Source organism: Felis catus, chromosome C1, assembly GCF_018350175.1.
Source record: "Felis catus isolate Fca126 chromosome C1, F.catus_Fca126_mat1.0, whole genome shotgun sequence".
Classification (NCBI taxonomy): domain Eukaryota; kingdom Metazoa; phylum Chordata; class Mammalia; order Carnivora; family Felidae; genus Felis; species Felis catus.
Genome location: NC_058375.1, coordinates 8,570,266 through 8,679,766, shown reverse-complemented (window position 1 = coordinate 8,679,766; position 109,501 = coordinate 8,570,266). Strand labels below are relative to the sequence as shown.

The 109,501-nt window shown below is 53.3% G+C and overlaps 5 protein-coding genes, 1 long non-coding RNA gene, 1 other non-coding gene and 1 pseudogene across 26 annotated transcripts; 4 read left to right on the top strand and 4 right to left on the bottom strand.

Annotated features, from left to right (window-relative positions):
- Nucleotides 1-10,334: 10,334 nt before the first annotated feature.
- LOC123379427 lies at nucleotides 10,335-14,917 on the top strand (annotated as a pseudogene).
- Nucleotides 14,918-21,844: 6,927 nt separating this feature from the next.
- Nucleotides 21,845-23,321, top strand: NPPB (natriuretic peptide B). The gene is given in 3 exon segments (NM_001009244.1): nucleotides 21,845-22,059; nucleotides 22,296-22,551; nucleotides 23,127-23,321. Coding segments are annotated over 3 exon segments (399 nt in total). The 5' UTR covers nucleotides 21,845-21,933; the 3' UTR covers nucleotides 23,144-23,321.
- A 6,926-nt stretch (nucleotides 23,322-30,247) lies between these two features.
- Nucleotides 30,248-31,706, top strand: NPPA (natriuretic peptide A). Its single transcript, XM_003989498.4, has 3 exons — nucleotides 30,248-30,460; nucleotides 30,562-30,888; nucleotides 31,397-31,706. The coding sequence occupies exons 1-3, from the start codon at nucleotides 30,338-30,340 to the stop codon at nucleotides 31,406-31,408; spliced, it is 462 nt and encodes a 153-aa protein (XP_003989547.1). The 5' UTR covers nucleotides 30,248-30,337; the 3' UTR covers nucleotides 31,409-31,706.
- Nucleotides 31,707-34,496: 2,790 nt separating this feature from the next.
- CLCN6 (chloride voltage-gated channel 6) lies at nucleotides 34,497-67,083 on the bottom strand. Its single transcript, XM_003989496.5, is given in 24 exon segments — nucleotides 34,497-37,447; nucleotides 40,250-40,375; nucleotides 40,518-40,625; nucleotides 42,242-42,398; nucleotides 42,549-42,703; nucleotides 43,576-43,762; nucleotides 44,915-45,021; nucleotides 45,136-45,295; nucleotides 45,393-45,546; nucleotides 45,834-45,960; nucleotides 48,621-48,747; nucleotides 49,274-49,440; nucleotides 49,748-49,861; nucleotides 50,447-50,505; nucleotides 50,508-50,578; nucleotides 51,399-51,457; nucleotides 52,853-52,920; nucleotides 53,690-53,816; nucleotides 54,392-54,498; nucleotides 57,086-57,152; nucleotides 59,432-59,497; nucleotides 59,853-59,918; nucleotides 65,954-66,013; nucleotides 66,798-67,083. Coding segments are annotated over 24 exon segments (2,607 nt in total). The 5' UTR covers nucleotides 66,885-67,083; the 3' UTR covers nucleotides 34,497-37,366.
- Nucleotides 67,084-67,145: 62 nt separating this feature from the next.
- Nucleotides 67,146-81,055, top strand: MTHFR (methylenetetrahydrofolate reductase). Of its 10 annotated transcripts, none has more exons than XM_006934283.5 (12): nucleotides 67,146-67,276; nucleotides 69,792-70,037; nucleotides 71,199-71,437; nucleotides 72,272-72,382; nucleotides 75,346-75,539; nucleotides 76,250-76,500; nucleotides 76,781-76,915; nucleotides 77,127-77,307; nucleotides 77,558-77,740; nucleotides 78,578-78,679; nucleotides 79,580-79,699; nucleotides 79,998-81,055. In XM_006934283.5, the coding sequence occupies exons 2-12, from the start codon at nucleotides 69,805-69,807 to the stop codon at nucleotides 80,211-80,213; spliced, it is 1,965 nt and encodes a 654-aa protein (XP_006934345.2). In that variant the 5' UTR covers nucleotides 67,146-67,276; nucleotides 69,792-69,804; the 3' UTR covers nucleotides 80,214-81,055. The 10 variants fall into 10 exon arrangements, with proteins under 10 accessions (XP_006934345.2, XP_006934347.2, XP_006934348.2 ...); XM_006934285.4 differs by having other exon boundaries at nucleotides 67,151-67,276; nucleotides 69,795-70,037; XM_006934286.5 differs by lacking the exon at nucleotides 67,146-67,276 and adding an exon at nucleotides 67,355-67,764.
- On the bottom strand, nucleotides 68,115-69,209 carry LOC102901408. The gene is made up of 2 exons (XR_006583917.1): nucleotides 69,074-69,209; nucleotides 68,115-68,339 (listed from the first exon to the last, which is right to left on the bottom strand). It is a non-coding gene; the product is annotated as an uncharacterized LOC102901408 (long non-coding RNA).
- A 378-nt stretch (nucleotides 81,056-81,433) lies between the features above and the next one.
- CC1H1orf167 (chromosome C1 C1orf167 homolog) lies at nucleotides 81,434-106,281 on the bottom strand. Of its 11 annotated transcripts, none has more exons than XM_045035101.1 (22): nucleotides 106,056-106,279; nucleotides 105,004-105,059; nucleotides 104,389-104,570; nucleotides 102,467-102,629; nucleotides 100,288-101,537; nucleotides 100,047-100,090; nucleotides 99,682-99,871; nucleotides 98,907-99,043; nucleotides 97,283-97,377; nucleotides 96,667-96,853; nucleotides 93,584-93,759; nucleotides 92,853-93,021; nucleotides 91,057-91,243; nucleotides 90,799-90,953; nucleotides 89,864-90,072; nucleotides 88,602-88,746; nucleotides 86,980-87,201; nucleotides 86,018-86,276; nucleotides 83,047-83,408; nucleotides 82,715-82,850; nucleotides 82,324-82,434; nucleotides 81,434-81,754 (listed from the first exon to the last, which is right to left on the bottom strand). In XM_045035101.1, exons 4-22 carry the CDS (start codon nucleotides 102,546-102,548, stop codon nucleotides 81,542-81,544), a joined length of 4,329 nt encoding a protein of 1,442 aa, XP_044891036.1. In that variant the 5' UTR covers nucleotides 102,549-102,629; nucleotides 104,389-104,570; nucleotides 105,004-105,059; nucleotides 106,056-106,279; the 3' UTR covers nucleotides 81,434-81,541. The 11 variants fall into 11 exon arrangements, with proteins under 11 accessions (XP_044891036.1, XP_044891035.1, XP_044891038.1 ...); XM_045035100.1 differs by having other exon boundaries at nucleotides 104,493-104,570; XM_045035103.1 differs by lacking the exon at nucleotides 104,389-104,570.
- TRNAK-CUU lies at nucleotides 85,451-85,523 on the bottom strand. Its single transcript has one exon. It is a non-coding gene; the product is annotated as a tRNA-Lys (tRNA).
- Nucleotides 106,282-109,501: the final 3,220 nt, after the last annotated feature.

Sequence of the window (109,501 nt, the reverse complement as noted above, 5' to 3'; positions counted from 1 at the left end):
GGAAAATGACATACGTGTCCCCAAAGTCTAGCACACTGGGTTTCCCTAGGAGTCCCTCAGATTTGAGGACCGATGAGGTGAGTCCAGCCTAAGGTGTCTCCTACCCCCAGGCCCGCTTAGAAGTCACGGAGAGCACTCAGGAAAGATGTGTTCGATTGTCCAACTGTATCCAACTCAACTTTGGTTCGGGCTTTTTCACAACTCCTTCTAAGACCTGGTTGTCTAGGGAGTCCTGTTTTTTTTTTTTTTTTTTTTCATTTTTAAAAAATATTTATTTACTTTTGAGACAGACAGAGTACAAGTCGGGGAGGGGCAGAGAGAGAGGGAGACACAGAATCTGAAGCAGGCTCCCGGCTCTGAGCCGTCAGCACAGACAGGGCCCGACAAGGGGTGCGAACTCACGGACCGTGAGAACACGATCTGAGTCCAAGTTGGGCGCTCAACCGACTGAGCCACCCAGGCCCCCCTGGGGAGTCCTGGTTCTTAACACCACCTCATTTCATGCTCAAAAGCTACCTGGTTTGGGGCGCCTGGGTGGCTCAGTCGGTTAAGTGGCCGACTTCGGCTCAGGTCATGATCTCGAGGTCTGTGAGTTCAAGCCCCGCGTCGGGCTCTGTGCTGACCGCTCAGAGCCTAGAGCCTGTTTCAGATTCTGTGTCTCCCTCTCTCTCCGACCCTCCCCCGTTCATGCTTTGTCTCTCTCTGTCTCAAAAATAAACGTTAAAAAAATTTTAAAAAAATAAAAAAAATTAAAAAAAGAAAGCCACCTGGTTTGGGCTTTGTGGCATGATTATGCCATGAGGTCGATACATTAGGTCTATATGTTCGTATAGAATGGTCTTTAAGATCATGTAATTCAGTAACCGAATTGCTGAATAGTTTAAGCAACAAAGCGGAAAATGCAAAGGACTGGATGTCCATGCATGTGCCCGTGTGGGGCTGAGCGATCCATGCAAGGGGCTGTGAGAAATGGATCAGCGCGCATCCGGGATCGGAGTAGAGCTGAGGGGTGGGGATCCAGACGGGACTCTTTCCAAAGCCCGATTTCCTTTTCGTTACTGGGGACATGTGTTACTTTTGCCCGAAAAATAAAAGTAAAGTGGTGCCTGCGTGGGTCAGCCAGTTAAACATCCTATTCTTGGTTTAGGCTCAGGTCATGATCTCGCAGTTTCTGGGTTTGAGCCCCGTGTTGAGCCCCGGGATTCTCTTTCTCTCCCTCTCTCTGCCCCTCCTGTGCACTCTCTCATTGTCAAAATAAATAAACTTTATAGAAAAATAAAAAGAAAGAAAATTAAAGAAAACAAAAGGTCGATCATCTACCACCGTCCTCCCCCTAGGCTGGACTCCCAGTTTTCTCTTACACGACTTGGGTTTTTTCCTTTGTTATTTTTTTATCATTTATTTCTGGGCTTTGGCAGGAAAATTCGGGAGATCTGGCCTTTGTCATTCATCACGTAACAAAGCAAAATACAACAACGAAAAGATGTGTTGGTCTTTCCCTCCTTCTCGACGACGAATGCGTCGAGGGCAGGGGCATTTTTGGGGTCCCCCTTTGTGCCACAAAGTGTCAGGCTTCTGGTCAGTGTTGCTGGACGTTTGCTGCGTCCTGCGGGTGGAGGGACACCCAGCCTGTCTCTCAGAAGCAACAGGTCCAGGGGGATCTCTTGGTGGCACCAGTCCTTGGTCTTCCTTCCACCTCTTCTGAGAGGTTTCTCCACCAGACACGTCCATCCTGTCACGGATTCTGGTGGCTTCGTGGCAGCTGTCTCAGGCCCAGCTAGCAATGCCTGCCGGGCACCACGTGGGGGGCGTAGCGCTATCCTGCGTGGGGCAAAGCCATCCCGTGGGACAGCAGCTCAGGCTCTGTCACTAAGGATTCCCGGGAATGTGACGGAGACGCAGACAGTGCCTCGTGCTCCGCATGTGACCACCCACGTGACTCCCGCAGGAGCCGGGTGAGGGCCCCACAGCCCTCTCCTGACTCCCCAGTGTCTTCTGAGTGTCCCCCCGCCCCCTTAGGGGGGACCTGGAGCAGAGATTTAACAAGGAGAGCCAGTCGCGGGTAGCCACTCCCCTCCGTCCTCCTGGGACAGTAGGACAAAGCCACCATCATAGTGATAATCAGAGTCACAACAATAGCTCATTATGGGGGGAGTACAATGTGCAGAGAATGACGCTGGGCTGATTCCTACAGGCATCGTCTCACTTAGCCTCCGTGAAAACCCCATGAGGTGGGCACTATTGCTATACCCATTTTATGGATTGGGAAAGCTGAGGCTGACGGGTCTGGAGTGATGTGCCTAAGATCACACAGAGCTGGTGGGCTTTAGAACTGGGATTTCGACCCACGCCTGTCATTCAGACCTCTAGAGCCCGGGGTTCTTCTCCTAATTACTCATCTCCTAGTCCTTACTGCCTGGGTGGCCCAAATGAATTATTATGGAAAAAAAATTCCAGCACACCTTGGGATGGTGCTCACACTGATTTATTATTATTATTATTATTATTATTATTATTATTTAGCAGTATTATTTTAGGTGTTATGAGCAGCAACCAAATGAAGCTTCTGGAAGCAGAAACTTTACTTAGGGGACCTGCTAAATGCTAGGGTATCTGCCCAAGTTACCCCTGTTCAGAGGGACACCAGTTACATTGGATTTTAGGACCCACCCTACTGATCTCACTTAAACCTGATCATCTCTCAAAGACCCTATCTCCAAATAAGGAAATTCTGAGGGACTAGGGTTTGGTACTCCAACGTGACCATGACGGTGACCTTGGGTAAGTTAGTTAATGACTCAGCGGGGGACACCCGGGTGGCTCCGTCGGTTATGCCTCTGACTTCAGCTCAGGTCATGATCTCACAGTTTGTGAGTTCGAACCCTGAGTTGGGCGCTGTGCTGACAGCTCGGAGCCTGGAGCCCGCTTCGGATTCTGCGTCTCCCTCTGTCTGCTCCTCCCCTACTTGCGCTTGGTCTATCTCTCAAAAGTAAATAAATGTTTAACAAATTTGTGTGTTTTTTTTTTTTCAACGTTTACTTATTTTTGGGACAGAGTGAGACAGAGCATGAACGGGGGAGGGGCAGAGAGAGAGGGAGACACAGAATCGGAAACAGGCTCCGAGCCATCAGCCCAGAGCCTGACGCAGGGCTCGAACTCACGGACCGCGAGATCGTGACCTGGCTGAAGTCGGACGCTTAACCGACTGCGCCACCCAGGCGCCCCCCAAATTCTTCATTTTTAAAAAAATGTCTATTTATATTTGAAGGAGAGACAGAGTGTGAGTGGGGGAGGAGCAAAGAGAGAGGGAGACACAGAATCTGAAGCAGGCTTCAGGCTCTGAGCTGTCAGCACAGAGCCCGACGCGGGGCTCGAACTCACGAACGAAGAGCTCGTGACCTGAACCGAAGTCGGACGCTCGACCGACCGAGCCACTCACGTGCCCTTCAGCTGTTATTTTCTACGGCGTTCCTAGGATGAACTTGGCCAAGAGACCGTGGGGTCAGGAAGGACCTCGGGGAGACGCTGGCCTTTCCGGGGGCATTTGATGCCTGAAGGCAGGACCCTGCCCTGGCTCTGGCCCATGCCCGGGCTTCCAGACAGTTGCTGGACTTGACTTCTGCATCTCTGGGTGAGGGATTTGAAAGCCCCACTTCCAGGCTTACTTCTCTGTTGTCCAGCCAGGGTTTCTCGATCTCGGCACCGTTGACATTTTGTCAACAAAATGTTGGGCTGATCGTTCTTTGTTGTGGGGGCTGTCTTGTGCACTGTGGGATGCTTAGCAGTTTCTCTGGCCTCTATCCATAGATGTGGGGAGCACCCCCCTCCCTTGTTATGACAACAGTGATGTCTTGGGCGTTCCAAATGTCTTCCAGGGGTCAAGGCCCTGCTGGCTTAGCTGGCTGCCTTAGGAAAGGCCCCAATGCTGCTGCATTTGGAATCCCGAGCCTACCTCTCTCTAACCACCGCCCCCCCTGCCCCCCAAACCAAGGAAGGTTCTGGAAATAGTGGGTTGGCCTGCACTTGGGGCAGAGAATCTCTGGCACCGTGGACCCACTCCATATCCTGAATGAACTATTCTTCCCGATCCTGCTACACAAGCCTGGTTCTCGGGGGTCACCTCAAGGTGACTGTGGCCCGGCCTAGGCACGGTGGCCGGGGCTTGGCTGTAAACAGGCAGCAGGAAGCCCAGAGCAGGGGTGGGCCCAGGGAGGCTGGGCCAGGAGCAGGTGTGGACAAGCCCGCTGACAGGCCCACCTTATCAGGCGTAGAGGCCCGGGCTCCAGACGAGCAGGTCGCGGGGCTTTATCAAGCTGTTAGAGTGACAGAGTTGCAGCAATCCTGCGGGCCAAGGGTGCTGACAGCCAGGGGCTGGTGGGGCACAGCTTGGGCTCCGGGCCTCTGGCCTCCGGTTCCCAGCACAGGGCGGAGGCGCGCTTTGCAGGGACATTTGCAAGAATGGCGGTGAGAAGAGAGACAGAGATGAATCTTGCTTCCCCCCTCCCCGCACCCTCCCACTGATTTAAGCAGGTGTTTGCAGTTTCAAAGCTGATGCCTGCTGGCTGCGAGTTATTTTATTGCATTATATTTTGCTAGATTTTTATCGATTAAAAAAAGTTTTTTTTTAATGTTTGTTTATTGCTGAGAGAGAGGGAGCAGGAGGGGCCAGGGCAGGGGTGGTGGTGGTGGGGAGACGGAGGATACGAAGCAGACCTTGCACTGACAGCACACAGCCCGATGGGGGGCTCAAACTCAACTAATGGGGAGATCATGACCTGAGCCGAGGTCCAAAGCCCGACCCACTGAGCCACCCAGGTGCCCCTACAAGTTATTTTAAAAGGACTGGGGTGGGGCGCCTGGGTGGTGCTGTCGGTTAAGCGTCCGACTTCAGCCAGGTCACGATCTCGCGGTCCAGGAGTTCGAGCCCCGCGTCGGGCTCTGGGCTGATGGCTCAGAGCCTGGAGCCTGTTTCGGATTCTGTGTCTCCCTCTCTCTCTGCCCCTCCCCCGCTCATGCTCTGTCTCTCTCTGTCTCAAAAATAAATAAGTGTTAAAAAAAAAAATTAAAAAAAAAAAAAAAGACTGGGGTGTTGGAGCACCTGTGTGGCTCAGTCAGTTAAGTGTCCCACTCTTGGTTTAGGCTCAGGTCATGATCTCACAGTTTGTGAGATTGAGCCCTGTGTCGGGCTCTGTGCTGACAGTGTGGAGCCTGCTTGGGATTCTCTCTCCCTCTCTCTCTGCCCCACCCCCACTCCTGCTCTCTCTCTCTTTCAAAATAAATACATAAGTAAACTGAAAAAAATAAAAGGGGTGGGGGTGCCGGGATGCACTGGCAGGGAAAGGAGGAGGGGAGCAGGAGAAGGGGGAAAGGGCAGGGAGCCGCATCAGGACCAGAATCCCGGCTCCTTCCCACTTCCGCTGCCCCTGCCGCTGTCCTCCCTGCCTTCACTCTCACTGTCCGGAAGCTACAGGAACCAAGAACCGTGCTGGCTCAGAACGACGCAACGCTCATGGTTCTGGAGGCCAGAAGTCCAAAATCTGTATCACCGGCTTAAAGTCAAGGTGTGGGAGGGTCACACTCCCTCGGGAGGCCCTGGGGACAGTCCATTCCCTACATCTTCCAGCTCCTGGTGGCTGCTGTCCCTTGGCTCATGGTGCATCGCTCTGGCCCCTGCCTGGGAGGTCACGTGGCCTTCTTCCATTCCGCCCGGGCCAAGTCCCCCTCTGCCTCCCTCTTACAAGAGCACCTGTGACTGCGTTTTGGGCCCACTTGGATGATCCAAGCTAATCTCCCTACCTCAACACCCTTAATTTAGTCACATCTGGAAAGTCCTTTGGTGGCCAGGTAGGGTGACACTCACAGGTTGCAGGGATTAGGCTGTGGCCATCTTTTGGAGGCCTTTAATTAACCTTTCTCGCCCTTGCTCCTCCAGCCTGCTGGCTTTCTGCTGTTCCTCAAGCACAGCACCCCTTCCCTCCTCAAGGCCTGGCCTCTTTTCCTGCTGCCTGGATCACTCTTCCCTGGAATCTTGGCTTCTTCTCATTCTTCGGGTCTTGGCTCCAATGTCACCTCCGTGGAGAGAACTTTCTTAGTCGGCCCCTGTGCCTGGCACACAGTAGGTGCTCAACGCAAAGATGTTGAATAGAAGCGATGGAGAGAAACCCCGTTCTGAGCACCTGAGTCCTGAAGGGGAAACCTGTCTTCCGGAGCCTCGGAACATTCCCTGAGCCTTCCCCAGAGGCCCCTGGGGACTGAGTGGTGGGGGCAGCGGACACTGTTGGCACAATTTACCCACCAGGGGCGTTGAGCAAGGCACCTGGCCCTTCTGCACCCCAGCATAATAAAAATACGAGTGAGCATTTATGGAGTGCTGCTCGGCCCCCGGCTCTGCTCATTTCGTCCTCACTGTAAATGACATGATGACTACCTTCAGCGTGTAGAACCGCTCATGACCCCCACTATGTGCTCAGTGAACATTAGCTTGTCTCCCAGGGCCCCTTAGAGGGCTCCCGGTGTATGTGCGAGCGCAGGGAAGAAGAAAGGAAGGAAGGAAAGAAAAGAAGGAAGGAAGGGAAGGAGGGAAGGGAAGGAGGGAGGGAGGGAGGAAAGGAGGAGAAAGGAAGGAAGGGAGGAAGGGAAGGAGGAAGGGAGGAAGGGATGGAGGGAGGGAAGGAGGGAGGAAGGGAAGAAGCTGATCCCGTAACTTGGAACGATGGCTTTACCTCTCTGGGCCTCTGATTCTCTTTCTATTTAAATTGAGGGGCTGGAAATGGGTGATTTGAGAACTCTCCATTCATTCATTTGTTTATTTTTGAGGCAAGAGCAGCTGAGCTGTCCTGGTGGCATGGGCTCCGTTCTCGGGGCACAAGTGGGCACCTCTGTGCAGCTGGGACCTGAGGCGACGAGGCGGCCGTGTGGTTCTAGAAGGAAAGACTCGTCTATGGCCCTCGCCTTGGAGTTGGAAAGAGCAGAACAGACTGGTGGGTCCCCAAGAGCAGGAGTCATCTGTCAGTGACCATGAATGCTAAATGACCTTTAGCAGGTTTGGAGTTCTGGCCGAGAGCTGCTTGGCATCATGCAACCAAAACGATCCTCTTGAGACGACCACGGTGGTTGCTGAAGAACAGAGAAGCTGTCGGTCGGCTTTATCCCTAAGTGTCCCCACCTGGGGACATTCTTGTCACTTTCCTCCCTCATCAGCGTTTCCTCTCAGGGGGCAAGTGCCTGACAGCCCCCCGACCCCCCGCAACAGAGCAGTGGAGGGGGGCAGGACTTCCTGTCCTGTTCACAGGTTGTGCCCCTGGAAGGATCCACACTTCCGTGGGGAGCTGTCTCTCTGGCCTCCAGTTCGGGTGTGGGCAGTGGGAGGTGAGCACATCAGCCTCCCAGGAATCACTTTGTATGTGGAGGGGGGGGAATCTCTGGGTGTTGGGGTCACACAATTAGAGCGAGATGGATAAAAGCTGAACCTCGGTTGTGTCACTTTGCTGTGGGTCGAGACCAAATGACTTAGCAGGTTCAGGTCTCCTGCTCTGTGAGGAAGGGAGTCCTATATTCTTTGGTGCCTGTTTGGCCCCAGTGTCAAGGCAGCGTCACATAGAGTAGACACTCAGTAAACAGTTGCCGAAGGGATGAATTATTTCCTTAATTTCCTCATCTATAGAACAGAGATGATAATATCTACCTGTATTATAGTGTTACCTGTATTAGTTAGCTGTTGCTGTGTAACAAAGTAGCCCAAACTTAATGACTTAAGAAAATAGGGGGCACCTGGGTGGCCCAGTCAGTTAAGCATCCAACTCTTGATTGTGGCTCAGGTCATGATCTCATGGTTTGTGAGCTAGAGCCCTGTGTCGGGCTCTGTGCTGACAGCTAGGAGCCTGCTTGGGATTCTCTGTCCCTCTCTGTCTGCCCCTTCCTTGCTCATGTGCATGGGCACTCTCTCTCTCTGTCTTTCAAAATAAATGAATAAACATTAAAAAAAAAAAAGAAAAAAGAGGGGGCACCTGGGTGGTTCAGTCAGTTGAGTGTCTGACTTCAGCTCTGGTCATGATCTCATGGTTCATGAGTTCAAGCCCTGTGTCGGGCTTGCTCCTGTCAGCACGGAGACCACTTTGGATCTCCTGTCCCCCCCCCACCCACTCCTTCCCACAGAGCCCGATGTGGGGCTCGAACACATGAACTGTGAGATCATGACCTGAGCCGAAGTCAGATGCTTAACCGACTGAGCCACCTGGGTGCCCCTACATATATTATTTCATTTAATCTTTCAATCACCCCCTGAGGTAGGTGCTGCTAATATAGACAGGCAAAGGGAGGCTAAAGTGGTTTGCCCAAGATATACAGTTAGCACTTGGTTATCAATCGCTGTGTAGTAAATCACCCCAGAATTCAATGGCTTAAAATGACAGCACCCATTTTATTCTGTCTTAGGGTTTCTGTGGGCCGAGAGTTTGGGAAGGGCTTGTGTGGTTTCTGACTCAGGGTCTTGGATGCTACCGCAGACAGGCAGTGGCTGGAGCTGGGGCAGGTGGGGCTGGCCTGGCGTTTCTCTCTCTTCGTGGGGCTTCAGGGCTTCTCCAGGTGGGCTGGTCTGGGCTTCCTCATGGCATGGAGGCCTCAAGACAGTGGGACTCCTCACATGCTGACTCTGGCCTCCAGCACAAGTGATCTGCTGAGCAAAGCAAAAGCTGCTTCACTTTCCAAGACTTAGCCTGAGAGGTCGGTGTGACTTCTGCCATAACCATGAGCCTGCCCAGGTTCCAGAGGAGGGAACGTGGTGGACCCTCTTTCGGAGGGAAGGAGAGTTACAGATCCCGTTGTAGGAAGAGCATGTCCCGTGGGAGATCTTGTGGCCGTCTGTCACAGAGGGAAGAGTCGGGACTAAACTCCAAATCCTAGGCAGGCTGACTCCCGGAACCCAGACCCTACCTTGTCCTAGCAAAGCCTAAGCCCCCCAGAGGCCTACGGCATAAACCTAAGGACCCAGGAGCCCAGGCCAAAGACGCTTTTTAAATCCAAGATGCTTGTGTTCCTTCTTGTGGTGGCCACAGCACAGCACCACAAACTGGATGGCTTCAAGCCACAGAAATTTATTCTCTCCCAGTTCTGGAAGCTGGAAGTCTGAGATGAAGGTGTCGGCAAGGCTGTGCTGCCTCTGAAGGCTCTAGGGGTGGATCTCTCCTTGCCTCTTCCAGCTTCTGGTGGTTGTTGGAAATCCTTGGCTTGTAGACACTTGGCTCCTAACTCCTAACTCTGCCTCTGTTTTTAACACTGCTCCCTCCCTCCCTCCCTGTCTGTCTGGATCTGTGTCTCTTCTCTTCTTATAAGGAGACCAGTCATACTGGATTTAGGACCCACCCTATTCCAGTATGATCTCGTCTTAACTGACGACAACTGCAAGGATCCTATTTCCAAATAAAGTCACGTTCTGAGGTTCTGGGAGAACATGAATTTTAAGGGACACAGTTCAACCCAGCACAATGACCCCTGTCTGATCTTCCTATCACCCCCGACCTACTTTCCCAGCCCCTCACATCATTCCCTTTTAAATGAGGGAACATGGCTCTGACCACGGGGACAGGTCCCCAAACATGTCCCGGAGGATGCAGCTAGCTTCGGAGGGCCTGGAACTCTGAGGCGCCTGGGGACTGCCCCCTTCTCTGGGGAGTAGTGTTGAGGGAGAAGAGCCAACCAGAAGGCCTTGGGTGCCCTGTTCTGGCAGTGGGAGTGTCACAGAGCTCTTTGCCCCGCACGTGGCCCTGCTCCCGTGTGACCCTCCCCAGGCACAGAGTGTTCTCTCCTCAAATAGCTCTCATGTGGAAGTTCCGGGACGGCCATTCATGATCTTGGCCTCACGTGTGCCCCCCCCACCCCCACCCCACTCCAAGCCATTCATGAATGTGACCCTCCGGGCTTGGCCGGCTCCCTCTTCCTCTCCTGTGGCCGTTTCTGTTTTCCACTCCTTCCCTCCCTCCCTGCCCTTCTCCATTTCCAGAGCCTGCAGGATCTAACCCACGATGTGCTTGTTCTTCAGAGTGACCCCCCCCACCCCAGAGTTAGAGGCTGCTGCTGTGTTCACATCATCCTGGAAGTGAGCAACATCTGCTTGGAGATGTGCCCCGCGCAGCCCTTCCCAGGGACTGCCGTGTGAACGGCGCCCCCTGTAGGTGTGCGCGCAGCAGTAGGGAGCCATTCTCTCCCCGCGTGTAAGGTCTCCTCTTTCGCAGACACCCCCACCACTCTCACGAGGGTCCCTGACTCCGCTCTCTTGGCCCTTGTGACAAAGATTGTCAGCTGCTACGGTCCTGTTGGGGGGCCAGCCCCTCATCAGCATGGAGAGTCCTGAAAATGCTCGTGCCTTCAATTCGGTAACTCTTTCTTGGGCACGTAGCCTAGTAAAATAAAGAAGTGGTTCTCAACCAGGTGGGATTTTGCTCCCCCAGAGGACATTTGGTAATGTCTGGACACACCTTTGGCCTTCATTATTTGCGTGAGAGGGACACCACTGGCGTGTGGTGAGTGGACACCGTGGATGCTGCTAAGGATCCTACGGTACACAGAACAGCCCCCGCCCCCCCGCCCCTGACCCCAACCAGGAAGGATCTGGCCCCAAATGTCTACATGTTGGAGGATGAGGAACCCACACCCAAAAGGACAAAGGGCCTACATATGTAAAGATTTTTATAGCGGCATCATTTAAACTAACGAGAAAGAAGTCTAGGCACTACCTATCAAATTAGAAAATAATGACATTACGAATACAAAATTCAGTGGATTATAAAACGACCATTTAAAAGGGTAAGTATGAGGGCGCCTGGGTGGCTCAGTCGGTTAAGCATCCAACTTCGGCTCAGGTCGTGATCTCGCGGTCCGTGAGTTCGAGCCCCGCGTCGGGCTCTGTGCTGACAGCTCGGAGCCTGTGGCCTGCTTCAGATTCTGTGTTTCCCTCTCTCTGACCCTCCCCGGTTCATGCTCTGTCTCTGTGTCAAAAATAAATAAACATTGAAAAAAAATGTAAAAGAATAAATATGACAGCTCTTTAGCTATATTGAGAACTATATGAAAACTTATGTATAGGAATGTTATAGATAATGGTAGGTACAAATGCCTCAAATGATCGAGCCGAGTTACTGGGTGGCCCGTCCATTCCGCTCCTAGGTATATACACAAGAGAGGTGAAAAAGTACGGCCTCACGAAAACTTGTGCGTGAATGTTCACGGTGGTATGGCCGACGATAGCCTAACAGCGGAAGTAACCGCAAAGGCGGAAGAATGGAGAAGCACAACGTGAGACGTCCACACAATGGAATATTGTTTGGCCATAGGGAGGAGCGAAGTTCTCATACAGGCTGCAGCATAGATGAGCCTTGAAAACATTACGCCGTGTGAAAAAAGCCAGACACAAGAGGTTACACAGTTATGATCTCAATTTATATGAAAAATCCAGAGTAGGTAAGTCTATGGAGACAGGAAGATTAGTGGTTGCCTGGGGCTGGCGTCAGGGGGGAGGGGATAATGGCTGAAGGGCATGGAGGTGTTTTTTTTCTGAGGTGACGAAAATACTCTAAAATTGCCTATGATGACTGCATCTATCTGCGAGTATACTAGAAGCTATTGAATTACGCGCTTTCTTTTTTTTAAATATTTATTTTTGAGAGAGAGAGAGAGAGAGATAGCACGAGCGGGGAAGAAGAGAGAGAGGGAGAGACAGAATCCGAAGCAGGCTCCAGGCTCTGAGCTGGCAGCACGGAGCCGGACGCGGGGCTCGAACCCACGATCTGCGAGATCATGACCCGAGCATAAAACAAGAGTCTGATGCTTAACTTACTGAACCACCAGGGTGCCCCACAAACAGACATATTTGCGTATCTTTGGGTTAACACATGTCTAAGGAGGCCTCTTCCATGTGTCCAGACCTGTGCCAGCCATTCCAGATACAAAATGGGTAAGTCTGACCCGTGCCCTATGCAGCTCCCACCCCGGCAGGGAAAACAGACAGCCGCTGAATAATTACACTATAGTATCAGGAGCCTGTCAATGGAGGTCCGCACCAGATGCTCTGGGAGGCACAGGGAAAGGAGGAAATACAACTTCTAGCGTCTTCTGGGACAGTCATTCATGATCTGGGTCTCGGGCGAACACTCTGCTCCAAGCCATTCGTGAGGGGGACGGTAGGGGGAGGGTATGGTTGGCGGGATCAAAGCCAGCATCCCAGCATCATAGAAAACATGATGCCAAGCCGAGCAGAGCTTTCCAGATGGAGGAAGCAGCCACAGTGTGAAGGGCCTAGGGTCTCAAGGACTGCCGGTCCGTCGGTTCAGGGCGTGTAGGTATAAAGACTGTGTCCAGAGGAGAAGTGGAAAGTGAGTTGGGGCACACCATGAGGGACTCGGGAGGCAGGCCAGGGCGTTAGGTGAGCAGAGAACGTGGGACAGTAAGACCGACATTTGGCGGTGGGGTTGGGGGGTTGCGTTACGGAGAATGGCGGTCTCCCGAAAGATCTGTCCACGTCCTGACCCCTGAGAATGTAAACTTGCTCTGAAAGAGGGCCTCTGGAGATGCAATGAAATTAAAGATCTTGAGATGAAGTCATCCCAGATACGAGGTGGGCCCGATGTCCAAAGACAGGTTATCCTTATAAAAGAAAGAGTGGGGCACCTGCGTGTCTCAGTCGGTTAAGGGTCCGACTCTTGATTTTGGCTCAGGTCACGATCTCATGGTTTGTGAGTTCGAGCCCTGTGTCAGGCTCTATGCTGAAAGCACAGGGCCTGCTTGGGATTCTTTGTCTCTCTGCCTCTCTCTGTCTCAAAAATAAATGCACAGGAATGCCTGGGTGGCTCAGTCGGTGAGCTGTCTGCCTTTGACTCAGGTCATGATCCCACGGTTCTTGAGTTTGAGCCCTGCATGGGGCTCTCTGCTGTCAGTGCAGAGCTCGCTTTGGATCCTCTGTCCCCCTGACCCCCACCCCGCTCTCTGTCCTTGCCCTGCTCGTACTGTCTCTCCTTCTCTCTCAAAAACAAAAATAAGCAAATAAATAAAAACTTAAAAAATAAAAAAAAAACATTTGGAAAAAGAGAGAGGGTTTGAGACACAGACAGACACAGAGGGGACAAGGTGACGCGAAGACAGAGGCAGAGATACATTTATAAGCGAAAGAGCACCTGGAGCTGGAAGCATCCTGGGAGGATCCTCCTCTAGAACCTTCTGAGGGAGCGTTGATTCTGGACTTCCCGCCTCCAGAACGCTGAGAAAATTCCTGATGTTTTAAGCTGGTTAGTTTGTGGTGATTTTTAAAAAGTGTTTATTTTTGAGGGGGGTGAGGGGCAGGAGAGAGGGAGAGACAGAGAATCGCAAGCAGCTGTCAGCACGGAGCCCACTGTGGGGCTCAAACTCATGAACCACAGGATCATGACCTGAGCCAAAGTCAGATGCTCAACCGACTGAGCCAGCCAGACTCCCCTGGGTGGTAACTTGTAATGGCATCTCTGGGAACGTGAGGGCGGCACTTTCCTTCCTATCGCCTTACGGGGGTGTCCTTGAGGCTGGAGACTTCCCGGGGAAGCCTTGCTGCTGAGCCTACTGCTAAGGGCTGGTCGGAGACCAGGAACCACACCAGTTATTTTAACAGAGAGAATTTAATGTATAAACTTGTTAACGAGGCGCGGAGAATCTGAAAAGGCAAACAGAGAACGCTAGGTATCAGAGAGGGGGGAAGCTTCTAGAAGGAGATACTCACCCCCTTGCCCCGCTAGGGTAACGCAGGGGGCCCGTAGGAATGCTTCAAACTTAGCAGCTTGGAGGAGGAGCCCCAGGGTCCCAGCCTGATGAGGAGAAGCAGAAAAGGAGGTGTTTGGGGTCAGCTCCCCGGAACAGGCAGGGCCACACTTAGAGTGAGGCAGAGCACGTCCTCTCTGACCTGAAACCCTCCGACGGCCCCCATCTCACTCGAGCTAAGGTTAGCCAAGGTCTTAACCAGAAGGCTGTGCACTGTGGAAACATCACTACCTCTCTGAGCCCATTTCTTTCTCCTCCTCCTCCTCCTCCTCCTCCTCCTTCTAAAGTCTATCCATGTATTTTGAGAGAGAACACACAAGTGGGGGAAGGGCACAGAGAGAGGGAGAGAGAGGGAATCCCAAGCAGGCTCCACCCTGTCAGCGCAGAGCCTGACGTGGGTCTCAGTCTCGTGACTGTGAGATCATGACCTGAACCGAAATCAAGAGTCAGATGCTTAACTGACTGAGCCCCCCAGGCGCCCTGTCTCTGAGCCCATTTCTTATCACTCCCTCCACTCCCCGTGCTGGCCTGTTAGCCGTTCTCCGACGTGCCGGATTCACTGTAGGGCCTCTGCACTGGCTGTTCCTTTGTCCGGCCCATGCTTGTTCGAGACTGTCAACACTTCTGCTGTGGTTGTGGCCATCCAGGCCGTGCTGTCCCTGTAGATCTTTGGCTGCACCACTGGTAGTGTCCTGGGCTCTGGAGATGGGGTCACCCACACTGCACACCTGCCCAGGCCACCCTGCGTCCGGACCTGGCTGCCCAAGACATGATGAATTACCTCATGAGCGTCCTCTTGGAGCATGGCTACAGCTTTAGCACAGTGGCCGAGTGGGAAATCATGTATGGCGTCACAGAGATGATGTGCTATGTCACCTTGGACTTGGAGCGGGAGCTGGCCAGCAGCCTGTCATCCTCCTCCCTGGAGAAAAGCAATGAGCTGCCCACAGGTGGGGATCACCATCAGCGCTGCCCCGAGGCGCTCTTTCAGCCCTCCCTCCTGGGGAATCCTGGAGACCACCTTCAACTCCCATCACGAAGTTGTCATGACACTGACATCCGGAAGGACCTCTTCGCTGACACGGTGCTGCCTGGTGGGGCCACCACTTTTCTGGTTGTCATTTCTGTCTTGCTGGTCTGATGCGGCTGGGAGAGTCTGAGCCTTAGGACCCACTTCCTTTTCTTTCTTAAAAAAATTTTTTTTAATGTTTATTTATTTTTGAGGGGGTGGGGAGGGGCAGAGAGAGGGAGACACAGAATCCCAAGCAGGCTCCAGGCTCTGAGCTGTCACACAGAGCCCATCGTGGAGCTTGAACTCACGAAACACGAGGTCATGACCTGGGCTGAAGTCAGACATTCAACCAACTGAGCCATCCAGACACCCCTCTTTTTTTTTTTTTTTTTTAGATTTTATTTTTAAGTAATCCTTTTAGCCAATATGGGCCTTGAACTCACAACCCCGAGGTCTAGTGTCATATGCTCCACTGTCTGAGCTAGCCAGGTGCCCCCTGTCTACTTTCCTTTCTTTCTTTTTTTTTTTTAAGTTTATTTATTTATTTTGAGAGAGAGAGAGAGAGAGAGAGAGCACACAAGCAGGGCATGGACAGAGAAAGAGAGATTGAGAGAGAAAGAGAATCCCAAGCAGGCTCCGGTCTGACAGCACAAAACCCAATGCGGGGCTCGATCTCACAAGCTGTGAGATCATGACCTGAGCCGAGATCAAGAGTCAGATGCTTAACCGACTGAGCCCCCCAGGGGCCCCTCCACTTTGCTTTCTTTTAAAAAAAATTTTTTTTTCAACGTTTATTTATTTTTGGGACAGAGAGAGACAGAGCATGAATGGGGAGGGGCAGAGAGAGAGGGAGACACAGAATCAGAAACAGGCTCCAGGCTCTGAGCCATCAGCCCAGAGCCCGACGCGGGGCTCGAACTCACGGACCGCGAGATCGTGACCTGGCTGAGGTCGGACGCTTAACTGACTGCGCCACCCAGGCGCCCCTCCACTTTGCTTTCTTAACTGGTGTTTTCCTGCCAGAATGCCGTGGGGTGTTACTTGCCCTGAGTTGAAAAATGGTTTGCATTTACACCTGTACATTTATTCCTCCTTTTAATTTATGTAAGGTTTTTGGATGCAATTCTCAATTCTTCAAGAGATGACAATAAATTTTGGTGTTCTACTGTCATGTGAGAACATTAGGCCCCAGCACTACATCATCGCGTGAGGAAAATAAAGTTCTGCAGTAAAGCAGAAAAAAAAATTAGACAGTGTCCAGCAACTTTTTCTGCAAAGGCTCCAGACTTTGGGCTGTTACTAAGGGCTGTGATACCTTGTTCTCAAGAAAATTGTCTAAGAAAAAGGTGTGCGGTTTCTTTTGGGGACTGTGTCAGGAAGATTTGGGGTGGAAGTGACAGAAATCGAACTTAAATTGGTCTAGGCACAAAGGTGGGGGGGGGGCAGATTTACTGGCTCCTATAACTGCAAAGGCTGACGTAGATTAACTTTGGGCATTTCTGGGTCCAGGAGCTCTAATGATCTCACCGGGGTGTCAGCTAGAGGGACAATATGGTGCAGTCCTTCCTGGAGGTGGTGGGAAGGATAAGGCGACCCTCTCAGAACTCTTTTCCCTTACGAGGTTATAGAAATGCGAAATGTAATTTCTATAGAGATAGAAATTACGCTCAGATGCTGCTGGTGAGGCTGGACACGGGATGGGAAGAATTAAGAGCTACTTTCCTCCAGGCTACTGATCTCAGCCTTCCCTCTGATAACCGTGAGTTTAGAGATTCACTTCACAGCAAAGAAGAGTTGCACACTCAGGGACTCATATGCTGGTTTCCAAAGCACCCCCAACACACACACACGCGCACACACGCACGCACACCTGCATTGATGCCACAGCTGCGAAGGATCTGATGGCTCTTCTGCAGATATTTTCTGGCCTTTGGAGAAAGCATAAAGAGTCACAGAAGATGCAGATACGAGCAGGGGCTGGGAGCCGGCGAGCAGACCTCACCATGAACGAGGGGCAGCTGACTCTCACAGGGCTTTTGCACCTGTGGGAAATCTTCATTTCATTCCTTCATTCTACACAAGGGGGAACAGAGTCCCAGAGCAGAGGGATGACGGGCATAAAAGCCACACCACGAGACAACAGCGGGCAGAGACTTACCACCTGTAGACCCCCTGGACAGTGGGCCTTGCTTCCTCCTTCCCCTTTCCCCGGAGGTCGGTGCTCTCATGGTGCTGCCCTTTCTGGCCGCCCAGGGCTGGAGGTCAGAGTCAGAGGGGAGCTAAGGAGAAGTAGGTCAGCACATTTGCCCCAAACCTTTCCTTGTCTGCATCTTCTCCCTTCTGACAAGAGCCTAGATGCTATAGATTGAGTGTCTGTGTCCCCCCCGCCCCCGACAAATTCATTTGTTGAAACCTATTTCCCCAATGTGAGGGGGTTAGGAGGTGGGACCTTTGGAAGGTGATTAGGTCATGGGGGTGGAGCCCTCACAATGGGATTACTGCCCTTTTAAAAGAGACTCCAGAGAGCTGTTTTGTCCCTTCTGCCAGTTGAGGTTATAGGGCAAAGACAGTGCTTACGAACCAGTAAGAGGGCTCTCACCCAACATGGAATCTACCACAGTAGATCAAGAATCTATCAGTCTTGATCTTGGACTTTCCAACTTCTAGAATCATGAGAAATACATTTCTGTTGCTTATAAACCACCCAGTCTATGGTATTTTGCTATAAGGCAGCCCACACTAAGAGACTAGAGGTGGTAGTTGATCAGTTAAGCAGCCCTCAGCTCTGCCCAGAATGCCCTCCGCATCTTCCTTCTAATGGATAATTCTTTCTTTTGTCTTTTAATGTTTTTATTTATTTTTTGAGACAGAGAGAGAGAGACAAAGCATGAGCAGGGGAGAAGCAGAGAGAGGGAGAGACAGAATCTGAAGCGGGCTCCAGGCTCCGAGCTGTCAGCACAGAACCCGACGCGGGGCTCGAACCCACAAACCGCGAGATCATGACCTGAGCTGAAGTTGGACGCTTAACTGACTGAGCCACCCAGGCATCCCCGTGGATAATTCTTTCTTATCCTTCAAAGCCTTAGCTCAGTAATAACTTCTTCGGGAAGCTCCCCCTTCAACTGAGTCTTCCTGCTGTGCTCACAGAGCACACCCAGGACTCTCCAGTGTCGGTGGCCACACCACCCTGGGGAGTCTGTGACTGCATCTTTCTCCCTGCACTGTGCGTTCCCCAAGAGCAGAGCCTGTCTTGTTCATTCTGTGTTCCCACTTCCTAGCAGAAAGCTTAGTTTTGCCTGCACAGTCTCATCCCTCCTCATGACAACCATGTAACACAGACATGAGAAAAGACGAAGAGATGCGCGGTAACTTGCCTGAGATCCCATAAGTAGCAAAAGGTTGAGGTGTTGTTGAATCTAGGCAGTCTGATTTCAGCGTTCGGGCTCCAGACCACGGAGACCCCACGCGTTCAATAAAGGCTTGTTGAATGAATTAAGGGGCTTCTTTCTTTCTCTGTAGCCAGCACCTAGCACCTAAGGTTTGACACTGGTAAGAACCAACATTGCCGCCACAACCACCTTTACAGAAGGCTTATTAAGTACCGGGCACTATGCTCGGCATTTTGCGTATACTGGATTAATCGCACGTTACCACTGAAACAAATTGCTGTGAACTTAGTGCCTTAAAATAACAAATTTATTTCCCTACGGTTCTGGAGATCAGAAGCCTGAAGTATGTTTCAATGGGCTAAACTCAAGGTGCTGGCAGGCAGGCCTGTGTTCCTTCTGGAAGCTCTAGGGAAGAATCCATTTCTTTGTTTTTTCTTGCTTCTAGAGGCCAATTGTGCTCATGGCTTCTTCCTCCATCTTCAAAGATGCCAGTAGCCGTGTAGAATCTTCTCTCATACCTGATCTCCATTTCCATCCTTCCATTTTTCTCTCTCTGACCCTGATCCTCCTGCTTCCCTCTTATAAAGACCCTTGTGATTATATTAGCCCCTCCCCATAATCCAGGATAATCTTTCTACCTCCAGATCTTTAATCACGTAGACAAAGCCCCCTTTGCCATATTAAGCAATATATTCACAGTTTCTGGAGACTGGGACATGGACATCTTTGGGGAAAATTGTGCAGTCTACGACATATACCATCTCATTTAACCCTTGTACAGTAATGCTGTGACATAGTGGTACAAGCTCCACTTAATAGGAGTGGAAGATGTGTGGTACATAGGGGGTGCACATAAGTGTTCGTGGGGATGATCTGGTGTGACAGCTGATTGATAATACATTGTTCTTCACTGGACAGAAGGTCCTGAAGGATGTATCCAGTCCTGTGTCTTCCCTAAAATCTTCTCTACAATCCCCCCGGCCCACCCCGGGGCAGGTGGAGGCTCCGTCAGAGTGCTTAGCACTTAATTGTTTCCCTGGCCTGACTCTTCTCCCAGTGAGATCACTATCTCCTTCAGGAAAATTGTATTCCTAATTCTTTGTCTCTTCCCATGATGCCCTGGGCTTTTCACAGACTTCATTTTCTCTCTTGTAGTCCTTGAAAGGAGGGAGTATGTGTCCATTTTGCAGAAGAGCAAAGTGAGGCTCAGGTTACATGCAGGGTCATTTCTTTTTTTTTTAACGTTTTATTTATTTTTGAGAGAGAGAGAGACAGAGACAGAGACAGAGTACAAGTGGGGGAGGGGCAGAGAGAGCTGCCAGCACAGAGCCCGACGCGGGGTTCGAACTCATGAACTGAGAGATCATGACCTGAGCTGAAGTGGGATGCTTAACCGACTGAGCCACCCAGGCGCCCCAGGTCATTTCTTGATAGATGCTGGTTGATGGACTCTGTCTTGCTTCCAACTCTTTACTTCTTTTTTTTTTTTAACGTTTATTTATTTTTGAGACAGAGAGAGACAGAGCATGAATGGGGGAGGGTCAGAGAAAGAGGGAGACACAGAATCCGAAACAGGCTCCAGGCTCTGAGCTGTCAGCACAGAGCCCAACGCAGGGCTCGAACTCACGGACCATGAGATCATGACCTGAGCTGAAGTCGGACGCTTAACCGACTGAGCCACCCAGGCGCCCCCCAACTCTTTACTTCTAACGTCAGCATGAGGGACCCTACATTCTCAGCAGCCTCTGACCCTCTGACTCAGCTCTGCCACTTGACTGGATTTTGTTTTCTCTTTCACTTTCACTTAATCTCTGGATATTCTTCCTGTGGTGTATGTACACACACACACACACACACACACACTCCGGCCCCCAGAATCTTCCCAGGACTGGCATCTTTATGGAGCTCTTACCCCTTGTCCCCCCATCTTCATCTGTAAAATGGTCATCTTAGCCACACTTTACATCCTTTTTTTTTTTGCACACAGCCACCAACTTACACATCCCTCATGGCACAGCTTTCTCTACCTTTGGAAACGACAATGAATTAATCTACTTTTTCTTTTAGTAGAAACCCCTTGCAATCACCCTGGCAGTGATTAAGAGGGTCAGGTCTGGAATCAGACTGCCTGGGTTGGAACCCAAGCTTTCCTAGTCATTAACGAAGAAAGCATATTAATTCCTCTGAGCTCTGTTTCCTCACTTTTAAAAAAATAAGTGTGTTTGTTTGTTTATAGAGCACAAACAGGGGAGAGGCAGAGAGAGAGAGAGAGAGAGAGAGAGAGAGAGAATCCCAAGCAGGGATTCAGAGTAGAGCCTGACGCGGGGCTCGAACCCACAAACTGTGAGATCATGATCTGAGCTGAATCAAGTCGGATGCTTAACCGACTGACCCACCCAGGTGCCCCTGTTCCTTCATTTAAAAAATGAAAAACAATAAACAGTATTTTTCTCACATATCTGGCAGATGCTATTTTTTGAAGGTAAGATTTGTTTAGAGGTCACTGCTTCTGCCCCTTGCTGCCTTTTCTCCATCACCCATACCCCATTCTCTCATCGTGCTGCTTGTCAACACAAGGCATCTGGAAGGGGTGGTGACATCAGTCATGTACGCTTTGCGGGGGGGGGGGGTGGTTAATCTGCTGTGTCTCTTCCCAGGGCCATTTTTCCTTGAAGCCTCATTTGCAATCACAGATGGGAGGTCCAGACCATCTGCTAATGGGAATTAGGTCACGGATGGTCAGATGAGGGAGGCACTGGGGAGGGGCACTCCTCATACCTGTAGTGTCCCACCAAATAGATAACCATCTTCCAGTCATCCTTGCTTTTTTCCGTCACGTGTTGGCTTGGTGGGGGAGAGGAAGTGTTGGCACCTGGAGGAGGTTTGATAGAAGGCATTCCTGGATGACTTCATCTCTGGGCCTTGCCTCTCAAAATTCCAGCCAAATCAGTTCTACCGTTTAAGGGATGGAAGCAGGGTCAGCATTCCAGAAGTTCCTTGTCATACCCAGGCTTTTAATCAGATGCTACTGGAGAATTAGCATCCTAGTGCAGGCAGTTGTGAGAGGGTGGGGAGGGGTCTCAAAGGTCCCTGCTGCATGCTTGTCTTTCCGGCCAGACCTGGGTTGAGGAGAGCGAGACCTCTTGGTTGAGTTTGCTCAGAACCATCAGAACCACGGACAGCGGTCAGGGTGCCCTGAAGACCCGCCGCGGCGCAGGGTGCAGAGAGCCGAGCCCGTGCCGAGTTACAGGCAGGCGAGGGGAGGGAAGACGCGCTCCGGTGGCGGGGGGGGGGGTTGGCTGGGACTGTTCTGGCTCTGAGTCACCCCGTGCGCCCCGCACTTGCGTCGTGGGGCCTCGGAACGCTGGAGTTGTGTCTGCCCTCTCCGAGAATGGTTGGGGGTGGGGAGGAGAGGCCCTGGGAGTTTCGCAGGAAAGGAGGCAGCGCGAGGCGAAGGACCTGTTGGTGTCCCCCGCGCGCTCCCGCCCCCCGGCCGGGCCCATTGCTATACAAGGCCTGCTCTCCCCAGCATCCACCCCCAGCGAGTATGGTCGCAGGCGCGGAGGGGTACATTCCCCCGCCCTGAGCTCAGCGTGCCGGAATGCGGGCCGATAAATCAGAGATAACCCCAGGCCCGGGATAAAAGGCCGAGGTTGTCCCAGCATCCGGGAGAGCGGCCGCCGGCCTCTAGGAGGTGAGACGTGACCCGGAACACAGCGCAGTGGCAGCGGCAACGATCTCTTTCTCTCCGGTGACATGGACCCCAAGACGGCGCTGCTCCGGGCCCTCCTGCTCCTCCTGTTCTTGCACCTGTCGCCACTAGGAGGTCGCTCCCACCCGCTGGGCGGCCCCGGCCCCGCCTCGGAAGCGTCCGCAATACAGGTGAGAGAGCTTCAGCCTGCGAAAGGGCTGCTGTGGGTAGCAGCAGTTAAACGGGTCCTGAGCTATTGTCCCAAAAGGTCCTCAGCCCCTCTAGCGAATTAGTGATAAGGGATTAGAAAGCAACCGGATGGGGTGCCAGGACCCCTACCTAAGGTGGTTGGTTCATCTCAGCTCCGTCTAGGGCGGTTTGGCCAGGTGCGGGTTGCTGAGGCTGGGGCTGTCCCCACGCATTGCAGGAGCTGCTGGACGGTCTGCGGGACACAGTTTCAGAGCTGCAGGAAGCCCAGATGGCCCTGGGACCCCTCCAGCAGGGTCACAGCCCCGCAGAATCCTGGGAGGCCCAGGAGGAACCCCCTGCGCGGGTCCTTGCGCCCCCTGACAATGTCCTCCGGGCCCTGAGACGACTAGGCAGTTCCAAGATGATGCGTGATTCAAGGTGCTTTGGCCGGAGGCTGGACCGGATTGGCTCCCTCAGTGGCCTGGGCTGCAACGGTAAGCCCCCTCCCTGCCAGCTTGATCCCCCTGCCCCACTCCTATGGGTCCCACCATCGGAACCGCTTCTGGGTTTATTGTCTCTGGGAACCACATTCTGAGAAAAAGACACTTGGGCTTTACTCTCTCTTGCTGACAGTGCTTAGGGCCAAGGGGCGCCTTTCTGGAAATACTAAATGTGGACATCATTCGTTACTATGTCCACGAGTCCCTACCACCTTCTCTTGCCTCTCTGGCCAAAAGGGGCAGAGTCGCCTTAGGATGGAATCCAGTCATTCTCTGGCTGCATCTCCTTGGAGCAGAAAGGGTCCTAAACGTTTTCCTCCTGGTTTCCCCCAGCCTGTCTATAGCCTCAAAGGCAGAGGACGGGATCACCAGGGCAGCAATAATTGCCAGTTTACAGATGAGGAGACTGAGGTCCAGAGAGTGGATGATTCTAAAGCCTCAAACACCCAGATCAGCCGAGGTTGGGGGTGGGGGGTGGTGGCAGGGATCACACCCAGTGTGGGGAAGCTCAGATCCTGCCTCAGTTTCCCACCTGACGCCGTCATCACCCTTTCTCCCCCCCCCCACAGTGCTGAGAAGGCATTAAGAGGAAGTGCTGATGCAGACATCTGCGTCTGATTCTCCATCAACCCCCTGAGCCCCTTTGAAGCAATTCTTCTTTATTTATTTTTATTTATTTATTTATTGTGATTGTTTTATATAAGATGATTCTTATCTCTGAGCACCCATTTTCCACGGTGAAATAAAGTCAACATTTTATCTTCTTCTTTCGCAACTGATTTGTCCCGGGGTGCCTGGGTGGCTCAGTTGGTCGCGCTTCGTTCCGGATCTTGGTTTCAGCTTGGGTCATGATCTCGCGGTTCGTGAGTTTAAGCTCCGTTGTCGGGCTCTGCGTTTATAGTGCAGAGCCTGCTTGGAATTCTTGCTCTCTCCCTCTCTCTCTGCTCCTTCTCTCTCTCTCTCTCTCTCTCTCTCTCTCTCTCTCAAAATAAATAAACTTAAAAAATGTTAAAGAAAAGAAACTGATTCGTCTTAGTGCATTAGAAGAAATACATCATTAAAAAAAACCAAACAAACCCACACACCAAAAAACCCAAAGCCTTTGTTTTCCTGAAGGTTCTAAAAGTGTCCTAGTGGTGGGGTGGGGAGAAGGCATCAGAGCTGGTCAGGTAGGAGTAGGGGTGCCCTGCTTCTCTCGAAGGGTTTTTCTTGTTCTGAAATGTCTACAAATACCTCAAGCACTCAAGACACTTTGCAGAAACCGCTTTTCAAAGCTGGCAGTTTCTCCCTGGGAGTGCAGATGGGCCCTGAGACGTTCACGCAACACGGGAGTGTGGGTCAGTGTTTCCTCACTAGCTTTTCCTCTGTCTGGAATTCTGCCATCGGAGACATTCTCCCTGGTGAGTGTTTCCTTTAAAGCCCTGCGATCAATAGCATTTTCATTTCCCCATCCCAGGTTTAGAAGTGTCTGACAAAAGGCCCAGCATTTAGGGTACCCCTTTTCCGGGGGCTCCACATCTTTACGTCCTCTCTGCCTCAGAGAGAGAAACCTCTCATTTCTAGGACCGAAAAGGAAACAACCACCAGAGTCATACTGTGTTGTCTTATTCTGCAGGGAGTCCTGTTGGTACGCTGCCCTGTACCCCACGGTCCCCCCTTCCCAAGCGCCCTGCCTCTCGAACATCCCAGGCCACACTCCTTTGCTTTTAGGCTCCCAGGCCTCAGCTCCTGCAGTCCCCTTGCCCAGAATGCCTTTTAGGATGCTAGCTCCGCAGAAGGGACAGGACTATTCTTATCCCCGTTTGATGGATGAGAAAACTGAGACCCAGAAAACCGAAGCCCCCCTACCTGGCCACATGTGGCCATGGATGCTCTGAGCTGTCCCACTGAGTGGAGAGCTAAGTGACTCTTGAGCCTGTGCCCTCTCCCCGCGCTCCTGGCCTTGAACTTCACTCTCCTGACCTTCCTGCTGTTCTCAGCTAATGTTGCTTCCACCGAGGGGAACCACAATTAGTAGGTCTCTGTGTCGTTTCTCATGTCAGCCCAGTGTGTGCCAAAGGTTCTGGACAGCCGATGACGTCAATTAAGGTTTTTAAAATGAGGTTGAGGAGCGAGTTACTTTCTAATAAAACTGTGAGCCACCTTTACCTGGTGTTTCCGACCCAGGGAGTGCAATGAATACTCAGCGTAGTTAACTTTCACAAAGCCCTCATCAGGCACCAGCTACTGTCTCGTTAACTCCTATAGTCCTTGCAACAAACCTCTGAAGAGCTCTTACTAACCCTCATTTTAACAGAGGGGGAAACTAAGGCACAGAGAGGTGATGTGACTTGCTCAAGATCATGCAGTTAGCAAGTGGCAGAGCCAGGGTTCAGGTCCAGCACCCAGGTCCCTAACCACTGCATCACCCCGTCCCTCCCAAGTCAGTGAAGCAGGTTTGCTGGTGGGAGTAAAACTGCCCTCCTAATAGCATCATTCGGCTCCGCGTTTGGTGAACTGCCGCTGCCCGCTGGTGACCTCTCCCCTCTGCTCAGGTGATGAAGGCGGGCCTTTCCCAGAACACCTGCTCCCCAAATCCAGCCAACGCTTCAGGGTTCTTCCCAGTGAGTCTGGCTTCTCCATATGTAGGGCTCAGGTGGGTGGGGTCTGTACATACGATACGTGTGTTACTTGGGTCTTCTCCGCAGACAAAAGTCTGAGAAAGAGGACCGCAGAGAGAACAGCAAAGGAGCCAAATGTGACCGCTGGAGGATAGGGATGGGTAGCACGTGTAACTCAATGGAGGGACCTCTCATTGAGTTCCCCTCATGTTTGGTGTTTGTGGGGAGCAATGCAAACACGCCCTGTCTATAGATGCCCTTAAAATTCTTTTAAATGTTTATTTTTGAGAGAGAGATAGAGAAAGCATGCAAGAGTGGGGTTCAGCAGAGAGAGAGGGGGACGGGGGATCCGAAGCGGGCTCTGTGCTGACAGCAGCAAACCCGATGCGGGACTCCAACTAACCGTGAGCCAAAGTCAGACGCTTAATCGAAACCAAATGAACCACCCAGGCACCCCTATGGATGCCCTTTAAAACCTGCCTTCCCTGGGGCACCTGGGTGGCTCAGTCAGTTAAGCATCAGACTTAAAGTCAGGTCATGATCTTGAAGTTTGTGAGGTCAAGCCCGGAGTCAGGCTGTCTGCTATGAGCGCAGAGCCTGCTTCAGATACTCGGTCCCCCCCTCTCTCTGCCCTTCCTTGCCTCTCTCAAAAATAAATAAACATGAAAAAAACATGGCCCTCCCTAACCTGTGACCCTGACCCCTTCAAATGTACCCCCCCCCATGTAACTATAGCCATGGCATTCATCTCCCTGACTTCCCTATTATCAACCTCATTGTCCAACGAAGCTGCCAGATTATATCTCTCCGTAGATGCTCATTACTGTCATCTTTCCAGAAAGATGTGCTGGTGAAAATAGAGCCCAGGAGCCCTAACCCACATCTTCAAAGCTGGAAAGGATTTAAGTAGAGAGTGGATGGGCTTTGCTGGGTCCCAAGTGTTGAGGTTACAGAAGTCAGGATAGTATTGGGACTGAATGTTTTCTTCTTAAAATTTTTTTTAATGTTTATTTTTGAGAGAGAGAGAGAGAGAATGTGAGCAGGAGAGGGGCAGAGAGAGGAAGACACAGAATCCGAAGCAGACTCCAGGCTCCCAGCTGTCAGCACAGAGCCCGATGCGGGGCTCAAACTCACTGACCACGAGATCATAACCTGAGCCGAAGTTGGACGCTTAACCGACTGAGCCACCCAGGCGCCCCGAACATCATTTTCAAAGTCAGAAACAACCATCCCTAAACGTGCAGCAGGATCTTGCCAATTTCTTCCAACTGGGGCTTCTGCTGCAGACCATGTGTGACATTGCTGGGACCTCATGGCTCCCCGAAGCAGCCCACAGCGTCCCCGCGGAGAATCCTGAGATGGGGACTCTGCGATAGAAGCTAGAGACTCCCCAGTTCTGGATCCTCCCGCCCATTTGCAATGCTCATTCCATTGTGTGACTGAGACAACTTCTTTCCAGTGATAAGGAAATAAAGGCTGTTGACTTTTTAGCTAGTGGGAGAGGTGGGGGTGGGGGGTGGATCTGCTTTTCTGTGCCTTTGCTTTTCTTCTGCCTCCCTCCTCCAGGCTGGCTTCTAAACACGCCGTCAAATATTAACTCCTCCAGGGGCGCCTGGGTGGCGCAGTCGGTTAAGCGTCCGACTTCGGCTCAGGTCACGATCTCGCGGTCCGTGAGTTCGAGCCCCGCGTCAGGCTCTGGGCTGATGGCTCAGAGCCTGGAGCCTGTTTCCGATTCTGTGTCTCCCTCTCTCTCTGCCCCTCCCCCGTTCATGCTCTGTCTCTCTCTGTCCCAAAAATAAATAAACGTTGAAAAAAAAATTTAAAAAAAATATTAACTCCTCCACACGGGCGGTGTGCACACCCCCCAAAATTGGGCCGGGGCATGGAAAAGAAGAGAAACTTCACATCAAGCCATTTTCTGTCTCAGGTGCAAATGGAAGGCTTCACCAGGATTGGGGTAATCAGACAATCTGAGGCTGGTCTGCGTTTCCACTAAGCCTTGTCGGTGCAGAAGGTGGTAAGTTGGTTCAATGTCAAGTCCTCGGGGCAGCAAAACTGAATATGCTCTTTCTTGCCACCCCCCCCCTTCCACAAAATAAACAGCAATAAAAACCAAACGCAACCCGGACAAAAAGCCGAGGCTACTAGAAGAAATGCGACAACTGACACTGAGGCCCTGCTCGGGCTTCACTCTGGAAGAGGAGAGGTTACTTTAATACAAGGAGCCGAGAAAATTCTGAAATTCTCTTTCTGGAACCCGGAAGGGCATTTCCACCTCTCCTCGGGCCACCTGCAGACTTCAGAAGTGGCTCAGGACAGGGGCGCCTGGGTGGCGCAGTCGGTTAAGCATCCGACTTCAGCCAGGTCACGATCTCGCGGTCCGTGAGTTCGAGCCCCGCATCAGGCTCTGGGCTGATGGCTCAGAGCCTGGAGCCTGTTTCTGATTCTGTGTCTCACTCTCTCTCTGCCCCTCCCCCGTTCATGCTCTGTCTCTCTCCCCCGTTCATGCTCTGTCTCTCTCTGTCTCAAAAATAAAAAAAAAGTCAAAAAAAGAAGTGGCTCAGGACAGAGGAGCAGCACAGGCCCTCGGGCCGAGCTATTGCAGGGACTACCTGCTACAAGGCCCTTCCGGAAGTCGCCGCCCGCCTCAAAGGCCTGTCTGAAAGGGCATCTCCAAGGGATCGGCCGTGTGACGCACACAGCAAGGAGCATCAGTTCCCCCAGTGTGGCTGCTCACTGAATCCTCTTTGCTAATAATAACGCTGCCAACCGAGCGATTAAGCTGTGAGCACATTCCAGGGACTCATCAGGATACGAGGGTTTTGCCCCCAGACTTCCTGTTCAGGGTTGCACCCACTCTGGATTTCAAGCTGAGTTCGGCTGACCCTGATAAGGTTCCTGGAGAGCGCTCCTTTCTCCTTCTGTCTTAGAATAAAACCACCCTGGATATCTCTTGTGACCTCTGGCCTCGTACTGCCCCGATTTCCTGCCCGCCCGCAGAACAGCCTCTCTACCTGACCAGCCAGGGAGGGGGCTTGGCACATGCATTTCTTGGCTTCTGGGGAGCCCCTCGAAACACATCGGGTGTGTTGGCCGTTCGCGGGGCTTGGATGGCCCTTTCCGTGAGGTAGTCCACACGTGCACGCTCACAGACTTGCCAAGGACACCCCCTGCCCAGGAAGGGGGAGGGTAAAGGAGCTGCTCAGAGGTCACCTGTGAAATGGATTAGGAATTACGGGCACTGGTGTCAGACCTGGGGTTCCAGCCCTGGCCTTGCCGCTTAGGCAGTGACCTTGGCCAAGTGACATAACCTCTGTCTTAGTTCTGCCCCTCTGTGAATGGGAACAATATTACCCACCCCATGGGGGCTGTGATGAAAATTAGATGATCCATCTAAAGTTCTCCACATGGTGTCGGGCACGTTGCAGCTGATCAACACGGGCAACCGTTCTCACCATCTTTCAAACAGATAGCACTTCATACTTGAGAACGCATGTGCAGAATGCACACATTGGTAGTTCATCTAAGCCTCATGGCAACACTGAGGGGTGGGTAAAGCATGGGGAAAATAAGGCTGTGATGATGTGTGTAACTCGGTTTGCTCGGGGCTCTAGCACAGGTCTCTCAACCCTTCAAATTTGGGGTTTTCCCCCCAAGTCCATCTTGCATTGAGTAGTACGCTAACATGGAGTTCAGTGCTTAGTGAACGGAGGGCGCTCATTAACTGTGGGCAGCCTTGGGGAGCCTGGCTGGCTGTTGGGAGAGTGTGCAACTCGTGCTATTGGGGTTGTGAGTTCGAGCCCCACGTTGGGTGTGGAGATTACTTAAAATCTTGAGGGGCGCCTGGGTGGCTCAGTCGATTAAGCTTGATTTCGGCTCAGGTCATGATCTTGCGGTCTGTGGGTTCGAGCCCCGTGTCGGGCTCTGGGCTGACAGCTCAGAGCCTGGAGCCTGCTTTGGTTCTCTAGCTCCCTCTCTATCTGCTCTTCCCCTGCTCATGCTCTATCACTCTCTCTCTCTCTCTCTCTCTCTCTCTCTAAAAAATAAATAAACTTTTAAAAAAAGTTAAAATCTTGAAAAAAAAGGGGGAAGAGGACTTGCTGCCTGTTAATTTTCTTTGGGGGGGGTGGGTCAGGAAAATGGAGGCCTCAGTGGCTCATCACTCGCCTGGCCTCATGGAAGGTCATGGAAGACATTAAGGGAAGCTGGGTGCCACATTCACCTCCCCGTCACTCCACCAGCCAACTCACCACAGGAGCTTTCCTGGGAGTGTTGGGGCCATTATAAACTTCAAACTCAGAGTCTGAGCTGCTATAATCATCGAGGTGACAGGGATGAAACCATTGGCCCCTCTAAGTGCCCACCTCCCTCAACACTGTGGAGGGGAAGGAGGAGGAGCTTGGCAGAGGGATGGTTGCGTTCCCAAAAGTTTTCTTGGTGTTTACGTGTGGGAGCTGAGTTCTTGGGATGTTCATCACATTTGGTTCCCGGCTGACTTAATATTCTAAATAATAACTCCCTCTTCACCTGACTGCCAAGAATGACTGCCAGGAGTGAGGGCAGCTCAGTTGGAGGGAGAGGTCTGCCCTCTCGGCTGATGAGTCAGGTGTGAGGCCGGCTTGAGCATCTGGACTAATTTGTCCCGAGCTGCCGGCCGCCTGCCACTTCCTCCTCTCCCGCCCTTATTTGGAGCCCCTGACAGCTGAGCCGAAAAACCTACCCGGGGAGCTGGGCGCTGGCCAACCGTCACCCTCTGCCTCCCCGCATGGGTCCTGTTGCCCAGGAGAAAGAAGCCCCAGGCATCACTGTGAGATAACCAAGGACTCTTTTTTGCTCTTCTCACACCTTTGAAGTGGGAACCTCTTGAGGCAAATCAACAAGAATGTGGCTCTTGCAGCTGAGGGTCTGGGGTTGTTGGGGCTGCTCAAGGTGGAGGGGGCAGTGACAGGCTCTGCTGGGCTGATAGCTTTAAAAGGTCATCTTCTGCTGTTCCCTCATTCAGCTGCTTTATCGCTGCAAGTGACAGAATGGGGAGGGTTCCGTCCCTCTTGCGCTCTTGGAGAGCTGGGGGGCTATAAAAAGAGGAGGCGCAGGGCAGCTGGGAGACAGGCGGAGGGAGGCTGAGAGAAGAGAGGACAGAGAGGCAGCAAGCATCAGAACACTCCTTGACCGACGCCATCATGGGCTCCTTCTCCACCATCACCGCGAGCTTCCTCCTCTTCCTGGCGTGTCAGCTCTTGTGGCAAACAGGAGCTAACCCGGTATATGGCTCTGTGTCCAACGCAGACCTGATGGATTTCAAGGTAGGGCCGGGACAGGGGCCACAGTCTGGGACCAGGGGGCTTTGTGACACTGTGCCGGTCACTGAGACCTCTCCCTTTCCCTGTGTGTTCCTTTTGTAAAGAATTTGCTGGACCATTTGGAGGACAAGATGCCTTTAGAAGATGAAGTCGTGCCCCCACAAGTACTAAGTGAGCAGAATGAGGAAGCTGGGGCAGCTCTTAGCCCCCTCCCTGAGGTGCCTCCCTGGGCTGGGGAGGTCAACCCAGCCCAGAGAGATGGGGGTGCCCTTGGGCGGGGCTCCTGGGACTCCTCCGATAGATCTGCCCTCCTGAAAAGCAAGCTGAGGGCACTGCTAGCTGCCCCTCGGAGTCTGCGGAGGTCCAGCTGCTTTGGAGGCAGGATGGACAGGATTGGAGCTCAGAGTGGACTGGGCTGCAACAGCTTCCGGGTAAGAGGAGCTGGGCGTGGAAATGGGGTGGGGAGGAAGGCGGTTATGGTTTCACTGAGACTCAAACTTTGTCAAAGAACACCACCAGGGGATGCCTCCTGCAGTAACGAGACCAGAGTAGAAGCTTTCTTTTTGGAAATTTTGTGTCCCAACTTGGGGCAATGACATCATTCATCATTCTCAGCTACAGGCTGCTAAGGAAATGCTAAGAAAAAAAAAGTTACTGCCATGAGCACTGGGGACTTAAAATGTTCATGGAGCCAAGTCACCTTTGTTCTGCTGATTGGCAGTTCATGTGCCTCCCCAGAATTGTCAGACCCCAAAGGATTAAATGAAAATGACCAGGGTTGACTTATAGCTTCTAACAAGCAATTTGTGTACCAGTTCATGAAACTCAGGGTTGTCAGGCCGGAGTGGGGGCTGCTGGGAAGTGAGCACAGTCCTGTGAGGTTGACTTTTCCAATAGGACCAGGTCACCAAGCCAACCTTGTCTCTGTTCTCTTTGTAGTACCGAAGATAATGGCCAGGGAGGAAAAGGCAGGCCAGGCCCTGTGCAGACTTCGAGAGACCCTCATCCTTTGGGGTCTCTCACTCAACTTTGTCCCATCTCATTGCCATCAAGTTGAGCCGTGATGAGCACCCTATTCAAGCTGCAGCCTCTTGTCAACGTTTCTCACATTTTATGCTGAATGTAGACCAAGTGGTTTAATTGTGGCTTCCCCTCCGCTCCCATCCCATGCATTAAATTTTAGGATAGACGCTCACCCATTACTGAAAGCTGTTTGAATCATGAATAAACTTCAGCACCACGGACAGAAGCCAAAGGCTCGGATTGGTGATTTCTTTCTTTTTTCCTGGGAAGAGAATTCAGCCTGATACCCATTTACCTTTTGTCAGAGAGAATGCCCAGTTTCTCTCTTCTTCCTTTTAAACATAATAGAATTTATCTTGGGGAGCCATTTAAGGTTCACAGCAAAATGAAGCAGAAAGTGTAGAGGCTTCCCATAGGCCCCCTGCCCTCACACATGCAGAGCCAGCCCCGTCATCAATGTGTCCCACCAGAATGGAGCCTTTGTGACAGCTGATGAACCTACACTGACACATTGTTGTCACCCAGGGTCCACAGCTGACATTAGGGTCACTCTTGGTGGCATTCTGTGGATTTGGACAAATTCTTGCTTGTATTCCCTCCCACCTCTTACCCTTAAATTTTTCTTTGGTGGAGGGTGGGGCACAAACCACAGTTCACAGTTTACTCTCTCACATCGGCCTTATCACAGATCCTGGAAATGCCCCAGGAGACTGAAAGGGCATTTATTTTTCAGATTTGCTCATATTCAGGGCACTTATTTATTAAAAAGAAAACTTACAAACATCTGGGGTTTTTTTTTTTTTTCTGGCTGCATCTAATGTAGCTTGTACCCCATAGACAATTTTGTACACCCAGTAGTTTTTTGTTTTTGTTTTTTTTGTTTTTGTTTTTTTTGTTTTTGGAGGCACATATATACCCAGCGCCTAAAAAAAAAAAAAAAAAAAAAAATCAAGGCACATTTGTAAATGAGAGCACTAACAAAACTTTCTCTGATACATTTTGAGAGAGTTACTTGGCACAGCTGAGTGACTGCACTTTAAGAAAAGTGGGCAAAGCATTTGGGTTTAAGAGCTGAGCAAAGCAGGGCACCTGCGGGGCTCAGTCGATTGAGCATCCGACTTCAGCTCAGGTCATGATCTCGTGGTTCTTGTGTTGGAGCCCCATATCAGGCTCGCTGTTGTTAGCGTGGAGCCCACTTCAGATCCTTGGTTCCCCTCTCTCTCTGCCCCTCCCTCACTCATGCGCTCTTTTTCTCTTCCCCCCTCCCCAAAATGCTGAGCAAAGTGAAGAAAAAACATTTGCTGACAAACTGCACATTTATGTGCCTTTTGGGTACTAACACATAATTAAAAAGTAGCCGCCAGCTTTCTCTAATTCAGGCCCAAGGTGACGGAGCAGGGCTGCCCTGGAGAGGATGCCGTTTCCTTGTGTCCGTTTCTGAAAAGCAGAGAGTCCCAGGCACTAGGTTCACCCACAACAGGGAACTGTGCTCGAACCTGTTTACCCGCCCTACAGGCCTCATTCTCCATGTCAGATTCTACGACATTCCTCCGACCAGCGCCCCCCCCCTCCCCCGCCAAAACGTTCACTTCATGCCCTCCTGTAATGTGATTTAGCCAGTGCTCCTGGGAACATTCTACACATTCAAGGCTCATCGAAAATGCCACTTCAACCCTGAGATCACATGCCCGGTACTAATTAAGCTCTGCACCAGCAGCATTTTGTATAGGACTATTACAACACAAGACAATTTGCCTTGGTATGCGATTGTGTCTGTGTCCCTGGACTGGAAACTCCTTGAAGGTGAAGGCTTGGTCAGCACCGCTGCAGCACATGGGATTCTTGGTGCCCTATAAACGTCACATTTTGGGGGCGCCTGGGTGGCTCAGTCGCTTAAGCGCCAGACTCTTGGTTTCAGCTCAGGTCATGATCTTGTAGTTCTTAAGCTGGAGCCCCGTGTTGGGCTCTGCACGGATGGTGTGGAGCCTGCTTGGGATTCATTTTCTCTCCTGTCTCTGCCCATGCACTCTCTCTCCCAAAATATATAAACTTAAAAAAAAAAAAAAGTCAAATTGTCTTGGTCGTGTACAGAAATTAGGAAAAGAGGGAAATAAAGTAGTAATTCGCTCTTCGTAGAGAAGAGGGGAGGCCAGAAGTGAATTGACAGTTCGGGAGTAGAGGTGGGGAAAGACCTTTAATCTAACCACCTCTGATAAAAATATTCTTCACGTGGACTTTGAGCACAGGATAGAAAACCAAGAAGCAGGGAAGGCCTAGCAAGCACAAGAGCAGCGACAGGGAGAAGTGTCTGTCCAAACGTGGCTGCCGAGGTCCGGGCAGGAGGGGTTGCTAGGAGGGGAGCGTGGTGAACCGCGCACACGCTCCTGAGGGGTCACTGGGACACGGCAGGCTCTCGCGGAATGAAACTGACAGTGCCGGATACACAGAAAGTGCCCCTGGCACTCAGGAAACCAGGGGACAGGGTTGAACGGAGACCATCTCTACTGCTGGTCGAAGGGTAACTTAGAGCAGATCAGCCAGAGACAAAGAGAATCCTGTTTCTGGCAGAGCAAAGAGAATGACAGATGGCACCAGGGAAGCCGGCCCCAAGGTCTAAACATCTACAGACTCAGTATGGATCTCACTTCTTCTGCTGGGTGTCGGGGAACCTGTCGGCGGGGCGAAGTCCTAAACGCAGCCCTTCAGGCATACAAATGGATCCTCTGCCTCCTGCTACGGACAGCGACAGCGGACAGGGGACAGCGGTAGCTGAGGGAGCGGGTGTAAAGCATCAGCAAACGAGATCGCACAGTGTTCGTTGGAGGGGAGAAACGGAAGACTGGGAACTGGGTTGACTTTTGCTAAGATCCCCAGGACTAAGGTGGGAGTAGATGGACCCCTGGGGACGAAGCCTTCTTGCTGGCAGAGCTCTAGCAGGAGACAGCTGAGACGAGAAGAGAGAGTAAAGTAAAAGCCAAGTGCAACTCCAAAGAAAGAGCACCGTGGGGACAAAAGCTCGAAGGAGACAGATGAAGACATTTTATTCTGATGTGTTACGGTTACAATGAGAACTTCCAAGTTCCAAAAGTCCAAATAAAAATAGAATTTTACAAATTAAAAAAAAATACAATTTATGTACACAATAGGATTAGCTAGTATTACTATACAAACCAACAGTGCAAACAGAGAAAAAGGAAGCTGCTACTGTCAAGGTGACCAAGGTCCACTGAGCTGGGGGGCAACACTGTACATTGACACTGCAGGGCCCAGGAGGGCGCTTCTGGCCTTTCCAGAGGCTTCCTGGTCTCCGAGGGCCACGTCAGTACGCGATTTTGCATCAGAAATGTCCTAGAGTTGGTTGGGTCAAGCAAGCAAGCGTCCATCCCAGCCAGGAACCGCTAGTTAATCAAGGTCATGAGCAAATCACCCCCCAGAGCGCAAAGGTCCCACGGTCGGGAAGGACTCTCGCTCCCTAGCTCCCGATCACCTCAGCTGGGGAACCGGAAACACCAAGCACGAGATGAAACACAGAAAACCATCTCCGGCCACCCCCGTGGTCCCCCTGTGGGTTCTGTTTATGGACATGCCATCCCACCCGGAGGCGACGGGGCTGGTGATGGGGGAGATGGTGACAACGTGGGCTTCTCACTATCAAAGGGGTGAGGCTTCCAGTTACTTTGTTACAAGTGGGGCAGTCGCTGTCTTTGGGCTTATCTGGGAGGGGCAGACGCCCACAAAGGACAGGAAGCAACCAACGTGCCTTTCCAGAGGGAGTCTGGGTCGGTGGCGGCCAGCGGATGGAGGGAGGCATTTGCACGGTGCCATCTGCCTCTGGGCTACACCAGTGGGGCCAAAGTATCTGGTGACTTAAATGCAAGGCAGTGTGCACTGGGGGGGGTACATTCCAACAGCATTCACCCAGGGCGGCCTTGAGGCAGGCAGCTGGCGTCCCAGACCCCTGGAGGCCAGAGGTCCCTCCGCAGCACTTTAGTTCTGCCGATTCCAGGGAGGGATGGGAAGAGGGGGTTGTTCCTGTGATGGGTGGTCCTGACGTTTGCCTGACTCGGGGAACTGCTTTCTTTCTTAACAAAGGGAAAGGTTAATGTTGGCCAAGCTCTGAATGCTGCCTTAAAACACACTGGCAGCCGGTTAAACACAGTCACAGTCAGAAGGGCTTGCCTTTTTTGGTCCTTGTGATTCCCCCAACTAGTTATTGGGGGGGGTCCCATCCACATCTCACAAGTCAAGTGCATCCAAGGAAACTGAAAAATGTACAAGTTAACGTACTTTTGGTCAAAGAGGCCAGAAAACGGGAAGAACAGAGGGGGCCGCAGTCGGGTGGGAAAGACCCTGAAAGCAGCCTCCTCACTGAGTGAGCGGAGTGTGCTGAGCACAAGGCCTGGGCCGGCCTGGCCCCGACGGATGGACGGATGGACAGGAGGACGGAAGGACAGACGGACGCCCGCCCCCAGGCAGAGGGCAAGAGGTGTTGCTGAGGCCCTGGCGTCCACGCCCTCAGGCATCTTCCACAATTTACAAAAATAACTTAAATGCGAAGGAATGGCCATCTTGAGTCCCAAAGCGCATCTGCCCCAGGGCTGCAGGATGGGCCTCGAATGGGGACACAATAAGGGGAGAGCACGGGGGGTCGACAGGGGAGAAGTGCAAATACCCGATGGCACGTGCTCGCTTTGGGTGCCCAGTCAGAGGACCACCCGGCCCGGAGGGAGGCAGGTCACTGACAGCCAGAGGCCTCCTTCCTAAGGTTAACGCTATAGCCTCAGGGCCTGGTCCTGCCCACCCTGGGGACCGGTTGGCAGCAGGGGGCTGAGAGAGGTTTGTGAGGGGCACACACCCTCCTCCGGGAAGAAGCTTCATCCTGACACTGGCTTCTCCGGTCACATCACGTTCCTGCCGAGGTCACTGGCTCAGGGCTCGCTTCTTTCTGTCTGAGACACAACTGTACCACCCCCCCGGAGTTAGGTAGAGCAGTTTGATCGTGGGGCGCCCTTTTAGCTAACTTGGGGTGGCGGGGGGAACGCCAAGATCCTCCTGCTTCACCAGGAAGACGCACGTAAGAACTGAAGGAAAGTTAGTCAATGCAGATCAAAGGGACGAGGGACGGACCGGAGGAGAGAGAAGCTGAAATGTTAAAAACTAGGGGGGGGTTGTAAATCGGGGCGTATGGTCAGACTTATCTCAGGGACGATCAGTGGGACCTTAATGCTTTGTGCTTCTGGAAGGCACTGCCCCCACGGAGACCGCGGCCGCAGGGGTGCTCCCAGAGCAGCCGCCTCCAGAAAACAGGTGCTTCCTCCAAACGAACTGCTGAGCACATCGAGTTAAGGGTCCCAACGAAGGAAGACCTCCCCGAAAGGGGTCATTTTCTCACTGCCCAATCCCTAAATTTGGGAATTCACTTAATTTTGCGACTGGCGCTTGCCCCAGTGTCTGCCTTGGTCAAAGTCCCTCCTGTTACAATTTAAGGCAACAGCTGGGCTCCCTAGGAAAGCAGCAGGGAGGGGCGGGAAAACTGCTCTGGGGGTCACTCTCCGGGGGGTGAGGCCTGACGTCCCCTCTGGTCCTGGCACTAATGGGGTGGAGGGGTCTGGGGCCTGAGTCGATGCTGGACGGGAGGAAAGCAGTGAGCAGGAGACAGGAAGATACTTGCTGAGAGAGTCAGGCAAGTTCACGCTCTCCTGGTGCAATACCACCCCCGGGATCTCTGACCAGCGAAGTGTTCGGTGATTGTAGGCTTTCCGAGCGAGTGGGTGTGTGGGAATCTTCCGTGCCCTGGCACGGCCCCAGCCAGCCGTGGCGGCGGAGCATGAGTGAGCTGCGCCCTCAGGCAGCTCTGGGAGAGGGTGGGCTGGCCACCCTGGCCCATCAGATGGTCTGGTAGTGCTGCCGTAGTCGGGCGTGCAGAAACTCGAACGTCAGGTTGTGTCGAGTGATGATCCCAACGATCTAGAACAAAGAGAAGACCCACGTCACGTGCAGAATAAATTCACTGGGGCAAGAACAGGAGCAAAGGGAGCTTGCCCGATCCTTCGCAGTAGGCGGAGGAGACAGAGTCCGGGCCTGTACAGCGCGGGGACAACCCGGTCACGCTGTGCACTTCAAGGTTACCCAGTTTCCAGATGAGAAGGAGATCAACATAACCAGGGCTTGTAAACTGGAGGCCAATGGGACAAATTCACCCCCAAGAGGAGTTTTAGTTGGGCCAGCTAAAATCTGAATTTGAATGTCTTAAAAAAAAATGTTTATTCGAGACAGAGAGAGATTGAGAGAGAGAGAGCAAGCGAGCACAAGAGCGAGGGTGCGCACGAGCAGGAGAGGGCCAGAGGGACAAAAAGGGAGAGAATCCCAAGCAGGCTCCGAGCTGTTAGCACAGAGCCCGATGTGAGGCTCAAACTCAAGATCTCTGAGATCATGACCTGAGCTGAAATCAAGAGTCAAACACTTAACTGACTGAGCCACCCAGGCGCCCCTGAATTTGAATGTCTTTTGGAGCAAGGCACATGCTCCCTAACCTTCTCAGTTCCCACCACCCTTAGAGCCTGCCTCACACACATGTCCAAAAGGCATAGCTCAATGCAGGCTTCCGAGAGGCCCAGACCCCGCTACAGCTCATAAATATGGTCTCTCAGCATCACCTGAGTCATTATGATCCTGTGATTTATGACGGGACTTATAATAGGAAATTTATAACAGGTCTTCGTCCTAGTCCCTGCCACAAGCTCTTGAAATTCGTGGAATGAAGTGATGAGAGTGAGAAGGTGTCTTTTATCATTCATAGCAAGCTCCTTTCGACCATACCTGAGTTTACGTGAATAGCATGACTTTTAGGAAGCTCCTGAGGACACAGGCTAGTTGCCAGGGGGGCCAACCATGTGCCCACAGGATTGGATCATCTAGCCCCACCCCCTATCTGGGGGGGTGGGGGCTGGAGGTTGAATCAATCACCAGTGACCCGTGATGTGATCAATCATGCCTACGTAACAGAGCCTCCAAGAAGATTCCTGAACTACAGCGTGTGGAGAGCTTCTGTGCTGGGAGGGCAGCGTGCTGCAGAGCGTGGACGCGTGGCGCCCCTCGCCACATACGTGTCCTATGCATCGTCTCTTCCCATCTGGCTGTTCCCGAATCACAGTCTTCTATAGTAAACTAGTCATCTGGTAAGTAAACTGCTTTCTCGAGTTCTAGGAGCAGAGGATCACGGGAACCTCCGATCTATAGCCACCTAGCCAGAAACACAGATGACAACTGGACTTTTGACTGACATCCGAAGTGGGGGGAGGGGTTGGTAGGGCTGAGCCCTTAACATGTGCGGTCACATGCTACCTCCAGGTACATGGTGTCAGAAACGAGCTACGCCGTGGGACGCCGAGCCGGTGTTCAGAGACTCGGAACTGCCCGTGTGCGGAACAGGGACAGAAGTACAGCAGAGGATGCATCCAGAGAAACAGGTTTTTGTGACCGTGGTGGCAACACACATCTGTCACTCACGTGGGTACTCCGCACCGCGAAACGTGTCAGAACCCTCACTGCACTTGTGTTTCAAGGAACACGATCTGATCCCCCACAACTACACCCACGAAGAGCAGGCTGTGGGGTGCCAGCGTCTGCCATAGGATGCTTCTATTTAGAGAGGTTTCATTCCCCAGGGGTGGGGGGCCACTTGGCAGCACAGATCCAAAGTCTCAGGAGGGTGAACACTAGAGTGACATTTAATAAAATATCCCCCAACAGAGGACCGCTGGGTAAGTGGCCGACAGCCAGCCAGTGGAATGCTATCCAGCCAACTAAAATACCATAAGCCGTGGGGGGGGGGGGGGGGCGCCTGGGTGGCTCAGTCAATTCAGCGCCTGACTCCTGATTTCTGCTCAAGTCATGATCTCGTGGTTCGTGTGTTTGAGACCTGCATCGGGCTCTGTGCTGACAGCTGGGGGCCTGCTTAGGATTCCCCCTCCATCCCTCCCCCACGTGTTTCCTCCCTCTCTCTCTCTCAAAATAAACATAAACTTAAAAATATATCTATACTGTAGGCCAACGAAGTTTGCTGCCACCGAAAGTCATTTCCTCTAGATTAAACAAAGCATTAGGGTATTAAACAGTATAGACAGTGATAACATTCTCATTAAAACTTGATACATAAAATCGCTACTCCTAGATGCTGAGAAGAACGACAAAAGATCTACCTTGGCTAGACAGCGTGGCTACCTCTTAGAAATAACGCTTTGGTATTTCTTTTTGTTTATATTCTGCTTCTCTACGTTTTCTTATATACGTCTTTTTAGCAACCAAACAACACCTGCGTCATGAGAGAAAAAACATGGAGTTCTAAGAAGAAAAAAAGTTAAAGTCTGCAGCAATGATTACTAGTTGTACCTGGCTGTATCTTTTAAAATCGTTCAAGTGTTTTGCTTGACATTCTCTCATTTAATGTTATAAATGCTCATCCTAGGTGGAGAGCAGAGCCCCTCCTCCAGGAAGTACAGGCCCCCACGGAGGGTGACGAAAACCTGGAAACCCGAAACTGGACTGTGCTAAGGCTGCCGTGACACTGGCGACACCTGCTGGCCGAGTGGAGTGTGCGCGTCAGCAACACGCAGGAGGCAAAGGTCCTCCGAGGGCTGAGGGCTGCGAGGAGGTTCTGGCCCCAGGAACCCTGCTGGTTGGGAGGCCCTGACTCGCACCTGGCGCTGCGGTCACGGGGGTCCTCTCCAGAAGAGGCACGGCTGCGGGCAGACCGGAAGTCAGACTCACCTCCCCCACGGCATTCACCACGGGCAAGTGCCGCAGGCCCATCGTTCTGAACAGGTTGAAAACTTGAGAGACGTGGGTGTTAGGTGAAACGGTGAAGGGCGAAGGGTTCATGTACGGGGTGACGTCCTGCAGAGGGGACAACACAAGTCACCAGCGGCCACCGCCGCCCTAACCAGGATGAGGCGCGCACGGCGCCGACCAGCTCCGCGTGGGACGGGCTGCTGGCCTCCTCTCTGGGGTCCCTGCCCCAAGGGACAGCCCCGCTCACCACAATCATGCGTGGGTTCAGCAGCGTCAGGTCCAGGTCGTGGATGTCCGGGTACCGCGGGTAATCCTCAGCCATCTCGGCGTACGAAAGGCGAGGCTGGCTGGCGCTCTGCAATCCCGACCAAGACACTGTCCTTGCTCGGGCACAGCGACCGTCAGGGTCACGTCTAGGGCCCCTCCCCCTTTAAGTCCATGTCCCCCCAGCCACGGCCCCACCCGGCGCAAGGAGCGCAGAACAGAGCGCTCGGCAGAGAGCCGCCGCCATCTCCAGCCGGCTCCCGGCCAGCCCGCCACCCTCGCAGAGTCTCCGGATCTCTCGGAACCCGCTTCTCTTCGTCTGTAAGATGGATGTGGCTTATTCTGGAGTCTAAATGAGAGAAGAGCTAGCCAACAGCTGTGGTGGGTTGACTTGTATCCTTCAAAAGATTTGAGTCCTAACTCCTGCTGCCTGGGAACGAGGCCGTATCGGAAACAGGGTCTTGGCGGATGCGAACAAGTTAAGGTGAGGTCATACTGGATTAGGGTGGGCCCTAGATCCAATGACGGCCGTCCCTCGAAACAGAGGAGGGGATGCGGAGGGAAAAGCCCACGTGACAACGGAGGCAGAGACTCGAGTGACACATCCACAGCCACGCCGTGCCAAGGATGGCCGGCAGCCAGCACGGACTGGAAGGCAAGGAACGCCCCTCCCCCGGAGCCTCTCCAGAGAGCAAGGCCCGCTGGCGTGTGGACTTGGTACTCCGGCCTTGAGAATCATGAAAAGAATAGATTTCTGTGGTTTGCAGCCACCCAGTTTGCGGCAACTGGATACGGCAGCCACGGGGAATGGACACGGCAGCCACGGGGAACGGACACAGCAGCTCTGTTACCATCCCTGTATCCTGAGCATTTTAGATTTTCCCTCCGCCCTCCCTGGGCTCCTGGGCCACCACCACTGGCACTCAGGCTGGGCACAGTGGCTGCAAGCACCAGTCACTGCTCTGTCCTGATCTCTCTCCCCGGGACCCCGCTCTCTCTGCACACAGCGTCCTCCACCCGCCGCCTGCCGGGCGGCACCTGCTCCGGCTGGTTTCTGCTCAGTCACCCAGCCCACCTCACCCCTCCTGTGCCCCACACGCCACCTCCACCCTCATCCAGCCAGGCTGTCCTCACCACAGACCGCTCTCCCCGTGGCCCCTTTTGTCCTGCCCCACGCTGGCTCTCTTCCACAGGCCACCAGGACCACGAGTGACCTCAGGCTGGCCTCTGTGGGCAAGAGCCGAACCGGGAGTGTCAGTTTGGAAACCGGGCCTCTGGGCAACCTTCAGGGTCTTCAGGTCGCCACAGGGACCACTTTGAACAAGATACCCCCTCCTACCCCTGCTTTTCTCCGTAAACACCAAAGGAAAGGAAAAAAGGAAATTAATGGGAAAAACAGTATTTTTTGGTAACGTACGTACAAAAGTTCGCCCGAATCAGAAATCAAAGCGTAGAAACTATGTTAAAAGTCTGCAGGCTAGAAGGACACTTGACAGCCGGCGCACAGACTAAGGGGAAGGTGACTGGGAGAGTCCCCTGCGGCTCAGGGTCACCTGAGAGGCACGGACCGCGGCAGAGGGAGCCGCGGGGCCGCACGCACCCTTCACAGCAGCCCGCTGGCATCTGGCCTCCCCAGCGGAGGCACAGAGACTGTCCTCCCGCCACCCCGTGCCTTCGAGAATCCCAGTGCAGACCAGAGACACTCACTGATTGACTTTCAGAGTAACAAACTCCTCGGACGAGCAGGGTGACCAGTTGTGACCGCAGGATCAGGCCGTGGAAGGTCAGAGGGCGGAAGCGCTCCTCCATGGTCCAGTCTTCGCTCGGGGACTGGTCAGGGTATAGGTTGGGGTAGGGAGTGTATCTGTTACATAAAAACCAGACGCTGCCTAGCACACCCTCAGCAGGACTGCTTCTTGCTTCTCCCCCACGTCCCCAACCAGCTCCCCAAATCCCCAGGAAGCTGGGGAGCTGACAGCAGAGCGCCGGCTCTTCCGGAAGCCCGCGCGCTCACCTCCGCTCCAGCATCTGCTGCAAAAGGTCCTCCTTCTCGGCCGGCTCCTCGGGGACGTGCTCGTCACACACGTTCCGCAGCTCGCTCGACGGGTACGACTTCATGGACTGGCTCCGCCTGCGCTGTTCGCCGGCCCGGGTGACGATGCTGGACTTCTGTGCGTGGGCAGGAGGGGAGGGGACAGGTTTCTAGCGGGGCGGCCAGCGACTGCTGGGCACGGGCACACAAACGTGGCATCTTCGTAGCTTGGGGATTTGGGGGACGGTGGGGTCAAAAGCATAAGCCGACAGAGGAACTGCAAGAAATCTTCACGGTGGCTCAGGGGGCTTGGGATTGAAAGGAACCTCTCTGAGCCTCGGGGTTGGGATCTTGCGGTTTTCTGCCGGCCCAACTTCCCCACCCCTTCGGTTTGGGAGCAGCCCCTCCTCAACTCTCCAAGGGAGAGCCCCTCTCCTACATCACGTTGTGGGGGGACCGTCGACGTATGTGGGCCTGGCCCCCAGAGCCAAGGGGTGGGCACAAGGCCTCCGTGAGGCAGCGGGACTCTCCCACTGCCCGGATTTCAAATCAGGAGCAGCGGCTGGCGTCCCCTCCAGGGCGTCTGCCAGCCGCCCGCACACCCGGCGTGCTGCTCCCCACTCTCCGGCTCTCCTGTTAGTCTTGCAGCCTCCGGCTTGTTTCTTTTTCTGTCTTTAAGTAGGCCCAAGTCCATCTCTGTCATTGACAACTCTAGAGAGCTCCCTGCTACCACTATACGCCATAAATCACGTCAATTAAAACAAAAGATCCGCCTACACGGATTGCTGGAATGAGAACGGACACATGTCCCGACGGCCTAATGAAGTCCACACTTGCTATCGTGTCTACACTCACTCTCTTGCTGCACGCAATGAAGAGGCTGATTGGCTGATTCTCCCCGCCAAGAGCCAACCAGGGCACCCCACCTACGGGCTGGCAGGCACGAGATGAGGGTGTGTGTCAAGAAACTGCCTGGTTGTCGCCCGCCGCTCCCCTCGGGCTGCTGTACCTTGAATTTGATGTTGTTACTGATGAGCTGGTTGCCCTTCATGAACTCCTTCTCGTTGCCCCGGTTCTCCGTGACCACCGGGAAGGCGTGGTGGACCGTGGTGCGCAGGATGCTAACCAGAGACTGGATGCGGGTGTGCGGGTAGACGTAGGTCAGGTTGGGCTCCATGATGTCACTGGCTCTCAGTCTAGAGGAGGGAGGAGAGCCGTCCAGCCTCAGCAGAGAGCCCACAGCACTCGGGAGCGAGTCCCGGCGCTCCTGCACTCCTGGACCGTGGGGGTCCCTCTTCCGAACCATCTCTGGCAGCTCCTCTTGGGGCGCCTGGGTGGCTCGGTCGGTTGAGCGTCCAACTTGGGCTCAGGTCATGATCTCACGGGCCGTAAGTTCGAGCCCCGCGTCGGGCTCTGTGCTGACAGCTCAGAGCCTAGAGCCTGCTTCAGATTCTGTGTCTCCCTCTCTCTCTGGCAGCTCCTCTGGATTTCTATCCTTTGCAAATGCCCTTCCCCGTGCCTGGAACGCCCCTCCCTGCTCTGCCAAACCGGTGGGCCTTTCCTCACCCCTCAGCTCCACACAAAATGTCCCCTCCCCACAGACCCCATCCACTTGTCCGGGTGATCGGCCATTCCCTCCTCAGCCCTCCATGGCACGCTGCTTGTGTTATCACTGAACTGCTAATCGTACTACTGGAATTAAAAGAAAAAAAAGTGCGGGGTGTCCTTTTACACCGGGGTGGCAACTGCAGGTTACAGATCAAATCTGGCCTCTCCAACTCACTTGCGTGTCATCTGTGCCTGCGTCTGCACTGCAGTGGCTGAGCTGAATACGTTAACAGAGACCACGTGGCCCGCAAGGCTGAAAACGCTATCTGCCCCTTTGCAGAAAGTCTGCTGATCCCTCTGTGGGACTCTCAGGGCCGGGTGGGATACCCAGACACAGGCGGCCCAAACCATTTGTGGGCTGGTGGAGAATTTGGTGATTATGCCCAGAATAAGCACTGCTGATAGCATGACACTCATTAGGCGGGAAGCGGGCTGGTTCGCACTCAACAGGGCTCGGCAGACCCTTAAACGTCGTCATGACACAGGCCTCATCGAGAGACCCCCCTTCGCATTTAACCGGAATGCCACAGGAGCCAGAGACCACCAGGAAGCAGCCTGCCCACCTCTGCCCCCACCAGGCCCCTCTGTCCTCCACCCCCGGGTCCCCGCCACACCTACATGCTTCCTGCAGTCCAACCGCAGAACCTTAATTACCACCTCCCACCCTGATACAAACATCCCTTGGGCCCCAGGGTTTATAAATTCTGAAACAAGCACACGAAGACAAGGCGTGGCCTCACTTGTCCATTTCCACCTCTGTCTCCCACTCCAAAAGTGGTACGCCTCGCAAGCCCACGTGGATGTCATAAATGCCCTTGTTGAAAAAGTCTCCCGTCCATTTGGCCACCTGAAACAGGAAACAAACACTTGAAAAGAAGCTGCTGGGGGGTGGGGTGGGGTGGGGGGTATGTGGGGAATCTTGGCCGCGCACCTGAGAGAGGCCGGGAAGGGGAGCACTCACCATCAGAGTGATCATAATGGGGAGCCCATAAGTGATCTCGTTGGTGGACTCAATCAGGATGACCGTCAGACTGATGGTCATGCGCACGACCCCACCCAGGAAGGCTGCGGCACCAATCAGGGCGAAGGTCCCCGAATAGATATGGCCCAAGCCGATGTAGCTGGGGACGAAGGAAACCGAGACCCCGGCTGAGGATCTCAAGGTTTCCACACCCGCGAGCGTGTACACACGGGCGTGCTCACGCGCACACACGGTACCTTTTGAGGACGTTGGCAACTAAACGCCCAAAAGCGGCTCCACACAGCAGGGAAGGCACAAACAGGCCACTAGGAACAGAAGTGCCATAGGTCCAACACGCGAGCAGGAAATAGAGGGCGAAGAACAAGGCCAGGGTGACAGGGCTGAAAGTGCCTGCAAGGCAAGGGCCACCCTGAGTCCCACCACCGGATGCCACCAAGGCCCACCGGGCTGCCCTGGCTCCTTCCAGATCCTTCCGTACCCCACTGGTCCACCTCCGACACTGGAGGCAGAAACTCTGGCCTGGCCTGGGGTGGTATTACAAAAGAAAAGTCCCATTGCTCAGATCTGAGGGCAGGCGTGGCTGTGTCCGTGGGCCAACAGAAGGGGCAGAGAAATGGTAATTTGTTCGCTGCAGAAAAGACCGATCGCCCGAGGACGGCAGGCTCACGGATTCTCACCGTCCTGGTGGAAAAGCTGAAGGATGGCAGACTCCTGGGGATTGAAGAAGAGTGTGGCCATGTCATTGTAGGTCTCGTTGGGACAAAAAAAGGTCTTGATACTTGAATTGACATCTTCTGATGTGACCTGAGACACAGGAATCAAAAAGTAGGCACAAGGTCACTAAAGGGTCAATACACCGGACCAGGGCGCTCAGAGTCTTCAAGCGGGATGTCTCTGCTCAGGTTGAGAAAGTCTGGCTCGCAAGTTTTACCCAGAAATTAAACCTGCGGCAAAAACAGATCTCTAGCCACGAGCAGCCAACCGTAATACTGTATTCCTTATGTTTTGAGGACGCAAGAATCGGGAGGAGGGCTCCTGAGTTACTACGATGAAATTCGCCATGGATCTGCCTCTGCTTCCTCTCCTGGTGCTAATTTAGTAGGTGACACTGCCAGAAGCCTGACCCCAGAGCCCCGTGGGCTGTGGGAAGAGGAAGTGGGTGACAGATGAGTTGCTGGGAGGTGACAGGTGATGGTGGAGGACAGGCCAGGTTCCTGCCTGACCCAATGCCCTGACTTCGGGTCCAAATGGAAAAAGCCTCCCTCCTGCATTTTCTGTAGGAGAAAAGTCAGTTCCACACGAGGCCTGGAGGAGATGCTCTGCTCCTGGCTGTCTCTCCCTCCCAGGCCCGTCTGGCTGAACAAAACCCCAACAGGGAAAAGAGGTGATTTCTCCACGATTCAGACCTCTCATTCTCTCCGCCATTTTGTGTGGGAAGAGGACATCCTGGTAGCGGCCTGACTCATCGGAGGACAAGGGCATTTGGGGTAGGACAGTCCCTGTGTTTTAGCTTCTGGTATACAACGGTACAGGTCGGGTACTTAACACTGTGTGTATGGATACACTGTTACTACAAAGTTCATCACGAGGAATGGATCTTGCCTGGATTCAGTTCTATTGAGGACATTCTAGAGATACCCTCCTGTGAGGTGATGGGTTTGCAAAGTCCTGCCAGGTGAGCCTGCCTGGGCGATACAGCTGGATGAGGGCTGCCGCAGGAAGCAGGTCGGTGCCCCTTACTGGAGGAACCTGGCAGGGAGGAGCTGCCAAGGGAGAAAAGTGTGTGTGACCGCGGAATGACCAACAGGTGTAGTGTTTCCCAGACTATGTCTAGAGGAACCCCAGTCCCGAGGGCTCCTAGGAAAGAGTCCTGCGGTCGAGTGCATCTAGATGCAGCACAGCACTTGTTGGAGATCAGGGAACCTGCTGAAGGCAGAGCACAGGCTCCATATGCAGAAGGACTGGCCTCTAACTCAGCCCCTCGCCAGCCCGGTGGGAGAGGCATTTCATTCTGTGAAAGCTTCAGCTGCCTCACCTATGCGATGGGAATAATGCCGACCTCATGTTATATGCTACTGAGAGATCACGGTCAAGACCTCACTTTGTCTGTCTTCCCACCTGTAAAATGGGGTGCCAACACGGCAGTGGTAAGGATTCGATGGAGTCCTGCACGTGAAGTGCTTAGTGGGATCCCTGGCACCCAATAAACGTTCCAAACGTCTGTCACACTTCCTGAAATCTTAAAGGCCCTAGGAAGTCCCGTATTAGAGCAACCTGTTGTTTAATTCTGGTTAACCTGTCAGACTGCAGAATTCTTCTCTGTTTGTTCCCGAATCACATATGTCAACATTCCACAAAACACATTTGGAAAATGCCGGGCTGGTGATGAGATCGCCTCAGGACTGACTAGCGATAGTGGCTGGCAAACTTTTTCTATAATGAGCCACATAATAAATCTTTTAGGCTTTGCGGGCCATAGACAGCCTCTGTTGCACATTCTTCTTTTCCTTAACGGCCTTTAAAAATGCAAACACTGTTCTTGGCTCGGGGGCTACACAAAAACAAGCAGTTGCCAAAGGCCAGCTCTGGCCCGTGGGCCATAGTTTGCTGACACCTGATCTAGCACGTGCTATTCATGGATGCTCCTGGGGACACCAAAAGGACAGTCATCCAAGACAACGTCCCTACCAAGGCCTTGAGGGAGCTTAGCGGCTACTCAGGGACAACAAGAGGACAGGGGACTTAGTGAACACTCCTGAGCCCCTAACCTAGAGGCCAGAACCTTGCATCTGGCTGACCAGATGCGGCTCTCTAAACCCAACAGGCTGGACCAAAAACTTGCGGGACAAAGCTCTAATGCTTCCCTCAATGACCCTGCTCTTTCAGGGAAAGGTTCTAGAAAATACTAAATACTCCTAAAAAGAGAGAGAAAGAGAGACGGAAAAAGAACATATGCCAGTAAATGACCTAAACCCAGTAAGAACCAGAAGATGCCAGGAGAGCCAGATGACTGATCGCCCCAAAACAGACATTCCTTTCTCCCCATCTTAGGGGTGATTCTCACATTCACGGTGAGGCTGGTGGGCACCTTTCAGGGGTGAAGAGTTAGAAGAGGAAACTGGGGCTTGATGAAGAAGGGATGATCAGCTTCCTGAGCTGGTCTCCAGTTAATATGGATCAACAGAAAGGGGGGCTGGGGGGCCGGAGAGACAGAAGACTTCCCCTCTAGGATGTCCATGACTCTTCACCAAAGTGAAAAGGACAGAGCGTGCACATTCTTGCTTCAGTAGAAAGGCCACTACAGATTCCTCGATCTCTTAGCAATCTGACACAGGCGCAGAGCAATGAACCCAACGTATCTACTAGCCCTAAGCAGAGGCAGGTCATACATTTCTGGATTCTTCTTTTTTTTTTTCTTTTTTTTTGTGGGTAGAGGACAAAGGTAGCAGGTGCACAGGGGTTACCTGGAGCTGGAATGAGTCATTACCGATTTGACTCGAAGAAGACATCTGTCGGCATTCTCCTAACACCATCGAGGCCATGAACACCACCACGGTGGTTACCAAGGACACCAAGAGGCTCTCTAAGACTCTAGGAAGCAAAGCACAGCTGTTATTACAAGATAAAAAGACACCCCAGTCCTGGGAACTAAAAAGCCACAACCCTGTCTACCCCCAACCTTCACTTCCCCAAAGAGCACGCCCGGCAGCCTCTAGTCAGTCAGCATCTGTGCAGAATTTGTCAGCGACTCACTGCATCCCAGCAAGGCGTATGTAAACAGTGGGTAGCCAGTAACACGGGCTGCTACATCCACATCATCTCTCTCAGAGGAACAAAATGGCCCTCCATTTTAGGTCCCGGGGTGAGAGCCTTCTGACTCTGTCACGTGTCCTAGCGGCGGGGACTCAACCAGCAACTCTGATTAAGTTAAGCTCAGACTCAGCCTTTTGGCCTGTCTGACAAATAGAGGAGATCTACGACCCCGTCTGAGACACGAAATCAAAGCTGGCACGGGAAGGAGGGTCAGTTCACACGCTCGCCCTCCTAGGGAGAGGTGGCCCGGTCCACAGGAAGCTCAGGGAGCCACGGCAGGCTGGGGAGGCGACTGCACAGGTACCTGACGAGCTTAGGTTTCGGGTGCACGTTTCGCATACGGTACTTTGCAAGCCTCTTGTTCAGACAGTTGAATGTGGCTCCCAGGAGGCCCCCAATGACCCCCATCACGACGAAGAAACCCAAATCCATAGCTGTCCAGAGATGACATTTTTTATCAGAGTCAGAGCACTGAGAGAAGGGGCAAGGGAGGGAGAGAGAAAAACCATAGTGCCCGTGAGAACAGGGAGGGATAGAAGCAGAGAAGAAAGAAGGAAGAGGCGAGGCTGCTTTCTTTCTACAAGAGCCAATGCGGTGCTGGAAGCCCACCCACGCCAAGCACTGAGCACACGCACGAGACTAACGGGGCAGAGATGCCCCACCGGAAGCCATACCTGCCCTTCTGACCATTTCTCTCTGGTACTTAAGAGCGATTTTCATAGGTCAAGTAAAAACAAAAACAAAAGCCAACCACTATGGAAGAAAGGATAAAACCTACCTTAAACTCGCCAAAGTTCAGCAATCCAGGGAGCTGGAAGGAACCCCAACTCCCAAACTGAATCCCAGAACGAAAGAAGTTGAGGGTGAAGGTGGCGGACATGGAACAAAAGAGCTAGGAGAAAAGGGGACGCACGAGAACATTCAGTAGTGACAAGTCCTACTTTCTGCTGGACGCGGCCTCAGGACACCTACTGCCCTGCATAGAAACCCGCTGTGGGCACACCTCAAGCGTGAGAAAGTGTGAAATCAGGCCGTAAGAAGTATGCGTTCAACAGCCTATTGGGAGAGTCCGTTTATTTAGCGCCTATTATGGACTGGATATTGTGCCCTAAAGGGAACAGCAAATATGAGAGGAGGAACACAGTAGTCTGAGGTAGGACGCTAGTAGGGTTCAAGTCCAAGCTCTGCCACTGCCTGCCTCTGACCTCAGCCCGTCTCCCATTGTCACGCCAGATGGCTCATCAACAGAGGACAAGGGCAGTTTGATTTGAGGATGGGGGCATTAACAGGAAAAGTACAGGAAAGTCCAAAGTTTGGAGGTTATGGGGCTAGAGCAAAGGACTTTCTGATACAGTCACCCGTCCTGGTCTCAACCAAATGACAGGTAAACACACCAAGTAAGAGATGGTCTAGTTTAATTCGGGGGCGGGAGCGGTTTTAGGTTTAGGAAAAGGTTTTCACTCAAAGTCCTCCTTACCACTTTCCACGTGAGCCCCTGGTTCCAGAAGGATGAGCCCTCCTCCAGACTGAACAGGGTCCCCCGATGGGAGCCCCGAAAGCTGCAGCAACTCCAGCAGCTGCCCCCGCTGATACAAAGTCCCGCTTGTCTCTGGGGGAGAGAAGACAGACAGGTGGTTTACCCCAAAAAAAAAGAGTCCTCAGGCCGCAGAAGGCAGTTTTTACTTCCTGGTCCACCAACGTCTTGTGACGCGCAAACAGTCAGGGCTCATGAAGGGCAGGTGTCTGGTGAGGCCGACTCAGCAGCAGATACGGTTCACCTAAGAGCCAAACACACTCCTGAGTCAGAGGGGCTCCCTGACGTCAGTCTGCTCTGAACACGGACTGAGTGCAGACTTTTGTCGGTCACTGCTGAGCCACGTTCTCACCAGATCTTTCTTCCAGCAAGCCTCAGCATCAGTGAAAAATGTCAAAGTGCTGTTTACATGCAGAGGAGCGGTAACAGTGACCGGCGGGACTCCTGATACGAGAAGATGGACAGCTCTGAACCTGGGCCTCTGATTGCAAGGGCCCAGCAAGGCGTGCAGGTCAGTAACACACACAAATCCCATGGGGCGAAAAAGTACCAGGAAGAGCGCCTTGCAACCCACAGAGGCAGCTGACCAAGTACGACATTTTGGAACATAAAACACGTTCTCGACAATATGCCTATGGACCTTCTTGGTCATGTATTCGATACTGGGCTGTCTTCTTCATTGCCTGAGATGGTTCTAGGCCTTAGGTCATGATAAAATAGAAGCCATGATGCCAGCATGGCCTTAGTGCGTATTCTCAGAAACATTCAAAGCCCCGCCCCCTTCTCTGATGGTTGGGTTCTGAACGCAGCCTGCCTGGCCAGGCAGACCACAAGCCAGCTTCAGTGACTGTAGGGGTCTGAGCAGCAGGAAATGAAGTGGGTTGGGTTTTCATACCTGTCACTTCGGAAATAGGGAAAGTTAAACTGGATCTTCCGTAAGGAGATGCTCTGAAACTAGAGGAAGGGAAAACAAAGTCAGAGGGGGGCCCACAGGGACCGAGGCCCTGGAAAGTCCCTTTGCTTGAGCACACCCAGCCAGATGTGTTACAAGAAGGAGAAGTCCAGAAGAACAACATGGGGGGGGGGGGGAAGGCATCATTTTTGGAAAGAACTTCTTTTCCTGCCCCCATATTTCTAGGATCTTTGGAAATCGCATTTAGTGCACAGTCAACAAGTCAGAAAGGAAGAGAAGAGGAGGGGTGCCTGGATGGCTCAGTTAAGCGTCTGACTATTGATTTCAATTTCGGCTCAGGGTTATGGGATTGAGCTCTACGATGTGCTTCGTGCTGACAGCACGGGATTCTCTCTCTGCCCCTCTCCCACTCACGTGCGCACACACATATGCGTGCACGTGTTCTCATGTTCTCTCTCTCAAGATAAATAAATCTTAAAAAAAAAAAGAAAGAAAGCAAAGCAAAAGGGGAAACTGCTGAGCAAAAGGAGGATCTGAAAGCTGCAGAAGACGAAGTAGGCTCTGCTCAGGGGAGGTCAGTAAGAAAGGGGCCGGGAGAGCCATCCTCCAATGTATCCAGCAAATTCTCAGGCTGCTGCCGCCCAGCCCTCGCCTGGCCTCCTCCCCCCATCTCCGCTCACTCCTGGGAGGCCAGGATGAGCACTTGATGTAAAGGAGATGACGCAGTAGCAAGAGAGAGACCAGAAGATGGGCCTGGACAACCCACAGCCACAGCGACTCTTCCGTCAGAGCACGAGGGCTGTCTACAAGGAAACACAGACTGAGAAGTCTGTGGACTTCCCAACTGGCAGCTGGGGAATCCAGAAAAACCGTGAGAAGCGGGAGCTCTGGCGTCCCGAGCCGGCTGCTCAGTTTCCTCAAATGCGAATGGGGATGACTGAGGCCAACCAAACCCTTGAGGCGGCTTGAAAGAAGAAAGAAGTCGGTATATGGAGAGTCTGGCCCAGAGGGCACTCAGCAGACAGCGGCTGCTACCTTTCCTGTGCTACCCCAAAGGGGGTCGGCACAGACCTGGGCCTGAGACCGCCTCGGTCAATGCCTCCAGCCTCTTCGGGTTTGGCAGCATGTAGATGACCCATCAAGCCCCTGGACGTGCAGGTGCTTGGCGATGGCTATGGGCGCACCAGGTGATTTTCATTCGAACAGAATGTCCCATGGCTGCTCTGGGCACTCAGCAGGGCCTTGTTAAAACCTCGAGGTACCAGTTACCCACTCTCCCGGATGACAGGACAGTTTCCACCTCAACCCAAACTGACATCTGGTTCCAAAGCCACGTTAGGTGCTCCCGACGAATTGGTTATCAACTCAACCATAGACGTGCCCCTGCCCAGGGGCCCGCTGTGAGGGATGTATTGTCCCAGCCCATCAACTCTTACCTGAGGCAGGCCAGCTCCCACCACTGCTCCACTGTGGATCATGGGGCCTTCCTTCCCCACAAAGAGCCCTGGGAACAGGTGGAAAAGGGGAGACCATCAGTCAGCACAGACACCCCACTTGGTTAGGAGACCTCTGTTATGTAGACTTTTCTCTCGACAGCCGTACAACAGAGATGATTATATGACTTTGTAAGAGAGTCAAATTCCCATCAAATAAGAGAAAATACTCTTTAAATTGAGGTGTCAGAAAACTATAGTCTGTGGGCCAAGATAGATTCAATGTCTGTTTCTACAGCCTGGGAGCTAAAAATGGTTTTTACATTCTTTTTTTTTTTTTTCCCTTAAAGATTTTATTTTTAAGCAATCTCTACACCCAACGTGGGGCTCGAACTCACAACCCCGAGGTCAAGACTTATGCACTCCACCGACTGAGCCAGCCAGGTGCCCCTGGTCTTTACATCCTTACATGGATCTATTTCAAATGGTTATAGAGGTTTAAGTACCTACATAACATCTCCCCTTTTGCCTCTTGGCCCATAAAGCCTAAAATATTTACTGTCTGGTTGTTTACACAAAAAGCTTGCTGACTTTGCTAAAAGCCAACTCCATGGACCAACTAGATGGTCACACTACTCCAAAACTAAATGTGTTTGTCACATATCTCTGGTAACTTCCTAACGTGTCTACATTTAAAACAATGACTTACCAAGAAACAGTGCAGGGGTCTGAGGGCAGGCCCTTCAAATCCAGATCGACTTAATTTACGTACATGATGCTTCTTGTTATCTTCACCCCCTGAATACTTGGCAGGATAAAAGTCAGAAAGGGCTTCCTTACCTCCAGCCACACTGAACAGCACTCCAAAGACTTTGCAGAGCAGGGTTCGGAGACGGACAATTCCGGGCACCTTCACACCGTTCAGGTAGCATTTGATTTCGGGTATTCCAGAACCTGCTGCCACTGGCTGATGGGGGAGAGTAGGACACCCGTAAACTCAAAATCCATTGGTCCTATGGCTTACTGGCAACAGCCTCACTACCAAGGTGGGGGGTGGGGGGTGGGGCTGCCCTTCATTCGCATCAGCATCACCCGGTGGGCCCCACCCTGAGTTTCTGACTCAGCAGGTCTGAGGGGAAACCGAAACAGCTGCATTCCTAACAGGTTCCGGTGAGTCAGCATCACCTGGGAAACTTGCACTTGCCAATGCAGACATTCGCCTTCCAGAGACTCCGATCTCATTCATTTGAGCCGGGTATCTGCCATTTTTCAAGTTAGTTTAAAGTCATTTTTTAAAGTCCCCCAGGTGACTCTAATGTGCTGCCACGGTTGAGAACCACCCTCCTAATCTGGACTTTTCCTCTGTAATCTCACCAGAGGCTGAAACCTTTACTTTCAGAAACAACTCTTAAGTGTAGGAGGGGCCACTTTCTGCCGGAACTTACATTTCTAAGTCTGATTCAGCTTCCCGGCATTTCCAGCAGTGGACACGAAAGAATCCGAAACTTCATTAGCAAAAAGGCAACACCCACACCACCTCACCTCAATCAGGACGAGAAGGCTCGCCAGGAAGACAAACGTCAAGTTGAAACCCAAGAGCTCGAGGAGGGACAGGGCAAGGCACCCTTTCTGGCTGCATTCCTCCACCGCTACAGAACCAGGGTTAAGGAAAACATGCTCCGCCAGTCAAGGGCGTTCCCACCATCACCTGAAATGGTGCGGTGTCCCTTCCTCTAAGACATAGTGGCTGTTTCCTGTGCATCTTCCTGTTCTCCATACATAAACTTAAAAAAAAGGCAACTGCCTGAGATGTCTTCTACATTAGGGGCCATTTTTAAATTATGAAATAGTGATGGGGAGAACAAAGGCAAAAGGAATGTAGAAAAACTCAAATAACCTTACAACTTGCAGCCCATCGACAAATACTTGAGGTGGTACAGTGATTGCCCTCCAGGAGATCAAATGTCTGACCCCTAATGCTCCTGGCAAAGGGCAACTTTAGTTTGACATTTGCTCGACCTCCGGGATCCTCAGTCTTCTTTAACATACGAAAATCCCTTTGGAAACTTCTTTTATCTCAACTCCCAACCCAAGGTTTATGTTAGCAATCATCCTTCAAACATACGGCCCACTGATAACACATCTGAAGGGTTCCACGACAAAGATTTTACTAGACAATGGTAAACAACCTTATCTTAACAGCAGCTAGCCTCTCAAGGCCCTGGAAACCTTGCTTCCAAATTCCTTAAAGACTTAATGCTATCCTTGACCCCCTCCCAACTTAAAAGTATATAATCACTCACTCCTCACAATCCTGGGGCAGCTCTTTCTGCCCATGGCTCCTGTCCCTGTGCTTTAATAAGACCACCTTTTTTTGCACCAAAAACGTCGCAGGAATCTTTCTTGACCATTCACTCCCGGACCCCAACATTTCACATCAACACTTCACTTTATAAAAAGTAACAAACACCCTCCCCCACCCCCCAATCCTTTAACAAATCCTGAATTTGCTCCAGGTTATTTTTTTAATTAAAATATTAGATACCATTAAAAAAAATCCTTTGTTTCCCTCCCTCTCTCCCCTCAGAGAAACCACTAACCTGAAATTATTGTGTGTCTTTCTGTGTTTTTATACGTAGCCGTATCGTAGTGTATGTTTCTAAAACTAAAATAATGGGATTGCACTTCATACACATTCTACAATTTCCTCTTCTTCAACATCAAGTTTTTGAGAATTAGTCATGTTGATATATACAGCGCTGGTTCATTCATTGTAAATTCTGCATAAAATCACACCATAGGAAGCATTGTACCATGGTACCATTGTAATGGTACAATGTTTCCATTCTCCCACCTGGTGTGGTTTCACCTTTCTGCAATCACAAAGCTGTAATGAACGGGTACCTACGTGTCCCAGGTCTAAGGTCCGCAGGAAAAAGAGGGATTCAGGAGTTGCTGTCAATTTGGCTGGCATTTCCCTGGTTAGTGGTGAGGGGGACCCTTTCCCCAGGTTTATTTACTGACCATTCAATTTTCCTCTTCTGAGAATTGCCTGTTTGCTCCTTTGCTCATTTTTCTATTAGGCTTTTTCCTTACCGAGTTGCAGCTCTTCCTGTGTTCCAGATACGAATTACTTGCCTCTTAAATGTATGGTGAACCACCTCTCCTAGGCTGTGGACTCGTTTTCCATTTTGTTGATGGTGTTTTATTGTTGTGGTTTGAGGTTTTTTGTTGGCATGAAAAACAAACTCGGGTGCTTGGGTGGCTCAGTCGGTTAAGCATCTGACTTCGGCTCAGGTCATGATCTCACGGTTTGTGAGTTTGAGCCCTGTGGCGGGCTCTGTGCTGACAGCTCAGAGCCTGGAGCCTGCTTCTGATTCTGTGTCTCCCTCTCCCTCTGCCCCTCCCCTGCTTGCACTCTGTCTCTCCAAACGAAATAGACGTTAAAAAAATTTTTTAAAAAAAGAAAGAAAAACAAACTTACTTTGCTGTGGTCAAGTTTATTGATCTTTTTCCCTTTCACTTTGCGCCTCCTGGAGTTTTAAGAAATTATTCCCTACTCTTGACATCACGTGGTCTCTTCAAGTTTTGTTTTGCTTATTTACATCTTCAATCCATCTGGAATTAATTTACAGGGCAAAGTAGGAATCTATATTTTTCCAGATGGATAACCAGTGTCCCAGCATCTTTTGTTAAATTATCTATCTCTTCCTCACAGACTTACAACATTAACTCTGTCATTCACCATACTTCTCTACATGTGCAAGCTAATTTCTGCTTCTGTTACCCTCCGTTGGCCTAACTGGGAATTCCTGCACCAATATGACATGGTTTCAGTTACTATATCTTAAATTGCGCAAGCCTTCACGTTGAGTAGGACAAGTTCCCCCTGCTTGTTCAAAACTGTCTCGACCACCTTTGGCCCTTTACTCTTTCCAACAAATTTAGGAAGAGAATTTTCCAGTTCCTCGAAAGCTCTACGGGAATTGTGACTGGAACACACTGAATTTATAGATGATTGGGAAGAACAGGCATCTTTGTGGGATCTGTGTCTTACCAACCTGAACACGAGTCTCTATCAAATTCTTCCTCCTGTGTCCTTCAATGATCATTAAAAAACTTAAGCTGAATGGCTAATAAAAACTCTTCAACAGACCCTGTCTACTGTTCTTAGGTAAGAGAGCAAAGTCAGAGACGGCTGACATCTGGGAATGCCAAGAACCGGGAAAAGGATACAGGTCTGAACCACTCCGAACTTGAGCTGGCTGAAGAGGCGCACGAAAAAGTCCACAAAGAGACCCACCTGTGAAGAGCAAGCAAACCGTCACACAGCTTTTCCCCACCGGGGCGCAGGTACTTTGCTCAAATGCTGGGATGACCCCCTGGCCTTTCCTGGTTGGCGCTTGCACCCGCGTTACCAACAGGCAATGCGGAAACAGGTTTCCTGTTAGGGACTCTGACTCTCCAGGAGATTCCCTGACAGCCTGGCCCCACCGCCTCTCCAAAGAACAAAGGATGGGGGCATAGCTCTGCCGAGAGAAGGAGAGTAAAAGAGGGAAAAGGATGCCGGAAAAGACGTGAAACCGAGGAAGGCCATCCTGTGACTACAGTAATATCCAGAATCGTGGACTGCTCAGCATGTTCCAAAGGCAGTCTCAGATGAAGAATTCCAGTAATATCTTCAGTGATGCTTAGCTAAGTATATAGCTTAGGATGTAATTTTGAAAAACAACATTTACTCAGGTGTATATGGTTTTTTCCGGTTTGTTTTTACTCTTTTATACTTTATAGGTCGCTATTTTGGCTGACAGCCAATGATCACCCTGGTAAGTAAGAGAAAACCATGCTCCACCAACCAATCCATGTTAGGCCCCAAGTCTCGGCTCGGGGCTTAAAGGAGAACTTCAGGAAAGGTTTATGATTTGGTGGATTCAGGATCAAAGGCTTCATGCCTTTGACTCTGGCCTTCCCTCAAGCCAATGCCTGGAGGCTTTCAAGTACTGCAGGAGATACCATGACAGATCTAAGGATAAGAGAGCCAAGCAGTAACAAGAGCTGGTTGCTAGGCTATAAAGGCAAGTCTGCCTTCCAATAACACGAAGGTACGTGGTATAGTTGCTGGTACCGATAAATGGCAGCTCAAAGGAGCTTGATATGAAAGTAGCAGAAAGACTAAACATGTAGATGCTTATTGCCGGGAAATTTGCAACCAGAAACTTACACAACAAAGTAGACACTCTAAAATTTCAGTAAAACAATTTGGTCAACCCAAGTTCTCCCCACATCGGCATCCATCAGAATGTCACTAAAGAGGCCTTCTGAGTGCCGTCTGTCTTAACTAGTAAGATGGTCCTTGGCCTCTGAATTTACTACAGTAAAAATCTGACAAGCGCCAGAAAAATAAAAATTGGTCATAGCCTTTGTGGCTATGTTACATTAAACACATGTTTGCATTTTATGGGTATATCGTACAGAGTCAAGGTGAGACTTGTAGTCATTCCAGAGACATAAACAGGCTACTGCTTAGGAATACTTATAACCCCAGTCCTGGACTGAACGTTTGCATCCCCCCCCCCCCCCAATTCATCTGGTGAAATTCTAACCCCCATTGTGACGACCTTAGAAGATGGGGCCTTTTGGGTGGTTTAAGTAAGTCCCGAGCATGGAGGCCTCATGAATAAGGTTAGTAGCCTTATAAAAGACCCCACAGAGCTCTTGCCCCCTTCTGCCCTGTGAGGACACAGCCAGGAGCCAGGAAGCCCAGGACACAGATCTGTTGGTACCACTGATCTTGAACTTCCTGGCTTCCAGGACCGTGAGATATAAACACCTGTCGTTTAAGTTCCTGTAAGTCGGTGTTTTTATTATAGCAGCCCTGATGGAGGAAGACTGCCTATTCTAACACTGTACTGATGGCAAATCATATCTGACATCTCATTTTGACTCTCTGCTGACTTTTCCAGTTTCTCTTCCCCAGCTTTAAGTGTGGTTAGGTCAGCAGTTGGGATTCCAGGCCTTGTGCTACTACTCAAGTTTGGCAGTGTTTCATAATCTTTTCTGGTCTGTGATTCACGTACGAGCAAGCCGACCCCAGGCCCCAGTGTATTCAGGCGTGTTCCTCCACCCACAGCCACCAGCTCTACCTTCTAGATAAAACAAGCCACGTGCAGGGAAGCAGCCCAGGACAATAAATTCACTGAGGTCTACGGTGTCCTGCTTATGGGCACGCCATACTAAAGGAAAGGGTATGACGGTCGGTTTTGTTCCACTACTTTGCTTTTTCCCTACAGAGTGACCTCAGATTCCACTCAGTACTTTCCCCACTATGTCTACCTGACGGGACAATGCCATGTTACGACAGCTTGGTCCTAACCAAGCCTTTGAGTGCTTTAAAGAGTACCAGTGATGTCTGGTTCACTTTCATAAAGAGAAAAACAAGACATGAAAACGGTGTCAGGATCATTATTTGGGGGCGGGGGAGAAAAACAGAAAAGGTGGTCTCTGTTATCATGACAAATGACTTGCCCCCTGACCTCTGCCACCCCTCTGGCCCGCCACGTCCCCACGCCCCCGCCTGCTCACCAGCCCAGTGCAGACTCCAATGGCAAACACCATCATCCACTTCACCGCCTCATACCTGCGACCTTTCTGTTCACACAGAGAAAGACAAGCTCAGTTCATTATACGGCTTTGTTGGCAGCAAGGAAGGAACACATCTTGGCCAATCAGGGTCAGGCTAGATTCCAGAGGGACAGCAAGCACGGTAATGGCGTCTGCTATAGCGGGTGCTTTACGAGGCCAGAAGGATATACTGTAAGAGGCTGGGCCAGGTACTGGCTGCAGGTACTGTGGTTGACAGGGTGAAGGTTTCAGGAGTAAATGCAGATATCTCACGAAAGGGGCTAAAAGCCACCGGAGTAAGGCTATTCACAGGGGCATTTAGATGGGAAAAAGAAGCTACTGTGAGATCTCTCCAGTCCCAAGAAATCAATAAGGGATTCACCTTATTGTCCATGGTCTCCAAAACTTCCAGGTAAGGGTCATTGATACAGCGATCATAATCCAAACTCTGAAAGACAAACGGGAATAAAAAAAGTCACAAGACAGGAACAGTTACTGAAACCTGGAAAATAAAGCTCTAGGTTCCTGCTACTCCAAGTGTGGACGGGTAGGACAGTGGGCCTGTAGCACCGGGGGGGGGGGGGGGGGGCGAGCTGGTTAGAAGTGCAGCATCTCAGACCTTTGATCTGTCACATCAGAATTGGTGCTGGACGTGCACGAACGTCCCAGCAGCACGACTACAGACTCCTGCTGCGGGAAAAGCGTTCGATTACCTACCTTTAAACATCCTGCTTCTGCGAAACATGAAAAGACCTCTGGCTATCAGTGTTACCCAACTTATCCCACTACATCAACTAACCAGAACCCAATTCATTTAGAGAATCAGTTAATTACAAGTCTCTTCAGTAGTCAGCTTCCATGAGAAAGAGGTTAATCACGAGACGAACCAACGTGGAAGGTATTTTAAAAAGCAACTTTCAGTTTATGCTGGGAAGAGGCACAGATTCAGCACAGCTCCTAAAACTGCATCGACAGCAGTGTTCCTTAAACTGAGCTATTCTGCAACACGGCTATTCTGCAACAAATCTGTGTGTGTGCCAGAGACATCTTGAGAAACAACTCAAAGGAACTAATTTTATTTCTTCTATGTTTCCTAAGAGAAGCAGCAGTCTGGCAACAAAGGAAATGATGTGTTGTGTGTTCTCTCCTTCCTAAACCTGTTGCTACCTACACATAGGCTGGCGAACAAGCTGGACGCTGGCCCGGTAGCCACACTCCCACGACAAGAGTCAGCAGTCAGCCAAACACAGGTGTGACACGTGACAATTTATTCCATCCATATGTATCCCCAAAGTCCAAATCCCTTTTTTAAAAGGGTCCTGGGGCATCGACAGGCAACTTAGTAAATCGATGATCAAACATCCAAATATGGAAGACTACATAACCATAATTAGGATAGGTCTTCACAGACGGATGTGGAAAACGTATAGAAATTATTAAGTAAAAGAAAACGCAAAGTACACAAACAGAGCCAGATGCAGAATGAAATATATAATATGATCCTGTTTTGATGACACAAAATTAAGATTATTTGAATGTCAGCAGATAATGCCAGACATCTGGGAAAACTTAAAAAAAATTTTTTTTAAAGCTTATTTATTTTTTGAGAGAGAGAGAGAGAGATAGAGAGAGAGAGAGAGAGGCAGAAAGGGGTAGAGAGAGAGGGAGAGAGACAGACTCCCAAGCAAACTCCACACTGTCAGCACAGAGCCTGATGTGGGGCTTGAACGCATGAACTGTGAGATCATGACCTAAGCTGAAATCAAGCTGGCTGCTTAACCGACTGAGCCACCCAAGCACCCCTGGGAAAACTGTTAACAATGCATATCTCTGAGGTGGCTGTTCACATCTGGGTGTTGTTTGAAATTCTCACACGTACTTTTTATATTTAAAAAAGACGTTTTTTTTCTCATTACGAAACAAAATTCCGCAGTCGGTAAAAAATACTTCTGCCAGGAAATGGACTCATCTGTGAATGATGAGAATATGTATGTATTTAGTGATTACATATATATAACATACTATACGTGTAATACAGTTGACCCTGTAACACTGATTTGCACTGAGCAAGTACACTTGTACACGGATTTTTTTCAAAAAATACAGTACAGTACCGTAAATGTATTTTCTCTTTTTTCTTAACGTTTTCTTTTCTCTAACTTACTCTATTCTAAGAATACAGCATATGATACACGTTACATACAAATTATGCGTTAACTGACTTTATGTTATCAGTAAGGCCAACAGTAGGCTATTAGTAGAAAGTTTTGAAGAGTCAAAAAGTTATATGTAGATTTTTTTACTGTGCAAGGGGTGGGATATAGAGTATGTGCGCGTAATATATACATATTTATATGTGTTTTATATACATACATATAAATATATATGTACATTAAAAAAAAAAAACCTTAAGGTGATATCACATTCCAGGAACAAACAGGGAAAAAATGTTGAAAAATACGAATGTCCTTCCTACCAAACATATAGAGAAATTGCCAACCAATTACGTGCTTCATGGTTTGTTTAATAATGCTACGGCTTCATAAACATTTAAGAGGTTTTTAAGATGTCCAGAACAGGTAAATCTCTAGAGACAGAAAGTAGACTAGTGGTTGTTTAGGGTTAGGGTCAAGGTCAAGGGGAGTGAGCAGTGACCAATAATGGGTACAGGATTCCCTGTTGGGGTGATGAAAATGTTCTAAAAGTGATCTGGTGATGGTGGCACAATTCGGTGAATATACTACAAAAACCACTCCATCATATACTTTAGATGGATAAACTGTATAGACTGTGAGTTATAAGTCCAATAAAACTGTTAAAAGGGACATTTTGAAAACAATTCTAACACCAGGACATCGATCTTTTCTTTTTTTAAAATTGAGTTTGACACTTTAAGTATGTACCAATGAACTAGATAATTTATTCATTAAAACGAGATATCGTTTACTTCTCTTTTGTGACAACGAACTTCCTTTGATTTCTGCTGTATTCTGCTCTTGGGTCGGGGGTGGGGGGCTAACAACTTAAAATAAATGTTAACGTTTACATTTTTGAGAGAGAGAGAGAGATAGTACACATGTGCACGTGAACAGGGGAGGGCACAGAGAGAGGGGGACAGAGGATCGGAAGTGGGCTCTGTGCTGACAGCAGAGAGCCCGATGTGGGGCTCGAACTCACGAACCATGAGATCATGGCCTGAGCTGAAGTCGGATGCTTAACTGACTAAGCCACCCAGGCGCCTCAACTTTTTTTTTTTTTTTTTTTTAAATAAAATGTGTATAGGTGTCCTGCTGCCCAAAGTTATGAGCAAAATGGTATACAGCCACGGTGGGGAGAGCGGGGGAAGAGGGCAAGTGGGGCTGAAAGGCAGCCCACGTTCCACCAACAAGAAGCACTTTCAATGGGTCTTGAGCTAGAGGAGCTGCTGTGGCCCAGAGGGAGAGGCCTTTTATTCTAAATCCTCTGCTCTGAGGGGTGCCTTTCCCTAATTCAGAACAGCAATAGAGGGTCTGTGACCAGCACAAAACATCACTGTCTGTTAACAGACTCATCCCACAGATGAACCATCCAGCTCGAGACAGGATGTCAAAACAGCAATCCTAACATCTTGTAAGACCCCCACCTTACAAAGAAATTAGTCAAGTAGGTGTAATGAACTCTTAGTGAGGCAGGAATGAGAAGGAGCACATTTTAGAAAGATTTTCAAAAGAAGGGTTTTCTAGTTGATCCCTAATAAAATCTGAGCAGACTTTTCTGATTAAGCGTCCAGCTAAATTTGCTCTTATGCAAGGCAAATGTTCTCAAGAAGCTCCTCCTTGAAGATAGTTAATTGAGAAATATTAATGACTCACATGAAAGAACATTAACCCATACCATTTACATAAATATGCATATCGGGTGAAAGTAAACGCAATTTAGTAAGCAAACGTAAGTGCGATTTAGTAAAAGGAGAGAAGGAGGCTTGGGAATAGCGGGATCAATGGAGCAGAGAAACCATGGTGAGTTCCAGGGGGGTAGATGAAAGCTGCCAGAAAGTTCCAGTCATGGTCACACATTCAGGGTAACATCACTGGGCTCAGTGAGGGAATGTAAGGTGACAGCACACTATGGGGCTTCTTATACTAATTGTTGCAAACCTCTCAACAGTGTGCACGGACACAACTATTTTAGAAATATGGGAAAACACATCAGTAGATGTGTGCACAGTAGATACTGTGCTTTTTTATTTTGATTCAGGAAAACCATTCCCGTCAGTGTAGCATATACCACGGTGTGTGCAACTGGGAAATGCCAGAGTCCTAAAATTATTCTGTCAACTGCAAGGGAAGAAAAAGATGAAGGAGAGACCTACAGGTTAAAAAAAATTTAGAAGGAGGGCACCTGGTGGGCTTGTGACTCTTGACCTTGGGGTTGCAAGTTGGAGCCCCACACTGGGAGTAGAGATTACTTAAAAAAAAAAAAAGTTTAAAAAAACCTTAAAAGATAATCAAACAAATGCAATGTGAGGACCTTATTTGGAACTGGGTTCAAACAAACTATTAAAAAATTATATGACATTTATCAGACAACTGAGAAATTTGAACACTGGACACTTAATATCAAGGCATTATTGTTAAATTCTTAGGTATGAACATGGTATTCTGTTTTGCTAAAAAAAAAAAATCCCTGGGGCGCCTGAGTGGCTCAGTAGGTTAAATGTCCTACTTTGGCTCAGGTCATGTTCTCACAGTTTGTTAGTTTGAACCCCGTGTTGGGCTCTGTGCTGACAGCTTGGAGGCTGGAGCCTGCTTCAGGTTCTGGGTCTCCCTTTCTCTCTGCTCCTCCCCGCTCATACTCTGCACCTCTCTCCCTCTCTCTCAAAAATAAATAAACATTAAAAAAAAACAAAACAAAACCTTATCCTCTACAGATGCATGTTGAATTATTTATGGGTGAAATAACGTGATGGGTAGAATTTTCTCCAAAATAATAAGGGAAGGGGAAGAGGATGGGAGCCAGATGAAACAAGGTTGGGCAGGAGTTGAATGCTGAAACTGTATGATGAGTACAAGGGATTTCAATATACTATCCTGTCCATTTTTCTCTATGTTTGAAATTCTCTATACGTGAAAGGTTTTTTGAAATTCCATGTTATACTAATAAATCCTATTAGCTGTACTAAATTCTACAGCAAAAGATAAAATGTTAAAAAGAAAACTAGTCTGTTAGTGCTCTAAAATATTGAACTTTTAGTCTATGTGACATTTAAAAAAAATTTTTTTTAATGTTTATTTATTTTTGAGAGAGAGAGAGAGAGACAGAGCATGAGTGGGGGAGGGGCAGAGAGCGAGGGAGACACAGAATCTGAAGCAGACTCCAGGCTCTGAGCTGTCAGCACAGAGCCTGGCTCAGAGCTCGAACTCACAAATTGTGACATCATGACCTGAGCCGAAGCCGGACACTTAACCGACTGAGCCACCCAGGCGCCCCTATGTGACATTTTTAAAAAGCGTTATACATGCATGATTAATTACACTTCTTAGAATTGCTTAAGGAAGCGATTAAAAATGAACAAGAAAGGATAGTCAAGACTATACAGTTCATCCTATGAAAAAATCAAATTAAATAAATTGTGCCATAATAAAAAATATTTGTCTATTTAAAAAGATACTGTAGGAAAATACTTAGCAATACGAAAGTTGTTTTCAAGTTGGGGGAAAACATGTTAAAATAGTACACGTAGTAAAAATCACACTTATTACTTAAAAAAAGCAGGAATGGGAACATGGAAAAGGACATTCAGTCAGGTTAATGGTCATCTTTTAATGAACAGGGTTATGGGTTTTTCTCTAGCTTCTTTTTGTAAACAGTTTAAGAATTCTCCATCACAACCAAGGCTTGTTTTTGTTATTTCAAAAATCACAGACACATTATCGTAAACGGATTAAATGATAAAGAGGTGTATTTGTTTGGTTTGACTCCAGCAGCACTGGCCTTACTAAACACACACACAAACACACACACACACACACACACACACACACACTAAAAATCCCATACTTGAAACAAGGACTATAATTAAGAGCACTTCAGAAAAAAGTTCCTTGGGCAGGAAACAATCATCTATCTGAAAACGAAGTTCTCTCAGAAGAGAAGCACACACTCCTGTCCCACACCTGTTATGAACACACACTATCAGTGGCTTTGACTCTGGGTCTCTAGCTATAAGAGCAAATAGTTTAACAGCAAACATATTCTATCCAGGTTAAGGTACCATAGACCTGTGAATGCATGGAGACATACCCAGACCCATTTTGGGGTCATGGTGAGAAAAGGGCTTGTTAAACAGCTCGTTTGTCGAGAGAGAGACAAATGACCTCTTCTTACCCATTCACTCCCTGGGAGAGACAAAGAGCATCTCTCACTGAAATCCTAATGTTTCGGTCGGAAGTGACCAGGTCACTCACTGCTTTTGTTTCCCAAGACAGCATCTAAGAATCTCACCTCATAGTCTTTCCTTGGAAGGATCTCATCCTCCTCCTCCTGTGTTTCTCCAAGGATGGTCTAGAAAAACAGATCCACAAAAGCAAGACTCTTTTAACGGTTAAAAGTAAAAAGAGACAGAAGTATTTATGGAAATTTGTTGCTAATTTCCACATCGTCTCGAACTATTATCAAATGGGAACAAGACCTCAAAAAAAAAAACCCACTTTTGGGATAGGGGGTGTTGTGGGTGGCAATCTACGGTCATCCAGCTGAGCTCTTTGTTTCTACTGATGTGTTCTTCAAATAACGATTTCAGGACACCTCAAAGATGTCCCTTGCCAGCTAAAGGGGGGGAAAAATCAGGTTCCATCTGACAATGTGGTGAATCTGAAAACAGAAGGGACCTGTCAACTCTGGGACACAGCAACTCAAGTCTTCCCAGGGTGCTTTGCAGAGGGAAGCTGGATTATCAATGACCCAGAAAAGGTGAGGGATACGGTGAGAAAAGGCTGGGGAAACTAAGCCAGCTGCATGATAAGCACAAAGTCCAGGGAAGGGGCTCATTCTGAAAACGCTGGTTTCATTCAAAACTCTTTTCACATGGAAATAAAAGAAAACACGGAGGGGATTAACTGGAGCGGGCCTGGATATTCCCTCAGATTCCAGGGAGGGGTTATGAGAAAAGACCCCAGACTTGGGCACGTGAAGCCCGGCAGATGCTTCGAGAGCTTAGGATGCAGTCCCCAGACCCCACCCGCTGCCACCTGAGGCCCCAGCGCGGCTCGGCCCCACCCCCCGGCAACGCCTCTCGCCATCCCTTGGCAACCGCCCCCTCCCCAGGCGGGCTCCGCCTGCTCCTTACCAGCTCCTCGGGGGTGCGGGTCTCACGCTCACCGCAGCAGCAGCACCACCTGCAGCAGCAGCACAGGGACCCCCTGCACCCCGCCATCTCCCTCCTTCACTGCCACTCCGGAACCCTCCACCGACCCCCTCCCACCCAGAATCCGCGCCTCACGTGACTGGCCCCGACAGTGTCACGTGGCCCTCTCGAGCTTGGGACCGAGACAGGGAGTGGCTGCAGACGGGTGGGGCGAGGGCCCGCGTCACATGACGGTGGAGGGACCACTTCCAAAGAGACCTTTGGGCGCGGCCATATTGGGGATGGAGCTTCCGGTCTTCGCACGGATGTTTTCCGCCCTCTCGTCCCGCCTCCCTCTGCACTGCAACCTGACACCTGCGCCGCGCCCCGCCCCCCGCGCGCCCCGCCGGTCCTCCGGCGCTCACACAGTGGTCACGCAGCTGCGGCGGGTGCCAGGGCTCTGAGTCACCCGCCAAGGGAGGGTGAGTGGAAGCGAGGCGTGGGGTCGCCAGGGAGGGATATCCGGGAAGTGGGGACCACCCACCGAGGGGCGGGGAGCGAGGGAGGGCGGGAGGCCCGCCCGGCCCGGCCCTCGAGGCGGTGGGCTCCTGCTCTTCGGCGCACGCCCCCCGGGGGACCTCTGTAACCTCCAAAGGCTGCGAACCTCAGTGACTTCCAACCCTGAAACGAAGACTCCCTTGCAGTCTCCGACCTGGACGGAGGGACCCCGGGGAAGAGGCGGCCCTGAGACGGGGGGTGGTGACCCAGACCCTCGGGACCGGGTCTGGGTCCGCGTCCCCGCCCCCACCATGACCCAGTGACCCGGTGACTCGATTCGCGGTTTTGGAAGCCACCCGGGTGCCGGTGGCGTTTTTCCGGCTTCCAGCCTTTTAAACCTGCCTCCCAGCTGAGCACCTGTGGGCCGCTGACACTGCCGTCTGCGGTGCCCACTGCGTCGGGCTGCGCACAGGTGTCCGCCCCTGGCCCTTCTGGGAGCCATGGGTTTTGCATTCGCGCACTGCGCGGTGCTTGGCACAGATTAAGCGAGTGGCCAGTAAATGGCAGAGGGTTATTTTGAGAAGAGAGTGACGGCGCCTGACCTGTTGGCGCTGAGTGCTGGCTTTTATCATCGTGGGGATGCCATAGGCAGGATATTGGGCTCTCGTCTCAGGGCACTGGGGTGGGGGGGGGTAGGAGAGGAGACAAAACCGTGAAGCCACAATTACAGCCCTGTGTTGGGTGCTATGGGAGTCCAGCTTAAAATGGGTAAGTAGTGCTGGGAGGTAGAAGGTTGAAAGAAGGCACATGCCTGGCACGTTCTAGGAATGCTGCAAGTCTTTATCAAAGAAATGAAAGAGCGGGTAGTTGGTGGGTGGTTCTGCTTCCTGCCCCCTCTCCTGGTTTTGTTCCAGCAGACAGTTAATGAGCCACTCTCTTGAGTTCAGGAGGAAGGCCAGCTAGGCCCATCTTGACATTCTTCCCTTCTTCACTCACGTTGGCCATTCCTGCCGAGAACCTCGAGTTTTAAGATCAAAATGGGCATCCCTAGGGAGAAAAATCATCGGTATGAGTGTTTTTACTCTGGTCCTGACAAAATGGGCATCCCTAGGGAGAAAAATCATCGGTATGAGTGTTTTTACTCTGGTCCTGACTCCTTGACTTTGGACGTGCAAACTTGTGTTCTGTGCACTTGTGTGTGTTTCGGGGGAGAGGAGCAGTGGATTTCATCAATTTCTCAGGAGTCTAGAGCCCCCAAATAGTTAAGAACACTGGCTTGGCAGTGGATGATCCCTGAAAGGAATGAACTTGGCCTGGTTGTTCCTCTGATGACCCCAAGTCACCACACATTGGATTTTCGCTACCAAAAGTGTGTGTTTGCACATTGCTGTGCAAGAGTAGCGTTCTGTTTTGTTTTTAAGAATTTGTCTTATTTTCCCCACCAAACCAACCAATGACGCCGTGCCCTCTGTTGGCCTGCCTGTGGTTGCCAAGGCTCAGGGCTTCCTATGTGGTTGCTGTGCAGTCACTATAATTACTTTAACTGACTTCAGTGGTGTGTGTAAGGAGGCCAGTCTGGAAGGCAGGCACAGACGGGACAGCTTTTGTTCTGAGTTGAACATAAATTCATGCCCTTACTGAATTTGGGTCTGTTTCCTTGTGGAAGCTACTCAATGTCAAGTTCTAAGCCATGACGCATCTTTTTTTGGAGAAGCGTGAACTCAGGAGAAATCTGGCTGCCTTGTCATGCCCGCACCCTTCCATCCTGCAAGCACACAAACCGTTCCAAGTAGCAGGAGGTATTCCAGGCAGGGCCAGGCTGAGCTCTGCCTTCTTGGGAGAGTGATCCAGTGACCCCTGCAGCCTCCAGTCAACATCCCCCTCCTTCCAGCTTCTGCTGCTAGAGCCCCAGCTCGCTTGCGCGCGCTCTCTCTCTCTCTGTCTCTCTCTCTCTCTTGCCTAGAAGCCTTGCCCCCGCCCCCTTGCGCAGGGCCCCAGCTCTAGCTCTGGGCTCTTCCCTTGTCACACCTCCCTCCGCCCAGACAAACACACTGGCTGGGGGAAGGTTCCTCCTGTTTCGTCCCCACCCACTCTGGGTCTGAGCTGGCGGAGATGGACCATCCAACACCCAAGGTCCTCCTAGCCAGGCCCCGCTGCCCCTCCCTACGAATGTGGGCTTTGGAGGCCAGCAGCGGGAGGTTCTCAGTGCCACCCTCCATCAGGTAGCTGTCACCGAGGATCCACGGGCTGAAAGAGCGTGTTTCTGTGCCGGGTGGGGGCTGGTTTATTTAGAGCCAGGCAGCTGTGGAGGGCAAAGCTTTGAGTGAAGCAGTGTAGACAGTCATAGCTGTGGTGTGTGCAGCCCTTGGGTGGGGGCACCGTCACCCTTACCCTCACCAGCCTTCTTCCCGCGTGGAAATGCAGCATCTCTCACTTGACCCTGCCACTCCGGGTCCTGGCTGCCTGCCCTCTGACGCTCCTGCCCTCCACCCCGTGCAGCAGGAACCCGGCCATGGTGAACGAACCCAGAGGGGATGGTGGCCCCACGTCCCGCTCAGAGGGCAGCAGCAGTGGCAGCGAGAGCTCCAAGGATAGTTCGAGATGTTCCACGCCGGGGCTGGACCCCGAGCGCCACGACAGACTCAGGGAGAAGATGAGGCGGAGGATGGAATCTGGTGACAAGTGGTTCTCCCTAGAATTCTTCCCTCCTCGGACCGCTCAGGGAGCCGTCAATCTCATCTCGAGGTGCGCTGATGTCCTTAGGAAATAGGGGCCGAATGAGGGGGGTGGGGGAGGGAAACCGGCAGCCTGGGGCAGGGCCACACTTTGACCCGGCAGAAGAAGGCCGCCAGGGGGGGTGGAAAAGAGCGGGGGGGGGGGGGGCTGTGGATCATCTGAGCGGCAGCTTCTCGGCTGTCAATAAAACTCCCTGCAAGCAACTTGGAATTTTTAGAGTCACACACTGCACGCAATGGTTAAAAATGTTCATTCTCTCAGACCGCATTCTTTGGCGGAACTTGGGGCTGGTACACAAATACACTTTAGGAAGTCATAAAGCAGCGGCTTGGAGAACATTTTCCACAAGTTAGGAATTTGACTTAGGCCTCTTGAAATCTAGAAACGCGAAATGAGTTACGTTAGCACATTATGAATTGCAGTTCCTTTTTTAAGAAAGAAAGTGTCTGCTTTTTACCATTTGTATCTTCCATGTGTCGCTCTCACGGTTTTGAGGTTTAAAGGCACAAGGATGTTTAAATACCCTGTTACAGCTCGCGCACACGTGCACACCTGTGGCTCTTCGGGAACCGTGGCCTTGTTCCATAAGGCCGCTGGCCGCTGCACCGCAGCCGGGAGGCAGCATGAAAGAAACCTGTGTCTGCCGACCCTCTTTTCTCCCCGTTCCTAGAGTGAGCCTCTGTTTGCCACTCTGAGAGTTCCCCAAACCTCTGACCATCGAAGTGTCTTAGCTCACCCGAGATAATGAGTGTGGAAATGCTTTGAAAAGGCTGATGTACTGCTCTCACACGAAAGGGTTTCGCTGTTGCTCATCAGTTATCTCTACAGTCGTCATCATCATCATCGAAGCTCACACTGCCTGAGTGCTCGGTGTATACCAAGCACTTTTCTTAGAGCTGTGCAACTGTCTATGGTAGTACTTCCGTAGTGTTATCACGAAGTAGGTACCGTTCTTCACACGTTTTTGCAGTGAAGAAACTGGGGCTCAGACAGATCAAGTAATTTTCCCGAGATCACACAGCTAATAAGCAGCAAAGCCAGCAGGAGACGGATGGAGGTGGCCCGATTACCACCTGCGTGTGATGGTTCCCTGACCCCTGGGCCCCAAGGGAAGGTGGTGAAGGGTAGTGTGCTCTCAGGAGCCCCTCTTCAGAAAGAAATTCCATACAGGTTTGATCGGATGGGGGCAGGTGGCCCCCTCTTCATAGATGTGACCTGGCACCCGGCAGGGGATCCCGGCTCAGACAAGGAGACCTCCTCCATGGTGATCGCCAGCACCGCCGTGAACTACTGTGGCCTGGAGACCATCCTGCACATGACCTGCTGCTGTCAGAGCCGGGAACAGATCACAGGCTATCTGCACAAGGCCAAGCGGCTGGGCCTGAAGAACATCTTGGCGTTGAGGGGAGGTGTGGAGCCCGCACTCTGCTCTCTGGGATCTCACTTCCTCGAAGGCCTCTTCTGTCCCTGGAGCGGTCCTTTACTTTTCTCTGGGTCCCACACTGAGCGCGCTCAGTCCCCTCCCTGCCAGTAGTGTCCACGGGCACTGTGGGTAGTGAGCACTGTGGGTACCACACACATGGAGCCGCTTCTTGACCTCCTGACCCCGGCGTAGTGCAGCCAGGAATGCAGCCAGCGCCTGATAACCCTCTGCCCTGGCTGCACACAGCTTCATCGATCGCTGGCTGTACCCAGCCCTGGGCCCAATCAAAGAGCGTGGTTCTGGCATTAATCCCAGGGGTGAGACCGTCGCTGGTGCCTCTAGTACCTGTTGTCCCACCCAAGTGTGAGAAGGAGGAGCCGGACGGGTGGGATTCTGTGGCCTCGTGCCCTCCACAAGAACTCACTTGAGTAGACATTCTCCCGGGAGGCAAGAGGTCCAAGAGGGCGGGAGAGTAAGCAGTAGGGTTGGGTGAGGGTGCCTGAACACAGCCAGATTTGGGTAGGGAAGGGGTCTCCGACGCCCCAGGCTAACTGAGGAGGCTCAGCTGCCCCCTGGTTAGCCCTGCCGGCGCACTGCCCGCAGAGTCGGTGCTCGGTAAGCGTTTGGCAGGATGGCCACGGTCTTCCTGGCCACCATTTGCCAAGGGCCACGCTGGGAGGAAGGGACACGCACCCTGGAGGAAATCAAGGCTCTACCTCTGAGGAGCTGACAACCCAGGTGGGGGGTGGGGAGAAGGAACAAAAAGGCTGTCTGGAGGGCGGGTGACACCCAGTGACTGTGAGCTCTGCCACCCCTGCAGACCCCGTGGGTGACCAGTGGGAAGAGGAGGAAGGAGGCTTCAGCTATGCTGCAGACTTGGTGAGGCACATCCGAAGCGAGTTTGGAGACTACTTTGACGTCTGTGTGGCAGGTGAGTGGCTGGGCCTTCCCGGTGCATGGGGACAGGGGAGGGAAGGAATGACGCGCCCAGAGGGCCCAGAATGCCCACCAGCACTCAGTTCAGGACCCGATATCCCAGGGCGCCGTGGGCCGGAGCCAGTGCCAGGTGAGGGAGGCTCAGGGGTGCATCACACGATGCCCTTGCTCTCATTGTCTCGACCCACCCTTTGAATTTTTACTCCTCTGCCTTTTTGCACTCTTACCTTGCTTCCTAGCCCTATTCTTCTTCTTTAAGCAAAAAGAATATTTATTAAGATGGTGGGGGGGGGGGCAAGGAAGCTGCTAAGTGTACATGATCACGTCCAGCCAATAGTCCAGACTGACCGACAGGTCTCAGTATCGGTTCTGAATTCTCAGGAGAGAGCATTGGCTCAGCTCAGCGTCCGTTCTGGGGGCTACAGCCAAGAGGCAGGGTTCACTTGCTGGAAATGGCCTTCCCTCTTACCCCCGCTTACTGGGATTGGGCCTCAGCTTCTCAAACCAGGGCTTGGGTATGGTGAAGCAGATGTGCCAGGGATACGAGAAGTCCAGGGATTGCTTTGACGCATCATTTAGCGTGACAACTTTTCTGAAACATTGTTTGGGAAAATCATATCATTTTTATATTAAAACAAACATAGCCACGTTCTGGAAGTAGCACGTCAAAGTGACGTGATTTTTAAAAAATAAGCCACGTGGCTTCAAGGTAGCTAGTTGTTGCCTATGGCTTTGGGTTTAGTCCCAGGCCCCCATGTACGTATCCACTTTTCACAGTCAACAGGCGTGTTTAGGTGAGTGCAGGAGGCCCTGATGAGGAGTCAGGCACACGGCGGGCATTGCCACCCGTTCAAGTGTTAGCTGCCCACACTGGCCACCCTTGGGTCAGTTAATTGAGGAACATGCACATGTGCAGTAGGCATTACGTGCATGGAGACTGGCTGAGCTGTGAGCTTGCAGGTGCCGAGGGGTCTGGTGCTTTGCCTGTCATAAAGTGGGCGAGAAGGCTGATCCTAGGGTTGGAAAACAGCAGATTGGGGCTGTGACAGAAAATACAGTAAATGGAGCAAAATCTAAATGTAAGTATGTGCTGTGTTTGCTGATACTGATGATTTATAGCTCTAGTCTCAGCTGCGAAAATCTCCTTGTTTTTGAAATTCCTGCTGGAAGAATAGCTTGTTATTGAAAGTGCAATTGTGGTGCTCAGTCCCTCCCATGTTTCACCCCTTGAAACAAGAGTTTTTATCTTCCTTTTTGACTTGCAGTTTCTTCAGAACAAAACTGCCTTTATCACAGCAAAGCAGGCTCGCTCTCCGCAGCCTGGCGCAGGGTCCTGCCCAGGGCTGAGGCTGAGGAAGCCAGCACTCCCGATAGCTTCATTTTTTTTTTTTTTTTTTTAAGATTTAACATATATTTTTAAAATTTTTTTTATTTATTTTTGAGAGAGAGAGAGAGAGAGCGAGCGAGCATGAGCAGGGGAGGGGCAGAGAGGGAGAGAGAGAAAGAATCTCAAGCAGGCTCCGGACTGTCAGTGCAGAGACTGACACCAGGGTCCAGCTCAGAAGCCTTAAGATCACGACCCGAGCCGAAATCAAGAGTCGGACACTTAACCGACCAAGCCACCCAAGCACCCCTCACCAGGACATAATTCAACTTTGGTGATACCTGGGGCTCATCATCAAGAAGACAGAGGGGAAGAAAAAAAAAAATTTAATAAAAATATAAGAAGACCAGAGTCAAGAGTATGCATGCAGTTTCTAACCAGATTCTGCTTCCAGAAGCTGTGCACCCACGGGCAGGGCATTCTTCTGTGAGCAACTTTTCACTGGACAGTCCCCGATGATATTGGTGTTCCTTTCCTCTGGCTTGATCCCTGTTAGAGATCTGGGAGTTCATTATACTGTTTTCATTACTTGGGAGTAGTAAGTTTTCAAACTTCTGTAATAAAAAGTTGCAAATGGGGGCACCTGGGTAGCTCTGTCTGTTGAGCATCCGACTCTTGGTTTTGGCTCAGGTCATGATCCCAGGGGTCGTGGGATTGAGCCCCGTGTCATGCTCTGTGCTGAGCATGCTTGAGGTTCTCTCTGTCTCTGTCTCCCTCTCTCTGTCTGTCTCTGTCTCTCTCTGTCTCCTCCTCTCCCTCTCCCTCTGCCCCCTCCGCTGTAGCTTCATCAAGGCCTACCGTCATCGTTTGCAGGCAGGGCTGCTCAGGGAAGCAATCAGTTTCCAGAGCTAGGGAGGAGCCTAGGTGACATGTAGTCCCACCTCCCGAATCCCATCCTCAGCCTCCCCGGCAGCCCCAGTGCTTCACCCTCCAGGAGCTTGTTACCTGGTGGGGCTGCTCGCTGGGACCGATTCTGGCTCTGTCATCAGAAGCGACAGACTATGACTGATAAGGAACTTGATGCAGGTGAATCCCTTCTCCCCGTATGACAGACCATTGGGCTTTTGGTGGTAGTTACGGAATTCCGTCCATTCTTTCCTTCAGGTGGAACATCTCCACTTTAGTCAAGGCTTCCCTCTGTGTGCATGGTTTCGAACTTTCAGTCTCTTAGATCCCTGAATAATTTTGATGTTCAATTAACCCACTGCCCAGACCCCAGATGCTGCCTGACCCGTGCTGAATGTGGTACTTCCTCTTCTCTGTGGCCACAAAGTGCAGGCCTGGTTTGCCTGGCTGGTTGCAAGGGACGTGAGGCAGGTCAGGGAGCTGTCCCCCACAATTCTTTGGCGGGTGGCCATAGGCTGCCTCTCACCGAGGGTCATGTCCAGAGTGAGAGGCACATCACTGCGAGCCCAGCCACCCACTGTTTCGGCCCGTTCGTGCTGCAGTATTGCAGGGGACGAGTCCAGAACCCCCGAGGCAGAGAACTCTGGCTTCCCAGCTTTCTGGTCTCTTCATCATTCACCTTGAGCAGGTGGGAGCCAGCCTCTCCCAACTGTCATCCCTATCGGCAGGTTACCCCAAAGGCCACCCCGACGCAGGGAGCTTTGAGGCCGACCTGAAGTACTTGAAGGAGAAGGTATCCGCAGGAGCCGACTTCATCATCACCCAGCTTTTCTTTGAGGCTGACACATTCTTCCACTTTGTTAAGGCTTGCAGCGAGATAGGCATTACCTGCCCCATCCTCCCCGGAATCTTTCCTATCCAGGTGAGGGTCCCAGGAGGGCTGTCCTAGCATAGGCCAGGGCCCTGGGGTGAAATTGAAATGCCAAGCTCCTGGTAAAGTGCTTTGATGCTCATTGGATTTCCCTTCCGACAGATGCTCCAGTCCTTGGAAAATGCCACCCCATTTTGGTTACCTCGTCTCCCACCCTCCCAGACAGCAACAGGGGCTGTTGGAGGGGCCTGCTGACGAGTGTCACTAAAGGGGATTATCACTGCCATTATAAATCTTGGTTAAGTCAATGTTTCCCAAACTTGGCCGTCATCAGAATCATCTGAAAAGCTTTTTCAAAATGTAGGTTTCCAAATCCCACGCCTAGAGGTTCTGATTTAATAGATCTGAGGTAGGGCCTGGGGACTTTCACGTTACTTAAGTTTTACAGGCCGTGCTGATGATCGGTGTGGCTTGGGAACCACTGGCCTTGATGCCCACTGTGTTATCAGTAAAGACAACTAGGGGCGGAAGGGCTGGCTCAGACCGAGGGCAGGAATGCCGCGGGCAGCCGGTATGCTCTGTGGAGTGGAAGAAGCAGGACAAGGCGAGGGCTCGTGTACAGTCTGGTCTGACCTGCCGGAGTCCCTCTGTGCCACGCGACAGTTGGCCAGGAGGCCTGGCAGGGATGGGGCGGGCAGTAAGTATTTCGGGGAAGAGACGGGCTGGGAGATGGCACCCAGAGTCCCCTGTGTCTCGGGCAGGGCTACCACTCCCTTCGGCAGCTTGTGAAACTGTCCAAGCTGGAGGTACCGCAGCAGATCAAGGACGTGATCGAGCCAATCAAAGACAATGACGCTGCCATCCGCAACTATGGCATCGAGCAGGCTGTGAGCCTGTGCCAGGAGCTTCTGACCAGTGGCTTGGTGCCAGGCCTTCACTTCTACACCCTCAACCGCGAGATGGCCACCACAGAGGTGCTGAAGCGCCTGGGCATGTGGATTGAGGACCCCAGGTGAAGCTGGCGGCCCCGAATTCAGGCCTAGGAGCCACAGAGGAAGGTCGGGTGGGCGGAGAAGTCAGTAATCACAGAATGAGTATGCCCTAGTGGTGCTGGCCGCCACAGCCGTCCAGAGGGAGGTCTCCCCTGGCTAGCGGTACACTTAGGGTTCCGCCTCAGGGGGAAGCCCATGCACAGAGTGAGAGCAGAGGTCTCCATCCGGCTCAGTGGTGCGCCCCTCTTTCCTGCGTCCTCTGGCCAGTTGCTCATTCGTTCTGTCTCCATTCTCCCCCAGGCGTCCCCTGCCCTGGGCCGTCAGTGCCCACCCCAAGCGCCGGGAGGAGGACGTGCGTCCCATCTTCTGGGCCTCCAGACCAAAGAGTTACATCTACCGCACCCAGGAGTGGGATGAGTTCCCCAACGGCCGCTGGTGAGCACCTGCTTGGGACCCCGTAGCAAGTGCGAGTGTGTCCTCTTGGGAGGGAGCTGAAGGGAGTCTGCCTGCTTCTCTGCATGCTTTTTGGGGAGCAGTCAGGGACAGGATCCGCAAGAATGCCCCCGGGTGGGTGGGGGCGCCTGTCCCTCCATCAGGAGCCCCGGGTCAGGAGTGTGCCTTGCCCTCCGGGTGCCTCCCTGGCCAGGGGCAATTCCTCCTCTCCAGCCTTCGGGGAGCTGAAGGACTACTACCTCTTCTACCTGACGAGCAAGTCCCCGAGGGAGGAGCTGCTGAAGATGTGGGGGGAGGAGCTGACCGGGGAAGAAAGCGTCTTTGAAGTCTTTGCCTGCTACCTCTCGGGAGAGCCCAACCAGAATGGCTATAAGGTGAGGGCCGCGGGGGCCCTGTTAGGTCCCCTGCCCTGTCTCCCTGTGGGCCAGGCCTCGGGGCTGGGACTCATGCCGCCCCCCATTTACCTAAGCCTCACCTCTCTCTGGACACAGCACCTCAGCAAAGGGAAGGGTGAGCTGGGAAGTCCCCGCCTGGGGTGCCTGGTGACCGGCGGAGCCCGCAAGAGGGAGGAAGGCGGGCTGCCGGGCGTGATGCCGCCCCAGCCTGGCCCGCCCTCTCTCCCAGGTGACTTGCCTGCCCTGGAATGATGAGCCCTTGGCGGCCGAGACCAGCCTGATGAAGGAGGAGCTGCTTCGAGTGAACCGGCAGGGCATCCTCACCATCAACTCCCAGCCCAACATCAACGGGAAGCCATCCTCTGACCCCATTGTGGGCTGGGGCCCCAGTGGGGGCTATGTCTTCCAGAAGGTGTGGCAGGGACACATGGGGCTTCCCCACCCCGGCCGGCACCCAGGGGTTCCCCAGAGAGGCGGACAGAGAAGCCTTCCTCTCTGGGGTCTCTTTATTCTGAGAGGTAGAGCAGATAGGAGCCCATGCTCTATGTCAGGCAGACCTGGGCAGGCGGGTCGCGTGAGCGCTCTGAGCCTCAACTGCCTCTTCTGCAAAACGGGGATAGATCCCGTCACGTTCTGGGGCGGAAACGTGACAACGCATGGGAAATGCTTAGCACGTGGGAAGAACGCAGGAAGCGTTCACGAAATGGAACTGTTACTGGTCTCCTGCACCTTCTGTGCGGCCAAGTTGCTCAACGTCTCTGAACTAGTTTCCCCATGTGAGAAATGGGGACAATAGTGCCCCCACTCAACCCCTGACAGGCAGCTGGGGTTCAAGAAGCCCTTGCCATCAGTGTTACCGTGAAGGGAGCGGGGAGGCTGGGATGAGTCAGGCCTCTCTCCCATGTCTCAGCTCGTCAGACTGGGCCTCCCGTCCGTTTTCTGAGATGGCTTCTCCGTGGAACCTTCCCTAGTGGCGAGAGGGGGGCAGGTGTCTCTCAGACCTGTCCAGACTGAAACACCTCACATACCTGCTCCTGTCCCCCTTGCCTGGATTCATGATGTGATCCGCACGGCCACGCTAGTCCCAGTGCCTCAAGTCCTGCCACACGTGTGGGCATGGGCGCCTCCCTGGGACGGTCCGGAGGGCCAGCGCCTGGTGTCGCGGAGCACGTGGTGTGCTTAGCAGCCCACGGAGCAGGGTCGTGCGAGGCCCGGGGTTGATGTGGCGGTGCCCGCCCCTCTCCCGCAGGCCTACTTGGAGTTCTTTACTTCCCGTGAGACGGTGGGGGCGCTTCTGCAGGTGCTGAAGAAGTACGAGCTCCGGGTTAATTACCACATCGTGGATGTGAAGGTAGGCCAGCTTCCGGGGTGTCGACAGCGCTCAGCAGGCCCAGACACCCAGGGCTGAAGGCACCACGCTTACTCCTCCACTCGGCGAGCACCGAGCACTGAGCCCTGGCCAGGCACGGAGGAAACGGATACACGTACACAGAGCCAGGCCCCTGCCCTCAGCTCAGAGCGCCCCCAGCCTAGTGAGGGGGCCCAGTCAGTGGGTAATTACAAATGCAGCTGCACTTTTAAAAATAAAGTTCAGTATGGGATGCTGGGACCCAGGGGAGGGACGTCTGACCTGGGAGGTCAGGGAAGGCTTAGAGGGGTCCCGTGTGGCTGGCTGGACTCTTTGAGGACAAGGGCAAGGACATCACGGGGAAAGGGCAGAGGGTGTGCGAAGGCATTGTCTGCGCAGCCCGTGGGGACGCTGCTGAGTGGGTTAAATACCGACTAAATACCGACTGTCCGGCTTGGAAGCTGGGTTTTCCCCTAAACACAGGAAGGAGCCTTTCCCAGCAGCGGTCGCTTGGCTCCGTGTTTTGTTGTAGGCAAGTCAGGGCGGACGGTGGTGCGAATGGTAGGGCCAAGGAAGACTAGAGTCAGAGGCCCCTGTGGTAGTCCGGTGGCAAAGACAGGCCCGGCTGGGCAGCCACGAGGGGACGGATTGCAGAGTAAGCCGGCAGGAGCCACCGGATGTGGGGGATGGGACTTGGGGGGAGTGGAGCTTGGAGGCTGGGAGGAGGAAGGAAGCAGCCTGTGGCCTCTCACAGAGTGGCTGCCAGAGCTGGGAGGGGCAGGTGGAGGGGATGGAACAGAGCGCACTCCCGGTGGGTCGGGTGAGCTGGGTTCGCAGGCACTGGAAGGTCTGCAGGTGTCTGTGCCCAGGTCTGTTCTGACCTCCTCCCCCACCCCCCATCAGGGTGAAAACATCACCAATGCCCCCGAGCTGCAGCCCAATGCAGTCACTTGGGGCATCTTCCCTGGGCGAGAAATTATCCAGCCTACAGTGGTGGATCCTGTCAGCTTCATGTTCTGGAAGGTAAGGATGCTGGGAGCGGGCCTGCCCTGCCCACCTTGCAAACCTTAGGCTGGCAGTGGCAGCGGCAGCCCAGGGCTGGTGGACTCTGCCTCGAGGTGTTGATTTCTGGGCTGGGGGATGGGAGGCGACCCTGGCAGTGAGCCTCGTTTCTGTTCCGGGAAATGTCCTGTCGGGCAGCATGGAGGCCCTTGGGGCGCTGAGCGTGGAGCCCTGACCTGCAGCTCTGTTAACCTTGCCCGTGTCTGTGTGTGTGTCTGTGCGTGTGTGTGTGTGTGTCTGCACGTGCCCGTGTGTGCAGGATGAAGCCTTTGCCCTGTGGATCGAGCAGTGGGGCAAGCTGTACGAGGAGGAGTCTCCGTCCCGCATGATCATCCAGTACATCCACGACAACTACTTCCTGGTCAACCTGGTAGACAACGAGTTTCCGCTGGACAACTGCCTGTGGCAAGTGGTAGAAGACACGTTTGAGCTTCTCAACAGACCCGGGCCAGAGCAGGAGACAGAGACCCTGTGATCCCGCGCCCTGATGTTCTTGGCCTGAGGCCACCCGCGTCCTGCCTTCCTCCTCCCCAGTCCTGGTTTTCCTGGGGACCCCTCTTCTCCTTCATCTCTCCCCAAGCCGTGGCCTCCACTCCTCACACGGTGATGGCAGCTAGACTTGGTGTGAGGCTTGCCGGCTCCGGCTGGACCTGAGTCTGCCCCACGTCGGAACGGGGCGTTTGTGGCTCAGCCTAGTGCTCTTTGGTGAGAAGCACCCCCCTCCTGCAGAGGACCGTGGGGGGGGGGTGGAACAGCATCTTCCCTGAGAAGGAGAGAGGATGATTGTTGCCGACTGAGGCCTCGAACCAGGGCAGCCCTGGGAGCCGGCCTGGGGCTGCCAGTGACCTTGCACTTGGGACCCACGGGGATGGCAAAGCGAACCTGGGTAGCGGGCACGGGCAGTGCTGCAGAAGAGACATAGAGCGAGGGCGCCGCACCCTCATCTCCGAGGTGTTGGCCGCCGGGCACTTAAGTGCTCGTGGGCGGGAGGGGCAGACCACTGCCCTGCCCACCTGCCCATCTGGCCGCGTCCCAGGCCTCCGGACAGGCCTTGGCCTGAAACGTGATAGCGTGGGCATTTCTTGCCAGCGTCTGCCTGCGAGCCAGCCGGGCTTTCACCTTTCCACAAGGCTGCTTTTTGAAAGAGCCGTTTCTATGTTCTGGCGGCTCAAGAGGGAAAGTGTCTCTTAAAGGTTGAAGGCATCTACACCCTTCTACTTGGTGGAGCCCTCGGCCTTCCCTCCCCCCAACCCCCGCCATGGAGTGCTACTCTGCCTGCTACCGTCAAGGGCAAAGATAAGGCTCCACTGAGCAGGATTTATTTCTTCCTGGCTTATTTTTTTAGATGGGACCTTTTCCTGCCAGCTGCTCTGTCCCCTCTGCTCCCTCCTCTCCCCCCCCCCCCCACTCCCTCGCCATTCCCAAAGCTGCCTGCCTGGCCCTGCTCCCCTGGAGTCAGCCCTCAAGCCCCGCTGCTCAGGGACAGTGACCAGGGGATGCACAGAAGCTGGTCCCTGTCCCCGTCCCTGCCTGCTGGTCTTCGCTGGCTCAGCAAGGGTGGGGGTGGGTGTCCAAAGAGCAGCCTGATGGCAGAAGAGGCAGGCACAGTCGTGGGTTACCTACCCTCTTCCTTCCCAGGGTGGCTGGTTGAGGCAGAGGGGCAGCCCTTAGGAGAGACTGAGCAAGAGAAGCAGCTAGGACCAAGGAGGGTGTTTTATTGTCCTTCAGAGCTCTGTCCCCAGGCTGTGGATGAGCGCCTGGTGGCTTGAGCCTGCACTCCCCGGATGGGTGGGACGTGGCTCCTTACTTAGGAAGGCTGGGCACAGTTCTGTTTTTCTTTCCATGGGAACAAGTCGCAGCTGCAGCTGGGCCCCTTGCCCCGCCCACGTCCACCCCAGCAGCTTCCAGCCTGCTCCCAGGGTCCCGATGCCCGCCTTGCTCAGGGGGTACCGGGCTGCTGGTGGCTCCTCTCTTCCGGCCCCTGGCTGCCAGCTGTTGGCACCACTTCTCAAAGGCCTGGAGCCAGAGAGGAGAAAGGAAAGGCTATTTGGCCCCCTCCCGGGTCAGTGCTGTCTGTGCTGGGCCAATGCCTGTGCTCAGCTCCTTCTGTCCCCAGAGGGAATAGGAGATCCCTCCCTCCGCCCCAGCTACTCAGCCGGCTCTGCCCCAGGCCAAATGCAGAGGCTCAGAACAGCTCTGATCTGTGATCTGGGGAGCTGTGTTCTGAGTGGGGCAGATGAGGGAGTGGGCACCCGGGGACCCATACCCAGCGTGGGCTAGCGTTGAGTGGCAGCTGTGCTGTGACTGAGCCTTGTTCCCACGCTGAGTGGCAGGGTAGGACTGGGCTGAGCACACGGCCAGCAGCCAAGTCAGAATCCAAGCTGTGTTTTCTCAAAGGAACTGACTCCTCCACGGGACACGAAGGGGCCCCCAGCTCAGAAATGTCCAGGTGTGGCCCTAGTTTGGGAAGTCCTGCCGGGGGGGGGGAGGGTGCCCCCCAGTACCTGGGAAAGGACCCTGCCGGGGGGGGGGTGCCCCGCAGTACCTGGGAAAGGACCCTGCCGGGGGGGGGTGCCCCCCAGTACCTGGGAAAGGACCCGGCCGCCTTCCTGTTGCTGCAGTCGCCGAGCCGCCCGCAGCCGCACGACTCGCCGCCGCCACACGCGCCAGGCCCGCTTCAGGTGCCACTGCCTGAGCTGTGGGGACAGGTGGTGAGGCCCCAAGCTGGCCCGCCGCCCCTCTGCCACGTCTTCCCCCTACACCCCAGCGGCACAGGGCAGAGGGGCCGTGATGGGGCGGGGACGGGGGTATCCCCTGAGGTGTGTTAACGCAGATCCCGTCGCCTGACCCCACGGATGCAGACCAAGATGCTTCGGGAGACTTCATTTCTAGGGGTTAGGGTTGAGGTGAGATGAGCTGAGAGATCAGCACAAGGCTGGGAGGGGGAGTGGGGGTGGGGGGGCTGAGCCTGCTCACCAGCGTCCGTGCCAGCTGCTCCTCCCCCTGAGCGTCCACCCAGTGCTGCCATGTTGCCGCCAGGCACCTGGCCCGCTGGGAGCCCTGCAGCCGGCGAAGCAAGGCCTCAAGGTGCCAGCGCCGCAGGCATCTCCTCCTGGTGGGGTGAGGCCCTGCTGAGCACCCCGACAGCCCAGACCATCACGAGCCCTTCGTGACCAGGTAGAAGAAGGGCAGCGCCACGGATCCCCCAGGATCCTCCAGGAATGAGCGCCGGCCAGGCAGAGCCCAGCTCCGGCCGTGGCTCAGGCAAGCCCCGGGGCCCTGCCGCACGCACGCGCAGCTGATCTTACCCTAGCTGCCTCTCAGCGGCCATGCCTTGGCCTCTGAGGACACTGGCCTCAGAGCTGCAGTCCCCTCCTGGTTTTCCGGGCGGCGGGCCCTGGGCCTGGCTGGTGCGTCCGGGCCACTGCAGCTGGACCTGGAAGGCACGGCAGAGGGGAGGCTCTCTGTCACCTGGAAAGAAGAGGTTAATAAAGAATAAGTACACAGAACGGATTTGCCACCTTGCCGGAAGCTGATTTCCAGGCCTGCGAGATGATGGACCCCAGGGGCAGGTCTCCTTACTCTGAGCCCAGGACGTCTCTCTCTGCTCCTTCGGTCCACCGCGGCCGTGGTGCCGCGTTGGGCTGGGCCGCGTCCTGCAGCGGTGGGTCTGAGGGAACAGCCGGAGAGCAAAACCTGAACCCGAGGGGTTTGCACCCCTTGGCACTCAGGCGACCTGGCAGGATCCTTTCCTGTCCTGCCCCAGAAGCAGGGCCTCCCGCTCTTGAGCAGCCCTGGGGCTCCCAGGGGGAGACGGAGAAGGTGTAGCATGGCCATCGGTACACATTACAGCCTCTTCCCCGTCCTCCCCAGCGAGGCTGGAAATTCAAGCGGAGGGCAGGCCAGTAACAGCCGCCACCTGGTGACAGCGTACCGGTGCTAGCACAGCCTGTGAGCAGGTTGCCCCCCTCCCCGCCCCCACTTAGCCTTTACAGAATGAGATTACTTGTCTGAGGCCCCCTGTCTCGGGAGCAGTGTGACTCCAGAGCCTGAGCCCCAGCTTCTACTCGACTACAGGCCAGGGGCTGTCCGAAGGCCTCTGCACCATGAGGTGTCAAAAGACCTGCTCGTGTCGACGGGGGAGGGCTGCCTGGCTGCGTGCGTTCATGTGCTAGAAAGGAGAGGCCTGGAACCAAGCACCCTAGTTCTCATTTACTTTTGGTTTCCATATGCCTGTTTCTCCACCAGCAAATGGGATCCCCGCCTGCCTTTGCCGATAAGAATGGAACGATAACGAGTTAATTTATTTATTTTAAATGTTTATTTGGAGAGAGTACGTGCACGTTCGCACGAATTAGGGAGGGGCAGAGAGCCAGCGGGAGAGAGAATCCTAAGCAGGCTCCACTCACAGGGCAGAGTCCAACACGGGGCTCATCTCATGACACTGGGATCGTGACCTGAGCCGAAATCAAGAGTCAGGCGCTTAACCGACTGAGCCACCCAGGCACCCCAGGATGTTAATATATTAAAAAAAAATTTTTTTTTAATGTTTATTTATTTTGGAAGAGAGTGCGGGCGAGCAGGAGAGGGGCAGAGAGAGAAGGGGAGAGAGAATCCCAAGCAGGCCCCAAACTGTCAGCGCAAAGCCCGACGTGGGAGCCGATCCCGCAAACCTTGAGATCATGATCTGAGCCAAAACCAAGAGTCGGATGCTCAACTGACTGAGCCACCCTGGCGCCCCCGGAATGTTAATATTCTTAAGCACACTCTGAAAATAAAATTGTCTTGTGACACAGATCTAGAAATAAAATACTCTGAAACCCCAGAATCTGCTGTTACCAGAGCCCTATACGTGTGAATACACGGATTCTGCAAATAGCCAAGCTAGCCCCTTATTCCATTTAAAAAAAACAATTTAATCTTTTTTCTTAGACTCTTTCTAGAATTTATTTTATGCCTCCTAGCATTCTGAAACAGGATTCTTGATGATTCCAATTCCTTTTTAGGAACACTAAGTGTCTCGCCGGTAACTCTGGGGCTGTGTGTCCTCCAGTGACACGTCCCAAGGCTGCTATGCTGTGTTATTCCTTGTCCCCGGCTCTCACTGTGGCTTTGAATCAGTCCTGTTTGCCATCAAGCTCTTGCTGCCATTTGCTAGTGTCAGAACTGCTTTTTTTCTTTTAAAGATATTTAAAATTGAAAAAAAATTTTGTTTAAATGTTTTATGTTTTATTTCTGAGAGAGAGAGACAGCACACATGTGCGACCTGGGGAGGGGCTGAGAGAGAGGTGGGGAGAGAGAGGGAAAGCAAGAATCTCAAGCAGGCTCTGTGCTGTCAGCACAGAGACAGATGAGGGGCTCAAACTCATGAACTGTGAGATCATGACCTGAGCCGAAATTAAGAGTTGGATGCTTGGGGCGCCTGGGTGGCGCAGTCGGTTAAGCATCCGACTTCAGCCAGGCCACGATCTCGCAGTCCGTGAGTTCGAGCCCCGCGTCGGGCTCTGGGCTAATGGCTCAGAGCCTGGAGCCTGCTTCCGATTCTGTGTCTCCCTTTCTCTCTGCTCCTGCCCCGTTCATGCTCTGTCTCTCTCTGTCTCAAAAATAAATAAAACGTTAAAAAAAAAATTAAAAAAAAAAAGAGTTGGATGCTTAACCAACTGAGCTACCCAGGTGCCCCCCAATTTTTTCTTTATTTTTAAGTAATCTCTATACCCAATGTGGGGCTCAAACCCACAACCCTGAGATCAAGAGTCACATGCTCTACCGACTGAGCCAGCCAGGTACCCACAGAACCAACTGCTTCTGGTCTGAAGAGTGACTGACTGGTGGTTTATCTTTGGGTGGAGAGGGTTATGAAAGAAACTGTTTTTTTCCATTTATATTTCCTGATTTCCCCGTAGTGACCATGCGTAATTTTTCCAATAAAGAATAAAAAGGACTTGCTAGTTGCTCCTGTTCCCCTGCACCCATCTAGATCTAGGTTGCACCGTGACATGTATGAGTTTAGGTGCCCGTCTCCCTGGTAGATGGTGCCCAGAGCATTTGTCTTTGGGGCAGATCTGCACTGGGCTGGCACTGGCTGATGGGCCCAAAGATGGCAGTCTTCCAGAGCCAGGAGACTGTCCCACAACCAGGTAGGGGTGTTGTCCCCAAGGTCGGTGGGCCCCCGGATAAGCATCCAGCCACGCTTGCCACCTTGGGCTGAAACAAGCTGATTGTGAGGCCACTGGCCCTCAGGTCATTTTTGGACCTCCCACCCCACCTAGGCTACCTCACCTGCTTCCACGGGGCTGGAGTGTCCATCAGTGCTAGGAGGCGCCCTCTGCTGGCCACCCCGGGCCGCTGCCTGTGGTCAACCGGGCAGGCCTCCTGGGCCTCTGCCTCCTGTGGTTCCAATTGCCCACTGAGCAGCACTGCCCGCCACTGGGCCCAGCAGGTCCACAGGAGGCGTCTGGACGCAGCCTGCCGGAACTGGGTGATGGCGGCTCCCTGGACACGGGCCCTGGCTGCTGCCTGGGCCCAGGCCTCTAGGACCCTGGGAGAGAGGCAGGAGCCCATGTTTGTGGTGGGCTGTAGGGAGCCCTCCCCTGCCCCAGGCCAAGCCCCTGCCAGTGCTCCTCCCCTCATCCCTCTTCTGGGGAGATCCGGTTGGAACAGGCACCGAAAGCTGCAGAACATCACGCGCCGGGGACAAGCGCCCCGTTGAGGGGACAGAGAGTGGGTAGTCCTGCGGCCACACTGCTCCTCCCCCTCCTTCACAAGAAAGAGCACTGTCTGTTGAGCACCTGCTGTGTTTCTGACCCCTGAACTGAGCATTTGCGTGCGGTATGTCTGTAAGGCAGGCCTGTTCTCTTCCTTGGACCTTTCAAGTTAGAGACTTGCCCAAAGAGGGGTCACACTGCTGGGAAGCGCAGGCCTGGAATTGGACCCCAGCACTAGCCCCAGCGGCTGGGATCACCTCTCCCTCTGACCCCCGCCTCCGAAGCCCCGTCACCAGCCACCAAATACCTTCTACCTGTGCCCCAAACAAGCTCAAGACCTCAAAAACAAACCCAGCTAGAAGCACAGTGTGGGGCTGCCCGCGGGCCGTGGGCACCCACCTGGCGCTCAGCTTCTGGGCGGCATGGGCTCTGCTGACTCAGCGTGGGTGGGACCCATGCACCCACCGCGTCCAGCACAGAGCTGCCCTCTCTTCCGCCAGCCGGTGGGCCTTGCAGCGCCGGCCCAGAGCCACTCACCTCCTCAGCTGCTGGTCCGTCGGGCCCCCCCGTGCACGGCTTCTCCAGTGGGCCACGGGGACCCGGGCCACGTGCTGCTCCTGTGCCCAGGCCTTGGCTGCTCCGGCTTCCCGCCACATGGAAAATGTGGTCCCCAGGGCCCTTCTCAGGCCATCCCGGAAGGCTCTGGTGGCTGGGAACACCGCTGTGTCTCTCGCAACTCCACACGGGGCCTGGAAATGGCTGCAAAACAGGAGCAGAGGAGGGGCCCGGCGGGCTTCCAGAGTCAGAAGTCACAATTCAAGATCACACCTGCAAATCCCCTCCACAATGTCCGAGGTAATACGTGGTTTTGCACATACAACCCTGCACCTTAAAAAAAACGCACGGATCCTGGGGCACCTGGGTGGCTCAGTCAGTTAGGCGTCCGACTTCGGCTCAGGTCATGATCTCACAGTCCATGAGTTCGAGCCCCGCGTCGGGGCTCTGTGCTGACAGCTCGGAGCCTGGAGCCCGCTTTGGATTCTGTGTCTCCCTTTCTCTGACCTCCCCCACCCCCGCTCCCTTCATGGTCTGTCCCTCTCGGTCTCATAAATAAATAAACACTAAAAAAATTAAAAATGCACGGACCCACGTGTAACAGGTCAAAGTGCTGGCTTTTTAAGAGCTGCTGCAGGAGCCAACTGACTCAGGGCGGCAGGGGCTCTCCGGGAGGTTGCGGGAACCCAGTGGATGTGGGGTCCAGTCCCAGTCAGTCCCAGTGCGATCGGGGGAGCAGCCAGGCCTGGTCTCCCTTCACAAGCCCACTCCGGGGCAGGAGGTCAGTGAGGGGAGCACAGCACCCACTCCAGGAGGGGCCAGAAAAACAGTGTCCACTGCTCAGGGGTGAAAGCCCAGGAGTCAGCCGCTCGGCGGTCTGTGGCCGGCGGCCCGTGTGTGGACACCGTGAACGTCGGGGTATTTGTGGCTGAACAGTGGGAAGAGGCGTCATCGGCCTGCTCTGCTTTTTTTTTTTTTTTTAATTTTTTTTAACGTTTTATTTATTTTTGAGATAGGGAGAGACAGAGCACGAACAGGGGAGGGTCAGAGAGAGGGACACACAGAATCTGAAACAGGCTCCAGGCTCCGAGCTGTCAGCACAGAGCCCGACGCGGGGCTCGAACTCACGGACCGCGAGATCATGACCTGAGCCGAAGTCGGCCGCTTAACCAACTGAGCCACCCAGGCGCCCCCCGCTCTGCTTTTAAATACGCACGAATGACGTATAGGCGTTTTACTAGAACATCTCTGTTCAAGATTTCACTCCTTTGGCAATGGTATAGAGGAGAGCTTGCCTGTGTTTGAACAACACGTGGTATTGGAGCACAGGATATGGTGGGTGTTTGAGGAGCTGAATTCCCCCATCTTTACCATGTCCTCTGAAACCAAAGGACTGACCCGGTCGGGAGTCGGAGACCTGGGGCTCATCAGGGCATCGGGTGGAGTTAAAGCCTTGCCACCACCCCCCCCCCCACCACCACCACTCAAACAAAGCAGGTGATAGACGGTCGGTGGTCGTGGCTCTTTGGCTCCTTCCGGGCTCTCTCCCTGCTTCTTCCAGAGAGGATGTGACCCTCATCCCCCGACCAGCAAGGCCCACCCACCTCTGCAGTAGGGGCTGCTCTGGCGGGGCCGCTGTGCGTCTCTGATGAGCTGCTGCCCGTCGCCAGTCCCGGAACACGGACCTCCTCAGGCCCTGGAGTTGCACCTGCACCCACTGCTGGTACTTTTCGTGCAGGAGCTGCCGCCCTGTGGCCAGAGAGAGGCTGAAATGCCACTGCGTGTTCATCCCAGCCTCGCCCCTCTGGCCCCGGGTGACTGTGGGGCCCTCCTCAGCCAAATGCAGACAGAGGAGGCCCCCTAACCATTGGGGGTTATGGGGCGCCTGGGTGGCTCCGTCGGTTAAGCATCCAACTGTGGCTCAGATCATGATCTCGCGGTTCGTGGGTTCGAGCCCCACGTTGGGCTCTGTGCTGACAGCTGGGAGCCTGGAGCCTGCTTCGGATTCTGTGTCTCCCTCGCTCTCTGCCCCTCCCCTGCTCGTGCTGTGTCTCTCTCTGTCTCTCAAAAATGAATAAAGGTTAAACAATAGATAGATAGATAAATGCTTCGGTTACACGTGTCCAGTGATGACCAGACCAACCCAACTCGCTGTTTTTCGTTTCTTGGCAATGTTTAGGAATCAGGAGAATTCATGTTAAAATCCAGACTTTCAGCTTTTCTTTGAAAGCTAGGTCTGACAACACCGGGACAGCATAACGGGGCAGCAAGTGGGCTAGAGCAGCAGCTGTCCTCGGTGAACAGGACAGGGGTTCTCCAGAACCACCGGGTCCCCACCTGCCAGGCCATCGATACGATGCATCTGTGCAGTGGGAAGCCCCCTCGAAAAGGGCCCCCAACGATCCCCACCTCCCATGTTGGGCTCTGAGGGCACCATGACTCAGTGCTCAGACCCATGACTCCTGAAGGCCAGGTGAGGATAATGAGGATGAGGACGGAGGCGAGGACGACGGAACATCCGCGAGGAGCTGGGTTCTGAGCCAAACACTGTGCAGGGATGGTCTCCTAGTGTCCCCACAACTGCCCCCTGAGGAGGGTGCTGCTACGCTTCCCATCTTCCAGCTAAGTAAGCTGAGATTCGGAGAGGTTAAGTGGCTTGTGTAAGGTCCACACAGCCGGGGAATGGAAGGGCAGTGTTCACAGTGTCCACGCCCCCAGGTTCTGCTCTGCCCCTCCCCATCCCGGGTGAGCTCTGTGGACGTCCCATCACCGGACTCTGTGCGGGAGGACACAAAATCCCGGGTCGCCCTGATGAGCCCTGGCCCTTCTCTCAGCCTCGGGGGCCCGGACCCAGGCCCTGACTCACTCTGCCAGCAGCCGTGCCAGCGGTGCAGGGCGCCCCGGACCAGTGTGCGACCCCGGGCCCGAACGCACCGCTCCGCCTGCAGCCTCTGCGCCAGCCGCCGCCGCCACAAGCCCAGCGCGGCCCTGCAGCTCCGATCCCAGGCCCAGCCAACAGCCAGCTCTCTCTGGGCCCCTTGGGCTGTTGCCCAGTGGCTCCAGCCTAGAAGGATGCTAGGAAGCAGAGAGCCCACCCTGAGGATGGGCACGGCCACCCCAGGCTCTCCCAGCCCTCCCCTCCGTCGGGAGCTTCAGGTGACTCTTCTCCCTGTTTCCATCCTGGGGGAGGGCGGGCTGCTGGGGGCCGGACCGCTCAAACGCTACTCTGAGTGTCACGGTGACAGGCGGTAGGGATAAAATGGGATCCCGGACCCCAGCGCCAAGTCCTGGGGCTCAGCCACTGGTGACAAACATTGCTATGTGCCAGGTACTGTGCTAGGGGATTACAGGCCCCTACCTTGTCGATTCCCATTGGAGTACTATTATTATCCCTGAACAGATGGAGAGACGGAGACTCAGAGGGGTTAAGCAACTTGCCCAAGATCACACAGCCAGCCAGCAAGGGGCAGAGCTGGGATTAGAACCCAGGCAGACCGACCCTTAATTAAGCATCGTGCTACGAATGAATAAATGAATGAGCCACAGCTACGAAGTCTCTGGGAGAAACGATTACCCCGTAGAGTGCCTCAGGCCCCCTTCCCTGTCAGCAGGGCAGGCCAAGAGGGCAGGAGACGTCCAGAGGATCTGAGTCTGGGGGTGTGAGATGGGAGCCCTCTAGGATGCAGACCCCAAAGGGATGCAGCGGTGAAGGGCAAGGACTGATGGGAAGGGGGGTGGGAGACAGGATGTCTATGGAGTGGTGGGCAGCATGGCTCATCCATCAAGGGGAGGGGTCCCTACCGCCTCCGAAGAGTACACCGGTGCCACCTCGCTGCCCTCCGGGACTGCTGTGCCCGCACGTGCCAGAGCAGAAGGCACCGCCTCTTCTGCTGCCGCCCAGCTGCCCACACAAAGCTCAGCCGGAGCGTCTCCAGGAGGGTGGGGGCCCCGGAAACCTGGGGAAGGAGGGATGGAGTCCTGGATCCCCGGGCCCCTGCTCCGTCCCCACCCTCTCCTCCCACCTGCCACCCTAGCCCATCCCCACCCCCGGCCCCTCACCTTCTCTAGTGAGCTTCGGGGTGTGCTGCAGCCCAGCAAGTCCTCCCCGCCCGGGATGCTGCCCAGGAGCTCCGGGGCCAAGGTGGTCCTGGCACTGTCTGATGGGGTGCCTGGACCCCAGGCCCTCAGGCACCAGCCCTTCAGGATACGCCGAATCATCTGCTGCCGCATGCCCTGGAGGAAGGAGCTACAGGAAGGGGCAGGTGAGTCCCAGGGCCCCAAGCAGGTCCTACCCCCCAGCTGGGTCCCTGCAAAAGTGCTGAGCTGGAAGGGAGCCACCTCGTGCCAAACAAAGGCTAGAGCACCACCTCTCAAGCCAGCTGCACGTGGGACTCTTGGGGAGTCCTGGGAAGTACTGAGGCCCATTGGGATCCCAGCCCCAGAGTCTCTGACTTAACAACCTAGGCGCGGCCTGGGCTTCCTAATTTTCCCATAGCTTCCAGAGTGACCCTCGTGAGCCTCTCGGGCTGAGACCACTGCTACGCCTGCATCACCTGGCTGATCCCTGCCACACTCCTGATGGGTACGGAGCTGCACCCCAGGCCCCAGGCCCCCAGATTCAAGAGGCCACAGGTATAACCACTTCTGCCGCTGCTCAGTTAGGAAGACAGGGCAACTGAGGCCTGGTGAAAGGTCATTTCCCCAAACTCCAAATAGCAGAAGACGTGGGTTCCATATACTCATTTTATTTTCTTTCTTTTCTACAATTATTGTAATGTTTATTTATTTTTCAGAGAGGGTGTGTGTGCACATGCGCAAGTGGGGAAGAGGCAGAGAGAGTTGGAGACAGAACCCCAAGCAAGCTCTTCGCCGTCGGCACAGAGCCCGACGTGGGCCTTGAACTCAGAGAGATCTGAGCCGAAATCAAGAGTCGGACGCTTAACCAGCCGAGCCACCCAGGCACCCCCAAATACTCCTTCTAGGTCACAGGGTAGCCCCAGCCATGTTGTAGATAGATATGGACTGCTCCCTGATGCCCAAAGGGTAGAGGATGGACTGGAGGAGGGAAAGCTGCCTTCTGGGAGATCACGGTGAACTGACTTTCCCGAGAGTTCTAGGGGTACATTACAAGAGACTGAGGGTCCCAGTGGACCAAGCGGGTGGGGGGATAATGGATGCTAGGCATGTGGCGTTCAGTGACAGAATTCTTATCCCTACAACTGTTGGTTTACGTTCCACCTGTCGTATCATCGATGCAGCTGGTCCCTCCTGACCCCCTCCACCCCCCTCACCCACCGCGACCATCCCGGGGACCCTGAATCCCGGCCGCGACTGTCTTGTGGACAAGCAACGGGGGCCTTCTTGCTCCTACTTCACAACGTGATTTAGAGCAAGCTGTTCGACCCGCGGAGCCTCAGTTTCTCTAACTGTATAATGAGGCAGATGGGGGCACTTACTCCCTTACAGGATTTTTCCCATGCCTCTGACGTGTCAGACACTTGCCAGGCACTGGGGGACAGAGGTGAGACACACACGGTTCCTGCCACCCGGGGGGCTCCCACCCGGCCGGGAGACGAGCAAGAAACCGACCTCCCTCATCAGGGTTCCAGCCCCTCGGGGAGAAGTCTGTGTTTGTGTCCCCTGCTACCCCGTGGCTCCTGCAGCTCTCTGCTCCAGGTCCCTGGGCCACCTCCCCCCAGTCCCACACCTGCTGGGAACCACAGTGTGCCACGAGGAAGAGCGGGGTCTGGCCTGTTCCCTATGGGGCACTCCTGCCAGTGCTGGGCACTGCTCACGTGCCCACCCTGTACGCATCCCCAGGCCCAGCCCCGGGCCACAGGCTCGCAGACACCTACTCAGCCTTCCGACGCTGGGAGAGCCTCGTCCTCCAGAGCAGCAGCGCCCGGCGGAGGGCCAGTCTCCGGCAGGCTTCCCGCAGGGAGCTGCCACCCTGCACCTGGGCCATCGTCCCCAGGCCTTGGGCTGTGGCCACGCCAGGGGCTGAGCTGCAGAGGGCCACGTTCCCTGAGAAGCAGTCGAGGGATGAATCAGTCCCGTCCCCAGTGACCTCCTTCCACCCAAATCTGTTGGTGGAACCCACGGCAGTCACAGAGGCTGTCACAGCGGCTGCTGCCTCACCTCCCCCTGCCCCTCCTGAGGACCCTTCCCTTCCCAGGCACTGCCTCCTCCCACTGCCTCCAAATCCTCCCCTCAAAGGCCCCATCTTTCCCTTTCAGATTTTGGGGTGGGGGACAAGGTCTGTGTGTCCCCCAGACCAGGAGCTTCCTGAGAGCAGGGACCACATCCTCCTCTGGTAGAAGACAGAACAAAGTCCCTTGTCCAGAGAAGCTCACGACTGGGGGTGAGAATGGGGCCCAGCCACAGCCTGCCCACTCCAGGGACCCCGCCTGGACCCTCCCGCGCCCGTCAGACTGCACCCCCCCCCCAGAAAGCTCCCTGCGTCACCATCCCCCATCCCAAGAAGCCATCGGTTCAACTGGGGCCCATCACAGACGGAGCTTAGGTGACGCTGTTTGCTGGGGTGGGAGGGAAAGGGAGCCCCTCCGCCCGCCACTCGCTTGCTCACCTGCCTTCTGCCGGCAGAGGGACAGCTGGGTCACCTTCGCTCCATCTGAGGCCTGGAGCTGCTTCATTCGCACCCACTGCTGCAGACATATCCTCAGGGTCCTGGCCCGGCGGTGAGCCAGGCGGTCCCGGTACCGGGCCCCTCTTTGCACAAACTGCTGCCAGGCCCCAAAGCACCTGGGGAGCCGAGAGAAGGTGCTGGTACTAAGAGCGATGATTGCAGCAACAGCCGCCTGCCCCACACCGCCTCACCTCTCAGAGCCTCAGGCTTCCCGTATGTAAAATGGGGCAGCTGTAAGGACTTACTGCGCCACCTGCTCAGGCCGCCACACCCGGGCCTCTGGGTGCCCGGATGGCCTTGGCAGCCTCCTGCCCGGCCCCCTGCAACGGCTCTCCAGACAGCCGCTGCTCAGTTGCCAGAGTGATCTTTTTCAAATCTCAAACGCGGTCAATCTCGCTCCCCTGCTGAAATCGTCCGGTGACTGCCCCCTCGCTCTTAGGACAAAATGTCAGCTACTCTGCACGGCCCACAAGGCCGCACAAGGTCTGGCCCCGGCACGGCCCCCACCCTGGACCGCGGGGCTCCAACTTGACTGGTGTCCTTTGCGCTTCTCATGCTCCTCCGTCACAGGCCTTTGCCTGTGCTGTTCCCTCGCCTGGCGCTCTCCTGCCGGCTCTCCCTCAACTAACCGGCCAAGCACCCAGCCTCACGTCTCCGCTGAACCCCAGTCTAGCTCAGCAACCTTCACTCAAAGATCTCATGGAAAACTGCACTTGGCGGTGTGTGTGTGGAGGGAGGGGGGATGCCTGGGTGGCTCAGTCGGTTAAGCATCCAACTCTTTTTTTTTTTAATGTTTATTTTTGAGAGACAGAGCACGAGTGAGGAAGAAGCAGAGAGAGAGGGAGACACAGACTCCAAAGCAGGCTCCAGGCTCTGAGCTGTCAGCACAGAGCCGGATGCGGGGCTCGAACTCACCAACCGGGAGATCGTGCCCTGAGCCAAAGTCGGCCGCTTAACTAGCTGAGCGCCCCAGCATCTGACTCTTGATTTTGGCTCAGGTCACGACCTGGCAGGCTGTGGATTCGAGCCCCACTTTGGGCTCTGCACTAACTGTGGAACCTGCTTGGGAGTCTTGCTCTCTCTTTCTCTGCTCCTTGAGCTCTCTCTCAACAAACAAACAAACAAACAAACTTAAAAATATATATATGAAAAATGAAAACCGCACTGGGGGGACATGCAGTCAGCAGGATGCAGACATCGACGGGTTAACTCTATTGGACCAGCGGCCTGGTTTCCTCAACAGATAAACTGCAGAGAAAAAAACTAGGGGGGACCCCATAATAAGGGGCGCCTGGGTGGTTCAGTCAGTTAAGCATCTGACTCTGGATTTCGGCTGAGGTCATGACTGCAGGGTCGTGGGAGAGAGCCCGGAGTCAAGCTCCATGGTAAGTGTGGAGCCTGCTAAAGATTCCAGCCAACTTTAACATGTTGCCTTTCTTTATTTTTTGAAGGCAATAGATCATATCTTAAGTGAATCTAATGAACACTGCAAATTCTAACACCTATTTTATGTTATTTTTAACGTTTATTTATTTAGTTTGAGAGAGAGAAAAAAGCACGAGTTGGGGACGGGCAGAGAGAGAGCGAGGGAGAGAGTGAGAGAATCCGAAACAGGCTGTCCCTGTCAGCTTGGAATCCAACCCAGGGCTAGAACCCACAAACGGTGAGATCATGACCTGAGCTGAAGTTGGAACTGAGCCACCCAGGCCCCCCCCCCAATATCTATTTTAATTCTTCAAGTACTCCAAAGAGAAAATATTAAATTTAATGTTTCAACAACTAGTATTTTCTATAAGTAGTCTGTGGGCTGTCAGAAAAAAAGTCCCCATTAATCAAGCACTATTTGGGTACAATAGAAGGAAAAGAAACTGATTCTTTAAAAACACAGTTTGGAAAAAAAAAATAATTAAAATAAATAAATAAATAAATAAATAAAAACACAGTTTGAATGAATGCCGGCCTCTTCTGGGTTGTCATTTAGGAAGCTGGACACATATTCTGGTGAGTGACCACCCCCTCAAAATATTTTGTATTTCTTATTTTGGGATCGTTTCCAAAGACTGTAACATGTGGACTTTATTTAGATCCCAGTTCAAAGAAACTATAAGAGAATGCATACCTATAAAAAACAATTGAACATTTGAATGCTGACCAGATATTCTCTGGTGTTAAGGAATGACTGTCCATTTTTCGGGGTGATCGTGGCATTGTGGTTATGTCATTGAAAAGAGTCCCCATCTTTTAGAGATGCTACAGAAGTACTTACAGATGAGACGCTATGATGTGGGGGACCTGCTTTAAAATAACATAGGGGGAAACAGTTGGGGTACAGATAAAATGAGTTTTTAGGAGGTGATTTTCTTGCAGCTGGGTGATGGGGACCCTGGGGTTTAGTATCTATTCTAATTTTTAAATTTTATTTAAAAATTTATTTTTTATTTTTATTATTTTATTTTTGAGACAGAGAGAGACAGAGCATGAGCAGGGGAGGGGCAGAGAGAGAGGGAGACACAGGATCCGAAGCAGGCTCCAGGCTCTGAGCTGTCAGCACAGAATCCGACGCGGGGGCTCAAACTCACAAGTCACAAGATCATGGCCTTGAGCCAAAGTCAGACACTCAACCAACTGAGCCACCCAGACACCCTCTCTCTCTCCTTTTGTATAAGATGTAAATGTCCCATAATAAAAGGTTAACCAGAGAAAACCCCTCTTACAGATCTGTGTTCCTTCCTTTCGCAACACTGAACTCAGCGGGACTGGAGCACACCCTCTGTGACTGCCATGGTTCCTCCAGGGTGGCGGGGGGCAGGACCACCACTGAGCTTTGCTTTGGACCAAATCCCAGAGTTCCGGGGAGGTGCCTTCGGCTCTCAGCAAACCGCAGCTGTTTTCATTTCTTATTTTTATCACTGTTTCTGGATACCAGGAGTCAAGAACGGACTCAAACGGTACCTCCCAGCTGCGTCCCAGCCTCTGCGTCCAGGAGAGGGGTCCCCACTCCACATTCTTCCCCTTCTCCCTACCTGCCGAGCCAGGCTCTCTGCTGCTGGGTGTCCAGAGAGGCCATCTTGGGTGCGTCTGCAGCATGAGAGCACCAGGCCTGGGGGGGTCTCCCCTTCCTCTGAGTCCTCAGCGTGGCCCGGGAGGCCTCTCCCTGGACCCTCCTCTCCTGCCTGGCCCATTCCTTCTGATGGCACCATAAGAGGAAGCCTGGAAAGCGAGGAGAGAGAGCAAGAAGAGAGAGTGAGTGAGTGGGGAGACTCAGGGACAGGAGGCGGCCATGTTGCTCCCCATCTCTGGACCTCAGTTTCCCTGTGAGTGAGGGATGTCTGAGGGACTTCCTGGTTCTACCATGCAAGCCTGGGCTGGACCCGAACTAGCATCGGTGGCACCAATGCAGGACGTGCGCCTCTCATACTGCGTGTCCTCCAGCTGGCCACTTAACTTCTCTGTGCCTCAGTTCCCCGTCCGTAAACTAGGCACAGTGCCTCGCCCGGGTCCCCCAAGGCTCACATGAGATCATGTCCAAAAAGCCGTCTGAGTAGATGCTCAGCAGACCTTCGCTCAGGACCCCCTGCCCTGCCCAGTGTGGGGGCTCAGCTCCCTCTCCCCTGCTTCCCCTGCAGGCCCATGGCTCACCAGCCAGTTGCTGCAAGGCCTGAAGCATCTGTACTTCTCCATCGCCTCCATCTGGTCCCGGCCAGGCTCCGGCCTCCTCCCTCTGACTCCCTGGACTGAGAGTAAAGTTGCCCAGAGAGAAACCGATGCCCAGGCATCAGAGGGAGAGCGCACAGTCCCAACCCGGCCACCCTGAGGATGCGCTGAGCTGGCCTTCCCCCACCCCCGTCTCATTTCACCCCGATTATCTAAGCAGTCTGCAGGGAGGTTCTGTTTCTGCTCCCTTCTCTTCAGTGCTATTTGGGCTCTTGCAACAAACGTGTGTTAAAATAAATGTTATCAGCGGGGCGCCTGGGTGGCTTAGTTGGGGGGTTCGAGCCCCGCGTCGGGCTCTGCGCTGACGGCTCGGAGCCTGGAGCTTGCTTCGGATCCTGTGTCTCCCTCTCTCTCTCTCTGCCCCTCCCCTGTTCACACTCCGTCTCTCTCTCTCTTAAAAATAAACATTAAATAAATAAAATAAAACAAATGCTATTGGAATAATGATGTCAAGCACATCTAGTTAATTTGCAAACGAGGAATAAAAACAAACCAGTACACCCCTATGGTGGAAGATTGAGGGAAGAGAGAAGAAAAGAGTCAACTTGAATTCCACCGCTCAGGAGATAAGCACAACCTGCTTATCTTAGCATGTTTTGGGGGGGGGTGTGAAATATTTACTTATGTTCATTTTTTTTTTTAATTTTTTTTCAACGTTTATTTATTTTTGGGACAGAGAGAGACAGAGCATGAACGGGGGAGGGGCAGAGAGAGAGGGAGACACAGATTCCAAAGCAGGCTCCAGGCTCTGAGCCATCAGCCCAGAGCCCGACGCGGGGCTCGAACCCACGGACCGCGAGATCGCGACCTGGCTGAAGTCGGACGCTTAACCGACTGCGCCACCCAGGCGCCCCTACTTATGTTCATTCTTAACAGCAGTAAAATACACCAAACATAAAACTTAACCACCTTAACCATCTCTGAGTGAGCAGTTCCATAGCGCTAACTCATCGAGCAACAGATTTTTCCTTCTGTACTGTTTCACGTGCAGAAAACATATCTTACACACTATTTTCATTCTCCGCCCCCCCCCATTTAACGTCATCATAACCATTTTTCCTCGTCAGCAAAAATTCTACGCAAATACCCGTGAAACTACTTCTAGGAAGGGGGTTACATGGGGAGAGGGATGAAACTTTCAACCATTTGGAATGTTCTTCAAAGCAAGCACGCATGACTGTTAAAATTAGAAATAACACCAATAAAAGACACTAGATGCGAAAAATTTACCAAAAAAGAACGGGGAGAAAATTTTAAAGTCTTGACAAACGTCACACGGAACGGTCGCCAAATGCTCATCACGTTGTGAAACCGTAATTTTCTCAATCGCTGTCGGGCATTTAGGCTGTTTTGAGGTTTTTACTAGTATAAATAATGTTGCAGTGGACATACTTGCGCAGAGATCTTTGTCCACATCTGCTGGTGTCATCCTCATTCTCTTGTGGGGGAGTCGAGAAGGGGACACTGAGGCAGGAAGCGGGGGGAGGGAAGGCCACCAGCACCGCCCAGGCCACACTGACCAACTGACCACTGGGGTGTCCCAGACTACCTGCTTCTCCAGGCAGGGTCTGCCCCTGGCTCCCTTCCTGAGGGGCTCTGGCCTTGGCCCGTCCCAGACGGTGGGGATCCCGGCCCAGCCTGGACGCGGGGCTGCCTTTGCTTCTGCTGCAGAGTCTGGTTTCTCCACTGGGGCAAGAGAGAAGGGAAAGAAGGATGTGGGCCATAGCCTCAAATGTGCCCCAATGGTGGGCAGGAGTGGGACATTTCTGTGAGACTCCAAAGTCTCCGGTCTTAACCTATAGACTACCTTGGGAATTAATGAACGCATGGAGAAATGCAGCGCTTTCCTTGGGGGGCAAAACCTGGAGCTGGGCCCTCCCAGAGCACTCCTTTCCCAAGGAGGGAAGACCACAGACGTGCCCTCCCAGTCCTGGCTGGCTAACGGTTAGAAAAACATAGCAGCTACTCATCTGGCAGAGTGCTTGCTATGTGCTAAGTAGGGTCCTAGGTCCTTTGTATTTATTAATTTAACCTCACAACAATCCCGAGAGGCATGTACTATTATTTTTATCCCATTTCGTGGCTAAAGACATGAAGGCACAGAGAGGTTAAGTAACCTGCCCAAAGCCACGCAGCAAAAAATTTGTGGAAAAAAGAAAGTAGCGGAGGCTGGATTTGAACTCGGGCAGAGCTGGGTCACGTGTCTGGGCGGGCCACCATCCGCTGTACTGCTGATCACTCAGGAGGTATAAAACAGGTGGCCTCCTCCCCAGACATACCAGCCTTTCGTCACCTCCCCACGGCCCAACCTGGAGGCCCCGGACCTTTCGGAAGCTCTGGGCCAGCAGGGCCTGAGTGTGTCGCTTCCATGCCACCTCCAGCTGGGCCTCCCGGAGCCGCAGTGCCCACCGAAGCGCCCGCAGGCCCCTGCACAACAGCCGGCGGCGGCCCAGGGCCACCGCCGCAGCCACGGCCCGTCGCTTCCGCACCCGATGCCACCAGGCTCTGAAACATCTGAAACACCCCCCAGCAGGGACAGGGTGAAGGAAGTCCCCTCCCCGCTTAAGTCCTGTGTGGATCTGCCCCCGCCCAGGGCCTGCCCTCCAGCAGGGGCTCGTCTCCACTGGCCCAGGCAACTTGGAGAGCAGCTGTCCACCCCCCTCCGCACCCCCACAGCCCATGGCCTCACCGGGCCGTCCCGGACTCCAGGCTCCCAACGTTTCGGGCTTTGTTCTTGGAAAGCAAAAGAACAGGACGAGGTTCTCAGGCTGAAGAGCAAGCAGGGCGGGACACCAAGCCTGCCTGTCCCCGGCCTCCCTTCCTCGGGGCGGGGAGCGTAACAGGCGAGCGGTGGCCAGCCGGCAAAGAGAATTCCTGGGAGCACTCCTGAGGTCCCCCGGCTCCCCCGCCCGGCCTCCTCTGGCCTCTACCTGCAGGGCGCTCCTTGCTGGGGCTGCATCTGGTGGGCAGGAAGCTGTCCTCTCCTCCTCCTTGCCGACCAGCTCCTGCAGGGCCACCTCCCTTCCTTCCTGCCCAGGTGGGCCGCCCCGGGCAGCACCGGAGCAAGCTGCAGAGCAGGGTCTGGCTTCCCTGTTACCCACCCCTGGAGGGAGCCGGGGGTCCCTCTTCGGCCTGCTGCCATACGTAGGCCCCGGGGAGAAGTTCTCTCCTTGCCTCGCGGGGTTGGCCAGAAGGGCCCCCTGCTTAGGGTCGAGGAAATCCCCTGTCGGCATCCTCAGCGTGGCCTCCGGTGACGCAGGCTTACTGCTTGCCCGACCGCCCGAGAGGCCAGCCTGGGCCCCCTGTGTCCCTGGGAAATCCGCAGTTTCCCTGAGGCCTCGCACGGGTTTCTCCCTCCCCTCCCAGGAAGCAAGAACAGGCTGGCCGGGCTGGCGGTGGGCAGGGAGGGCCCGGCCACTGCTGGTCCAGGGGTCCCGGTGAGCAGGGCCTGGGGGTTCCTGGGAGGCCCGGCACCCGAGACGGGCTACCTCGTGCTCCAGGTGTCGCACAGAGGCCAGCAGCTGGTGGATGGCAGTCTGGGATGGGGCCCGAGCCTGGCTCTGGACCGGGACAGTCAGGTCCTCCAGGGTGAGGGGCTCCCCCATGAGCCTAGGGGGCCAGTTCCCCAGGACACACCAGGGTCCGGAGCCTGGAAGTGTGTGCCCACTGAGAAAGGCGAAGCCTGCAGCGGGCTGGACGTCTGGGCAGGGGGTGTCTGTGCCCAGCCACCGGGACTGTCTCAGGCTGGAGGGTGGGTTAGCCAGTGACGCTCGGGATAGAGGGCTTCCCTGGGGTATCGGGTGGGGCCAGAAGCTGCCCTGAAGCTCTGAGCGGAGGCGGGGGCTGAGGTGACTCCTGCCTTCGGCCAAGCTGGTCCCCCTTATGCTCAGGTTACTCTGCTGGACGACAAGCTCTCGGGCTCTCCCCTGGGGCCTGCCGGCCGGGGTCTGCAGGTTGCTCTGCTGTTGCAAGCCTGAGTTCACCAGCCGGCCAGTTGCATCCTTCAGGACGAGGCTTGCGCCGGCCAGGTTGGTCTGGACCCGGCAGGGCTCCTGGCGCCGCTCTGCCCCTGGGGAGCGTATGGTGGCAGGCCCTTCCCTCTCAGCCGGGCACTCGCGCACCCACCGGCCATGTCCGCTGCCCTGGCCGACACCTCTGCTCTTCGGAAATCTCCGTCGCTCTTAAGAGAGGACAGAGTCGTGAGCCGAGGGCGGACGCAGTGGTCAGTGCTCGGGTGGGTTGGGGGGAGCGGGTCAGAGACAGGATGCCAGGCAGGAGGGGGCCAGGACTGACGGGTGGTCTGACTCGGTGCCTGGCTGCAGGGAGCAGGGCTGGGGTGCGAGGGGGGAGGAGGGCAGAGGGAAGCAGGGGGACAGTAAAGAGGCTGTTGAGGGCATCCCAGGTGAGAGAGGGCAGGGCTGGGGTCAGGGATGGGGGAGAGAAGGAGGTGGAAGCGGGTCTGCCGTGGAGGCTCGGGGCTGGGGGGCTGGGGGCCGTGAAGGAAAGAGAAGAATCAAGGATGACTGATTCCTGGCTTGGGCAGGGGTGATGGGCAAGCAGCGCGGGGGGTCAGGGCCAAGACCCACACAGCAAACAGCTGCAGGAGAGCTGCTCTGGGTGACTCAGGGTGGGGCTTAGTCTCCCCAGCTCCGGGGGCCATTCGTCAGCCAGAGACCAGGAAACGCCTGGGGACCTAGCAGCTATACTGGGCCATAGGAGGTGTGCGTTTGAAGACAGGAACTAAAGCCCAGAGAGGTTTGGCAACTTGCCCCACAGTCACGCAGCTAGGACTTGGAGAAACTGGCAGGTGCATCAGAATCTGAATTTGTCTGGGAGCGGCTTCCAGCCTTGGCTCTGTAGCCAAGCGCCTGAGCAGGGGGGTGGTGGTGGGGGAGCCAGGCCCACTCCTGGTCCTCCTCTTCCTGGCCTCACTTCCTGACATCCTGACTCTCCCTCCGTCCCAGGCTAGGAAGACTTCGTCCCGGCCCAGCTGGCCCTGTACGGTCAACCTCTGGAATTAGCGAGGCCCTGGGCTGGCCTGGCGGAAAAGAAGCTCTGGGCCAATAGCGAGAGGGGACCCTGTTCCTGCCACATCCAACCCAGACCCACCAAGCCTCTTGCCTGGCCTCAGGGGCGTCGCAGGCCTGGGGGGCACGTTCTCCTTGCGGCTGGCGTCGTGTCTCAGCTCCATGGATTCGAGGGCAAAGCCAAGGCGGAGGCGTCCTTGGTCCACACTAAGGCCAGCGGTCTGGCCTGTTTGATCTGATAGGTCCTGAAGGGCAAGGACAGGATGCCCAGCTCCCACCGGGCCACACCCCAGCCCTGGTCCACACCATACCCTTCGTCCGCACCTCTGCTTGCCCTGGGGCCCAGCCCCAGCTGTCCTGGTCAGGCCCCCATATCTCCACCTTCCCCTGATGATTTTCGAATGTCCTCCAGCACCCCCTCCTTCTAACACTGACCCCAGACCTCTCTGTGGCCCCTGCTTCCCAGACAGCTCTCCTGGGGTGGGGGGGGCTCTCTCAGACCACTTCCTTCCTTCTCCCCGCCGACCCCAAAACACTGCAGCCCAAAGCTGAACGGGACCGAAAACAGTCCAGGCCCCATCCCCTCGTTCCTTGAAGGTTTCAGCTCTGGCTCACTGTGGCAGTCGCCAACACACGCCTCAGTCCTTGGCGATCTCACCGTCCACATGGCTGATGCCTCTCACTCCTGGCCTGCGGAGTCCTTGACCTCTTCCTTTCCTGCCATCTTGCCCTTTGTCCCACCTCAGCCATCCACTCCCCTGTTGCCCCCAGGCTCTAGCATCCTAAATAACTGTACCTGCTCCAGTTCTGGAGCCCACCCCCACCTTCTAGTGCCCCATGCCGGTGGTCTTTCCCCCATCAGGCCCCATCCTCTGGCCCCACCACCTCTGACTGTCCCTTGCTGCTTGCTGTCTCTCCCTTCCCTCCGCGTAAAAACACCCGTTCGCACACCTCGCCCCTGGACTGCGCCCCTCCTCTCTCTGCACAACACTGATGACTGGTTTTCACCCTACTGCTGCACCGACAGCCTCGCTCCAAATGATCGCCTTTGATCCCACGTGGGTGCAAAGGCTGCTGGAGAATGAGACTAGTTCCCTCCCCCCTCCCTCCTAGACGCCAATTCACACTTTCCCCTCTGTCCTCAAACCCCTGCCACCTCTTCTCCCCTCCCCTCTCCCCCCAGCAGACCTTACTTTCTGTTGCACTCACAAAATAGGGCAACAGAAGAGAAATGCCTCTGTGTTCCTTCCTGGTCAGCTTCCAGGACACAGCCTCCCCCCACCTGCCCTCCCCCCAACTCCCCGCTCCATCCCGTGCGGTCCTGTTCCCAGGCTGACCTTCCCCTGCATTCTGGGGGCCATCCCATCTCACCTCCCCAAGGAAAGCACCCAGAGCCACCACTGGCCTCTGAGGTGCCATTCTGGGCATCAAGACAGGCACCCATGACCCCCACAGCCCCACGGCAGACTCAGGCCTGAACCTGGACACAGAGCTTGGGGGGTGGGACACAGGCTATGGTGGGTCAGGGCCATGTCCTTGCTTCCAGAAACCACTCCCCCATCAGTACTTCCCCCTTTTTTACAAGGTCATTCCCATGAGCACTTAAGCAGGCGGTAATTTCTTCCAACTTTATAAAACAGAAAGCAGGGGCGCCTGGGTGGCTCAGTCGGTTAAGCATCCAGCTTCGGCTCAGGTCACGATCTCATGGTCCATGAGTTCGAGCCCCGCATCGGGCTCTGTGCTGACAGCTCGGAGCCTGGAGCCTGCTTCAGATATTCTGTCCCCCTCTCTCTGTGCCCCTTCCCCACTCGCGCTCTGCCTCTCTCTCAAAATGAAATAAAGGTTAAAAAACAAAATTAAAAAAAATTAAAAACAGAAAGCAAAACCCCCACCCCCACCCCCACCCTTCTTGAGCCTCAGGTCCCAGGTCATCTCTCCCAAGTCCCCCTATTTCTCTCCCATCTCCAACTGCTGGCCTCGCTGCAATCGGCACCCCACCCCCACCTGCCCGAGGCTGCTTTCCTCCAGGTGATCCCCGAGACATCACACCCCTGGCCGGCCCTGGGTTCTCTTAAGGCAGCAGCAACAGCAGGACAGTTGTCACTCACTCATCTTCCTGGGACCCCTTGCTTCCCTGACTCCAGGATGCTCCCTCCTGGGTATCGAACCAGACGCAAAGGGAGTCACTTATATCAAGAACAGAATGGAGACAGGTCAACGCAGGTGCATAAAGGACACTTAACCTAACCTTACAGGAACTCACAGCTCTTCTCAGAAATCAGCAGAGGTCACCAGCCACTCCCCCAACCACCAAGTCTGTTCATGCCTGTTCAAGTCTCTCTGGATGTCCTTGTCCCCCTGACTTAGCCACCCTGATCCAAATAAAAATGACCACTAGACACCCAACCAGCTCTAAAAGCCAGATCACTTCTGTATTTATCCCATAAAAACCCTTTACGAGCAATCGGAACTCCTTGCTTCCTGAGCCCTGAGTTTCCTGCCTTGCAGGTTGAGAGCCTTGCAATTACTCAGGCTTCCTGCTTTTACTCGATATGCTGAGTTTGGCCTTTGACTGGGTTTCCTTTCCTCCCTCCTGCCTGCCAGCTCCTTCCCAGTCACCTCTGCTGGTTCCTCCTTTGCTGAGCTCTTGCCTTCAAGGTCCCACAGCAGGGTGCCTGTTACGTAAGTAAAGTTGTCTTGGAACACAGCCACATCTAGTGGTTTAATGGCTTGTCTCTGGCTGCTTTCTTGATCCAATGGCAGAGGAGTTGCAACAGAGACCTTATGGGCCTCAAAGCCTAAAGCATTTACTCTTAGGCCTTTACAAAAGTTTTCTGATCCCTGTCCTGCATCATCTGGCCCTCAGTTACCTTATCGACCTCACCCCTAGACCCCCTTGCTCTCTCTGCAACAAACACACCAGCCTCCTTGCTGTCCTTCAAAAATGCTGTGCATGTTGCCGCCCCAGGGCCTTTGCACTTGCTGTCCCCGCTGCCTAGAACTGTCTCTCCCTCTCTCCTTCAAGGCCTGCCTCAAACGCAGCAGTGAGCCCTTCCATGACTGTTCTCCCAGACTTTAGCACCCTCTCCACTCTGTCCTTTCTTTACCCTTCGTGGTTTTTCTCCATGACTTGCCACCACCTAACGGACTAAAGAAAGTATTGTTTGCTCCTATCCCTCCAGGGGTCTATGAGCCACTGTTATTTTTTTTTTCCCCTGCAGTATTGGCAGCACATGCAATAGTGCTGGGCACATAACAGGGGCTTCTACACCGTGTAAAACGAGCGACTGACCGTGGTAAACATCACGCAGCTTTAGGAGACACCCTGTCATTTAACCCTAAGAACTAGAGATGAGGAAACTGGAACTTAAAGGGGCTCCGTGCCCGGCCCAAAGCCTATAGCTCAGTGGCTGCAGAGGGGCCACGGATGGAGGAGGGGCTAATTCCAGGCGCATGCTCATAACCAAGACCACCTGCCCCCCACCTCTTTCCAAAGGAGATCTCAAGCAGCTCAACCCACAATATCCCTACCTTTAGTGTCCCCGCCCCGTGGCTGGGTTCATCTGTTCATCTGCGTGCTCCTCACTCCCACCCTCTGCTCCCTGGCTACCCACCCCCATCCCTGTCCAGTTAGGGACATCAGAGCCTCCCTCCTCTTCCCCCCAAAGAACCGGTGGTCAGTGCTCCTGGCCTCTGGGACCCGTCCTCCGGGCGTCTGTCTTCCTCAGGTCCTCCGCCTGGTCCGGTTTGAACCTGGAGGGGACCTCCCGCGAGGGCTAACGACCCAGGCGGGTAGGGCGCGGGGACGTCAGAGAACTCGCGGAGCCCGGGGCGCGCGCGGGCGGTTCCATGAGTCGCGAGCGTGGCCGCAGGTGCCCACGGCGTGGGCTACAGGGCACGAGCCGAGAGCGTGCTCCTCCGCCAGAGTCTCGGCTCCGCCCCTCATCCGGGGACTGAGATCCAGCCTCGCGGCTTCGTGCAAGTGGCTGGCGTGCGGAAGACAGGCCAAGCTGGCCTTGGCCGTGTACCGCTGAACCCGCCCGGAGTGCACCCTCCCCACTCCTCCAGTGCCTCGCGAGGCCCGGTCCCCCTGCCCTCTAGGCATTTTCCACCTGCGACCTTTGCCCATGCTGTTCCCCGGGAGTCCTGCCTTGCCTTTCCACCCTCAGTCCAGATTTCATGCTTTCTCCTCCCCGAGATGGGAGGGCAAAGAGCCCTCGGCCTCCGGGCAGGTGACCGGTGACTTACCTGGGTGCTGCAGTTGTGTGCCTGAGGCAAGTCCTTCGATTCTCTGACCCTCAAGCTTCCCATCTGCAAAAAGGGTGTGGTAACACCTCCTCTACTATCTCACAGGTTTGACGTGAGAACGTAATGCCAAAGAGCTTCTTAAAGTCTAAAGCAATTCTTAAAGGAGGGGGTATTTATTACTTCCTGAGTCGGTGTATCCGACATTTCTTCCTAAACCTGGTGGATGGAATGTTATTTAGATCTTGGTGTTCTTTGATCTCAAGTAGTGCTTTATGCCTTAAAGGCAAGTTGGTCTGATACTAATTTAGTAAAGTTTTTTTAAAATTATTTTTTAATGTGTATTTATTTTGGGGGGAGAGAGAGACAGAGTGTGAACAGGGGAGGGGCAGAGAGTGAGGGAGACACAGAATCCCAAGCAGGCTCCGGGCTTAGCACAGAGCTCGAGGCTCCGCCCAGAGCCGGACACGTGGGACACAAACCCTCCAACTGAGAGATCATGACCCAAGCCCAAGTTGGACGCTTGACCAACTGAGCCCCCAGATGTCCCTAAAGTTGTTTTTTTTTTTTTCTTAAGATTTATTTTTAAGTAATCTCCGCACCCATCGTGGGGCTTGAACTCACAACCCTGAGATCAAGAGTCCTGTGCTCCACAGACTGAGCCAGCCAGGCTTTAACTTTTTTCATTCTTGTACTTTCAGCTTTCCTGTGTCCTTATATTTTAGGTGTGTCTTGTATTTATTTATTTTTTTAATTTTTAAATTTTTAATGTTTATGAGAGAGAGAGAGAGACACACACACACACACACACACACACACACACACGGAGTGTGAGCGGGGGAGGGGCAGAGAGACAGAGGGAGACAGAATCTGAAGCAGGCTCCAGGCTCAGAGCTGCCAGCACAGAGCCCGACGCGGGGCTCGAACTCACGAACTGTGAGACCACGACCTGAGCCGAAGTCGGACGCTTAACCGACTGAGCCACCCAGGCGCCCCTAGGTGTGTCTTTTATAAACACAATAGAGCTGGAAGTTCCTGGAAAATCATTTACAAGGTATGATCATGATGTGTATCTACGAAAACATCTATTTTTGTGTTAGCTAGTGGTCAGACTTCATGTTTCTTTCTTCTCCTTTCTTGCCTTTTGAAGAGTTGCTCACATAGCAACAACAAAAGAGTTGATCAAGGCTTTCTTTTTCCTCCTTTTTTGCCTCCAATGGTGTCTTGGAAATCACACATTCTACTTCTATTCTTTCGGTGGTTCTCCAAGACATTAATTTAACAAAGCCTAAAGTTAATCCAGTGTTTACTCTCCTTCCAGACAGAAAAGGTCTTTATTACACTTTGTCCCTGGTGAGCTCCTCCTGAAATATACCAGCATTTTTCTGAACACTAAACCACATGTTTACTGTTTCCTTTGTGTATGGCAGATCTTCCTCATGGAAAAATGTCTTTCTTCTACAAGAAGATTCTTCATACGTTTCTGTATCAAAGGTCTGTTTGTGATAAACCCTATTGTCTGTCATTTCTCTGAATGGGCCTTTATTTTTCTCGTTCCTGAAAGATAACTCCTAGTCCGCAATTTCAGGTTTATGTTATTTTTCACATCACTTTGAACATATCATTCCCTGTCTTCTGACTCCTTTGGATGCTGTTGAGACATCAGTTGCCAGTGTAATTGTCATTTCTTTTAGGACAACATCGTTTCTACCTGGTTGCTTTTGCGATTTTTGTTTTTTAATTAAAAATTTTTTAGGGGCACCTGGGTGGCTCAGTCAGTTAAGCATCCGACTTCGGCTCAGATCGTGATCTCACGATCTGTGACTTTGAGCCCCGCGCTGGGCTCTGCGCTGACAGCTTGGAGCCCGGAGTCTGCCTATGATTCTGCATCTCCCTCTCTCTCTGCCCCTCCCCTGCTCTCTCTCTCTCTCAAAAATAAATAAACATTAAAAAAATTGTCTTAATGTTTATTTTTGAGAGAGAGAAAGAGAGAGGATGTGCACAGGCAGGGGAGGGGCAGAGAGAGAGGGAGACACAGAATCTGAAGCAGGCTCCAGGCTCTGTGCTGCCAGCACAGAGCCCAATGTGGGGCTCGAACTCATGAGCTGTGAGATCATGACCTGAGCCAAAGTCGGACGCTCAACCGACTGAGTCACCCAGGCGCCCTGATAATGTTTTATAATAACGTGCTGGCTCTGTTCATAGTCGCTAGACTAATAGGTATGAACGTAAGCCCTCAACTACCTGAAGAACTGGACCCACAGAGGTCTGCTGTTGCCAGTGAGGAAAACCTCTGTGTTCCTTCCTGACAATTGTTTCAAAACTTGTAGAAAGCACTCAATAAATGTTTAGAGGACTAATAATTAATGAATAAAGGAATGGGCGGTCAGACAGACTGGTGATGGGACTCACGACATGCTACCCCCAGAATACGGCATCTTGGATATCGTGGACATCGTGGCATCATGGACATCTTAACCTGAGCGTTTGAAAAAATGGCAGAAGCAGGAAAGTCACTCTGACCCCTCCCCCTGTCATTTCCTGAAACAGGTCCCAAATCTACTACGTGAAAGTTACCCTTCCATGGGGCGCCTGGGTGGCTCAGTCGGTTAAGCGTCCGACTTCGGCTCAGGTCACGATCTCGCAGTCCGCAAGTTCGAGCTCCACATCGGGCTCTGGGCTGATGGCTCAGAGCCTGGAGCCTGCTTCCGATTCTGTGTTTCCCTCTCTCTCTGCCCCTCCCCCATTCATTCTGTGTCTCTCTCTGTCTCAAAAATGAATAAACGTTAAAAAAAAAAAAAGAAAGAAAGAAAGTTACCCTTCCTGAACCAGGAGGAAAGAGGACATTCTTATCACCGGAGACAGGGAACTT

Bases quoted from the DNA above. Each gene is read 5' to 3' on its own strand.
- CC1H1orf167 (XM_045035101.1), bottom strand. From the start codon at position 102,548: ATGGAGCTGAGACACGACGCCAGCCGCAAGGAGAACGTGCCCCCCAGG. The intron at 96,854-97,282 runs GTGAGCCATGGG...CTCGCTTTCCAG, and splicing joins GGCCTTGCAGCAACTGGCTG to GCTTCCTCTTATGGTGCCAT. The intron at 86,277-86,979 runs GTGAGTGGCTCT...CCTCTCTCCCAG, and splicing joins ACGGACCAGCAGCTGAGGAG to GGTCCTAGAGGCCTGGGCCC.
- NPPA (XM_003989498.4), top strand. From the start codon at position 30,338: ATGGGCTCCTTCTCCACCATCACCGCGAGCTTCCTCCTCTTCCTGGCG. The intron at 30,461-30,561 runs GTAGGGCCGGGA...CCTTTTGTAAAG, and splicing joins CAGACCTGATGGATTTCAAG to AATTTGCTGGACCATTTGGA.
- MTHFR (XM_019836171.3), top strand. From the start codon at position 69,405: ATGGACCATCCAACACCCAAGGTCCTCCTAGCCAGGCCCCGCTGCCCC. The intron at 76,501-76,780 runs GTGAAGCTGGCG...ATTCTCCCCCAG, and splicing joins ATGTGGATTGAGGACCCCAG to GCGTCCCCTGCCCTGGGCCG. The intron at 77,741-78,577 runs GTGTGGCAGGGA...CCTCTCCCGCAG, and splicing joins GGGGCTATGTCTTCCAGAAG to GCCTACTTGGAGTTCTTTAC.